We start from the raw sequence: 144179 nt of genomic DNA, 5'->3' as shown, positions 1-144179 counted from the left end.
ATGCATTAATGGATTATCATTGTGCTATACACAAACGTTCCCCATGGTGAGACAATGCGTCAACGCATGATCTATGCTTGTCGGTTAAAGGTCAATGTCACTGTTCAAGGTCAAGTAAAATTTGTTTCTGCTCCATTACTTTTAATTGCATTAAAGGAGTTTTAGTACTACACAGAAAGGTTCTCAATGATTAGACTATATGTCGCGCACATGACCCATGATTGTCGGTCAAAGGTCAGTCACTATTGAACGTCAAGTAAAGTTATTTTTCACTGGTAAGGGACTTCTGTATTGCCAGTGGCAATACTCGGTCACTTGTTTTAAACTTGGAATCATGCACCGGTTTTTCATGGCATTGCAGTTGATAGTATCGTTGAATGTTCCATGTACACCGCCTTATGAACATATCTACGGTTTTGAAATGTAGGTTTTGTTTTTGGTTTTACGCCGTTTTTCAACAGTATTTCAGTCATTTATCGGCAGGCAGTTAACCTTACCAGTCTGCCTGGATTCTGTATCAGTACAAACCTGTTCTCCGCAAGTAACTGCCAACTTCCCCACATGAATTATCAGAGGTGGAGGACGGATGATTTCAGACGCAATGTCTTTTGTCAAATCGTCACGGAGAATATAGCCCGGGGATTGAACTCGCGACTCCGTGATCCGTAGACCAACGCTCTCCCTACTGAACTAAGCGGGCGGGTTGAAATGTGGTAGGGTAACAAGTAAGTTGAGGTGTGCACTAGAAACCAATGGTGTTGTTGCCACTGCGCGTGGCAAGGCGGTGCACTACTGTATTCATTTATGTGTTCGTGTCGTGTTAAATTTTTGTATATTTTATTCACTCGACTATATTTCTGCATTTGTTCGTTTTTTCCTCATTGTCTATGTAACACTTCGTCTATGTTTTTTTCGTGTACACATCCTTCCATACATTTCTGTAGGATTGTCGTTTAAGGGGGCTGCGTCCTAGAACGCCGCTCTCACTGCTGGATAAGAATGCTTGCCTTTTGGGGGATTTCCCTGTGAGAATTTTTTGCTGTTTGTCTCGCTATATGTGTTATTTCAGTGAATCAAACACGATGTATATTTTCATCATGCATGTTCTGCAGATTTCTTAAATATAGTAGGTATAGTTAGGTAGGTAGGTGTAAACTATAGGCACAGTTTGTAAACAGCAAAACTGGTCAGTTTAAAGTATATAGAATAAGCTTGGTCGCATAAAACCGTCATACTACATTCTAAATGTAAAAATCGTTCGAGGCTGGTTCACAAGTTCACTCCTACTTAAAGTCTGGGTCAATTTTGCTAATAAACAACTTTGAAAAAAAAAACTTGTCACAAACGAATATGCCACTTTGAACTTCTAGAAAATTCTCTTTACATCTCTCTCAATATCAAAACGCCTTAGCTCGTGTTTCTGACATTTGATGTTTGTGTCAGCGATTTCCATTTCTGTAAATCAATATCATTTCCTTTCATTCATAACAGCGTTTCCTAAGATAAAATTGTAATTTATTACACTTTAAAGTGTACTCGCGAGGATATGAACATGCAAGGAAATATATGATTTAGATGTAATAGAATTTCGGGGCTGTTCTATTTGCTTCTGACTTCTTTATATTTCCTTAAAATAAAATATGCACAAGTTAAAGTTGTTTTCTAGCTTGGATATATAAATTACATAAAATAGCAATACAAGGTCAGTTTACTCAGTTCCACTCAGTTTTGTGTTATCTTGAGAAACTAATAATACATATTTAAAATACACCATGTTGACTGTCCTTTTTAAATCACAAAGCGTATGGAGTCTATATATTTCATTTATATAATTTCCCTTTGGCATCTTCGTCAGAATGGTTCGTGTACCAGTCCTTATCAAATGTTTTAGTTATGAGCCAAACAATTCAGGGATCAGAAAAATCTCAAAATGTTTTACACTAGTAGCATTCTGTTTATTATATCTGGCTAACCAACCCAAAGGGTAGAACTACTACATTTGACGTTCGTTTTGCTGGAGTTCCCCGTTGGATGGTGTCTTTGAAACAACAAGTCCTGGTGTTTGTATGTTTAGCTAGAGTTTGAACTCGGACTAAAAGGTAGCGTTTTTTGAATAACTAATTTTACTATTACCAGTTATCAGATCTTGAATTTTTAATGGTAACCGCTTGTAAATGCTCCACCCAGCGATAGACAATATCATTTGATAATACTTTGTAAAGTGTAAACAATATGTTCTGCTTGTCCTGACAGTCAGTTAAAACCCTTATACAGACGTTATTACAACGTTTTCGCTTAAGACAAAGTATATTTTGGTCTATTCCGGTAACGGGACATATTCTTATCATTTGATCTGCAGCTATGTATGCAGTAAATATACTCTGTTTCCGCCTAATTTGTAGTTTACTGATAGAATATCGCATCCGTAGGTGTAACGACACTCTTGAGTGTTATAAATCTACTGCAATTATATTTTATCTGTGACGTGCATCTATGTATTTTGAAGTAACGCTGTCTTTACGGAGATGATGCAAATAAATTTTATCAATCTGTCTGAGTACAGTTACGACTTTTCCAAGGTATTAAAATGTAATGATACTTGGAAATAAATGGAAGTCTCTTGTCATAGATCCTAAACACAAACACCCTGACCTTTACAAGTGGGAATAAAATATCAATATAAAAGTTTCCTTAGCATTTACGGAATTTGTACAAGATATAAACTGAATTTGTCTCGCGCGAATAATATCTGATACATGCCAAAATATTAAGGGAATTCGCAGGTCTTAATATTTTGTTAAAATGTCTTTTAAACACAGAAATAGGATTCAACGCAGCCTAACCTAACCCAAACAAATGCCGGTGTAAAAATAATCAGGCTATATACAATAAACAATCAATGGTTTATACTTGTATACATTTTGCATAAGTACGTGGAAACAACGCTAAATCAGCCATACGTGAGATCCGCTAGGAAAGTCACTACTGATTTGTGAGACATGAAAACAGAGATTTGAGTATATATATGCAAATGTTGAACCAGTACGAATGTGTAGTACAATTCGGGCTCGTATATAAAGCAGTATCGAAACTAATCTTATTGGGTTAGTGGACTTGCTGTGGCATGTGCGTGTTCGTTTGTACTGCTAGGCGCTTTGCCGTAATTGGTCTGGTATATTGTGGTGGTGATTTAGTTCGTATTAATTAATTCTCTCTACAATATAATAATTTATAATGCGAACTTGTATCCTAGCGGATCTCACGTATGGGAAAGTCAACTGTTCTGAATATATATATATATATATATATATATATATGCGAACTTGTATCCTCGCGGATCTCTCGTCTGGGAAAGTCAACTGTTCTGAATTTGATTATATCCTGTGATGCAAACTGGTGAGGGTGATTAGTTCGTATAAATTCTCTGATTTGAAAACTTCAACGTGATTTGTTTTGGCTTAAATCCTAATGTATTGGAATGATATGAAGAGAACAAGAACTGTATTATTCAGATGTTTTATACAAGATCAAACGTAGGATCGAATACAAAAGCCGCGAATTATAAACATAGTTGATGTACCTGCCTACCTGAGTAAGGAATAGAATCTGTAACAATAATTATTATTTTATTTATTGACCATTTAGAGGCATTTTTATCCTGTATAACGCGCCAGTGAAACGTAAATTACGATTTGCATTTGGTCCTGTTGATGACATACTTTCTAAAACCCGCCCGCTTAGCTCTACGGATCGCGGGATCATGAGTTCGATCCCCGGTCGGGGCTTTTGTTGATAAAAGACATTGTGTCTGATATCATTCGTCCTCCACCGCTGATTCATGTGGAGATGTTGGCCTTACTTGCGGAGAACAGGTTTGTACTGGTACAGAATCCAGGAACACTGGTTAGGTTAAAGACCCACCAAGACCTAGTTACCTACTTTTTCCTCCAATATGAACTTCGTGCAAATCATTCGGATAATACTGGTATAATACAGCTATTCTGCAAGATGGCAAGTGGACAATTTAAGCCCTCTCTGAATGAATGTGTTTTCAAAACTTCATCTGCAAACTTACTCTCTTTTCAATATTTATTTATTTTGTTGGGGTTAACGTCGCACCGACACAATTATAGGTCATATGGCGACTTTCCAGCTTTGATGGTGGAGGAAGACCCCAGGTGCCATTCTGTGCATTATTTCAGCACGAGTTCTTCTCAATACAGTTTTATAAACATAGAATGATAACTATCGTACGCTGCAGAAACAAAATGTGGGCCTAAACTAACCTTAATACATCAGGTACTGTACATACTATTACATTAATTTAATAATATATTTAGACATTAACACATTGTCGTAGCCTTATATATGTCACTGTCAATTTGTAACTATATAATTGTTTCTTCTCATTTTATTCATTCAAAGCATGCATAATTACCACAATTCAAAAGAAAACAGTTATTTTGTAGCGCGTCTTTAAAGCCCTGCTCCGCGGCTATTCAAATTCTATTGTGTGTATGCACCCATGATTACAATAGGTAACAGTTAACGGCCACGCACCACACTTTAGGAAGCAAAACAACAGGTATTTTATATAGAACTTTATATAAAATAGACTCAATTTTGACAAGAGTAACTGTTCATAGTCAGGATTTTCAAGCTTTTTCAGTGACAATTTAAGGTTTAAAGGCATGACTGGAGCAAGTCTTTATCTGCCCGCCATTACATAACTGAAATACTGTTGAAACACCTCCTCAAACACAAAACACACACACAAAGACATATTGTCCACCTCAATGTAATCAAGGCCGTGCAATTTGTGCCTAATCTGGAATTTATATCACAAACCTTGAAATATTGTTTACGTGTTCACAGGATGTAGTAGATCAAAAAATGAATCATGCAAAATTAATTCAAAGAATTGAAAACCATGAATGCCGAAAAAGACCAAAATTTCTTCCTTCATCCGAAGCTACAGACACACCTTATATCATAGACGATATCTAAAACTTAGAAAATCCCCAAATACTTTATACACATGGAGTATGATTAGTGTATAATTATGATACTATGTATTAAGGGATGGAGAACTACGTCGTCAAAAATTGAATGCGAGGAGACATTATTTCACATATGTTAGGCGCTGAATCTGGTTAATGCCGTCGCGTTTATGCATTAATTTATGATGTGAGGCATATAAAAGTCGAATGTGAACATCTAACTTGGAATGATGTCTTTCATATATTGAATAACAATGACAATTGCGAATAATCTGCATAACTGAAACTCATTACAAAGGAAAGTGACATCATTAAATACAAAGATTAAGTCTGAAAAAAGTGCAAAATTCTGCGATATTTGATTACGGAGCTTGGTGCATTTGCAGTTTTTGCCCATTGACCGTGTTTAAGTGCCACAGTAACATGTTGAAAAAACAAAACGAAAAATAAAGAAAAAACAACAAGAAACTTGATTCTCCCCCGATGATGATTTGCGGAGCGATCTTATGCATGTACTTTGTTTTAGAAATGTACCGGTTGGAAATTTACTTTATACAGTTCTTGTGCTCTGCAATTTACTGCGGTTTATATTGACTGGACGTTTCAGTAGTTTCTGCCCAGAACTCTTGGATATGTACCTCAGAAAATCATAAATCATACGTATTAAGAGAGAGAGCGAAAAATAAGAGAAAAGATAATTCTGTAATAACTATAGGAAGAATTGACGTACTTGTATACAATTCACTTCGCCTAAACTTTATCCATAATTATGTAAACTTTCTTTAAAGTATCTTCAATAGTTGCAACAATCTAAAACCATAAGTATTAAAGTACTCAAATCAAAACTAATTCAAGATAGGGTTTTTGATAACAAAAAATAATGCAATGATATACTGTATGCAACAAACACAATGTTCCAAAGAATCGTCGATTTCTTTTCACGTGACCCCAGTTACGTAATTATCACTTTCATTTTATTTCAGTCTGATATTACGTCAAACTCAGCCACGTCTGAAAACAGTCGCAGTCATTAGTGATTCACATCCGAACATCAATTGTACGCTCCAGAGTATAAAAAAGTTACTGTAGGTAATACATTTATCTCGTGAACAGAAACGTTCTTTAGCACGACCATCTTAAAACCTATAAAAACAGCTATCAAATGAACTAGTATGCATGAACATACGGTATTTAGCACAGTGTACAGTCGTGTTCGATTTGTCCACCACAAGTTTTCTTCGCTTTTGTTCCACTTTTCCCAACACCCCTCCCTTTTATCTATCTTATCCATTTTTTACGTTTTACTTATAATAAAAATGTACTTATTAGATTTTTGAACAACCCGTCTGCTATATTTTTCCGTAATATTTTTTGTTGTTGTGTACCTCCTTTGCGATGCATGGCTGTAGGGCTGTGATTGGCGTGCTCAATAGAATCTTCCTTTACTTTTATTTTCTATATTGTGGAAAGCAAATTTCGCTCACGAACAAAAACATGGATGGTTGAAACAATTCTAGGCAGAATCGACCCATTAATTATCCTATTTGTCTGCAGTCTTTTCTGTTATTTTACCTGCGACTGTTTGTTACGTTCCCAGACTTTTTTCCGAAAATCTGTGTAGCCGCCTATTCGCCCGTCGTCATAAAAATGCGAAACATGGTGTTCATGAATATTTCTTGGGTTACAGTTTCTATGTAGAGTTTGTGTTTGAAAATCAAAATGCCATAACACAATGAATATCATTTGATATTAAATTGTTCCCACTGTAATCGCAGCAAAACTTCAACCCTCGATCTTTCTACTTCTACTATTTGTTGTTGGCCCAATTGGCACAATGATTGGCTCTTGCTGTCTTTGCTATGTTCAATGCTTTCACAGAATCTACTCTTTACTTTTATTTTTTATATGGATCAACTTTGTGAAGTCCCATTTAAATCAGGCAGTTTCGGATAACTAGTCCGGACAATATTTTTCCGGAAAGTACCATTAAAGCGCTATTATAACAATATGTTACCCAACCGCACCGTTCCGACGATAATTAAATCTCTTCATGTTAGTAAAGATTTGCTTGAATTCAAGCCAGTGGTTCGTGAGAAGTAATCGGCATAGGTATGTCGGGACGGACGGCCGGACGAAGAGACTACTTTATGCTCCTTCGAGAATTTTCGGGAAGCATAAAAACAGACAAACAGGTTTCTTTACGGAAAATACTATGCACCAAAATGAATATCTGTTTTTCTTTCGCACTTAAAATGCACTTTAAATTATTTTCCGACAAGTTGTCTGCAGTCGCGGCGCATTTATCTGAGATGTATAATTTGCTGATTTTATCATCAACTTTAAACGAGATATGATTGAATCTCGGTGTAAGTAAAATGTATTTGCAAAAACAAACTAATAAACGAAGAACGTTTGAACTAAATTAGGTTTTTATTATATAAAAAGTATATACGCAAAACAGTTTCAAAATGAGCTGAGACATATTCAATAGGATAAGTCATTTCGATACAGGATTGTTTTTATGTCTGTGAATATAACTGACATTATATGTGTACAAGATAAGAAACAAGACAAAATAAACTAGAGGACGAAACAAACAACTATAGAAAGACGGTAGGGTACGCAATGTAAAAACGGTCAGTGAGCAAAAAACAACTAGGGACATCAATCTGAAAAGTTGCGTACAAAATCTTAGACTTAAACGCCATTATCTTCCAAAGTTACAGTACAACGTAAATAAAAAAATATTCAAGACAGTTTTATATATTTTAGTGCAAAGAATGATCATATACTTCATGAAATATGAATTTTAAACATAACGCATCAACTTGATTAAGCATGCATGGACATTCTGTTAATTCAGACATACCTAATGAACATCAGCAACTGTAATCTTTCTAAAAGAATTACATTACAAAATACAACACTAGAGATTATTTAATAACCACAGTAAAATCTTAACGGCCCAGTCGAGGTTTTGACAACTTAAATGTGGAATCATTATAAACTGTAAGTAAAAAACCCATTAATTTCACTAAAAAACAACATGAATATATTTTTTACTTGATGCCTTTTTAAAATTGTACGCCAGTCGGTCGTTCGAGTTCTAAAATGACCATTTTTAGCTCACCAGAGCACAAAGTGCTCAGGGTGAGCTATTGTGATCGCTCACCGTCCTGCGTCCGTCCGTCCGTCCGTCGTCCGTCCGTCCGTCCGTCCACACTTTCCTTTAAACAACATCTCCTCCTAAACCAACAGGCCAATTTTGATGAAACTTCACAGGAATGTTCCTTGGATGGTCTTCTCTAAAAATTGTTCAAAGAATTGAATTCCATGCAGAACTCTGGTTGCCATGGCAACCGAAAGGAAAAACTTTAAAAATCTTCTTCTCAAAAACCAGAAGCCCTAGAGCTTAGATATTTGGTGTGAAGCATTGCCTAGTGGACTTCTACCAATTTTGTTCAAATCATGACCCCGGGGTCAAAACTGACCCCGCCCCAGGGGTCACTTGATTTTACATAGAAAAATCTTAAAAAATTTTCTTCTCAAAAACCAGAAGCCCTAGACCTTAGATATTTGACATGTAGCATTGCCTAATGGACCTCTACTAAAGTTGTTCAAATCATGACCCCGGGGTCAAAATTGACCCCGCCCCAGGGGTCACTTGATTTTACATAGGAAAATCTTCAAAAAATTTCTAAAAATAAAGCAGAAGGCCTAGGTCTTAGATATTTCACGTGTAGCATTGCCTAGTGGACCTCTACAAAATGTATTCAAATCAGATCCCCGGGGTCAAAATTGACCCCGTCCCAGGGGTCACTTGATTTTACATAGGAAAACCTTAAAAAAATCTTCTTCTCAAAAAGCAGAAGCCCTAGAGCTTAGATATTTGACATGTAGCATTGCCTAGTGGACCTCTACTAAAGTTGTTCAAATCATGACCCCCGGGGTCAAAATTGACCCCGCCCTAGGGGTCGCTTGATTTTACATATGAAAATCTTCAAAAATTTTCTTAAAATAAACCAGAAGGCCTAGAGCTTAGATATTTCACATGTAGCATTGAATAGTGGACCTCTACAACATTTGTTCAAATCATGACCCCAGGGTCAAAATTGACCCCGCCCCAGGGGTCACTTGATTTTACATAGGAAAATCTTCAAAAAATTTCTAAAAATAAACCAGAAGGCCTAGGTCTTAGATATTTGACATGTAGTATTGCCTATTAGACCTCTACAAAATGTCTTCAAATCATGACCCCGGGGTCAAATTGGCCCCGCCCCATGGGGTTACTTGATTGTACATAGAAAAATCTTCAATATTTTCTAAAAATAAACCAGAAGGCCTAGAGCTTAGATATTCGACATGTAGCATTGCTTAGTAGACCTCTACAAAATTTGTTCAAATCTTGACCCCCTCAGGGTCAAATTGACCCAGCCCCAGGGGTTACTTTATTGTACATAGGGAAATCTTCATAAATTTGCTTAAAATAAACCAGAAGGCCTAGATCTTAGATATTCGATATGTAATATTGCCTAGTCGACTTCTACAAACTTTGTTCAAATCATGACCCCCGGGGTAAAATTGGCCCCGCCCCAGTGGTTACTTGATTGTACATCGGAAAATTTTCCAAAAAATTTCTAAAAATCATCAATTTGACATTTGAAACATATAACTCTGGCGAGCGATCAAGGGTCATCATGACCCTCTTGTATATGTTTGAGGGTGTCATACGTAGTCTAACATAAAAATGACGTCACAAAACAATTAGAAATCTAAGTGCAAGCACTGAGAGAAACGCCAATAGAAACTTCGGAATTATTGTAGAAAACAGTTTTAGTTCACTAATCCTGAAAGCCAGTTAGCAATAATTCTAATAGCCTGATCAAACACTGTTCATCTATAATAACTAGATTTTTTCATGCTTTAAAGAGAAACAAATGACTACATGCATCAGTTGTTAAGTATTTTCACATTATACGAGACTGATATTGTGTTGAAAATGTGCATTCGTACTCTTGAAATAAAACACTGAATTTTAATGACAAACGTTTATTACAGATAACAAAAATATCGAAAAGAAAATGATGTTAAGAAGACGTCGGTCTGGATGCGTACTGTGTCAGATATTGTACATTTGTAGCAGATACATTATATCTAAAACAGATTTCTCCTCTTTTTGAAAGGTACGGTATCTGTTGCTGCCTGCCTGCCTTAGAAGCACAGGAATGTTCTTGAGATGCATTTTACTTAATTTTCATAAGTGTTTATGTGAAGTTTGCCGCAACGTCCTTTTAATGCCTGGATCAATTGAAAGCGCTTGCAGTGAAAAATTAAAATTATTGAAAAAAACACCTCAGAAGTCTACTGCTGCTTTTTCCTGGAAATTGAACTTTAAATAATTATATTATATATAAAGCGGAACTCTATAATGCTTATACATTGAATAAACTCTATGATTTTAAGCATTTTAAAATAAAACAACACTAAACTGAGTGCCGTAAACCAAATGTATGATTCGTTTTTACAAGTCCATATCTCATTAGGATTTTTGTACTTATATAAACATCGTACAGGATGATTCATAATATCTGATACCATTTTCTTATCTTATAACACTTTCAAATTCTGGCGGATTTTTAAATTAAAATGATAATAAAATCTGTACAGATTAAAGTTTTAATTGATATCAAACAGCAGAATATTTGCATACTGAATATTCATGTATTAAAGTGATACGATCAATACCTTTTCATTCCGTTATGAAGTATTCATTCAATATGACATGTTCCTTTTAATAAGCTGCGTTTTGAAAACAGTGATTTGTGAGTCGATAATCTACAGAGTCATCTTATCTATACTTTGATGTATGTAGCATTACTAAATTATTGAACCGCCTCGGTAGCCTAGTGGTAGAGCGCCCGCTTCGAGTGCGGGAGGTCGTGGGTTCGATCACCGGCCGCATCATACCAAAGACGTAAAAATGGTACTAGTAGCTTCCTCGCTTGGCGCTCAGCATTAAGAGGGTAGTGCTAGGACTGGTCATCCCGGTGTCAATATAATGTGACTGGGTGGGGTATCATGTCACGTGTCTACGGCGTGATATTACAGTGAGGCAGCACTATAAAGTTGGGCATTGTGCTCACTGCTACAAGTAGACACCGTCGTTTATATGACTGAAAAATTGTTGAAAAAGACGTTAAACCGAAACACACACACTAAATTATTAAACCACGTATTCTTTACTAAAAACACTTTTACTCGATATCTTTAAACGTATCATTAACATTGTCGGGATCTTCAGTATCGCAATGTTCAAGCCTGAGAGTCGGCAGCAGTCAGTTTGTTAGAAAAACAATCAATACAACTTTGGACATATATTACTGCAGTCTGTCAGTAAATGTAAATATTTTCCAATTAGTTTGGTTGATTAATACACAGCGTTCAACTGTAGCTGAAAGGCCTGTCACATTTGACAGATAAATGGCGAATATGTGCGATTGTATCTAAGTCAGTCTCCGAGTATGCTAACGGAATCGTGGGGTCAAATGAAGTATGAAGAAACATTCAGCGATATTGATCATTCAAGGTTACAAACCATTTCCACATACATTTCTAGGAACCTTGTAATTTTTGATAGTAAATGATAATTTGGGCCGACGAGTAAAAGGGTCATTTCTTATAATGAAAGCCTATGGAAAAAACAATAGCAGTGCCTGAACAAAATTGTCTCACCAATGCTAGACACAAGAAGCCATTTGCATTACCTTGAATAATCAGCTTAGTTAATTTTATCTTCTGCATTCTGCAATTTGGCTTTGATGTTAACATAGCGCAATGTTTTGATGCTTTAACATATGTTTAGCGGACATGATATTAAACATTTAAGTGGATTCGCTAAACGACATTTAATTTACTAGGACTTCTCAAAGCAATATCAAACAACAGCATATTAGCAATAGAACATTTTATTTCAGGTCAACGCTTCAGCATACAAACAAGTTAGTTACACCAAAGGGTATAAAAAGTAGTATTAATAAGTGACAGATAAGGCCGCGTGGTACCAGGCCACCGATTGACGAGAAAGCATGCCCATGTTTTCATCAATGAATGACTAAAATAGCAACTGCAGACTGCTCACTTGTGAAACTAGGAATTAATATTTGCTTGATGGTGTTTTATGTTTAGCAACGAGTTTCGAACACGTTTGATGAGTCTTCGTATCAGTTGTTGTATTATGTCAAGTATGTAACACATCCCCCCATACTTGATTTAGTGTTGTCATCATTTCTAGTCATTTTGATATGTTGTATTGGAGTCATGCATGTCAGTCCGTCCGTCCGTGTTCGTGTCCGCTCCATATCTTCTTCGACGCTTGGAAGATTTTCATAAAACTTGCATCTGTTATTTACCTCAACAAGACGATATTTAGGCCGTCTTTCAAGGTCACTAGGTCCATAGTCAAAGTCGTTCTTGAAGGCCAAAAGTTAGGTAGCTTACTTTCGCTTTATATCTTTTTAAAAGCTTGGACGATTTGCAGAAAAATGGCATAACATATTTATATAATTAAGAAATTAAGACGACATGAAGAGCGTTTACCACAAGTTCAAGGTTATGGAAACACTTAAAGGTCAAATAGCTCTACAACCTGTCTGCGCCGTATCTTCTAAACTACTTTGAAGATTTTCATAATATAAATAATTGACTCATCAAGACGACAAGAGCAAAGTGCGAAATTAAAATCACAAGGTCAAATATCAAATAGCTCAGATTTGTGTCCGCTCAATACCTTAATTAACCACTAGAAAGAATTCGAAACAGTAGCATCAATTTTAACCTTCTCACGACGACTTGAAGAGCGCACAGCCCAGTTCACTACATCTCAGGTCAAGATCACACTTGAAAGTCAAAAATCGAATAGTTTAAACATGTGTCTGCCCCTTATCTCTTTAATCAGGGGATGGATTTTCCATTGGCTGTTAACCTCATCCAGCACAGCATGCAGAGTGTACAGCCCAGGCCCCGTGTTCACAAAACATTTTTCGATCTCAGCTGAGTTTGAGTTTGATATTTTAATATCAGTTTTACTAAAACTTCAAGGTTAAATTCAATCTGAGACAGACCATCAATACTGAATAGCCACTTGAAAATAATTTTGAGCATAAAATTAAGTTTTAAACATACTCTTTTGATATAAATGACGAATTAAGTTTCATTATCAAACTCAGCTGAGACTGAAAACGTTTTGTGAACACGGGGCCTGGTCATTAACTCCAATGTGAATGTCAAAGTCATGATCAGAACAGTTTACTTTCCCTGTATGAAAGCGGTGTCTGGGAGTATTAATCACTTTAGTGAAAGCTAAAGTTTTGCATTTGTATTTCTATTGACGCCGAAACTATTATAGGTAAGGATGTTTTAAAGGAAAACTTATCCAATATCTTTTTAGTCGCTTTAATCGTTATGATGCTCTAGGATTTTTATCAAAAGATGTTGGAGCTTTATCATGTGCTAAAATTGCATCACATTTTATTCTATATGACATTTGAATGAGAATTAATACTCCCGTAAATTATCATAAATATATTTTTTCTCATTTTACTATCGAAATCGTTATAGTTAAGGCAGCATCGTAATAAATCAGCTACGAATTAAAACTAAAACATCTCATTTGTATATCATTCGTATAAATCTTGCTGAGTTTACGATTATTTCTAAGCGCATTCCAGACTTTTCTGATCGTTCGAAACAGCTGTGGAATCTGACATACAGTGTTACCTTTATTTTTATTACGAAAACCAAATAAAATAAACTAAGACATTTTCTCTGTATTAGCGTATACATTGAAATATGTTGTTTTTCTGTTCTTCTGATTTTTGATCTAGGATATCGATGTATTTATTCCTGTTGGAACTTTGTAAGTTGTAATAACAAAGTTAATAAGTTGTAATAACAAAGTTAACATCATGTAGAATAATAAACTATTAAACATGCTTTAACTTTAGTGAAATTAAATATGTATTTTGTTTGCCTTATGCGCATAATAACGCTAACAATATCCTTCAAAATCATTTTGTTTTGGTTAAATGACTTCATTTCTGGCAGCCCCGATTTATGTCATCTTCGGAGACCCATGGGCACCTAATAAAGATCTAATGAAAAGATACGTAATACTGCTCTCGTGGGCATCCGGAGAAGTGAGATAAAGAACCTGAAAAAGTGTCCAAAAATAGATTTATATACTAGTAGCAGATTAACATGTATAATGGTCCTCTTCTTCAATATACCATTTCCTCATTAGATTTTGACTACAAACTCTGTTACGTTTAACCTGCGGTATGATATATATGATAACTCCACGTTTTATCACAGTACTTTAATATTCTGTATGTATTTTGATAAGTAATCTCATGGAATTATGATTCCGCGAGGTTTACAATCTTTGTTGTCTCTAACACACTAAAACCCTGTAGAAAAATAATCTTTTTAAAGTACACACATAAAAGCTACCAAAGAAAAAACATGTTTTCCCTTTGCTTTACTGCTTGATTTGTAACTAATTAGTTTTCCAGATTTCATGCAATGAACAGTTGAATTTAATAGTAGCGAACATAAACATTTGATATCGTCGTTTTTCATTTCGAAAGCTTACAAAATAGAATAGTTTCTATCGTTCAGTTACCTGTATCAGTGTTTTTTTTTTGTTTGTTTGTTTTATTTTTGTTTAAACAGACGCATTGCTTGAAAGAGAAGTCGTTTGACATTTTCAGTATTTGCACTGGTTGTGAAGTCTTATCATCAATATTATAGCTGCAAAGTTTTTTCAAAATGCGCCTAACACAAGAAAGTGGCGATGATCTAAAATACACGCATGTACATTTAAAGAAATGTCCATTACATGTTTCCCCGGTTACACAATCAGTAGTTTCTTCATTTGTTTACAAATTGAAAAAAGAAATTTGTAGGTCGTAGTTTCAATATCTGCTTAAATGATTAATTTGCAGTCAAGTTATATGCATTACCCAGAATTCGCATACAGAGTATTCCCAAAAGTTCACCCCAATATATTTTATATATTTTCCTTGTAAAAATACTGTTTTGCCTCCTTTTACTTTTATAAATAGGAATCTTGTTTTAGGATTCCATTTGAATAGCTGCATCTCAATTGCTTTCACTGGATTTGCGCAGTGTAACTACAAAGGATGTCACTGTCGTCCACAATATTATACGCATGCATGCAAAAGGTGGGTTTAGTTTGACTCCGTAATGGCTTTTACTGCCTGCGATATAATTAACATAACTGAACAAAACTATTATAAATAACTGGGCATATTTTCATTTTCATGATCCCGAAGCATTTCTGTTAAGATAACTTTACGTTTTGGGGCATTTTACTTTCATTTATCTTTATTGACTAGAAGTTAATGGTATTGAAAAGGCCGTGATTCGGAAATGAAAGCTGAATTTAATTAATTGATAGATTTAATGAATTTATAAGTAAATATAAGATATGTCAAAATAAGTTCTTTTTATCATATTTCACTTCAGTTTAGATAAATGCGAAAGAAATTAATCCTTATCCCCGCTGATTTTGGAAGCCCTAGACAGTATATTTTCACTCTGTTTTGTTTTGTAATAATATTACAGCAAACATCTGTTTTATGAGTCGTCACGGCTTCAAAAAATGTCTTATATCTTACAAAAACATTGTCTTCGAGAAATGAAACACGTTCACGGTAATCGCCTCCCTCGGCGCACTGACAATAGATAGATTCAGTAAAACTTATGTGTTCTTGACAGTTTATTATTCTTGCGAAAGCAGGTTTTTATGACATTATTGTCTGCTTATACCTAATTTCCGGTTATTGTGTCCTACTTTGTTCTGCTTCACTTATGGTATTATGTAGTAACTCAAACTGCCTGCGGTATAGACAAACGCATAGACATATGATCTTATAACAGCTCTTTCACAAATGAAGTTGAAAATACCAAGAAATGAAAATTAACAACGGATAGAAGCACGCAAGGGGAAACACGTTCTACTGAGACAAAAAGAATGTGTAAAATAGTTAAATGTTAATTATTCGCAGACGCAATTGCACTATTTAATATAATTTAATATGTGACAAAAGAGCTGATGAAGATAAGATAATTATATAGATTATTTTTTATGGTGTAACACTAATATGTATATACTCCAACAAATCATGCGGATAACATTTGGATATAGTCTGCATATAGGCTTGCCTTTTGCCGTCAAGACTGTATTTGTTTTAATAAAGCTATTAACAGCATTACATTGTGTCACCTCTAATAAACATTGTAAAAAATAGCTTCCTGGATATAACAAAGATCTTTTTCAGATACCTGTTTATTCTATTCTATTTTATTCTATTCTAACTGATGAATTACTGAAAATTATCGCCTTTTTTACTATTGCTTGGTAGATTATCCTGACGACAGCACATTAAGCTGGTTGTTGTCTATAAATTATTTCAAGACATCAACTCAACCTCACGTAATATGCCAGCATTTTCATTGAAGTAGTGTCCCAGCCTGGACCAGGTTTATTTCAGTTGTCAGTTGTGTTCTATCCCTATTTCACGACAGATTTTATTACGCCATGTAGCTCCTAGATCAATATTTCCCAGCTCTTGGATCCATCATTATATGTAATTCTGTATCTTGATTTAGCTAGGCCTTTCGGTTATTCCTCAACTGTTTACGTTTTCCGTGTTGTTTTTAATCTGACCTTCAGCATGTATTTGTGTTGTAAACAAAGCAAGCTTCCGGTCATTCAAGGAACTGTCGGATTATTTAAAATATGCATACTTGACTATTAACATTTGCCGCTATTTATAAGGCGCGGATAGTGTTTTTTAACAAAATATTTGAATACAGATTTTGGGATCATCTCTTTATTTCACGAACCTGATCACAAATAACGGATATCACTGTGCGTAAGTGTCCATTTTTATAAATCCTAATTATGTCAGGCAGTATCGGCCTTATTTGAATATGAAAGCATATAATAAAAAGAAAATTCGTTGATCTTAACATTTTAGCATAAGAACGAAGAACATTTGTTTCGTTTTAGTGTAAAAACAATAGTGTCTTTTATAAACAATAATACGTACAACAGTTAATGCGAAGACAGCGGACTTTACATTTTTCAGTTAAATAAATATTTCATGGCCTTAAGAAAAGAGCAGTACATTGTACTCAGGTTTATATCTGAACTTTATGTATCATAAAAAATTCTCAGCTAAAAATGTTATGTAATTTAAACTGAATCAAAGTTAAAGTTAAACATGTTATAATATGGCCCTGTTTTATACCTTTGGTGGTGTAATTCTTTCATCAATAAATCGATTTTGTAAATGGAAATTTTTGAAAATCCAGTCAATACCATCTATGATTGTATAATCCACTATGAATTGCTAACATCAGAATAAATGAAACATAATTTTATTTACAACTCGAGCTTAGGAAAACGATTCGTGTATGGAAACATTTAAATTCTTTCCGCATCAAGTTGAACTTTTTTTCAACTTCAGGTACCGTGAAAAATCCGCATCTTTTACCGACGAAATATAATTTACGAGGATTGTTCAAATATGAATGCATCTAAGCACATAAAAATGTATCCATGATAGATTTCAATGGAAATTTTATTTGGTCCCCTCGAAGTACTCACCTCCAACAGATATGCAAAGTTTCAGTCTTCTAATCCAATCCTTGAAGGCATTTTCATAGTCTTTTCTAGGTATACTATGAAGACACTGGAACATTGCAGAACCAAGGTGTTCGCGCTGCACAAATTTTCGACCAGAAAGGTATTTTTGTAGCCTTGGGAACAAAAAGAAGTCACACGGGGCAAGGTGAGGCGAATAAGGAGGGTGAGGGAGCACAACAACCTTTTCCTGCTTCAGACAGTCTTGTACAATAGACGCCTTGTGCGATGACACATTGTCATGTAGCAATCTGACATTGGCCAAACCTGTTGCGGGTCTTCAATTTTTGAAATATTTCTTCGAAGAACTTTAGTCTTGTAAAACTTCACATTTACGGAATTGCCTTTAGGTACAGCAACCTGAATGGCAGGACCCTGAGTTGTGAAGAATATTGCATATGTTACTTTCTTGACACTCATGGTCCGCTTTGCAATGCATGGTCTTTTGCCAGACTTTGTTGCCCATATTTTGTTCTGAATCTTTCGTTTGGGCTCAAAAAAATGAACCCATGTCTCGTCACCAGTGACGACATTTGCGAAAGACCGTGCATTGTAATTTGGAAACTGTTTAAGCAACAATTTTGCGCATTGCACGCGTGCCTTTTTCTGCTCATCTGTCAACAGATGGGGAATCCATCTAGCACAGATCTTTCTCATTTTCAAATTACGTTTCAGAATTGTATGAGTTGCTCCTAATGAGATGCCAACCATACTAGTTATTTGCCTAGCGGTGTATCTTGCATCAGTAGCAATTATTTCTTTCACTCAAGAAACCATCTTGGCAGACGTTGCTGTTTTCGGCCGACGGCCGATATGGTGCATCTTCTGTTGAAACTAACCCACATTTGAATTTCTTAAACCAACGAATGACTGTCGAAAAAGACATTTCATTATGCCCATAAACAGAACATATTTCATCAAAAATGTCTTTACACCCTATGCCAAGAATACAACGATTCTTAATATAGGACCGTATTTCAACGGCGTACGCTGACCTTTGTATTAGTATACACGGGTAGGCAATGTTTAACGAGCGTTAGACACAGCTAAAGTGAACGGATTTAAATGGATGTGGTATCAATGTAAAGCTAACATGTTTATCTACCCAATAATTTTAATTTGCTCGTGATTTTCGCATTATTGACCGAGATGCATTCATATCTGAACAATCCTCGTATTTGCCAATGAACAGTTTATTGCATTTCCGATGTCTACTTCGGTGTTATGCCCAAAAAATTTGAAAATCAGTTTAAGAGTAACAAGAAGAAAATCAGGGATGTTTCTCTCAGAATTTATTATACAATGAATTTAGACTAATATCATTTCTTCAAAACTGAGATATAGCAATAAACTGTCCTTTTAATGTCTCTAATGCATCCACCTTTATCCATCGTAATTCATTTTATTTTTTAATAAGCTATAAAATCTCAAATTAATCTTTGACACGATTTAATATTATTTAACGACTCTCATTTATTATACTACACGGTCACATTTATATTTTTTAAATTTCATTTTTACAAGCTAATAAAATTATGATATGTAACATCAAGGGAAATTTGCACTAACGTTTAATTGTAAAGCGTCAGTTGAATTCAAATAAGATATTTTTTGGCTAAGATGAATACAATTATGTTTCAGTTTAAAAAAAAAAGCATAAAAAATAATTATAATATATTAAGTCTAAGAGATAAAGTTTTTTTTCTTAACTTTCATACGCAGATAATTTACAATAAATACACTGTGTCCCGAGTTAAAAATATATCGTATAACTATCATACCTTGCCAAGTGGTTATGGTGACTTCAAATCACTTTCCCCTCACTTATATGGTTCGAGCCTCACTCGGGGCGTAGAATTCCTCGTGTGAGGAAGCCATCCAACTGGCTTACGGAAATTCGGTGGTTCTACTCAGGTGCCCACCCTTGATGAAATAATGCCCAGATGGACATATGGAGTCTTCCGCTAACATGAACATCTTGAAAGTCGCCATATGACCTATGATTGTTTCGCTGTGACTTTAATCCCAACAAAAACAATATATGAAATTATGCCAATAAAGGGAACACTCTCCACTGTATTTTATACATATACTAGTAAACATTTAAATGCATCCCTAATTAAGAATACTGTATGAGCGCCTGCTTCTTGGCGTATTTCTGTTTAGACTTCTGTCTTTGTTGTTTTCATTATATTCTTCTATAAAGATATATTGCAAATATATTACGATAAGCAAATACCACTCTCGGGATAACATGTTATTTTTATGGAATTTTTTAACACATTTAAATATAGATTGAATTAGCATCTGTTTACTTTATGGTATGTGTAACGCTTTATGATTGACTTATTTCTAGAGATACTAATTTAGATTTACAGAATGGTTGATTTTGTTTAGTGTACGCTCATTTTAAATCGTTTCATTAACAAGGACGTAGCATATGATAATATTGAAAAGTGTTCTAATTATCTGATAAGACAGAACTGACTAAAACATATATTTGTTATTGTTTATAGCTTTCTGATCTCGACAGCGTTCAGTTCATGCTGACATGATCGCTCGGGATCGATGACAACTTCGATACAATTTCCTTTACATTGACGTCATTATTGTCATAACAGCAACCAAACTGTCTTTTCTCAATATTAATGTGAATTGAAAGTTAATGTAATGGCAAATTTTATGTTTGCGTTACAAATGCTGTACATGTAACTTAGAAATGATTTTATTATAAGAGATGTCACATAAATTCTTACTTCTTGGTATATTTTAAGTAAAAAACGACACTGATTCTATTTGTACACATAACCTGCAACAGGGTGAGAACTTTTACAAACGGCAAGGTAAAAATGAATGTAAGAAGCTGAGGCTACTATGGTTTTGCATGTAAATTAAATACCAGTAAAATTTTATATTCAATTTAATAGTTGTTTAGAGAAAAAAATGCAGGAAATTCAAAAAATGAACTGGGTAATATTGCACGCTTCATGAAAGCGTTAACGCGGTTGAAGGCTACACTTCTTTTTATTGTCAGATGATTTTCAAAAGGATCAGTTTCATGATAGGCTAATCCGCCGTTTTATGGATGACTGCCGAATTTTCGAAACGGGCGCAGCTACCGGGTTGGCGACAAAATTATGTTTGACAAAATATTAGACTTTCTATCATTAAGTCGTTGCTACCATATCTAGAAAAACATGACTGTTTCATGTTAACTTCAGTTGTGTTTCCGAGCATATACCAACGTGGGTAAAACACTTCTTTATAAATAAGATACGTGAGACAGAGCCTCGGTGCATTTTAATAACTCCGTTCTTGTTTTCAAAATCATTTGTTGATATTTTTAACGTTGAACCAACGTTAAGTTTTAAATTAATTCAGTTCAGATAGTAAAAAGATTTTACCAGGAAGAAAACTCAATATGTCTAAAGCTTTTATTTTTTCGGCCCGTCATGGCCGTTTCAATTGCTATACAATTATCATGTGAAATTTCAATTAGTTAACCATTATTTTAATAATATATCGACGATATTTGGACAGAAAGGTGGTGAACTGTTAAACTTTAAGGGGCATTATTGCATTCTCAAGGCTCTAACCAGTTCCTGACCGTTATTCTACACATTATTTATTACCCAATATTAATGTTTCCATCTCATTGTGGTTTACAATACGTAGATAAAGGTTTCTTTCAGTACAACGTGAGGGAGATAATATAATATTATAATAAATAAATGATCGAGAGCGACGGTTTCACTTTGTGTGTAATATATCCTTCGATGAGTCCCCTTCTATCACTAATATAAAAGTATTTATATGCCCTCACTCCAATATGTGTTTAACTGCCGAGACAAACAGATATATAATTCGGAAATCATTGAGAGTGTCTGTTCTGTTGTCCTTTACTTCCTTTCATCTGTTATTTATAATTGTTTCTAAATAGATATAGTACATCTACAACACCTATGATAAAATCATCAGAAATAAAAATAAAAGAAAAATAAAAGAAATAATAGATGAATAGGTACAGTGAAGAGCTGAATATTTTTTTCTCAAATCTACAACCTGAGAGATATGTTGAAGGCTGTTTGTAAAATAGTTATGGTTCTCATATATTGTATTCCCTGCAGCTGATATCAATCAAGGTAATTTGTTTTATATTCCTTTTAATTGTTTCAGAGTTATCGGCCTGTCGAAGAAATAGTAACGGAAGACGAGCAGAACGGATAACAATTTATATTCCCCTTTTTCGTTTGTCTTTGGGATCTAGAGGCCATAGCGACAACAAAAATGATCCCCACGTTGTCCTCATAAAAGAGATTGTTCAATTATGTGTTTATATTTAATCGGTCGAAAAAGAGATAAAAGTCAAAATTATTGCTCAAATGGAATTGGTTACCTTTAAACAAATGCTGCTAATGCTGGTTGATATTCAGCTCAATTATTTCAATGGACAAGCACCTTGTCTTTAATAATTCATACATTTTGTGTGTGGTGTTACTAAAAATGATAGTAAAATCACCCAGTCAATTATTTGCAAGAACTAAGCATACGTAAAAAACAAACATTTGCAAGTCTATGTTAATAGCGTGAGTAGGACATGTCTCTAAATTAACACTTTACACACTAAGGTTGTAATCTTGGAAAGTTTCGTCTACATCAATGCAATGTTAGGTAAAAGATCCTTTCGTTTCAGTTGTTGCCATTTTACAGGAATGTTTTGTTCTTTCAGAAAAATAGAAGCAAATGTATGTAAAATAGAGGGAATGGTTAAACTGAAAGTTCCTTTATAACTATTTCCAAATATATGGAAAGTACCGGATAGCTAAATTATCGCGGAACATATTTTATGTATCTGGAAAGATATACAAATAATCATATTTAGACCATTCAAAAATCCAGGTTTTGTTTCCTTTCCTATCTACATATCCTCCATCAGTTTTCTTGTCAGAATAATCTGCTATGCGTGACATTAATGCATATAATGAACATGTAATATGTAAAATTATTCGTCATTCGCCATCGTTTCTTTTTAAGAACGTATTAATTGAATTTAGGTCAAATCATTTTACTTTAAAAGTTTTAGATACTCTAAATACATAACCACAGGCTGGCCCGTTGGCCCGTTTGTTTTGCTTAACATATCTGAGACGGAAAGGTCTTTGAAGTACATAATACTGGTATACCTTCAAGCAGTTTCACAAAATGGAAACAACTTTCATTTAGAAAGAGTCTCTATAGGTTTATATATTGCAATATCTGGTTTTGCAGCTTGCCAATTGTTTAATCAAGACTGTTTAGTTATCTAGAACTTTTTCTCCCTTTACAATCAAGTAAATCTCGTTTTGATTCGCCTCCTCTGATTGGCCAACAGATTTATTTAGCTTAAATCTATTGGTAGTAATGTATCAGATTTTGATAGGTTTATTTCTGTAATTCCAGTTTTAATCCAGTCGGCTTTGTTCATTCTGTATTTTTTCTTTGGTTAGATGACGTAAATAAAAGTTTTCTAACTACAGAATATTTTTCGCTCAAATTACCTTCTCTATTTTATAGTTCACTGAAATTGAAATCATGAAGAAACTGGAGAGGATTTATGAAAGCATATTGGACGGTGTCAGTTATTTTAAAATCTACTTCTTATTTCTTCATCAGACAATAAAAAAGCCAAGTCGACAGACTGTAAAATAAAAAAGTGGAAAACCACAGGTCGCCCAACACGACATAAACGAAAATGTTGCAAGCTCGGTTTGAATGAGCATGTTCGTGGACGGTAGTGGAAGCGCACGCTACCGCCCACGCCTGAGCAGAACCCAACATTTACATTTGTTATAAATACCAGAATGTAATTTAGAGACCTCCGCAGATGTATTCATTCGGCGGTGCACATGGAACCTTCAATGATGCACAGAGTGCAATTCCATGAAAAGCGGCGTATGGTCCCCAGATAAAATAATGGCTATGCCCTAAACAAGAAATCAATGGGCAGAACTAAACAACTAGAATTTAGAGAGGGGATAGTCATAATTATAAACAAGTCAACGACGAAGGATTCAAAAGTCGCAAAGATGAAATCCCTTTAGGCAGCTCAACATGACACTAGTCCTCAGCCTGCCATTGCAATTGCAATTGTTCCATACAGAAAGCCAGTTAAAATGTCTCAATGGGGTTCGACGGCTTCGGTCAAAATAATTGTATACTGTGCCATACTGACAAATAGTTGAGTTGCTTAATGTTAGAATAGTACGATGGAATCATCTTATCAACAGTTATGATTACGAAATAGATACATTTATAGTGTCAGGTAAAGAAATTTATATATATTATATTTGCCGTTGTTTTTTTTTTTTTTTTTGTTTTTTTTTGTTGTTTTTTTTTTTTTCAATTTCTTTACGATTATCGTGTATAAATGATTCACAGTGAAGCTGTGTTAAGTAATAAGTAATCTTAAGGTAAATTTTAACACATGCACAGATGCGACTGCATTGTTTTACTTCTAATAAAGTTTTATGGGGCTGACTACAAATTATTTTCTCTTCAACGACGTGTAACCTCGCTTGTGGAGTAGAATGTTTCATGCGAGGAAGCAATCCAGTTGACATACGGAAGGTCGTTGTTCTTACCGAAGTACCTGCCTATGCCTATAACAATGCCAAATGCTGCTAATGCTGGTTGATATTCAGCTCAATTATAGAAGCAAATGTATGTAAAATAGAGGGAATGGTTAAACTGAAAGTTCCTTTACAACTATTTCCAAATATATGGAAAGTACCGGATAGCTAAATTATCGCGGAACATATTTGATGTATCTGGAAAGATATACAAATAATCATATTTAGACCATTCCAAAATCCAGGTTTTGTTTCCGTTCCTATCTAGATATCTTCCATCAGTTTTCTTGTCAGAATAATCTGCTATGCGTGACATTAATGCATATAATGAACATGTAATATGTAAAAATATTCGTCATTCGACATCATTTATTTTCTAATAAAGTTTTATAGGGCTGACTACAAATTATTTTCTCTTCAACGGCGTGTAACCTCGCTTGTGAAGCAGAATGTTTCATGCGAGGAAGCAATCCAGTTGACATCCGGAAGGTCGTTGTTCTTACCGAAGAACCTGCCTATGCCTATAACAATGCCAAGAGGTACAACTGGGGTATTTCATGTCAGAAAATCAAAATATGGAAACATCGATTTATATCTAAATTTTGTGGCTGTGGCTGTAAGCCCAACAATTTTTTTTCAAAAAGAAAAATCAAAAGAAGTTCAATCATCCAACAATTCCCAAGATTTGGTCTGCGGCAACGAATGTAAAATTTAGCTATACACCATTCCGATACAAATTGCAGTTTATTGATCATGCGTCTAATCACCGGGCGAAAAGACATTCTAGTGTTTTACAAATTTTGTGCAATCAACTGTGGATGCAATACGCTGTCTTTAGGTTTCCTGATGCTTAATTCAACAAACATTTTTGACAATGTATAACGCAAATAAAAGTTCTTTTTTACGGTGCTGACACTGTCAAATAACTGTATTTTATTTCCTTAAAACGTCTATGATAAATGGTTTCATAATTGATTATACTTTTGTTTTCATTTTCTGTAAGATGATATTTATGTCCCCAATATGACCTAGTCCATTAACATGTTTATATCAGCAATACTCATTCATACCTCTCAGAAAAAATAATATCTCCCGTATCAACAGTATCAGATTCTATAGAAAATAACATAATATTTAAGAACCCGCGTAGATTCGTTGCCAGTTTGTTAGTTATTAATGTGAAAGTGACGTGAATAATTATGCCATACAATTAAACTGACAACTGGAGACGGAAATATATGTAAAACGAAGCAACCAATACCTTATCAATTGTCCATTCAGTGGCATCTTTAATAATGTATTATACGCTAGTGAAATATTATATAATTATGTAAGAATTGCACAATGGTTGCAATTATTTATTACGTTCTTGGTGATGACAAAATGTTTCATCCCCGAATGTAATTGAGGCCGCGCTATGTGTTAAACATATTGCGTTACTGCACATAACCAGCTATGTTCAGACCCTTTGGCTACATTTTATTACATAATATGAAATTCAAATGCGTTTGCGTAATTGCTATTTTATCGTTGTTGTCAAACAAGACGAAATAATTAAATACGAGTAAAAAAAAACGTCCAGTCGCATAAGAGTAAATTCTATACATATTTCTACATCATAACATTATAAGCTGTAAGAAGCGAATACACCACATATGTTACAATAATTTGCAGAGCAACTGATAGATTGTCATTCTGAGTAACTAATATAAAAGCAGTTACCTGATGATAACCTGTAATTACACGCTGTGCAGTGCTTGGTAAATTAGATAATTATGTTCGTATTTTTTGTTGCTATATTACTGTTTTGATAGTAATAACGTTTCTATATCAAAAAGGCTGCTTAGTTTGCCTCGTTTTAGCCGATTTTATGTTTGCAGTAACTATAGCAGGGAATTCTTAACCCTTACCCTGCTAATTTCTATAATGAACTTGTCCATCTTTCAATTTGGTCAGTACCATTAACTGTTGAAAGGGGTGCTTACCAAAAGTATATTGTCTGACCGGCGAACAGTGCAGATCATGATCAGACTGCACGGATGTGCAGGCTGGTGATGATCTACACTGGTCGCAAAGGCAGCCTCAATCGTGTCTAGCATGATAAGGGTTAAGAAAATATACTGAATGCGTAATGAAGTATCGTTCATCTTTTCCGTGTAAATTAGATAAATTTTAAATAACTTCCCGACATATTGTATTCATTATTAGGGCGTTCATCTAAGAAGTGAACTAGTAGCTTGCTTATTACATCATAAAATTTAAAATCATTTATGATTAAATCAATACTGAATTTAATGGTTGTTGCAAATAACTGATAAACTACAAAGGTTTTAACTAGACTAAGAGCACTTTAGTATAGAAAACAAGGACCATCAAATGGTTGTGTTGCGATACACTATTCGAAAAAAAATGTCTTGTTTATTGACGTAAGGATAATCATATTATGAATGGTACACAAATACTTTGACATTACAATCATTCGTACGTAGTTTTAACTCACAGAATACTGAGTCCTAAAGGACTGCAATTTTCTCACATTATTTGAGTGGTTCCCAAAATAAATATTGTTCAATTCAGGTCCATATTATTTCATTTACACAAGAGGCCAATTCCTCGGTTATTATGTGGCTAAATCTGTTTTGTGTGATTCTGTATCAGCATCTAGCAGTATCAGAAATGCTTTTAGATAGTAAATATTTCCCTATACGGTTACCACTAACAAAATGACATGCATAAACTTGTATAAATGACGTTTATAGACAAAATAGCATTATATTGGTCTAACCATCTTCTTGCCTATAATGGTTATAAACGCTAATATTCAGTCTTTTTTTACCCTAAATACATATAGTGAATCACGTAGATGTCTGTTTTTTTTTCTATCTTATGGTATAATTATGCGTTCCTGCTTGCCAATGACAATGAATGAATTACATGTCTTCTGTTACAGTATGAGAACTGTTTTAATTAACAGCACAAAGTAAATAGCAACATATTTACCTTTCATTTCACTCATAAAAACTGAAACAGTATATCTAAGAAAGGAAAGTTAAATTGTTAAACATGAAGACGATTTAATTCGTGTTCGTGTCATTGACTAAGTATCAAAAGAGGCAAATCATTCACATTACTGTTCTCCTCTGAAAGCATATTTCTTTATTAAAATATACTTACTTCTAAATTAAATATTTTAATGCAAACCTGAGGTTATTAGCTAGCATTCCGTCCTCAGTGGCAACACATACAATCAAGTATAATTCCTGATCAGATCAGATCGAAATAGTGGAAACTCCAAAGGTTGCCGACCACGACAAAAATGAAAATACGACAGGCTTTGTTTGAGTCTTTTTATGGACAATAGTGGAAATTCATGTTCCACTGTTCACGCTATCTAACCTCATGTTGAGCAGAACTTAACCTTTGCACATATCTAAAGTACTGAAGTACAATTTACAGAAATCCGCAGATTTGTTCAAGTTCTTTTACAAAAGCTGCGATTACCAGATTATTGCCGAGTTTACAAACGAGGATCCCCGTCGCTTGTTGTTTTTGGTCCACTTTAAGTAGCTTCTGTCGTGTAGACAAACATTGTAAACATTAGAAAATTGTGTGTTGTAGCACTCTTTAAATAACTTTGTGGAAGGGCATCCTCCGGGAGTACGGGAGGCTACGGGTTCGCTTCCTGGCCTTGTTATATAAAAGACGTGAAATATGGCACATGTAGCTTCCTCGTTTGGCGCTCAGAATTAAAAGAAAAATTCTAGGACTGGTCAGCTTGAGAATGGGTGGAGTATCATGTAACATATTACAGTGAGGTAGCACTATAAAACTGGACATTATGCTCACTGCTACAAAGGACACATTCGTTTATATGACTGAAGAATCGCTGAAAGAATTGCTCACCGAAACACACATATACTATATTTATCAGTAAGTTTGATGCGTTTTCACTATCAAATTTCACACATTCACGCATATACAACATTATCTTAAACGCGAACATATTCAAGATTCTTCAGGTCGTTCAAGGTAACTGAGGAATGGTGCAAGCTGTGTGTTATTACAACATCTTACATTAGTTAAAACGAAAGGTAGCATGGTAATTGACAAGGGGCTTCGTGGCACAGTTTTGATAGCTTCTGATATTACCTGTTCTGTGTCGTTGTCATATCAAACCTCCAAATAAATTATTATATGAAAAGCAAGGATAAATATCAAACAGAAAAAGTCACAATCCAAGAGCGCAGCCTCCCAAAACCGCTATCCACATAAATGCATTCATGAAAGTATGACCAACACACATAAATTTGACAAGTAAGAGGCAAGTGCTTGGAAGCCGGCCACCTTAAGTACTCAGCCACGAAGCACCACTTGAATAAATTGAGAAATATGTAAGATGCTGCCTAGGACACACTTGCAAATGTTGAAAAATACAAAAATTAAAATCATCTCTTTTGGTTTTTACTTTTATATGATGAGAGACGTTCGAAAATGATGAAGTGGCATCCGAACTCCTAGCTTCAGTTAACAATGTAGTACTGTGAAATGCGAATTATTTGCGTTGTTAGAATCGAAATAATACATATGTTCCAAAAATTATATCAGTAAATAAAACATGGGCAGTCGTTTGGAGGCGAATAATTAAATCACTCGTGTTACGCACTCGTGATTTAATTATTACGCATCCAAACTCCTGCCCATATTTTATTAACTGATAAAATATAGGAACAGATTTATTATTTCTTAAATATAGTCATTAAAGTGTTGAAGATATAATTAAGCGGGAATGTGCACAAAATATCAAAGGTAATAAGAGCATCATTGAATCGTCATTGTCAATGTCATTGTTAATAATATGCAAAAGTGACAATGAAAAAAGAGTAATGAATATCAGTAACAATAATCCTTATTATAAAATGATTACATATAAGATAACTATGAATCAGAGTCAAAATATAAACTCTGAATACCAACATACCTTTCCACTCCCTCCAAATGAAATTATTTAAATGCTTTATTGCAAATTGATTACAATGGGCACGTACCATTATCCAGATTGCCTAGTACTTTAATGGATTTAATGTGACAACATATATATTTATGGAAGTTACTCCTAGATCATTTTGTGTCACTTGCCAAGTGGCAGTTTAATTCCACGGGTAATGATGAAGTCGATTTCCTAACATGTACACTAAAAACATTAGCAATCAAACACGTTAAAAACGTCAGATGACCAGCTGTTCTTATACAATTAACTTGATGGAACTGACGATAAAATGATTTCCTTGTCATTGTTTTAGCCTGATTTTGACAGAACTTAACAAAGTAAGTACGTTGATGCTGACATGATGGCTCGACGCCGGTGACATCTAGGAATCTGTTTTCTCCACTTTGCGTCAATGTCGGCATAAAAAATAATACACGTTTTATCACCTTCTATACTTTTTACCCAATATGTATGTAATCCCCCCCACCATATTTACCCTATGAAACCGCTTCCCAATTAAATGTTATCTCTGAACGATCAACCATGTACATTTATATATGCCAGGTTATTCCATAATAAAATATCTATAGTTCAATTATCATGTTTTTGGCAAATTATGACTTTTAGTGGCATTATGGGAATTCAGTGAAGCTTTTAAATTCTTTATATATCTTCATTACCAGTTGTGTACGTATTTTTACCAATCGTTTATATGACTGAAAAATTGTTGAAAAAGACGTTAAACCCAAACACACACACACGTATTTTTACGTTGATGGACTTTTTATTAAGCATTTATTGCTCATTGATTGATACATTGTCTATTTGTGGTTTAAGCTTCATTTCAAGTAATGACTGAAGAAGTCAGCACAAATGCTCTCTAAACATTCTTATTTCAGAAATATTTTGAAAGTAGCTTTGATCAATATTGAACAAGAAAGCAAGTTATATTAAACAATGTACCGAATTTGTTTACTCTCTGATGTTACTTCTACTGTGTGAAATTTGACAAATAAACATAATGAGTTCGGTATCTGACTGAGATGTGAATAAAATTGATATAAGCCGTGTTTTCCAAGCTTGCAATGACAATGACACGATGTTCAAGGATGACAGATCAGTAAGAAACAGTCTTATCTTACTATGTTCCTCTAGCATTTAATTGAGTTTTGTGCGTTTACAAAATAATCCCACATTCATATCTGTCCTAAAATCGTACAACGTCAAAAGTCACATATATCAACAAAACAGAAACATTATTTTAATGTACACTGTGCTCTATGCCGTTTTAATTTCTTTTACTCTCACGATGGATTATTTAACTGTTTCAGATATGCTAGCATTACAACCGTAAAGAGAAGATTCTTTTGTTTTAGCTTCTAGCTTCAAAATGCTGAAACAACTATCAAATACTATATAATTCACAGATTTATGTCAGATTCTCGTAAACTTGCCCCCCCCCCCCCCCCCATCCTATACCCCCACCACACACTCAAATACACATACACAAAATGCATCAGAAATATTTTCAAAACTTGGCAATATGTAGGATAATCTAGTCACCTGAAAAAGTCTTAAAGGTTGCAACCATGGGAAATATAATCATTACAGTAGACTATTTGATACGCGAGTCAACTTTGACACAGTGCCGTGACGTCTTAGTTTCACCATTTATTTGATATAAATAATTATAGTTAGAACATGAAAATTATACTGATATCGTACCTAACCCGAAAGAAATTATTACGGTCGAGGTAATACGAAACAGTGATAAGAAAGTAGTATTTTTCGGCGACGCCGTCTAAATTCGTTTTCGTTACCTATGCCACGTGACTTCAGTTTGCAAATCAAACTACTTGATAACGCATTATAGATAACTTATCAAAATGGAAGATTTATGCAACACTCTGCCTGATTGGACGAGAGTGTCAATTTCTTTCACTCTGTTGATTGTGCTACGATGAGTGAAATGTAGACAAAGCGTTTATCCTAAACGACGCTGTTCACAGTTTTAAAGCTAACTTTGGCTCAGTATATTTAGCAAGAATATTGATATATCTCAAAATGATAAGTATGTTTAATAAATATGATAAAAACCTGTTCAAATACCAACATATATCAAATTAAAGAAAGAGCTGAATACGGTCTGCGTATCACATGAATTAGGGTGTGATAAGTCTTTTATGTAGAGAAGTGTTTTTTAAAAGATTTTCCTTGTTACAATTGTCGTCTGTAAATGAAAAGGTTTCTTGCTTTTGTGACTTATTCAGATTGCATATTAAAATGAGTACTTGTTTGCTTTGATATATTTGTTATAAATTATTTAACTGATTTATTATATATGAATATTTTTCTTTAGTATGGTATGCAAATATTGAACTCAGTTGAAATCTGTTTTATTATATATATGCTATATAATGACTGAATCTCATTACACTGACATGAAGGTACGCTGCATACAGTTTATCTATGTGATATGACAACGGTCAAACTTTGCTTATGAAACAGAAATATTGAAATAATTACAATTGTGTGTTTTGCTTGACCTTCACTTTTTTATTGGTGTGACGTCATTGTCCAAAGATTCATGAATAGCGAATATGCTATTTGTTAAAGCGGGATCAGTTGGCCTATTTTAGAAATAAATAAATATAATAAATGAATAAATCCTTTAATTGATTTTTTTCTCATGTATTCTAATCAAACTTGATTTATAGCATCTTTATTAGGCCCGCAGCCAAATTTGTTCAACTTGGACATTTGACCCCTTTTAGGGGCTGCTAGAGCTAAAACTAGAAATGCCTTTATACAGCGTCTCATAAACAGCTTGTTGGATCTTTGTCATACTTGGTCTGGAGCATCATTATAAGGTCCTCTTCCAAATTTATTTATATAGGAACTTGGGCCCTATTAGGGACCACTATAGCTAAAAGTAGATATGCCTTTCTTCGCATTAACCACTAAAATGTAATGGATTTTATCAAACTCGGCGTGTAACAATATCGTAAGTTCTCCTGCTATTTTGTAACAAATGGGGATAGGGACCAATTTAGCTAAAAATATAAACACGTTTAATGACCTCTTCTCATGAACCGCTTCATGAATCTTCATCAAACTACTGCTGTAATTATTCGTCTAAGGATAAACGAAACAAAATTGCAACCCTACGAAACCTTTGCGAAAAATTAAAAGAGAACCATTTAAATTGTTAAAGTGCGGTGTTTAGTTTTGCAATTTGAAAAATGTTAGATGAAAGATGAATGTTAGATGAAAAATTCATAAACTTCTTTCCTTATTACAATTCGCCGACCATCATTTTTAAAGATATTTCTTGTTTATTTATACCTTAAAGTTTGAAAAGTTAATTGTTTAGAGCCTTCGGATTTTGGCAGCGTTCGGTTCTTGCTGACATATTCGCTCGGCATCGATGACAACTTCGATACCATTTCCTTCACATTGACGTCATTGTTGTCATAACAGCAATCACACTATCTTTTATCAATATCAAACTGCATTGTTATAATGAGTTATATGAATGGAAAGCTAATGAAATGGCAAATTTAATGTTTGTGCTAAAAAATGTGATGATCTTTGACCTGACACAAATGTTAACGAACAGGCGAGCTATTGTAGTAAGTGTGAACTCTATCACAATTTACAAAAAGTAATGGGAGTGAAGTATGCGGGAATCATCAACCGATTTGATTACGTAATATAGACTTATAAACCTGAATTTTGCGGCAGTGACTGTAATCCTAGCAAAAATTACAAAAGAAAAAATACACATGATATAAGGTTCAGCTATCTGACAGTTCCCAAATTTTGGTCTGCTGCAATGAAAGTAATAAATAATACGCCATTCCGATCCAAATTGCAGTTTATTGATCATTCGTCTAACCGTAGGGCGAAACGATTTTCTAGAGTTTTAGAAAATTTGCGCAGTCAATTGTGGTCAATCAAGGATGAATTTTGCTATCTTGTTTAAGTTAACAAACATTTTTCGCAATGTATAACGCAGATAAAAGTTTCTTTTCCACAGTGCTAAAACTGTCAGCTAATTATTTATATTTCCCTAAAATATAATGCATGGCTTCTTTATTGATTACATTTGTTTCATTTTCTGTAAGATGATATTTATGTTCCTAATACTTCCGGGTCCATTAAGTTTTTATATCAGCAATACTAATTCATACGTCCCAGAAAACATCATATCAACAGTATCTGTAGGAAATAACAAATAATATATAACAACCCGCGCAGATTCGTTGCCAGTTTGTTGGTTATTAATGTGATAGCGACGTGATTTATTATCACATACAATTGAACTGACAACCTGAGAAGGAAATAAACTGTGACATGAAGCAATCAATACCTTATCAATTGTCCATTCAGAGGCATCGTTTACCATGTATTACAAGTCAGTGAAACGGAATATAATTATGTATGTCTTGTTCCATGGCTGGGGGGATTTATTTGTTAATGTGAACAGAACAGAACAGAAGTTTATTTACAGTAAGACTTGAACATTAAACGTTCATCGTCATATATATACATTACAAATATGATTATAGCGGAAGGTTAAAATATATATTTTATGGAAATAATATGAACACAAATATACACATACAATAAATCTGAATGCTGATATGTTTTATGTAATTGATTCATTTACTGATGTTTTGTTAATTAATTCTATTAATTAAGACGGTTTTTGCATAATTTCGTGTAACAGTCCATTCTTAAAAATTACTTATAATTTAAATCAACCTATAATAGGATCTGTTAAAAAAAACAAAAGAAAAAAACATGAGAGGTAAAAAATCATTCTTAAATCCTGTATGATGAGATTAGTCATACACAGTGACTTCAGTTATATTTTATCTTTGTCAAGCAATTACTGGTGTATAACACATATCAGCAACGAGATTTTCCATAATGCATTATTATAGGTCGATATCTTTCAACTTGTGCACCCCCTTGTCCCTGAATTTTCATTTGATTAGTTCAGACCTATCGATAGGTAATTTTTAACGGTAATTTTAATGCACATGCTTTTCGTGAAATTAAGTAGCATAAAATGATGAGATTTTTAGCATAATTATACTTTAATACGTTAAGTATGAAGAAATTTTGATCAACGCGTCTTTTCAAAATAAATGTAATCATAGTTTGAAAATGTTCAACATATCAAAAATTCCCTTTTATCAAATTAGGACGGTCCGTATAACACAGGTCAACGGGGTGAAGAGCACAATTTGAAAGTAACCTGCCCATACAGGACATTACTAGGTTAAACAATAAATGCATACTTAGGTGCAGAAAGGACGCAAAAATCGACAAGATGGTGCGTTGTTCTCTTTTTGATTTCATATTTGTTTTATCCGTATATATGGACAATATGTTGGTTGCTCTGATTTCATTATTCATATTCGCCTTACCAGAGTTGAAATGCAATTATAAATGACCCTTAATGCAGTTAAATAGTAACTGTAATCATAATTTCAGTAATGAGAGGCTTGAGTAATTCTTACCGAAACGAACGAAAGATGCAAGGTACGTAAAATTCCCACATACGACAAACCTTACCGAAACGAAAATCAAGGTTTGTCATAGGCTTAAGTATTAGCATATTTAGCTAGTTACGTGTCCAGATCATATTTGTATACTATCAGTCTGTAGAGAATTTGTCTCTTACTGATATTATTTAAATATTGCGATGTCAAAATGTTTTTACACCCAAGAAAAATTGAAGCCGCGCTACAAGTAACTGAAATATTGCAGATACTGCACATAACCGGCTAATTCAGACCCAGGTGATATTGTAATACATAATACGATATTCAAGAGCTCTTGCATAATTGTGTTGTTTTCATTTTTATTAGAAAAGTCAAAATAAGTGAACGAGTAAAATGAAACAAAAACGTGGAGTCGCCTAAAAGTAAATCTGTACAGGCTTCTACATCATAAGATATTAGCTGTAAGTAACGATTATATCACATATTTTAAAACAATCTGTAGAGCAGATGATAGGTTGTCCTGCTGAGGTACTAGTTAAAAAGCAGTTAAATTTGTACCTGATGATATCGTGTAATTGCCGGCTTTGCAGTACGTGGTAAATTAGATAAGAACGTTCTTAGTTTCTGTTGCTATGCTCGTATGCAAGATTATTGTTTTAATAGTAAAAATGTTTCTATTTCAGAAAGGTTAAAGCAAAAAGCTATTTCTGTAGTTTGTGTGAGCTTTATAATGTTTCTCAGTTCGGTTCTGTGATACTGTCAATGTGATTGTATAGAATATGAGACTATGATTTCTACATTTAGCTCATCCAGTTATTTTGAAAAAAAAGAAGACTGCTTGACAAAACTGATCAAGTAACGTGGCTTGACAGGGAAAATATAATAAGAGGACACCTTTTGAATTCCAGGTTTCAAAAACATTGTCCTTTTTTCACAATGAAAACATTTTAAATTCAAATGATCGATTCATTTATCGTTTGTGAAAGTTAATGTATTTTTCGCTTATTTATGTTTTCTAGAAAAAAAGAGGGAAAGCCACGTTCCAAAAAACGCAATCTCCCCAAACGCCAGTCCAGCACGCGAACGCGCACATGGCCAATACACAGAGAAGAAGTCGCCATTAAGAGACTTTTTTCTATACCAGGTGGTATGCTTGCAGTAACTGCAGCAGTGTATTCTTAAGAAATAACAATTTTACTAAATGCATAACGAGACACATCTCTCCCGTGTAAATTGTTTTTTTTTTTAAATTGCTTTCCGACATATTGTCTGCCATTATTAGGGCGTTCATCTAAGATGTTAACTAGTCACTTGATTATTACATCATAAACTTTAAATCAAATATGATTAAATCTAAATTAGATTTTAAGGTTGCTGCAAATAACTGATAAACTATAAAGGATTTAACAAAAGTAATTTAGTATAGCAAATAAGGATCATCAAAGGGTTGTGTTGCGATACTAATCGAGAAATCGCTTTTGTAATGACGTAAATGATTATTTCGTATATGATACAAGCATACTTTGAAATTACAATAATTCGTACGTACTTTCTGACTCACAGAATATTGAGTCCTAAATTTTCTTACATTATTTGAGCGATTATAAAAATAAACATTGTTCTATTCCGGTGCATATTTTTTATTTACAGAACAGACCAATGCCACAGTTATTATATGGTTAAACCTGTTTTGTGTGATTCTGCATCGGCATCAAGCAGTACCAATTTTTTATATAATAAACTTATCATCAATACAATGACATGCATAAACATGTATAAATGACGTTTATAGACAAAAAAGCATTAACTTTATCTTTCCATCTTTTTTGGTCTATAATGGTTATTAATGCTAATATTCAGTCTTCTGTTATCCGGAATACATCTAGTGAGTGACGCAAATGTCGCTTTTTATTTTAATGTATCGTATAATTGTTGCTTCTGTTTCCTAATGGCACTAAATGAGCAACATGTTTTATGTTACAGTATCAGAAATGTTTAAACTAAATTGATAGCACAATATAAGTAGAAACATATATACATTTCAACGAAGTCGCGAAAATGAAATATTCTATCTTTGAAATGAAAGCTTAATTGACGATTTAATTGGTATTCATGCCATTGTCTCTGTATCTACACAGGCAGATTATTCATACTATTCGTGCTTCCTTGAAAGCATATTTGAGCCGTGCCATGGGAAAACCAACATAGTGGGTTTGCGACCAGCATGGATTCAGACCAGCCTGCGCATCCGCGCAGTCTGGCCAGGATCCATGCTGTTCGCTAACAGTTTCTCCAATTCCAATAGGCTTTAAAAGCGAACAGCATGGATCCTGACCAGACTGCGCGGATGCGCAGGCTGGTCTGGATCCATGCTGGTCGCAAACCCACTATGTTGGTTTTCTCATGGCGCGGCTCATTTCTTTTTTTAAATGGATTTCCTTCTAAATTAACTGGTTTAATACATATTTGAGGTTTCTGTATTAGCCAGCAGTCTATTTCATTTGAAACAAAGACAATCGAGTAAAGTTCCTGTATGAAGATCAGATGAAAAAAGGGGAAACTCCAAAGGTCATCAAGGAGAATATTGCACATGTTTAAAGTACTAAAGTACAATGTACAGACATCCGAAGATTTGATGAAATTCGTTTGCAATAACCGCGATTACCTGAATATCGAGGACCCGTATCGCCTGTTGTTTTTGGTCCACTCTAATTTCTTTATTAGCTCAAAAACTGCAAACATGGGAAAATTGTGTTCATAACTTTGGATGCTCTAGGTTAGCGGAAGTGAGTCTACAGCGAGTACAGAAGGCCGCCGGTTTGCTCCCTGTCCGTTTTCTACCAAAGATGTGAAATATGGCACTTGTAGCTTACTCGTTTAAGTTAACTTAGGAATCGCGCAAGCTGTGTGTTATAACAACGTCGTACAGTAGTTTAAACGTAAGTTAACTTGGTAACTGAAAAGGGGCTTCGTGGCATTGGTGTTAAGATAACGTTTGATATTACCTTATCTGTATTGTTGTCATATCAAGTCTCCACATAAGTAATTCAGTTAAAAGCAAGGATAAAATATTCAACAGAAAAGTCACGATCTAAAAGCGCAGGCTCCCAAAACCGCTATCCATATAAGTGCATTCATTGATGTGCATATGACCAAAACACACAAATAAGACAAGTAAGAGGCCAGTGCTTTGAATCCGGTGACCTTTTAAAGTACTCGGCCACGAAGCACCACTAGAATAAATTGAAAAATATGTAAAATGCTGCCAAGCGTACATTCAAAAATATCGAGAGAAAAAAACAACACGAATTTAAAGTTATCTCCTTTATTATAAATATTTGTATTTTATTTTTATATATGGAGAGAGTTGTCCGAAAATAATGAAGTAGCATTCGAACTCTTCGTTTCATATCACTTGAGCTCCTCGGAATAACCGCTACCATCCAGATAGAGGTACAATTTTAACTTCTACCTGATGTAAATGCCGTTCGATAAAAAGGTGAGAAATTTTGATTAAAGTCCTACAACACTGCACAAAGCCGACGAAAGGACCATATAATATTTATACGTAGTTCGCAATTTTGTTAGAGCGAACTGTTTTTAACTCTTTCGATAAACTTTAAAACTCAAATTGAACTTCAAACAAAAATTATAGCTTAATATAGCGTTTTATATCTAATATTCTACACGATTCATCTCCGATTAAAGTCAAACACATCTCGAGCCCCAGCAAAACATCTTGCAAAATATCCAATCTCTCATTACCTTATCGAAAAAACGCTAGAAATTGTGTTTAATAAGATCTCTTAAGTCTACAAAAACAAGAAAAAAGAGTCAAATGTATTTCTTTACAAACAAAAGAATCATCGAAAAATTTCAAACATTAACATCAACTGTTTAATGAAGCATTCAAAAAGTATTATACAATCAAAATAAATGTTGGTTTTTTTTTGTTTTGAAAATTTTGCCCCAATCGCCATGCATAACTGAATATAGTCATTAATACGTTGAAGATTTAATTCAGCGGGAATGTTCACAAATAAAATAATTTATCACAGGCTATGCATCTCAAAGTTGAAGGCAACCGGGATAAAGCCAGCTTACTCGGCTAAAACAAAGGTTTTTGTTGTTAAATCATAACAAGAAATTTGTACAATATTGCTTCTGAAGTGGATAGATATATTTTAAGTTGAATTATTTCATCAACGCCGTAGGTCTATTTTAAATGTCTTACATAATAAATTTTATACTTCTCTGTTAACTATGCTAGGCATATAAAACAAATTCTTCATAGGTAAAAAGTTTTAACCAGTTTTATTTATCTGAGTGTTCAGGTATAGTGATATACCTGCTGTATCTTAGTTTATATGAAATTGCAAAAGCTTACATTTCATCGTATAATTGCTATCACATATTGGCTGATTTGTTATAACTATCAGCCAAAACAACATATCCAACAGTTGTTAGAATACCTAAAATTGATCTATTTTTTTTTTTTTTTTTTTTTTTTTGGAAAAGGAATATACTAATATAAAATCTTTACCGACGTGCCGTGCACCATTGATTCGCAGTTTCTCTTAAAGGTAATAAGAGATTAATTTTATTCATTGTTATTAATATGCCAAAAGTAATAATAAAAAAGAAATGATAATCAGTAACAATAATCTTTATAGTTAAATTATTAAACATAAGATAACTATGAATCCAAAGTGAAAGTATAAACTCTGAATTCCAGCATACGTTTCCATGGCCTCCAAATAAAATAATTAAAAGCTTTATTATAAATTTATTACGATAGGTACGTATCACTATCCTGATTGCCTAATACTTAAATATAAATAAGTATATATGTATCGAAGGTACTCTTATATAGTTTTGTGCACATTCCAAATGGCAATTTAATTTCAGTCGAAATCCGAACATATTCACCTAAAAGTTATGTGAAAATATAAGCAATAAAGCACGTCTGAAACGTCAGCTGTCCAGCTGTTCTACACTATTAACTAGATGGAACTGACGATAAAATATTTTCTTTGTCAGTTTTAACCTGATATTGACAGTTCTCGACAAAATAAATACGGTGCATGCTGACATTTCTCGACGACGATGACATCTAGGAATCTGTTTTTCTCCAATTTACGTCATTATCGGTATAAAAATAATACACTTTTTGTCAAATTCAATGAATTTTACCATATCATTAGGTAAAAGTTTAAAAGTCCCTATATTTACCGTATGAAACAGCTGTCCACAATGTATATTTCAATCAATAATACACTCATACATGAAGCAATTACATAAAGCAATGCAACGAAAGTACTGCCTGATGCTACTTCTGCAAAACATACACATTTGAAAAAAAAAAATAAACACAATGAATTCGGTATCTGAGAGCCGTATTGCTACTGAGGTATGAATGAATTTAAATGAGACGTATTCTCTAAACCAAAGATGAAAATCTCATAATGTTCAAGGAAGACCGACCAGTTGGAGAAAGTCATCATGCCTTACTTCGTTCTTATATAATTTAGTTGAGTTTTGTGCATTTACAAAAGGCTCCCATTGGATAATCTAATCATCTGATATGGCTTAAAGGTTGCAACTATGAGAAAATTAATCATAACAGTAGCCTATTTGATATGCAAGTCAATTTTTACACACTACTATGAGGTCTTAGTTTCACCAAGTTTTCTACCTAATTAATCGTAGTTAGAACACAAAATAATACTGATACCGAATCTCATCTGAACCAAACATTGCTTAATATATAGCCGTGATATAAAGAATATTAGGTTACTGTCTTATAAATTTATTTATTAAGTGAGTCGGAGAAAATATAAAAGTCGAGACTCTGCCGATACTTTTATTTTTTCGCAAACGAACTTAATAAATTTAAATTTATAAGACAGTAACCTAATGTTCTATTTATCCTACCTTCTGATCTAAAACCATTCTTTAATTAAAATTAAAAATGTACCACCAACTAGATCTGAGTCTGTCTTGCACAGAAATAAATACGCCCCACCATTACACAAACAGGTCTTTAAAATAAAAATATTATAAAGTAAGAGCCGAAAAACAAAGGCTAACCTTGCTTTGTGTCCGACTTCTCTGTTCTACTGAACATTAAAGAATAATTTTAATTTGCTGGCAAGTGAAGTTTTGTCCGAAGTCCAGTCGAATGCCGGATTACCCATCCTTACCAAGCAAACGATTGACGAGACTTATATACACGCCATAACGCCGCTTGACAGAACAAATAGGCAAACCGTTTCCTCGATGATTTTATTCAATAACAGTCCATTCCAGATGCAATATGTTCTTAGATTGAAGTGTAGAAAGCTAAAATTCTGAACAAACGCTATACATGAATCACTTTCCGTCTCTCCGAGCGTTTCCGTTATAAAAACTTTTTGTAGTAATTGCAAATACGGTATGCATACACTATACATTTGTGACATGGTCTCATGTACCTAATAAAAGCGCGTTTATGAAAATAATTGCATAAATATGTCTTTTAGCAGTTATTCTCAAAAACAAGATGGCGTCGTTTAAAAAAATCCAAAAAGTAGTCCGCCAAGCTTTATCTATTCACTGACCAGATAAAGCAAAATTTATCTGACCTCTTGATTTGTGCCTTTATTTTGCATGAAGGTAGGATAAAATATGTTTTTTTGAACAGTTAACTTCAACATTTCAAAGCTTTCAAGGAGTATCAGCTCAGAGTAAATACTGACTACACCTGTGTGCACGACTGAAAATAATATGATTATATTTTCTTAAAAGTAAAAACGCAGGGTTTTGGAAGCACTGAGCTCTTCAAACGCTGTCAGAGGTACCCACCGCAAATTAAATGTAACATGAATTGATAAAGAAGCGGAAAGATACAATAGCTGATGGAGGTAAATAAACTTAAAGATGGTAAATCACATTTGAGCTTCATTTTATTTTTTAGTCTTCATATATTTTAGTTAGAGATTTATTTAAGGAAAAAAAGGCCGATTACATAGAGTTAGATCCCTACTACAAATGTATATTTTGTAACTTTTCATGAAATTTTGCATTCCCACCCCCTTTAATATGAAGGGCTTTAGAAAGTCGGTAATTTCTTTAGATTTCGACAGAATTTTTAGCTTTACATTTGGATTTGATAAATATTGGGATATTTCAACTACCTGAAACCAAGTTTTAAAATAGTGTATTGCTACGAAATTCATCTATTGTCAATCTATTTTGGTTGCACAACAGAGATAGGCAAAGGGAGGTAATAATAATTTTTCACACTTGCATTTCTGATGAACTTTGGCAAAATTTATAATTGTCAATGTTTAATAAATTTAAACTTATGCTAAGATAACATTATTTTGGCTGAGCAACCGGGGCAGAAAAATATAATTCTGAAAATACTTCCATTGAAAATCTCACATGTATTAAGAGCTCCCTAAACACAAAAGTTTAAATGGTCAATTGTTAAAGTTTTGAAGAAATCCATTTGTTGACAAAAATCTGGTTAACAACTTTTAGCCAAACCGAGTCTGATATTATTTTGCTTGCTTGAGATCTGAGCTTCCAAAGAATATCCCTATAGAATATAAATTGTTTATTTTATTTAATCGATTAACAAGACATATATGTTTTACAAATAAAGTGTTATTACTGTGTATAAATGAAATCGATAGAAACTATTTTTAGAATTTGGTTAAAGCCACAAATATATATAACGACATTCATGCACGTTTAACGGTATCAGCAGACTAAATGGCATACTGTCCTTGAACATATGATGTCAAATATGTTGCAAAATGATAGTAATCACGCAATGCCAAGTAATCATCAGCCTAACCATTACAAAGTCATCCATTTCTTACCGCATATTTGGTATTTACAAAGTCATACATTTAGTATTTTATTACATCTTGTTGACTTACTATAAATATAAAAAATGCCCACGTGTTAGTGAGCAAATGTCAAATTTACTGTTCAACAGCACCATGATTATCACCGGAATTGGGAGTCAAGTGTTTAACTTGGAAGGCGATACATGGATATACGTTTTGCCTAAGCTTAGGTTGGTCCCTTTTGCAAAGTAAATCTAGCTTTTCAGAGTTTTATAATATATTTTCATTGTTGTTTTCATACTGCTAGTGTTAGTCGTCTGTATGCTTATGTAATATATACCGGCAAACTGTACTTTAAAATTTATCAAATTAAATTTCAAGCGGTCTGTCAGGAGTACACTTAGTTTCTTAAATTTAGTTTGGGGCACTGGGTACATATGCACCGTTGTAATCAAACTTCAGTTTATTGATCATGTATCTAATCATCGGGCAAACTTACACCCTAGAGTGATATAAATCAACTGCAATCAATTTTGTTTTATATATGATTGATATTGCTATCCTTTGGATTCCTGATCTTGACAATTTATGATGCTAATAAATTTTACCAATCTGTCTGAAAACATACTCGACTTTACCAAGGTTACGGTAATTGAAAACAAATGGAAATCATTGAATCAGATAGTTAATTTTAGTTTAGCTTAGTTTAGTTTAAACATATTTTATTGCTTATAGTACATGTATATACAGCAACATATATATATGAGCCGTGCCATGAGAAAACCAACATAGTGGGTTTGCGACCAGCATGGATCCAGACCAGCCTGCGCATCCGCGCAGTCTGGTCAGGATCCATGCTGTTCGCTTTCAAAGCCTATTGTAATTAGAGAAACTGTTAGCGAACAGCATGGATCCTGACCAGACTGCGCGGATGCGCAGGCTGGTCTGGATCCATGCTGGTCGCAAAGCCACTATGTTGGTTTTCTCATGGCACGGCTCATATTAACAATCAATTAAATTATAGCAATAGGGTCGAGCCACAAGTTCTGCAAACATTAGTAAACGGCCCTTCCCTTGAAAATTTACTATTACCTAAAATTTATTACTTTTACGAAATATGTATTACAAAAAGATTGAAGAAAAGACCAAAGTATGACTGAAACTGAAGAAAAAAGACTGATAAATATAGCTAGTTTAATATTAGATATGATGTTGATATTGCTATTTTTCTAAAAATTTTGCTAAAAATTTAATCAGATACAATTTCAACAGCACAAAACTAACAGCAAATGTTTCATTAAATCTAATAAAAAAGAAGCTATGTCGCATTCATAAAAATCTTTTTTTAACGAAAACGACGAAAAAATGTCCGCATGGCCAACATTCCAATACACTGACCAGTAGTTTCGGCAAAAGTAGTCTCCCTTGAATATACACGGATCGCGGACCCGATAACGTTTATCGATAAGCAGTTTTACTATAGATTTGTAGAGGAAAATATATTTCAAACATTTAAAACGTATTTTTATCGTTAATTAACAAAATTTTATAACCTCGTGAAGTAATCTTCATTTTTTGCTCTTTATTTCAATATATTTTTTATCAATGTGATACAAAAACTTATTGCTTCCATTTTTGTTTGAAGTTAATGACTATGGTTTCTATGTATTTCTATATAGAAATTTTGAAAAGACCGGTTATGTCAGGTTTTAAAAGGCTATAAAATCATTTTCTATCAAAATGACATTATTTTATAACCTCGTGAAGTATTCTCCATTGTCTGAACATTGTCTGGGTATTTTTTATTTTAAAATTGAATTATGACAAATTGCTTCCATTTTAATTTGAAAATGAAGTAATCGCAATCTTGAGCACGCTTTTCGCAAATATTTACTTGACGGTACGACGGCACAAGGCAATGCTTATCAATGTGTTGCATATCTGTTCGAGCATTTTATTTATTTATTTATTTATTTATTTATTATGATTAAAAGTAAAACTTTTTTGAATTGGCAAACTTTAAGTCACATCTTTAATTGGAAATAAATTGGTCTTAAAAAGTCCGCATTAAATTAAAAAGGCAATTAGAATTAATTCTATGTAATTGCTTTACAATCTGTGTGCCGGTATAATTTTTGACGATATTACAATAAACTGTTCAATAATTGAAACATTTCGCGAAAATTTTGTTATGTATGGGCCTAAAATATTACATACAACCATGGCTTCTAAAGTTACGTTCACTGATCACTGCGTGAACGTAAAAGTATAAATTACAAATTAATGAATGATGGTCATATTAACTGTGGTGATAATTTGATTTATTTACCCGTGCGTACATTTCAGTAGAAGATGAAAAAAGGTACACTTTACGAAACTTATTATTAAAATTGAAAAAAAAAAAAAAAAAAAAAAAAAAAAGTATATATTTATCAAATACAATAAGCACTTCCGCCGGTATATGACCTTTTTCATTATCATAATACTGGCAGAAATCTTTTATGAAAACAGACATTTTTATAACTATATTATTATTCTATATTCCATAAAGGAAAATAAATTCCTACACCACAAATCTTCATGGTCCACGGGGACCCCTGTTGTGCAAAATTGCCCATCAGTTAGCGACTATTACATAATCGCTGATAAGCAGCAGATAAGACGGTGGTTTTAGATTGGTTTATCGTGTAGGACACCTCTTCACAAATGTTTTATGGTCTTACTGCGAATATTGTGAAACAATGAAGTTTTATTGTAATACAATAATTTTAATAGCAAATAGATACTTTAGGTTAATTGTAAAATGTAAGATAGTATGTGTTTTAGACAATTATAAAATGTGTTTGTTTTTTTTTTAACAAATGTATGTATAATACAAATGTGCACAAAGAATACTCAAATGAAATGTTGAACTTATATAGTAGTGGATCTAGGCATTTAAAAACACACATGACACTAGATATTGCCAAAATTTATATATGTGTTTAATTCAGTTTAGGTTGTATTGTCCAGCTGTTCGAAACTATTCTGAAACAAACTGCTTAACCGTCACCTAAATTTCTTTTATAATTTTCTACACCCATCTAAAATTTTATGCAGAAAAGTATAATAAGTAAAAAAAAAAGTACATTTATGATCAGTTTTCCGATAGATAATTTAATAAATAAATATCTGTTTTATCGTTTAAGCTATAAGAAGATATATATGGCAGAACATCTCTACTTTATGTCTCAGTTGATAATTTTTATTACAGATGTATTTTGGGGGTAATTAGCATAGCCTGGGGTGTTTAACTTGTCTCTATCCGGTGTATAAAGGTCCATAAAACATCACGCGTAAAACACTTACAGTCAATATGCAGTAATTGTCAAAATCGAAATTTTCAGGGCGATAAATTAAAAAAAAACAAAAAAACTCGAGAACATAATTTTACAACATTACGTTTCACAGCAAAAATGGGAAGGGCTTTCACAAGGGATTTGAAAGAAAAGGAATCGTTTTGTGTGATGTTTTATGTATATCCTTTACCACTGAAAAGTGGCATTTTTTATTTTTATATTTTCGGTCCATGCATTCAACGAAACTTATAACGTCACTCAGCATATACAGGACAGAAAATCAACATTACATACGCATGATAAACAAGTATTTTTATTGTAAAATCGTACATTTTACTTATTGTTTAATATAATATAATTATTTATAACTCGTGGAACAATGTCGGTATCTAGCAAAGTCCATAAAATACAATTAATTACAGTAGCTTAAAGATGTGTTATATTCTGCTTTAATTTGCATACTTCAATAATTCTGTCTAACCAAGATGCGTTGCTCGAAAATGTAGAGCCGAATTTACCTATAAATGCCAAACAGCAGGTTTATCGATATTTTAGTGTAAAGGGAAACAACTACAACGGCACACAAGGCAAAAAATCAATACCGACAAGAGTTGCGGTTCTCGTATATTTCACGCTCAAAGTTGGGGATGCAATGATATTTCATAGAAGATGTCGCAATATATCATATTTTAGTCTGACGTTTGTAGTAAGTATATTAATATAAAGAATAATATATCCATTTTATAAACAAATATCGTCCAAAACATGAAAAAGTGTTAAATTTAAAGAAATTTACACCATTCTAATGCCTTGGCAAAGTGTCTACTCATATCGGCACGTTTTACACATATTCGGAGAATGTATCAGTCGTCAACATATTTTTGTGCTTGTAAATATTTCACATAAACACTATGAGCTCGAAGAAATGCACAACTTTAGCTGCATAGAACGCATTGACATTGTTACGTCTTCTGTTTATTTCTCTACCATTCGTAACAGTTTGGAACTCTCTTTCGAAGCGATAATCATTTTGTAATAATCGTGTATTTCTTGGTGTAAAATCGTGTATGAAACCAAAAATATTTATTCAGTAACTCCTACAGAAAAAAAAAATTGTTACTAAAACCTCAGATAAACAGCAATATTCGTCTTTCTGTTCTGGAGGAGTATATCTGGTCGGTACATTGTAATAAACGACTGACCTATTTATCAATCGGATTAATTTGTTTCCCCACATAACTGTTAATCATGTATAAAGGAATTGTCCACGCGCTGAAGAAACAGCATAACCCAGAAAGATTTAAGCTAACGTATTAATACATTAAAACCATTAAATGCAATTCGACTTTATATTTACAGGCAGTGTCGTTGGATGGCGCGAAGGAGGCCACCAACAATAAAGACGACCGATGACGACGAAAAATTTCGACGAGAAATACCTTACGAAGACGAATGCCGCCGAAAGAGAATTAACGTAACATTGCGACTAACTTTAAGATTAACAGCAATATATATATTATCTTATATAAATGGATGCTGAGGTATGTCGTCAGCATAAGTATTAAAATGCTCAATATTCTCACTTTTTGGTACTCATTTCCTTTAAAAACCTATATCAAAATAAGTTGGCTTCTAAATCTTATATTTAGTCATAAATGTTACGTTATAAGCTACAAATAAATTAGAATAAATCATTAGTTGTGGCCTATTTCCAAAAGCTGATCAATATGGACGCATAAAGGTTATTAAAAACCTGAACTGCAGATATTACTACGTACCAAGTTTATACAAGTACAGTATATATACAACGGAAAGCGAATGTTATTTGCAATGGCACAACAGTTGACTTTAATGACACACTTTTGCGTAGTGTATGTCTATTGAAATAACTGTACGGAAAGTCATAACGGGTGTTCAACCACAATTTGTTATTTCTCAATGCAAAGCGTATTTGTAACAAGACATTTTCAAGATCTTATCTAATATTCAGTTCGTAAGAAAATATAACCAATACAACTTCGGACTCATAGCAGCAGTCTGTCAGTAAATTTATGCATGTTTCACAACCTTTATGTGTACATGTAAACGCGATCAGTTTCAATTAAATTGTGTAACATAAGTTTTAATTGAGAAAAATCTATGATATTATATTATTCATGAAAAATGTAAATCACATGGTTGTAAAACCCCCACTCGTTCTTATTTCCATTGCGTTGTAGCGCATTTCGTTTTGTTACGTTACTTAAGATATTTCATGCTAATTGATAAAAGTATCTAACAATTTAATTTGGGAATTTTAGACTTCTACATTTTCATATGTAGGCGCATTCTAAATACAATGTAGCTTGGTAACATAATGGAATGTTGAAACGGGGATGACGTTTACCTGTGAAAAAAGTAAACCACTGTTAAACTGTACTCTTAGACAAATAGGGTCGACAAAACAGGCAAAACTGTTTCAAGTTGTTTCTTTTAATATGCAAATGCTTTGACCTACAAAACAAAACATTATAAAATTTTGTACGTTGATTCGTTCGTGGTATATGGTGCCGATATAGTGTACAGTCGGCTGAACCTAGAAGGCATGAGTTACTGTCCATATATCTCATTAATACTAAGTATATTTTCGGAAATCTAAACGAATGTTATGCATCCACAAAAACATATTAAAATTTTGTAGATAGCTAAAAGGTTTTTTGAATCTGATAACGTAGTTTTCGTCTTAGTAAATAAATCAGATGTCATAGGGAGGGAGTAAAGCTCGGCGATGTAGACTTTAACACAAAATTTACGATACATTTACTAAAAGGGACATATGAAATTCTATTTTTGTTCTCGGAAATTGAAGAAGTGCATTCGTTAGTAAGTAAATGTGAATACAGCTAATTTTAGCCTTAAAATCGTTGCTTATGTAAGAAACAAAACACTCCTGTATTTTGTAAAGTATGTATAAAGGCTCTGTAGGACATTATTTGCGCAAGATCAATTTTTCAAATACTCGTAAAGAAAAAGATCATATTCTTTGACACAGTATTACGTGTTTGTCCATTAGAAGGCGTAGTACCTTATTCTACCCAGATCACATACTTCACTCGTGTGATGTTGTAACAGTTGCGAAAAATAAGATCTCATTTCTTGCACAACATGATTTCCTGTTTTACTTTTTCTGTGAAATTTGTGACAGATGCAGGATTTTGGAATGACCTGAAATAATATTCATACATTAAGAAAACCTTTTTGCGAGTTGCTACGGTTTTGAGTTAGTAGCGTGTACAATACGTTAACCCTCTTTTAAATAATGGATCTGTTTCCTTTTAAACGAGCATAATAACATACGACCTACGATAAAAATATCTCAAAGTTCATAAACCAGCAATATGTGAAAATGCGATTAAGATGAAAAAGTGCATATTTGATAAAATTGTACATTAATGTTGAATTGTGAAGAAACGTCAAAACCCTGTATCGATGAGCACAAATTTCACAGGAAATGCTAAATATGTGACCATGTTGTAAGACATATGAGATCTTATGCTTTACAGCTGTGACAAATACTTTCTATTATTCACGCACTGTAGGAATCAGACGGTAATATCTGCCAACATATATTGAAATGGATAATTACAAATCTGCAATTCTAACGGTATAGGCGTCTATTTATATCTCCCACTGGATCACTTTGCAACAAGTAAGTGTCGTAGTCGCAAAGGGACGATATAAATTGTCTAAGTATTCTGTCTTTATTTGACTGACCCCACAAGATACATGTAAATGTAAAAACACAACTGTATACCCAACCAATGACTTATTTTAGGATCTAATTACAGATTGCTGTTTCCTGGCTTCGTTTTATTTTACTTGCAATATTATATAAAAAGCACATACTGTTATCCATCAAGTGAAAGTGACAATAAACGTTTATACTTAAATAATTATCATTGTCTTATATAAATTATTATCCCTACACTCAAGCCTCTTAGTTCAATGTTTTTTTCCAGCATTTATGTACGCATAATGGCAGTTTTGTCATTATTAGTAGACACATAGTTTACAAATTTATAATTGCAAGCACAACGAGTTCTGTAAACAAGGCGTTACAATCAAATTACTGCCCATGCTTTAATAAATCACTTTGTTAATGATTCTCGAGCTTCATTAATCAAGCTAGATAAACTTATCTTGATTGTTGGGAAGTACTTTATGCCATATTTTATAGGTTTTGCAGAACAAAGAGTCATTTTTGACAGCTGGTGATTATACGTATATGCTTTGCAGCACACATTTTACATTTAGATAGCGGATAATTGATTTTGATCAGTATGATAAATTAGTTCAATGAACTCACATTTTGTAATGTACGAGGGTTGATGCAGAAGTTATATCGTTGGGTCCATTGCGCATTTTGTCATAGAAAGTATATAAAGATGTTCGCTCATTCAGTTATGATTACACGAGAAAATATCATTTGATGTCAGTAGCCAATGTAGCTTCCTTCAAACATCTTCTTCAAAGTTCACTATATCATACCAAGGCTTGCTATTGCTTAGTAACAAAAATACAATGTGTTTTTTTTAAGAAAACATAACATTAGCGACATGCAATCACCACCATCATGTTTTCTGTACATGTCGCTATCTTGAGTAAGTTGAAATATTTTAAGATATTGTCAGAAAATATTGCAAAAAGATCAAGATACTTGGGAAAGAATTTTTGTTCTTTTCTTTTCATAATACACGTTTACAGGGCTCGTATGTGATTTGAATTTCACATTGAGGTCAATAAGGCAACTCAACCTGTAGTGTGGGTTGTGACTGACTGAATAATATAAATTCAGCTACTATAGATAATCTTTTGGACGGAGTCGTTTTGTCTGACTGATCAGGAAGATTAGAAAAAAAGTGTCAAAAGAGTTTTCAAGGGTATCATTTATTCAATACTTCTAAATAAACACGGACATATTCTTCATTCAAAGATGCAGACCACTTAAAAACAAAAAACTTAAAGAGTTCTTTTATGTTAAGTTTAGTCGTCTTAATACACCTTTAGTCTGGATATGTGAAATATATTTATTAAACGCTATAATGAATTATTCTGTACATTTGCCGAATTTGAAACAGTTTCAACACTGTTGCCATTTCTTGGGCTATAACGTACGAATTTCTATGAATAATTTGAAAATACCAATATAACTTTGATGAAAACAAATCTAAAGTATGAATTCAAAACAGGACCTACTTGTAAATATGAATATCATGCGAAAAAATTATACATGTTCCTCTGGGATTTTAAAATGCATTTTTTTATGTCATAAACCGATACGTACTCTGATACGTAAAGCAATGTCAATGTGGACGGTTAACTTTGTTGGAAACGAACAGTTCAGCTTGTGATGCAACCGATGTATTGAAAAACTGCTAAGTTGTATCTGTCGTTTTATTCTTTTATTTACATCGTTTTTTACTATAGCGATGTCTGACGACTTTACGAATTCACCTTCAGATCAAATTGAATAAATAACAGGAAACGTGGAAACTCCACCAAAACCAGGTTTTCAAACTTTGCATTACACCAACAGGTTCTGTTTAAAAAAGGGTCATGTTCTATTAAACATTTCTGACTGCATCCAAGCATGTCATTCAGAAGTACGGATATTAGAAATCTAGATGTGTCATTGACATTTGTAATTTATGATTCTCTGATAAAAGCTACCTTATAAACACAAAGTTTGCTTACAATGGGTGTACCAAAACTAAGGATATTAAGCATAAACCATTTTTCTATTTTAGTAATGGTGACTACAAAATACAATTCAAAGCCAGTTCTTAACACAATCTTGTTAAACACCATGTTTTGCAACAGTCATTCAATCGTAACTAAAGTAATAAACTAGAAACAAACTGCTTTTTGATTATCAAAGTCAAAATAGAAATTTATGTTTTATTTTAACCCTGACCTTGCCATTTACCCAATGACGTTATAATGACTTCATTATGATTTTCTTTTAAAATAATGGCGCTCAGAGGGATTTGAAACGCGACCCATCTGTTCCACAGAACAAAAGATCTCTTCAGCCCAACGCTCTAGACCACTGTGCCCCAGAGGAGCTTTCAAACTCAACAGACTAATAAAGTTATCTCATTCCAAACAAGAGGTATTGAGCGGAAACCATATTTCTATTTGAGTTACAGTGACCTTCACCCTGCCCCATGTGGCTCCCAAATATATTCGCAACCATTGTGTTTGATAAACGCAATATACAAACCAAGTTTTCTGAAAATAAGTGTACTTAAACTATACCTATTGAGTGGAAGTAATTTTTCCACTTTTGGTAACGTAACCCCAAATATCATCTAAAGCTAGGTCTTTAGATAAGCTTGCTGTGCACCAAGTTTGGTGACAGTAAGTAAGTGATGATCAAATGGAGAAACAAATTTATGTTTAGTAACTGTGACTTTGGTCTTGTCCTACTGGTATTAAAATAACCTTTTTATCACAAATAAAATTTGAATCTCAGTGGGAATTAAACCGCTACCTTTCCGTCCCACAGCATAAAAAGTAGCCCTGGCCCAACGCTCTAGACCACAGCAAAATGCAACACTGCAAAGACCACTGTAGAAATTTGTAAATATGAAAATTAATTAGAGTATGCTTGATCCCATTGACTTCATTTTCAATTCCTACCTTGGTTTTTCTATAAGCTACCTATAAGCAATTTTTTATTTCAATACATCAGTGCAAACTGAAGTTACTGAGCGGGAACAGTTTTTTTTTTGTTTTTTTAGCAACAGTAACCTTGACCTTGTCCTTGACCCTAGTGACCTCATATGCAATCCCAAACTCCAAACTCCATCGCTATTGAAGCTATCTATATACAGATTTTCATTTGAATCGGCCACTCTTAACTCAAGTTATTGAGCGGAAACTAAAAGTTCCTGTTATTGGAACGTAACTATTTGCTTCTGTAATAGTATTGTGAAGCGAACTTCGTGCAAAATATGTATTCAATACGGTAAACTTACAACCAAAACTGTTAAGGCTTATAGAAAATAACACGTACGAACAACCAGAAGGAACTCCTGCTACTCATTTTTCGATTCGATTCCTATTTGATTCGATGTTCCTAACCTGAAACTTTTATTATTATTATTATTATATACCACATTTATATAGCACTCTTTTCATATAAAAATACGTTCAAAAGTGCTTTACATAAAAACATTTATATAATGTTCAATAAAAAATGGGAATTGAACTATTATAGAAGAAATTAAAATTACATTACGGTAATAAGATACCAAGCATTTTAAATTGGAAGGTAGGCAGATCAAAACATGAAACAAAATACAATATCATAAAACATTAACTGACCTATTAAAGACACAGGTCAGAGCAAAATAGAACAGAAGATATCTTACATTTTGAACAGACAGAATTAAACGGTATGATGTCTGCGACATGCATCACAGCATGCAAACCGTCCCGGATGATTGGGCCAATCCCTACCTAAACGGTCCGGAGAACATCCGCGATACATCCCACAGAAAAAAACACCGCCAATATTATTCAGTCACACTGGAGTTCTTAATTAAAGTAATTAATTGGCCGGCAAAGTACCTACATTATAAATCAGGTAATCAGTGAGATGTTAGTTGCCAAAGAATTGTATGAAATAATGCGTCTTTAGCGCTTTTTTGAAACTTTGCACGGTCTTGCACTCTCTTATGCCAGATGGGAGGGCATTCCATAACCTCGCAGCAGCTGTCTGAAAGCTCCTGTCACCAAATCGTATTGTTCGACATTTGGGCACCACTAGTTTTAATGCATTATTCTGCGATCTCAGATTTCTGGATGGTGTATATATTTCTAGCATGTTCGCTACATAAGCTGGTGATTGATCTTTGAGTGCCTTATATGTATGTGTTATAATTTTGTATTCTACCCTACATTGCACAGGAAGCCAATGGAGTTCACGCAGAACAGGCGTTATATGGTCGTATCTGGATGTTCTGGTTACGATTCTAGCTGCCGTGTTTTGGACATATTGCAGTTTGTTCATTGACCGTTTTGGAATTCCATATAGAAGAGAGTTGCAATAATCCAAACGTGATGTAACAAGAGAGTTGATTAGAGATTTGGTTGCGTTTGTCGTTATATATTGTCTGATGTGACTAATTTGCCGCAACTGTGCATAGGAATTCCTACACACACTATTCACATGTTGCTCCATCCTCATGTTCGAATCCAGGAAAGCACCGAGGTTCCTGACACTGCCTGATTGTTTGATTTCAGAGCCGTCCACTTTCACAGATATGTTTGAAACAGAAACCTACTCGAAGTGCAAACCTTAAGTGTATTTCAGTAGAGCAAACATTGCCATGGAACTGATCTCTTTTGCCAATACTAACTGAGGATGAAGAAGCAAATGATATCATATTAAAGATTATCTGAAACATCTGAAATTTCGTTTTCCATACCTCATGTGCATTGAAGAAATTTGAAAAAAATGAGTCATAAATAAAAATGATAGGATAATATGAATTGGTACTAACACATTAAAATAGTGATATAAAAAATTAAATAAACTTTGACTACAACTAGTCCTACAGCAATATTTTTGTTTGTGTTTTGGGTGATACGGCGCACAAACATAACACATGAATTATGGCGCGAACTGTTTGGTACATCAAAATGAAAAACTGAGGTATGAATTCCACTGGAATCACTGATATAGCGAAACCTATTGTTAAGACCCTATTAGTAGGCTCTTACAATCAGCATGGGTAAGACAACCAGTGTCTCAGAACCACACGGGACCCTAGAATGCGAAACATACTTCTTATAGTATGTACATAGAATGCAATTGTTTTACAATAAATTGTCAGCATGAAAACCACGAATTGATCCTTAAGAATAACATATTCGTAAGAGATATCTTTATTCAGCCTTTAAAAATAATAAAAATAATGTATACTCAATTTTGCAAATACAAAATTTAATTTCAGTTAAGCGCCCGCTTCGAGTGCGGGAGGTCGTGGGTTCGATCCCTGGCCGCGTCATACCAAAGACGTAAAATTAGTACTAGTAACTTCCTTTCTTGGCGCACAGCATTAAGAGGATAGCGCTAGGACTGGTCAGCCCGATGTCAGTATAATGTGACCGTGTGGGGTCATGAAACGTGTCTACGGCGTGAGGCAACACTATACAGTCGGGCATTGTGCTCACTGCTACAAATAGACACCGTCGTTTATATGACTGAAAAATTGTTGAAAAAGACACTAACACACACATTGATATTGTATATTAAATCTAAATGTCACTTGATAAGTCTAAACATAAAATCTGAACGTACCTTATCGGAAATTATCGGTTACACATTGTATCTTAAGTCTCTAAAACCAACTAAGGCTACTTCTTAGCTCTAAGATACAAACATTCTTTAAAATGTCTTAACTAATTTACAAATGGAACACAAACATAAAATGAGACATTTAAGTCATGTGGTATTGAAAGATAACAATTTCTGTGTAAAATCACTCTTGGAACTGAATTAAGAGCGATCTACAAACTGTTCGTCTGGAATTGGATTGCCATATGTCAGCATAAGCGTAGGTATTGAATCCAGCTGATTCGGAAGTGGTACAACTGAGCATTTAGCTAAAAACAAGATGGCGGCCACCATAGTGACCAAAAGAATAAACAAGAGGATTATGATGACCCTATATCGCTCATCTGTTAAACTTGGCTTGAAATCATGAAGATAAACATTCTGACCATGTTTCATGAAGATAGGATCATAAATGTGGCCTCTACAGTATTAACAAGCTTTTCCTTTGATTTGTGAGGTGACCTAGTTCTTGACCCATCATTACCCAGTTTTAAACTTGGCATGGGAATCATCAAGAGAAACATTCTGACCAAGTTTCATAAAGGTAGTGTCATAAATGAGGCTTCGGGGTGTTAACAAGCTTTTCCTTTGATTCGGCCTGGTGACCTAGTTTTTGACTCCACATGACCCAGTTTCTAACTTGTCCTAGTGATCATGAAGATAAACCTTGTATGCAAGTTTATATCAAATCAAAGCATAAATGAAACCTCTTTATGGCTGAAAGGGCCAAAATAGAAAATTTTGCCGCTTTCAGTGGCAGTTACTCTAAAATGATGGAATCTAGTCGGCTTTTGAAAAGAACTGAGATCTTATTGTTACTTAAGGTGTGTATAATTGTGGTTAAAATCGAATGTAAAATGTCACTTCTATCGTGTTTACAAGGTAAAAATTAACAAATTTGGGCTCTTTCAGAGGTCAATCAGGGGCCGTAACTCTGGAACCTGTACTTGGTTCTGACCGATTCATTATGTAATCCAAGATCATTTGTTGTTAAAAACAACTTTAAAAGTCTATATCAAATCAAACAATAAATGAAGTCTCTATTTGGCTGCAAAAGTAAAAATAGCAAATTTTAGCCCTTTAAGGGGCCTTAACTCCGGAACCCATTATGGGATCTGACCAGTTTTCGAACCGAGATATTATGCCAAGTTGTGTGCAAGTATGATAAAACTTTATTGCAAAATCTGGTCTCAAACGTGTTCACAAACCAAAAGAGCAAATTCTGTCCTTTAGGGGCCATACCTCTTGAATACATGATGGGAACTGGCAAGTTTTCGAAAAGAATCGAAATATTATGCCAATACATGTAGTGTGCAACTTTGATTAAAATTGTTTGCAGAATGTGGTCTCTATCGTGTTCACAAGAAATTGTGAACAGACGACGGACGGACGAAGGTCGATCACAAAAGCTGACCTTGTCACTACGTGACAGGTGAGCTAAAAACACATAAACACTTATTGTGAAAGTTTTTTAATTACAGCACCTTTCTTTTACGTATGACTTGAACACATTTAAATCAATACGATACGTACGAGTATTGATATATTGTGGTTTTTTGGAAGGTGATTTTGATGGAATCACCTTTTCTATGTAACCGCGCAGAATTTAATCATGACTGTCTCACAACTATTTCGTATCTATCCGTTGTACAATATACTTCACATCTTTTTACTTTACAGGGGGGTTGAATGCATAACTGTACATATCACCAAAGCACAGTATCATATTGATGATATGGTTAGCCGAATCAAATGTATTGGGTTTCTAACTATCAAAGCGCTGTTAGCGCTTGTGCCTTTTTTTCGAATGGATTCTTTTCATACATGCGGATCCATAGCGCGTTTACACACATACGCAGACTTGGAACTGCGCTTGTATACGATTCTGTCATTGGTAGGAGTGAGTGTACCTTTAAGGTAAGTACGGGCGACCTAGGACCTTTTTGGCCCAGGCTGCAACACTAGCTTCAGACATTGTGTTCTGTCCACTGATTCCATAACAACATGTAACAAATGCCGTCGATTCTCTAGGAACACCTACCTGATATTTTTTTGTGAATCATGTCCGACCACTTTAACAGGACAATTACCATACCTAAGATCTTTGATGGCTGCGTCCTTTCCTATAAAATGGCAGCATGTCAAATTTCACATTTAAATAACGCTCGGGCTGCTGGTAGATCGTGCATCATGCCCTAACTGGCATGAACCGTCTCATCATGTCAGTTACGGCTCAGACTTACGTTGGCAAATTTACTATGATCTAAACAGGTACCTTGTGGCAGATGCTTCTGTCGGTAAGATTTATTTCATTGTGAATTACACTTTTATCCACCAATTCTATAAACATAGACGTGGAAACGGGTGACAATTCATATGCAAAACATCAACTTCTCTTACAAAGCAAACTGTTTCAAAGAAGTCTTTGAAGATTGATAAGTGTTGTAAGGTCATTTGACACAATTAGTTTACACCAGGGTAATTGGTTTGCAAGCTAGTTTCAGGGACGTTGACTTAAAAGAGATTTTTTTCAAATTTGTCATTTGTTCCCACGCCTATTTTCTAAATCGGGAAAACAGAGAGCCATTAAAATAGATAAAGAATGTTGTTATTGATGATTCGGCGAACTTTTACATTATTCATTGGGCAACGAATGGAAAATTATAGGTTATTCAACGCAGTTCAGAAGCGATTCCTCGAATTAAAATGTTAAATTGTATTCGGCAGGTATCGGCCTTTCAGCACAAAAGAGGATAGTAGAGTAGTATAGAACGTAGAACAAACACTTTTAGAAGATCCTTCGAAAGCATATAATGCAACTAAACAGAATAACAGCAAACTCGGTTAAATTGCTTATGTTCATCAGAGGTAATGCAACATCCTGCACGTCCCTAGCGCTGGTTTAAAGGAGAAGGGAAATATAACAACACTGAATCAGAGTACGTCGCAACTTTGTACGACCACCAAATTGCTGTTGTAATACTTAATAAACTCTTTAAATAGATCATTTTGGAAACACAGAATGTAACAAAATAAAATAATAGCAGACTTGATTGAGTCTGCTTATGAGTGGTAATGAAAGTGCAACTTCTGCACGCCCCTAGCACCAGTCTAAGCGGATTTCTGTTACACAGATATTGAAGGACACCATGATTCCAAAGGAGCAAAGATATGACTACACTGAATACAAGTACGGGGCCGCCAAAAATCAACATCCTTTCGAATACTGTAACACCAGTTGGCAACAGTGATGTAACTGCCACAACAGAAAGCTATCCTCACAGTACCAGAAAGTATGGAGCAGCCGATTGCTGTCATACGTGATGGTATGTTAATGAACACATCACACAGGTATACAACAAAAGCTTACGGAAGGTGTTAGAATTAGACGTGGAGACATGAGGATAACACACAAAGAGGCTGACGACATCCTGGCTTCACAAGTGGTTCTTGTTGCAAATTACACTGATCGGGCCGGATCCATCATACCCGACGATATGGATATATTTTCCTTCACTGTACCATTCCGTGACACATATTGTGTCTGTTCAGGTTATAATGGAACGCCCATTCTAGTATGAGCCGTTATTAACATAAATCCGACTGTTGATAGCAGTAAGGACATAATACACAATCTGCCAGCAGCTCATGTGTTAACTGGATGTGACACTGTGACATGTTGCTGTTTGATAGGAAAGGGTACAGCAATTCAAGTTCTTAAATCTGATAAATGTTCCCTCAAAGTGGCCGGTGTAATATTGCTCGATTGTTGTGCTGTATGTTTTGTGCTTGCTGAATCGAATATATCTGTTGTAACGAACAAAACAAGTCTTCAAGCAAGTGGTTGACTAATTAAAATGAAGTTGAACATTTCAATACAAATACGAAGTATATCCAGTCAGCGTTATTTTCATGTACAGTTATACTTGAGACATCTTATGTTATATACGTTCTAGTCTCAGATATCAACTTGTATCGAGCCACTCTACTATGTTTTATACATATTTAAATTCAGAACAATGAGTGACAAACTTATTCTAGCCAGTGTATATTTTATTTATTTCTGCATTGCATAAGAAATGTATATATGTGTTATGTTTCAAAATTAAGTACATCATCATTACAAAACGATTTTCCAAATAAAATATGAAAATATATCATTTTGTTACGTACGATGTAGGTAGTGTATTAATCCCTTAAGAACGTTAACAATAGTTTCTGTACTGATTAAAAGAACTTGACTGCTGTTAATAAATATTTAAAATGCAATCTAAATTTAGATTTATAATATTATTTATAAAATAGTATGTTAGACATTTACAATGCTAATTTTCGTTATTTTTGGTAACACCAACTTCACAAACTGCATGTACAGAAGCAACAATAAACCAGTACTTATACATTTCATCTTCTCATCATAGGAACAAAATATTAGGTTGCTATAAGTAGAAATTGTATATGTATGTATTTTCGGCCGCCATATTGGCCGAAATCTAGCTTGTTTCTCTTCCACATCAACCGGATTCATGAGCTACCACGCTGTACCTGTACATGTATGAAACTGTAATTATATTTTGTATAGTAACTAAGGCAAGGTCCAACTTGGATTCTACCAGACTATACCGTTTTATGAAGTAAATGTCGAATTAAACAGCGCATGAATTATTAAAAACAAAAAGTATCTAAGGCGCCGAAACTATCATCTCAAATGTAATTATGGAAACGTGGAACTTGAAGTTTTGCGATTATGACTCTACAAAACAAAAACAAAGTAAGCATAGCCGTCTTATGAAAACTTTATACGACCAGGATCAATAATTTTAAATATTCTATCCTAGGATCAATAATTTTAAATATTCTATCCTATCTATACATCATTTGCCAATTCATTGTACAAGAAAATAAGACAACGTAAGAGTGACTTCGTGTAACTGCGATTACTTCCCGTGGAACTTAAAATTACCACCTATCATTATGATACATTTTTGTAAATTAAACCCAGTAGTTGCAAAGTTATTGTCAGAAAGAGTGGTAATTATCTAAACGAGCAAGCGCTGTCACTTATATAATATTTGTATGTTGGCATTATTTGTATCGTTTGAAAATATTTGACGAGCAGACGGACGGATGAATATTTTTTTCTACCCCATCCCACATTCATGATTGGGGATCATGCTACCGATTTTAGAAGACAGTTACATGTTACATGTTCGAGTTTTTGCTGTGGTGCTATCCGCATCGACTGACATACAGTTTCGTGTCATTTAGAGTTCGGTACTGAAACCGCAATTAACTTACTGGCGAATGGTACTTAACATATTGTACACGGAAAACTCACCACTCAATTGTCAGGTGTGCAATTGATCTACTTAGGCAACCTTTAACGCAAGTCTGTTTGGATAAGAAATGCCCGAAAGATGATATATAAAAGTGACAGGACAGATTGTGCATATACTTGTTTACATAGAGTAGTCCAGTAGATATATACTTTCATACAGCATTCTTTTCGCAACATTCGAAACATAACAAGTCGAAAGAATTCCAGCGGCAAGAAGTTATACAGACCAGAAATTGTTGACAGTAACTTATGGGTGAATAACGTACTTGTTTTTTTTATTATTATACCATTTCGCTTTCTTGTAGGAAATATTACTCCATTCAAAATGATTTCTAAGTAGATCTACGAACTATGTATTTCTTAATTCTGAAAGTTATTGTTTTGAGCAAAAATAACTATATTTCCCTTTCATGTATATCAACTTTTAGCTTAACTGGTCACATTCCTTGACTATTGATTCAGAAATACTTTACTAGAGCTTTCTCAAATGTGATTCGTGCCTTCACTTGGACTTATTTGACAACACAGGACCATAATCCAGGAAACGAAGAGCAATTAACACAAAAAACCCTATTCAAAACAAGGTATCAATATTGATCATTGCTGAAAGTTTGAATAAATTATATGAAATAATGAATGAGGAATTCATGTCAAAAACATTTCTCTATATATCATATAGAGTGCCAACTATATTGCAAAAACGGCGTTCCATAAATGCGATAAACCAATTGCATATCGGTAAAAAGTCACGTGAAATCACCCAGTTCCCATGTGCTACACTACTTGGTGCATTCCAATATACCTGCAGTCTTCAGGCCGCAGGTAATAAATGCTACTATTTCAAATGTGATATGTGTAGTTCTACTTCAAAATGTATAGCTTTTTTACTGAATTGTTTTGCTCATTGAGTTATAAGTCGCCTAAATGAGAATATTCTGAAACAATCGTCGGTTCAGTTAACGCTTTGATGCAGTGTCTATAAAATGCCTAGCACTGTGGCGTGTATATATACACTATCGTTTTGTAAGCAAGAAAGCACGTTTTCGAAATGAATGCAAAACAATGTGTTGACTACATATTTATCATGCCGAGGAAACATGGAAAAAAACGTGCCATAATAATAATGTTGTTATCAGTAAGACATGTTTGTGAACAGATATATAACGAAATCGATTTGTGCAGTAATGTTAATATGTTAGGGGACTTTTCTCTACGTTTAAAATAACAATCGCACGATCTTCAATGGAAGACCTACTTAATGCCAGTGGCCATATTTATTTTGCGCTTTTTATACGATTAACTTGAATTTTATTCAGTAGAAATGTGTGTCATTTTTTGTCGATCTAAAACATAAAACATCGAAAGACATACATAGAAGCAAACCAGCAATATAAAATCTGTTGTATTCGACTGTGCCTGTGATGTAGATACCTTTGTAAAGACATGAAATTAAAGTGTCTCGAGATATTCTCTCAATTCTACAGGCGGAAAGTGAAGGTTCTCTCTGCTGACATTCAAAATTGAGTTACTTCAGCTGAAACTGATACAACCAAATTTCCTTTGATTTCAACATTATTTCAGTTGGTTATATTGGGAGTCCCGCACACCTCCCCACAGAAAACGTAGCTGTGGCAATACTTAACGTTATGATCAAGTCACTATTGGATCAGACACATGCTGTCTGTATCGACCAATCTGAAAAGGAAAAAAAAAACTTATTTAATATTCAAATCGCGTTTGACATAACCTCGGCTCAGTATGACAAATTATTCGATACAACTGCGCATAAGATATAAATCATAATAAGTTATGGTTAAGAAGTAGGCCTTGAGAAACAAAAATCAAACAACACCGAATTATAGAAAGAAAGAGTTGTTTGACATGAAAATTGAACAGCATGTAAAACATGTATATTACTTTACGAAACAAGTGTCAGTATACTGATATAAACATTGAATTCCGGAAAAGGACTGCCTAAAGGGGCTCCACTTCCGGACAGTTAAACGCCTTTAAAAACTCACCATTTTCAAAGAACAGTTACACATGTTCGTTTTGATGCACTTGTAATAGCGTGCGAGTGGTGAATTTTCGCATAACAAGGTAGAACACATTTTTTAGCAATTGTTTATCTTTATTTCTTTACAAATGGTATTCATTTTCAAAGGGAGACAACTTTTCCCGAATATTTTAAGTACAAATGACATTCATTTTCAAAGGGAGACAACTTTTTCCGATTATTTTAAGTAATCGTCGAGAAAAAGTTGTCTCCCTTTGAAAATGAATGCCATTTGTAAAGAAATAAAGATAAACAATTGCTGAAAACTGTGTTCCACCTTGTTATGTGAAATTTCACCACACGCACGCTATTGCAAATGCATCAAAACGAACATGTGTAACAGTATGAATGTAAAAAGATGTCATTTTAAAGACTGAAATTTAAATATAACCAAATCGTACCTCTACCTTTTCTTTATAAGAGACAATACTTCAATGTAGGACTTTCCAGAATTTTCTTTACATTACAACATAGTTAAACTAATAGCATGATACAAAAATAGCATTTAATAGAAACTGATGCATACGCAAATACAATACAACATACAACTAAACACATGGTCTATTAAGGGCCGAAGGCATGTTGCAGTCTATTCATTGGTATATTTTAAATGGAGACAAATGCTTAAGGTATAGGTCCATGTTTCAGAGAAAAAAGTTCGAACGTCATCAAATCATAGAAAGAAAGCATTGTTTTACTTGAAAATTTAACAGCGTATAAAACATTTATATTATTCTACAAAACCATTGTCAATTTACTGATATATGTATTGAATTCCGGAAAGGGACTGCATGAAGGGGACACACTTCTGGAAAGTTCAGCGCCTTTAAAAACTCACCATTTTTTAAAAGCTGTTTCACGTCTTCGTTTTGATGCATTTGCAACATCGTGCGAGTGTTTAAACTTTACATAACTAGGTAAAACATCGTTTTTGACAAATGTTTACACTTTTTCTTTACAAATGGCATTCTAATTTAAAGGGGGACAACTCATTAAGAATATTTTAAGTATCCAACTCCGTGGGACAGAACAGTAAAACATGTATTGGACAGATAAGTTGTGCATCAAGATGCTGTTCATTCGTTAAAAAATCTGTTGTTTTGTGATATACTGTTAAACCTTAAAAGCCGCATGTTGTACATCTTAAACATTCAGTTAAATTATATTACAATAGGATTTAAATAGAGGCATGTCTTCTGCGAAGAAACAGCCTGAACATAAGTGTTTTGAAACACATTCTTCTCTCTGATGTGTTATTTCACAACAAACAACGAAACCAATGTAAAACCTACTGTACGCTATGCAAGAGAGTAAATACACCCATGGCTGAAGCAGTTTGGTAAGAAACAAATATTCTCGGTTTTGTAAAAACATTTGATTGATAAAATGACGACAATAAGGACCAAAAAATCTATTATCCTGAGGACAAAGGGTAGATTTTTATGCACCCTTACAATGCATAGGTATCTTTCTGACAACAAAGAAAATGACGTCTGACGAATTTCAGCTTTTCCCCGAAAGTAATGAAAATGAAATACTCCGGCTACACTTGAAAACGAAATTCGCATTTTGTATTTGTCTACACACAGGGTTCCATCATGCACAGATGTCTTCTGTTTTTTTTTCTTATTTTATTTCATAGTAGGTTATCTTTTTTCTGCTATCTGGGAAAGAATTAATAGCTTTTACTTACGTTTAAAATATCTGGGACTCAGAACGATATGTCAGCTTTTTTATCAATGATGTGGGAAAAGCATAAATCCCACAGGGGTTCATGACGGAACAAGTTAATATGGAGAACCTCGTACAATTGTCCTTCAGACCCATTTCGATGTTGTCTAAAAGTGCCAGTATATGCCTCAATTCTCAGATATTTTAGGTTTTTGAGAGCGGCTGACCTAGAAATTCCTGTTGACTCCTGTAATAAATGTTGATTCTACGTTAGCGTGAAAGAGCCATATCAGTCGCTGAAACGTTTTTATGACCCCGAAGGGGGGCATATTAGTTTTCAACTGTCCGTCCGTTAGTTCGTTCGTCACAACGTTAACTTTTTGCATGAAGGCACTTTACTCACGAACCACTGCACCCAGGACCTTCCATTCAAACTTCACATGCTGATAGTAGTTATTGAGTACACGACTCCTACTGACTTTTGGGTCATCAGGTCAAAGGTCAAGGTCACAGGGGCCAATGTTAACTTTTTGCATGAAGGCACAATACTCGCGAACCGCTGCACCCAAGACCTTCAAGCTTCACATGCTGATAGTACTTATTGAGTACATGACCTCTACTCACCTTGGGATCACCAGATCAAAGGTCAAGGTCACAGGGGCCAATGTTAACTTTTTGCATGAAGGCACTTTACTCGCGAACCACTGCACCCAGGACCTTCAAACTTCACATTCTGATAGTACTTAATGAGTACACGACCCTTACTGACTTGGGATCACCATGCCATGTCAAAGGTCAAGGTCACCAGGCCAAAGGTCATGGCGCTGCGGGGGCATTTGTCACCATTAGTGACAGCTCTTGTTTTACGTTCATTCAACGATTGTTACGGGAATGATGTTTTACTTCAGATTCGATTCAACAAACAGTTAAAAATATTTCAACTGTGTTTTTGGATATTACTCTGAAGCGTTTTCTATGGATTCAATGTGAGAGAACTTTATCAAAGCTACAAAGTCATCATCAGTGAAGATTGGACTTCATATGAGCCGTGCCATGAGATAACCAACATAGTGGGTTTGCGACCAGCATGGATCCAGACCAGCCTGCTCATCCGCGCAGTCTGGTCAGGATCCATGCTGCTCGCTAATGGTTTCTCTAATAATAATAGTCTTTGAAAGCGAACAGCATGGATCCTGACCAGACTGCGCGGATGCGCAGGCTGGTCTGGATTCATGCTGGTCACAAAGCCACTATGTTGGTTTTCCCATGGCACGGCTCATATATTTTACGACTTTGTCTTAGGTATTCATAATAGTTAAATACTGCATCAAGTTAATTTCTTTGAAAAACCGTTTATTATTGTTTAAAGTTTATTGCTGTTTCTGTTTCTGGGTACGCCTCATGTGAAGCATGAGGCTATTTGCTAGCCCACTAAAATTACCTCAAATACTTAGTAAATGCAATATAACGGTGGTAAGAAAGTGTTATCTACATCACATTGGAAATGTCTGTTAGAAACGATATTATCTCGTGTGTTATGATCATTTGCGGAACCGATGATAGATTGTCATGCTGAGTTACCGATAAAAAAGCAATTATCTGATGATAGCCTGTAATTACTCGCTGTGCAGTTCTTGGTACAATTAGATAATGACGTTCTCAGTTTCTGTTGCTATGTTATATAGAAAGATTATCGTTTTATTGCCAATAATGCTCCTATATCAAAGAGGGTAACGGCGAATGCATATATTTGTTTTATATTGGCGTAATGGGGAACATTATTCAGTTACTTCCCCTGATTATGTCCAAGATGTAGATTGGTCCTTCCTTGGTTTTTATCGTTGACTTCTTTGTAATTTTCAAAAGCAATATCTGTACTCAGTTTCACTGGATTGGAAAATGATAAAGGACAGGTTTTCTTTTAGTGGCCCTCTGTTAAATTTAGGTTGGATTAATCATTTTATTTAGAAACCTACTCATAAAAAGCATATTAATTTTGACCAACCGCAACATCTTGGATAAAGATTATAACGAAAAAGTCAGAGGAATCCAACTGAAAGGGACCAATATAATATTTTGTTATCCTTGCGCTTTATCATACAACAATTCAAGGGAAGTAACAAGCTAATGTTCCTCATTATGCTGTTCATTGTACTTAAGTTCAGTCCCTGTTCCACTACATTTCAAAACATGTTCTTGCATTTTGAAAAACTAGAGTGTTAGTAAATATAAGCTGTCACACCTAGAATTTATCCGCACGGAACACGAGATGAGACAATGACAAGAGGTACACAGTTACAGGAGGTTACCTGAATTGAACTAAAATTCATTACATTGAAATATTTTCTACTACGTCGTTTATATTTTCTATAACTTGCGGTAAAGTCCTTTTTTGCTTTTTGCTACAAACATATATAACTGAAAATGATTTACCAGATGTACACAAATATATCTTCTTCGTGGTCATGAAATAAATTTTTGATTACTTTCAGACATATTGTCTGCCATTGTTAGATATCTGAAATGTTTACAAATAATTTACTGATTTTATCCTAAAACTTAAAACGAGTTATAATAATTAAATCTAAATTTAATTTTATGGTAGCGGAAAAGTACAGATAAACGATAAGGCTTTAGTAATACATAAAACACCTGTTACTTACATGAAACACAGCATCAACAGGACCTGCTGTACCATCGTTCAAGACAGTTTAATAAAGAAAATCATTGCAGTCTTATATATATAATGGCATTTAATGTTTTATATATCCAAGACATTTAGTCTTTATTGTCACTTTTAGCAACAGTAAAAGAACTCCATGTAGCTGAGTCTGATTTTATATTGATGCACTACCCAAAGGATGTTCTTAGATAGTACTAGACCATGAGCTCCTCTTCGGCCAGTGCTATGGGGCGTTTTGATTTTTGCGTACTTCACAATCTCTCATGAACATACTGGTTCGAACCAAATTCGCCGTTACTTTTCTTCTATAGAGAAACCTCGTTAACACCCTAAAGACCCTTCCTTCTTTTGTGTTTTTTACACTCGGAGACCGCGAACTGTATGGGCGAGTATATACTATGGAAGAAGTATCGATTATGGTTGAGTTGTAGTGAGTTTTTTTTGCGTCGATGTTGTTCTTCGTCGATTTGTTCTGCTGCAGCAGTATTCCATGCGCTGTCTTCTGGTTTTTTAATTGTTAGTCTGCATTTAAGAAATAGTTTATTGCAAACAAATATGTTAACACTTTTTACACACGATGCGCGGTTATACGTCGGGCGTAATAAGTTATTTATTGCGAGGTATAACCGCCGTAGTATATAAACACTGTTCAAATATATATATATATATATTAAATAATTTCTTTTATTGTAAAATTTAGATAAAATATGATAGAACTGTTTCTTCGCGCATGTGTGGCGCTAAATAATAGGTCGCTGGCTCCTTTGTTTATACACACCAGTCCGGGAGTAAGCCGGCCCTCTTAGCTCAATAGGGAGAGCACAGATCTACGGAGTCGTGAGTTCGATCCCCTGGCGGGGCGTATGTTCTCCGTGATGATTTGATGAAATACGTTGTGTCGAATATCATTCGTGCTCTACCTCTGCTTCAAGCGGGGAAGTTGGCAGTTACTTGCGGAGAACATGTTTTTACTGGTACAGAGCCCAGGAACACTGGTTAGGTTAACTGCCCGCCGGTACATAACTAAAATACTGTTGAAAAACGGCGTTAAACCCAAAACAACCAAAGGACCGGAAATGGTAATGCGTCTTGGGGAAGAGTTCCATTAGGATCAAATGATGGCGAATTATTCTGCAAAGCGAATGACAAACTCAGTGTGTGAGTGTGTGAATTATTCAAGACAGTTGTGCTATGTGACATTCCGTTTTAAACTTGTTGTTTTAAGCATTGGTAGCCATATTAGAATATTATATAAACGGTGTGGTCGATTGATCTACATTCTCTGTCTGCTCCTCTCCCTGTCCCATAAAGCATGCCTTCTCGTCGTCTGTGTTGGGTATTGGTATTATATATGAAATTGAAAGCAGAAATAAATAATGAAACGACCGCGGTCAAGTCGAAGAGGTTGGTGCCAGTATTGTCACCAAGTTAGTGCCTTTGAAGCAACATGCGCGCTGTTGTGACCTCGTTAGAGCTACGACCATACTTTCAAGTTCTAGCTTGAATGTTTGTCTTTTATGAAATACATTTCAATCTTTAAACTATGTTCAAAAACTATATCATAAGGATAAATCATGGAAAAAACTTGTAATCGCTGATTTGAAATAGTATTGTACTCCGGATAAGTAAGTTTTAAATTTGGTCTAGAATTTATAAAGAAAAATATTTTGACAATATTTAACAAAGACCAGGTAAGACAAAAATGGCCTATACGGTGTTCACAATGTTTTCATATGACTGACTCAGTTTTCTGAGCCAAGATTACCAAGTATCATTCTCTTTCAAGACCAGCATTTTGATTTAGTTTTATTACAATTCGTGCGTAGTTGGTACCCATAGTGTGCACACAGTATAATTGCTAACAGTTTAGAAAAACTCTCATTAAGCTTCCTGTTTTCGGATGAGCTACAGACAAAACATCAGCTACTCAACTTCGATGTTGAGTAATATTCCTGTAGAGTTTCATGACGATAGGTAAAGTACTTCTGGAAATATTGTAACACAAATTGTCTGTGATGGACAGAGGAATGGACAAATACAAATGTTTATCCCTAAACCGCTAAATGGAGAAATAATAAACATGGCTTTATTACTGCTATGCGTTATTCCTACCGCACAGAATGTAGTTCAGGTACGTTGAGACCAAGTTTTTGAACTATCTATCTTTCGTCCTAACACTTCACAAAAATGCCTAACTGACAAGTGATGTATGTTACACATTACAATAAAATATTAAAATATTAGTTCTGAGACACCTTAAGAAAATTATTCAACGTTCGATTACCATTTATTATTTACTATATATGTATCAAATCTATGTATTTAGAACATTTTCTAGACTCATTTTCTAATCAAAGTTAAAACGCTTTTAAGTGACATAATGATCTTTTAAAAATATAACTAAGCTAAACATTCCTAGGCTAATAGGCTTTTAACTGTTTTAACTGAGGAATTCTCATGGAATATTTTATAAAATAGATCCATGTTTTATACTATTTTACTAGCAGAACGAGGTCAATACATATAATTAAGGACATTTCCGGGAGTTGTTACTGCGCAACCAATATTTACGGGTATTCCTTTAGGGTAACTATATGAAGTTAAGTATCGGACTATCCGATTAAATCGAATGAAATATAGTTAGAAATCGAACAATCAAGAATCTTAGCGACAAACTTTATTTGTCTGACTTTGCCCGTAGTGAATACCACAAGTACAAGTTTAACAGAAGGCTTTCAAAATACTAAAACGAAACTACATTTAATTACAATGGAAACATGCAATCATATTTTTCTGTGATCTTACCTAGCATTGTGGTCGTTACTCGTTGAATAAGGACAGGTTTTGTATGAGAAGATAAAACAAACTAAAATATATTAATATATAATTGCTCTGGTACTGAGTATATCAGACATTCAGTTCACATGCCCTCTAAACAATGACATTAAGATGGACATGTACTCAGTTTCTTCATTACTGACTCCAAATTTATTATGTTACTTGTACATCAAGGTGTTATCGAAAATCAAAACGTACATAGCATGGTGCTATGTTCTAAAATGTAAAACATAATGTTTTGAAATGAGATCACTACAATTTGATTTATGCATGTGTCTTTATAAATCGTTTTGTTAACTAGTCTCAAGCTCCATCAATAATGTAAGATAATGTTATCATTATTGTTGAACACATTTGTATGCCATAATTCATACGTTTTGCAGGACAAATTGTTATTTATGGTATCTAGGATTTATACCATCCACGATGAGCAGCATACATTTTCCTTTTAGATAACTGGTAATTGTTGTACTCGGTATGACTCACCGTATATAATAAATATGCAATTAACTTCACTTTCACTGTTTAATCCATCAAATGTGGATAATATTTCAAGGCCCAGATACACAAGATACAATGTACAATATTCCAAAAGTCTGAATGTGGTAGGAGGATCTTTTTGAAATTTCAAAATTTCTTAATTTATGTTGATATAATGGCAAAAATGTATACATCCCATAGTATGAATTAAGCAAAATAAAAGTTCGAAAAGAAAAATGTAGTGTTACAAATATTGTGCATGGAAATATTTGTTTTATGCAAACTTTCATGTCCTGTTTTATGGTATTTATTTTATGCAAACTTTCGTATCCTGTTTCATAGTAATACATTTACAAATAAAGTCAAAAATTAATTGTAACAAAATGGTTAACAACAATACAAACAATAAATACAAACCTAATCAAGATGTTCTGAATTTAAAAAGTTCACATTACCAATCTCTGAGATTTGAGAATGAGTATAATATCATTAGTATTGCATTATATTTAACAATTATTCAAGGAAACTGATACTGTGCAAGCCTGCACGAAGAGGTACGATTGCCTAGATAGTGTATCCAAGATGTTGAGTAATGTCCTGTCAACTTACGATTTATCTTACCCATGTTAAATTGTTGTCAATGTTCTTTATGATATAAAACATTTATTATAGAAAGTGTAATATATATTATTAAATTAGAATTCACTGAACAAATTTTTTATCACGGTAAAACGTAGACAACTTTGACAGAACCGAACGAATAACGAACGCACCTATCATATGGTTTGAACAGACAGTGATATTACACAAAGTGTGAATCTTATGCTTAAAATCAAATATGCAAACTATTCTAGTTCTAGTTCTCATATTTAAAGGCACTGACCTCAAAATTGTACGATAACAAAAAAAAGGGAAATATCTAGGTATCAGGAAATTAATGCTATATTTCTTAAGAAATCTTTGAAACTTAATTACTGACTATATGTTGTGGAAGCATGTGAGAATTAGTTGTTTTCAGTAATTTTTAAACTGAAAATTGAAAAGCGTTTGTAACGCTTTATTGGAGGTAAACTGTTTTTATTATAAATATATATATTTAACAATCGTTAAATACATATTCCTCCGCGGTGTATTGGTAAACACAGCGGGAAAGTTTTTTATTGCCCCAGCGGTTCCGGTTCGATTCCCGACTCAGGCATCTTTATTTTCTTGATTTGGCATTTTCAAGATGATTTAGAAACAAAACCTTATATTCTAATGTTCATAATATGACCAAACTTCAACGTTAAAGAAATACCATTTTTAGCAAAAATCTGGAGGTCAGTGCCTTTAATAAGAATTTCAACTGCTAAAACGTTGGCATTTTCGAAGTCACGTTATTGTGAAGTACCTTTATAATCGGTACTTATTTGATAATAATGATGCCAAAAAGAAAATTAAATATTTTAAAATCCGAGTCTACGCTGTAGCATTAAAATGTTTACAACACGGGCAAAGGTTTCCACGGCTCATTGGTGTTTTTTTTACCTAGACTCATATATTACTGTACACCTCATTCAGTTACATATCTTCAACACATGATGAGGAACATTGGCTTGTTACTTCCCTTGAAAAGTTTTATGATAAAGTGCAAGGATAACCAAATATTACATTGGTCCCTGTCAGTTGGATTCCTCTGACTTTTTCGTTATAACCTTTATCCAAGATGTTGCGGTTGGTCAAAATAAATATGCTTTTTATGTGTAAGTTTCTGAATAAAAATGATTATTCAAACCTAAATTTAGCAGAGGACCACTAAAAGATAACCTGTCCTTGATCATTTTTCAATCCAATGAAATTTAGTATAGATATTGCTTTTGAAAATTACAAAGCAGTCCACGATAAAAACAGAGGAAGGACCAACCTACTTCTTGGACATTATCAGGGGAAGTAACTGACTAATGTTCCCCATTGTTAACCTAATTCTCCTGGAATCATAATGTGTTACCCGATCGTCTTATGTTATATAAATTTATTTCCTGCTGATATTTTATGTAGGGGCTAACAATCATATGCCGGTTAATTTGATATATAACCGTTAGTATTTGTTAATTCATACCTGTTATTTTGTATTAGATAGAGATGGAAAAGCATTTGCGCCTAGTTATTTTGTTTATTAGTATAATCTGCATGACGCACTAATGAGAACTAAGTGTTTAACATATGCATCCCTCCAAATTTCAATACTGTTTATACGAATATGCTGAAAAAGAAATTCTTCTTGTCGAAAAGATCATGTTAAAACAGTGGCGAATTTATTATAATATGTTAAATATGTACTTTTAAAACACTACAGTAGAGCAGAACCGATAAAACTTGATGTCGTCACATTACTGTGTCTATATGTCTTTTGCCGTCTTCTTGTCTGGTAAAATCTGTACTTTGGACAACAACAAAAAATGATTCTCCCAAACGCCCTACGAAAATCTCTCATTGATAATGCATAAATGATTGGATTTACACCTGAATTAATATATCCAAACCAAGTAAATATAGGCATAATAATTTCTGGTTTGCGCACACATTCACCACATATTCCAAGCAACACATTTGTCACAAAAAACGGAAGCCAACAAATGATAAAAACACCAACAACTATACCGAGTGTTTTCGCCGCTTTTTGCTCCTTGGCAAGTTTCGATAATTTTTTGCTTAATGCTAAATGTCTAAGCCTCTTCGTTATGAATTTCATTGGTCTTTGATTGTGGTGCTGATTTGAGTGATCATGTTCATTGTTTTCATGCGAATGTATTTCATGATTACCACTATGTATAGGTGTTTGATGGTTTGACGTCATACCTGACGTTATTTCCGTATCTTCCTCGTCACTATCACTTTGTTTCTTAAATGGAGACAATTCAGGCGTAGTACTTGGAGAACGTAGTTTAGCCATACCACCCCTGTGGATACGTAACGTCATTACACCACTTGGGCCAAACAGCCGATTTGATGTTAAAACTTTGGTACCTGTTTCTATACTTTTGCGTTGGTTTCGAGCTGCTCGGTAAATCTGTATGTACACAAATATCATGACAACTGTTGGAAAATAAAATGAAACCATCGAGGAAAATATCAAATATGCACTATCTTCAGTGAAAACACATGAAGTGCTTGGCAGGCCCGGCGGAGTGACCGCCTTCCACCATGCGATAGCTGGAAAAGATATCCCTGCAGAGCATAGCCACACAAAAGTGATTAAAATTGATACTCTGCAAGGCGACATTCGAGTCGGATATGCAATAGGGTCAGTAATTGCCCAGTACCTATCAAGGGAAATAATGCATAGGTTTAAAATAGAGGCCGTGCTACCGAGAACGTCAAAGGAATGCCACAGATCACACCATTCTGTCCCGTAATGCCAAACTTGATTATTTAATTCAAAGCTAATACTGAACGGCATAACAATCCCTCCAACCATCACGTCAGCGATGGCTAGCGAGACAATCATGTAGTTAGTTACTGTACGTAGATAAAGTTCTTTTATAACAGCCGTGATGACGAGCATGTTACCTAGGACAGTTATAAAGGAGAACATGGCCAGCACGACTCCTATCACTGGATGTTTTTGGTCCGCTACAATTTCATCAGTCGCTTCTGTCGTGTTGGCAAACATTGGTAAAATGTGTTCATAACTTTCGATGCTGTAGCTATTTGACAAAAATATTGTTGGAGTTGTAAAGTTGCTTAACAATGCAGTGCTTTGTTCTCGCAATATGAAAACTAAATGAGATTTATTACTTCCAAGGGTTTTCATGAATATCTTGTCTCCTGTTATTATTTCTGTTTCTGTCGAAGTTTCACAAGGTCAGAATGTTACATTCAATATATATACTGGATATAAATCCTGCCAAATGTACAGTTATTCACAATGCATTTAAGGTTATTCATAGCGCTCTAAACAGCTGCCTAATCTCTGAAACGGTTTTATCGTTATTTTTCTAATAAAAGCCAAATAACATTACGTTTTATTGGTTGCAAAGAATAAATAAACGCGTTCCTATTCTGATATTTTTGATTTAGATCTAGGAAATCATGTTATTATTCGAAATTTGAGCAATTGCTTTGATAGCTTAACAACATAAATAATATCGTGTGGAATAATTTACCCACTGCATCTATTGTGAAATTATGACACTTCCGTTGGCACAATATATCACTGGATTATTTAGATTTCATTAAATGACATCATTTCTGCTGTCGAAGATCGAAGTATTCTGTTTCATATAGATAATTACCAAGTTTGATAATCTGCCTTTCTTATTTCCATATCCTGGGTGTATCTGAGTTACACTTTCCGTGTTGTTTTACGCGTTTAATTGTTATGTTTCTTTTCTATCGGAATAATTGCCTTTCAGTTTTAATGTACTCTTATATTCCAAAGATCTCCTGGAATGACAGTTCCGAGAGACATACCATTTTTACTTTTCTGCACTGTCAGTAAGTACCAAAATGTTAAGTTGGTCGACCAAATTGTGCAAAAGCAGTGATTTTATTTCCTTTTTTAAAAACTTTTTATATTTCTAGAACTATATTTGACATATCATAAAGTGAAGCACACAGTCTTAAGTGTGGGGGATCTTTAATCTCAATTAATTGACCTTTAACTTTGCCAGAAACGAGTATAACGACATATGATGTGTTATGATTGTTAAACTGTTTTTGTCGTTGTATTCCTCTATTTTCTTTTGAAAATAACTGTCTTTTTAAAAGTCCTTCAAGGGTTCACATTCATATCCATTCAAATACTTCGGCTTAATGAATTAAAACACGAAAATGACAATCAAATCCCTCCATGCGCTGGCAATCAGTTGTATTCAGTCCAAGTTGACTAATATGTCAATGACAGGGATCCCTGACATTAAGTATGTTGAAATCAAATTTCCGATTAATATAACTGTAGCGTCTGTAATGATATTCTGGAATGGTGCCGCCTCTGTTCTAAGAAATATCTGTAATATAGAAATGAATATGTATTACCTAATATTCTTTCAACCCTTTTACAGTCATAACTGTCAATTATGAGAAAAGACAAGAACAACGATTGGAAAAATACATCAAGTGCGAGCAACCCGATGGAGCTGCCGCTAATGTAGTTGAAATTGTATACTGACATCATTACACTCCTAAAAATGACAGTAAACGGCTTGATCAAGCTGTGATTACATGCGCTGATTGTGATATACATGTCTATTGCATTTATAGCCGAGTTATAACAAAAAAACGTTACAAAATATAGAAGCAGCTTCCTCACTTGGTAATTAGCATTTAGACGATAGTTCTAGGACTGGTAAGCCCATATGTCAGTATAATGTGCGTGAGGGGTGGGTTGCGGTCATGTCACGTGTCTTTGGCGTTATATTTTAGTGAGACAGCCCTACAAATTTGGGCATCGTGCTCACTGCTATATTTGACTGAAACAATCTTAAAAAGACGCTTAACCGGAATATACATACTCTGGTGCATTTATTCTTTCATATAACAAAATATATCTTTGAATTTCGCAGCGACACATACAACATATACTGACTTCTATATATTTTAACTGTAATTTACTACAACAGTTGGTTGAGGCTGTTGCACTGATATGAGATACGCTGTAAATGTTTTACATCGAAACATCAAAGTATATTTTCCCTTGAATACTGTAACATGCGCATCTGGTGTCCATAATGAAGCAAATGAATATCTTCTATATCCTAGAAGGAATGATGCTGTTTATAGAATAAGGATGGAATTTAATAAATGTCTTCAAAGAAAATTAAATGACATTTGAACAATTAGATCTAATCTAATTTATCTAATGTCCATCCGTTAAGAGAAGTATCTGAGTTGATAATGTCTTTCATCACTGAAACCAATTACCTATCAAATACAAAAGATATACATATTCATTACATCTCGCGAGCATATTCAAGCAAACCGAAGATATTTATTTCATTTTTGCGTTGTTGCACCTATTGCTTCTAATAAGTCTTGTTACAGATGTATTTGGTGTATTAAACCTGAAGTTCTATTAAAAGTAATGGCGACATATTCTAGAGTGAACAAAATGGGTTATTTTATAGATCTCCAAAAAACAAAGTTATTGTGGACAAGGGAAACATTGCCTTGCAAACTGTTTTCGTTATCTTGGATGAAGAAGCTCGCGATTCAATGTTACAATTTATCTGCAATATTTATTACAAATCCGTTTTCTATAATTCTATAAAAGTAAAAGATAAATAAATATGACATGACGGTGTAAAATGATACAAACAAATTAAAATAATTTGTTGGAACATAAATAATTAAATAAAGTTGAACTAATCTTTGTCCTGATCAAAGAAATGTCACAATATCTAAATAGTAAAGAAATATATTCAAATTGAAAGCTTTTTAATAAAAATCTACCGAAAGCTTTTAAAAAACGCTCCAGTAAGTGCAAAGTTATCCTCCGGACATATCTTTCGAAAAAAGGAAATTAAGTAACTATACGCGATCTTTTCATTGCCGTAAAAGTCTTTTCCAGCTGATGAGTTGGACGGGTAATACTTCTATATTCTCTCCCCAATATGTTATTTGGGATACCAAAATAAGTACTGAAACTGCAAAACAAAGACGACAACCATATTAGACCTAAACGTGCTAGCAAACGACTTGAAACATATAGTTCTCTGTGAAATCTGCGGAGGAAAAACTCACCACGCAATCGTGACGTGCGTGGTCACCGCTATTCTGATCTATGAAATAAATTCAGCCCTATACTGACCATACAGAATATATTGCAAGAAAGGTTTACCAATTACTTGTTTGTCCGTAGACAAATAATTATAAATCAAACCTACTGTTAGATAATAGCAAATTATGACGTTTCCTGGAACTATGGAAATATAGGGCAATAAACTTAATGATAGTCTTGAAATATGCTACAAAGTTTAGAAGTAGTAAGCAAAATCTTCCGTGCTGGACTTCTTCTTTACATTATTTGCTCACTGATTAAACGGTCGTCTATTTAACAATTTTAATATTTTTGATGTTTCAATGTAGTGGACAAAATTAATTCCTATTAAGTCTGTAAGATTATACTAAAGTGTGAACTATTATTTGATTCAAAATTAAGCAACACAGCAGATTTTCTGTCAAGATAACATACACTCTGTTGGAATGGAATGAAAACAAAAGTGCTTTCGTAAAATGTTCCTCTTTATACGATTAACTAAGAGTTCATTCAAAATTGCTCCCCACTATCTTAAATGTTAAAACATGCATATAACAAAAGACAATAAACAAAGATTGATTGTTGTATTTTTGTAGACTGTGCTTGAGGTAACTTTTATTACTCTTACTGTCAAGACGGGAAATTAAAATGTTTTAAAATATGCTATAAATTTTACAACCACAGGGTGAAGGTTTTCTTAATTGATTTTCGAAGAGCTGTCTTATGAAACTGATGTAATAAATTCTCGTTTCAATTAATTTAGTCCTGCGCACTTTGCTCCAAGAAGGCATTTCTAGTATATACTCAAGTTAAAAGTATCGAACATATACGTATTAACATACAGACGTTAAACGTTTCAAACATATACTGAAGGTAAGAATATCTTAAATTATACTGAAGTTAAACGTATCAAACATATACTATATTTAAAGATATCTAACATAATCATACTGAAGTTAAAACGTAGCAAGCGTATACTGAAGTTTAACATCAAACATACACTGAATCTAACATACACTGAAGTTAAACTTATCTAACATATACTGAAGTTAAACATATCTAGCATACACTGAAGTTTAACGTATCAAGCGTATACGGAGGAGAAAGGTATCAAACATATTACTGTGGCAATATGTAAAGCAATAATTAAGTCAGTACTGGACAAGAAACATGCTATCTGGAAGTCCGAAAGTTGCTGCAGCTGCTCGTAAGATGAAAATCTTTTTTGGTAACTATGCATCGGCTAAGTATAAACAATTAATCTAACTAACTTATACTAAACTAATTTAACTACGTAAAATATATGAGCTGCAGCTGTTATTTTTCGCCTGTACGCCAAATGCTAACGGTCTTCTGACAGTAACACAGGAATTTGACTGAGAATGTACACAAAAATAAATTGAAAAATACGCTTTTCAATTTTAGGTCCAAGTTTCAGACAACTTTCAAATTAGATTGTTGACGTGACAGAATACAATGCCTAAACTTATGTGAACTCGATATGTTATTAACAGGTTAAATCACATCCGTACTATTTACTATTTGTAAGGAATGTAAAACAGTAAATATGTGAATTCAAGTAAACATTGTTATGAATCTGTAAATATGTATTTTATGTTTCTTTACGACATACGACCAAATCATGGAGATACTCGATTAATACATTATGTACGTTGGAAACCGTTAAAAAAGAAAAAGTAACATACTGAAAGTAAGAAAACTAATTCAAATTATAAACTGCATTCCCTATCTGGGCAAAATGTTTTGATGTCTATATACTTACACTTGTGACAAAAACATGATTAGAACGTGTTTGGTATAAAATAAGTAATTGTGACCACTGAAAAATATCAAATAACGTGAAAATTACTGTGGACTCTTTCTGTTGTTTTCGTCACTTCTAAAGAATGTATTTTGAAAAACTACGCTTTGCATACTATCAGTTTATTTTTTACAGGAGGTCATTTTTCATAATATTTATCTTCATTTGCAATACAGGTTAATAAAGACAACCCAATCAAACTTGATCACGCTGATCAAAGCATTGAGCTTTTAAAGTACGATATTGGTCACTACTTGCCGAGTTGACAGAAAAATAAATAAAAAGAGTTTTGTTTTCATGTTACAGATGTCTACTTACACACTTCACTATGCACAGTGTCACTAAACATCTTCAAACATCAGAGAAACCAAACGGTCATTGATATAACAAAGCCAATATTTGCGCCATTACTGTTGCCATCTGAGAAATGTTACTTGTACATATTGTCGAATATTTAATAAGCTGGTCAAAGTTGCGAAAATGACTTTAAGGCCCTAAAAAAATCTATTCTCACATTTTACCTAACAAACGTCGGGAATCCTATCAATGCATAGACTAATATGAAGGTAAGAAATAATCAACTAGAGCTGCTTTTGAGAAAAGCGCACGTCTCCCACAACTGCCTAATCATCTTAATAGTAAGTCAGTCTTTATATACTGTTTACTCACTACAAATATACCAAGGCTGAATTTGGATAATTTAAGGACCATAATTCTGAAGTGTCGCGGGCAATTTGGCTAGTTATCGAACTTGGCTGAGGACTTATGCAACACTTTGTTCAAGTTTGGTGAAGATCGGATGAGAAATGTTCGACTTAGAGTTCGGACATGATTTGTGACACACACACACACACACACACAGGAGGAGTAAATCAATTTGTCTCCCAAACCACTGTGTGGTGGCAGACAATTATAATTATATGAATTATCTCTATTCATCATACATAACCCAGTCAAATGGAATAAACTGACGTATTTTTGTAGGCATAGGTAATAGAGATCAACTTTTTATTCCTATCTATTAGGTATTACAACACCTATTCATAAATGCTACATATATGTAGCATCTTCGCTATAACTTCAAGTTATTATTGGATTGTTGTTGTTGTTGTTTGGTGGTTTTTTTTTCAATAATAAAGCTGGCAAAACATCTGTAGCAATGCAGTAAAGGTATATCCTATGCATGTAAATAAATCGTAATTGTCTATATTGTGAAAAAAAATCGTTGTGTCTAAAATCGTTTTCATTTCCCGCTATACTTATAAGTACTTGGCTGTTCTTAACAAACACATGTGTAAAATAAATACTAGAACTTAAGTTACTGATGTAAACAAAACTTTCACATGCACATGTGTAAAATAACTTCTGATTATTTAAAGGACTTATAAATCAATATCTAGACTTTATCTAAAGTGTTTCTTTCTGATAAAAAATAGGTTCTGTCTCTCTATAATATCGAGTTTATGGTTGCATGGCAATTCCACGTTACTCTTATATCGCTACTAATAAAAACATAAAACTTACTGAGGTCTAAAGTGTCTGGAACACCTGATCAAGATAATAAATTTTAGATACATTTGCTTATCTCCGCAAGTATGCTTAAGGCACGGTAATAAACTGCAATTTGAAGACATTGGCAACGCTCATGTGGGTGGAATGACATTATAATGACTAACAGAAAAGAAAATCGATGTCATAATCTAATCTAAAAAGTCAGAAAAATGATCTGAGGTGTTTTATTAGTGAAAGAGAAGTAACAAAATTTTTGAGAAGGTGGAAAAGACTGACATATTAATTTGGAAAAGTTTATTTTGCAAATTGTCACGAAATCTCAAAATGCGTATGTCTAAATGATACATTTAAGTTACAAGAAGTTCAGATTTAAGGGACTTGTTATCTTAACTTGCATGATCGCAGAGGTCCAATGCAATTCCTTTATTAGTTTCAGAAATACTGATGCCTATTTGCTGCATGATCAGAGATTTAAATGAAATTCCAATGCAATTCCTTCAACGAATTATGGAAATTGAAGAAAAAAAGCAATTAGCATTTTCATAGACTAAATGGTGAATAATATTGTCAAAATAAAAGGTAAATTTATGACTCTACGTGTAAACGTGCCTTATGAAATACATTTGTGAAATTCCAAGCCAATGCATGATCAGTTTGCAGACGTAATAAAGAACACGCAAATTTTCGGACATTTTCCATATGGGAAATTATTCTGTCAATGAGAATTCAGTGCTCAAGATACTGGTGTATATAAATTTATCCAATGGTCATAAATTTTCTAAAAAGTATTCCTATACGTTCCACCGATACCGGTGGGAAACCGACGAGCCAAAGTGATTCCTAAACAGCTTCTAATTAGGTACTTTGCAAGGATTAACGACTTTTAATTAATTAGTAGCGAGATTTATCTCTCGTGCAAAAGATCCCACTTGAGAGCGGATAAAACTATTAATGAAACAGTTTCTAATTAGGTACTTTGCAAGGATTAACGACTTTTAATTAATTAGTAGCGAGATTTATCTCTCGTGCAAAAGATCCCACTTGAGAGCGGATAAAACTATTAATGAAACAGGAAGGTAACAATAAATCTAGGAAACATGCTAATTAAGTGCTTATTTATTTTCAGCATGCTGTTTTCTGGGATACATCTTAATATTGTAAACTATTTTCATGTTAAGATAAATAGGTATGATACCAATGCCTCAACGAGATTCAAGGATAGTTTATTACTTGCAATATATCACTGGCTTCACTGAATAAAAACGTTCATTTATAGCTTTTGTTTATTCAAATGTACCTGAAATATTGTAACTGTTTTCATAATAGGATACCCTTAACTCGGAGCAATAGCCTATCCCCTTATAACGCAGCCGGTTTGTACACCCAATATTCTCACTAAGTAAAACAAAACAAGGACAAAAGGAACGATTAATAAAGGCACGCATTTCCGCAACCTTGACCCTTGCAAAACCATCATAGGTCCACTGATATTTTAATTACAAAATTATTTTTGTACCGTTTATTGAATTTTATTAAATATAACGTAGCAAAAGAAAGATCTAAAAAACATTTTAAGTTGTCCTGTTTTTATATTTCTGACATTGCCAATAATACAGACGGTATCGTTGCAAAGCCGATGATAGATTCACCATTGACTGTATTTATGATTACCTGTAATTACTCACCTATAGTTTAAGGAATTAATGTGCATTCCGCATGCCATACTCACGACTCTTACTACAATAAGATTATTGCAGTGTCAAAATTATTGCTTAGTTATGTGATATTTGAATGTGAGAAATGTTAATAAACCCTGAGTGTTTTATCAAGGACGGAATGCGTATTTAGCATGTTCACTACTATACAACATTAACAGAATCTTCTGTTGTTTCATATGGGTGTACCATGTAGCACACGTGTAATTTATTGCATTCGACTGTTCATATCGTGTAGGACATTTTTGTGCACTTGTGCCAGTATAAGTTATACATAGCGTTGATTTAAGAAATAACTTATAGCCAAACTGAGTTTTAACACTATTTATGCACGATGGGCGGTTATACGGCGCGCGTAATAATTATTTCGAACGACGTATGACCACCCGATCTGCTATAAGTTATTTCGATTCTAATATATCTTTAATTGTAAAATTAAATTTCGATAAAATATGATAGAACTGTTTATTTGCGCATGTATGGCGCCAAGTGGTAGGTCATCGCGCTTCTTTGTTTATACACGCCAGGACCGGAAATGGTAATACGTCTTGCGGAACAGTTTCATTTGATAGGGCACAAATGATGGCGAACTGTTGTGCACAGTTAATAAACAACTCTGTGGCTGTGTAAATTAATTAATACAGTTATGATATGTGACATTTCGTTTTAAACATGTTTTAAGTAAAATATTGAAATATTGAAAGCGCTATTTCTCGATGCTTACATGGCGCTAAATATCACGTCGACGTGACATCAACATAATATCGTTGCGATGATTGAAGCATTATTATTCATATTAGAATTATAAATTATGCATACTTGTACTTCTGCATTTGAGCCCTTAAGCATAACTTAACGAATCTATTCTGATAAAAACTAAACGATCCTGAGTGAGAAAAAAAAATATCAAAATTTACTCATTAATTACTCTGCCTGTGTTTACCAAAGAAGATTGGTGTAAAACGCAGAGCTGCATGGTGTATCATTTTGGTCAAAATTCTGCTTTGCGTGCGCACATATTTCAAAATATACGTGCACGTATCAAATGTGCGCGCACGTGTTAAATACATACATCCAGGTGTACTAGTATATTTTTATACGTGAAACCGTAAATATGCATTGCACGCTTATATACATGTGTGCGTAAATGTACGTGAACTTGATTTTACGCGTGCATGTCCATATATGTGTACGTATAAGTGAATCTACAGTTAAAAGTGCACGTACAAATTTACGCGTGCGTGCATAATTGTTCGAACACGTGTGCATATATGAGCACAAAGTTTTTACGCGTGGACGCGTAAAATTATACGTCCACGTAAATACTTTTATGTACGCTGAACCACATAGGTGCACGCGTATTATACGCGCAACCAGAATTACACGTGCACGAATAGATTATAAATCCACGTGTATATTTACGCGTGCACTTGTAAATATACAGGTGCACGCTTGCTAAATATAACATCCTTACGTCTTCCAGTAATTTCTTAACCATACATAGACATTTCTGTCACTTTTTGTCATATATAAAATTTAAAGATGGGTTATTTCTTAACCAGACACTGATATATACTGTAGCAAATGCTTATATATTTCAATAACGATGCTTTCGTCCTTGAATATCATATCATATTATATTTTAATACAGTATTGCGTATTATACCGATTTAATATTTTTAGGGTACGGCTCACGTTAAAATACAAGTAGTGAGATTTAGTTTACCTACACGTATGAAATAGTCACACACCCGGATAGGTGGATGAAGCAATTAACGAATGAGGAAGTTTTTAAGTGAAACCTTATTTCCAACATCCTGTTGTTGAGCACCTTGCCTCAACTATTTTCTTTTGATGTAAAAACATAGAGGTAAAGAACCTGAAAAATATTTTTGTTTCATTAAAATTTATTACGCGTTTATTGTATCCATTGGCTAATTATCTGAATACCATATGTTTAATAAGCCTCCATGTTTAGTGCAGAGTTCGTGAATCTTTTAGGCCAAAAATATGTGTGGTTCAGGGAACATTGCCTCAAAAAGTTAGGAGGGTATGTAGGTTTTTTTTCTTTCTAAATCTCATTTTCATATGTGCTGCTAAAAGATTGTACTCTGAAAATGTGAGAACACAATTACTGATTTTTATGTTTAATTAACTGTAACTGAGTGTGATAAGACTCTTGGCTAAGTCAACTTCGTGAAGCCGCGCAAGGTTATTCACCAAACTTACATTCACACAAATCGTGTTATAGTTTTTGATAATGAAATTAAAGCTTTTAGAATAACATAATAAATAAATGATGAAACAGATTTTTCTAAAGCAGTTTCTAAAAACAATCAGAGAATTAAGCAAAAATATAATATTTGGAAGAGTAAGTCATCTCACACAAATAAAATATATAAGAGTTCAACAACACCACCTTTGACGAGGAGAGTTCATAGTTCATAAATGCTTCCAGAATCAATACATTTATTTTTATAGATTTATCTGCTGACAGAAGTCACCAGGATAAGAAGGCGATAATTGCATAACATTTCACCATTAAACTCCATAATAAAAATTAACCGCTAGAAAAAACTCATATATATCAGGAGAAAGTATGCTTGAACGTTCGTATCCAAAAAAATGTTATCCAATTTCCAAAAGGTGCCCGCAAGCGTCGCTCTCCGTTGTCTTTCCAATATAACTCGGTATTTTTGTAATTTAAACTTTAATCTCTTCCTTTTTATTATCTCAATTCAATGTTAGACAAATATAACCCCAAAATGCAAAATAAATAAAATCATATGCAAGTTGAACGAACGTATTTTATGTAAATTTCAACTCGAAATTTCGGCGTATTGATCAGGTCGGATATCCGTGCACTTCAGCGTATCGCGTTGCGTAGCAACAAGCGGAGGTGAAAGTAAACGCCAATTTGTAATTGGAAAGCGTTGCTTGTTTCACTAGAGTCCGTCGTTTTTCTTTGCTTAAAGTTACAATTTGGGCAATATTAATATGTCAATAATTTGTAATGTTGCTGGATCTTCCAGTAATCACTTCCGAGAAAGAAACCTTTTGTTTTATGAGTTTCAGACGTGATATTCAACAATGACCGTCGGTATAAGTAGATCTTTGTATGAGGCACGGTCACTGCAAAGTATATTCACATTTGCGACGGACTCGAAGAAAATTATCATTCGATAAAACGGAGCTCTTTTAAATTTAAATAAAAAAATTTGGGTTTCTACATTCACACGTATATTCACTTTCCTCGTTCTATTAAATCTATGTAGCCTGACATTATAACTAGTTCTAAATGCCCGGTTAGTTTATGTTGTGGTGTCAAAGTTGATTCAATCACACCAAATTTAATCAAGTTACCACCTTTAATCTAAATAATCAAAAACCTTAAAAAATTAATGAGTCAGTACATTTTGTGCGAAAATTAATATTGGAGAAGGGATTTTTTTTCTCCCTCGGAGCGTATCAGGAAATTGTTATATCTGAACTAAGATCACAATAGTATAACTGTATTAATAATATCTAGTTATTTTTTTCCTATGTAAGAATTGTTTAAAATATAATATGACATCCATCGTGTTACACGTGGAGATATATCGTAACTGTATGCTTGCCACATTTCACGAAGGACCGGGGCCGGATCAGATAATGGTTTAAACTATCTAACGAAAATACCGCTGTTTTGTGATTTATCAAATATTCTAAGCAGTGAACGATAATTTGCATGCAATGTTTTGGTTCCTGATCTATGATCATTAAAGTCATTTTCATAATATTTCTCAATATTTCTGCTTTTTGTAAAGAGTTAGGCTGTCACAATAGACTGCTTTCGCAAAGGTAAAGTAAAGGTAAAGGTAAGTTTTATTTACCGTCGCTTGGTGAAACAATTAACATAAGCTCTATAGAGCTTTTCTGCGACCCTATATTAAGAACAGTTAAAACCAATTATACCTCACCCCCAGCAATTTGCTGGTACCCGTTTACAGCTGGTCGACTGAGGCAATGATGTATATCACATATGCACGCATATCACATTCATTCCAGTTGCCTAAATCATAAGTCACTTGAATCACTATGGAAACGGCAGTTAGTAGGTGGTTTATTAATAAAAGTTCCTAATGACCATCACTAATTAAGAGATTAATGTCTTGACTACGAGTCGCTAGATTCTGCTTTCATCTCCCCGATATTACAACTGAAGTGACGTCATGCCGACCTGACCAATAGTGACGCTTGCGGCCATGCATTTTCAACTTAAATTTATAGATTTATTTAGCAAACAATCCATCATACACTTTACAGATACAGATAAAAACAAACATACATAGTACATATCCAAAGAACCCCTAGTCTAAAGTAAATAAATATCACCAAAAGTTAAGACTATAACAGTAGTTCATACCATACCAGTCTAATTTTAATTTATTTTCTATATTTTATATTGAAACTAATTCTGTAGACTGTAAGTAGTGACTAGACATTTTGCTTGGAAAGCCCATGAAAGTCAAAAATGACTTATTTCCAATGGGGTCCATGACTGGATCTAACTAAACATTTACATTTACACAGACATACAGAGAACAAATAGGTGAAGGGCAAGGTCAAGACGGCAGCATAATTTGAATTCAAGGCTAATAAACTAAACAGGAAACTGTACCATACTTTCGGTAGAAAATCCTGTTAAAAATATTTGACTCAAATGGTTAAAGAACCAACTTAAAACACAAGTATTACTTAAAACTATGAAATTTCATACTGTTTCAACGATGTTTAAATCAGTATTTACTAAGCAAGTATCTTTTCACTTCCCTTTAAACCTGTGCTGTCCTCAAATAGATTGTACACTCTCATGAAGTGAATTCAATATTAAAATTTCGGCCTTATAAATCACGTTGACAAATTATTTATGAAAACATAACTAGGGCCTTGCATTTATAACTGATTCATTGAAAACTCGATAAGTTTTTATAACTTTATCGCTAAATTATTGGTTATTTTCATACCGTTTTCAAGAAGGCGGCGACTTTTCATCGAGAAAAGTAGTTCGGATCAAGATACGGGACATTCTCATCCATCAGAGGTTCGTCAAAATCCTGAGTTCATCCGGGAAACCATGGTAGACCTCTGGCATGCGAGAATGAATGCGGGAGTGAAGACATAGATTGATTCTTATGACTTTGGTATCATAAATATTTCGTACTAAAACGATTCGTACCCAAAACAATTCGTACCGAATGAAATCGGAAAAAAATGTTAAGGTCGGCGGGTAAAATTAGGGTCGGTCGGGTTCCCTGAACCATACATATTTTTTTATTTTGGCGTAATAATAGTTGTAGTATGAAAACACGTCATTAAATTTACAAATAGGTTATTAGATATTCATACTTATTAATTCAGATGTTCCTGAACAGAACTAGGTAACGATAAAGGTATAAATCAAAATAATATTTAAAAGGATATGCATTGACCGAATGCTCATAGCATCAAAAGGACATGCAAGTCTTATTTAATGCATGATATATTAAACAAAATCGTTTAAAGTAAACATCCTTAAAAATTGATATTTCGAACGTATGTGTACATTTGAAGATTGTTCAATGTTCAAGCATTACAATGTTAACATATTACTTAAGCTGTTCCCCAAAAAACAGTGTTTCTGTCAGTTTTACAAGAGAGCTCAGTATCTCACTCATCTCTTGGTTAAATCCATACAATTAACTTAACCCTGTGGCAAACAGATCTTTAGTAAATAAAGATTTTACTTTTTATCTGCCAATATAAATCAAGGTTTCAAAAGACAATGACAGAGATGAGGGGCAATTGACCTTAACATGCAGACCAAGAAGGCCCCTCGTCGCAAGTGAAAACCTATCTATCCGTCAATTAATTATGCAAAGATTAACTGTCTAGACACCTATAAATACCCTATTCACACTTTACAATTAATGATACGCTTTATTTAGGAGTAAACTGGTTAATAAACACTACATTCGGACACTTAAATGATACTGCTAATTCCTCTCTCACAATGTAATAAGTGAGCCGCGCCATGACAAAACCAATATAGTGGCTTTGCGACCAGCATGGATCCAGACCGGTCAGGATCCATGCTGTTCACTTTCAAAGCCTATTGGAATTAGAGAAACTGTTAGCGAACAGCAGGCTGGTCTGGATCCATGCTGGTCGCAAAGCCACTATGCTGGTTTTCCCATGGCGCGGCTCAAGTCTCGTTTTTCAAGTATATGGAAAGAAACACATACTATCTGAAAAGTTCTTAGGGTGAAAACACGTTCGACTTTAATGGTTAATTTTGATGAAAAAAATGTTTTGTGGCAACACTTACGAGTCATCAGTTTCAGGTATAATAGTATCTTATCAAGGATTTATCACCGGAACAGACCAGTTTGCTAGTTTTTTGTTCAGTCTGCGTTTATATATTGAGAACAACATTCTTTATTTGGTCATGTGTCAGCACTGATATAAAAATAAGTAGTTTGAAAATTTAGAATAGCAAGCACAAAATGTAATTACAGCATTTTAACTAAATTACCTGCCATGCTTTATAAATCATTTAGTTTATGATTTCCATGCATCATAAATCATACTAGATAAAGTTATCGTGTTTGTTGAACACGATTGCATGTCATACTTCCGATGTTCTACAGACTAATCTGCCATTTTTGATATCTAGTAATTATACTGTATACCTTGGAAACAAAATTTCCCCATTGTAAAATGTATCCCCGGGTATTGTTTTTTAAAAAAAAATAAAGTTTTTTGATTTTTAAACTGATTCATGAACTAACATTATGAAATGCTCAACCGGTACCTTAATTTAAAATATATATGCCGTCGGATTTATAAAGGGCTAGATGCAAAAAAAAACCAAAGGTTTTGGGGCGGTTTTAAAAAAAAATAAAAGAATTTCATTTAAATAAACTACTCTTCTTGGGCCTGTTTCCAACATTTCTTAACTTTAAACCTACATTCTGTCCTAAAACACCTTTATTTAAAAGAGTATACATTGTCTCTTGCAAAAAGTCATTCAAGTTTGTGACAGATCTACCTTTTCTTTCTTTGGCTTGGATTCTAAGAATAACTAAATAGTTACAATAAATCTACCGTCAAAGAACTTACTCCTAAGTTCTAACTTTGTCCTCAGTATGCCTCGTGAAACGGGCCCCAGGAGAATGGTGACGACATAAGAAAAATCCATGTTTTAACGCTGGGCCAGTGATCCAACAGCAATAACCACATTCCAACAAAATACTGCCTCAATTAAGAGCATGTATGGTTAGAACCACTATTGAGGCGAGTCAGATTTCTGACTGAGAGTAGATGTTTTGTAACCTGAACACACTGTTGACAATAAATATATTCACGAGACATTTTAGAAAGAATATGATTGTCAGTTCCATATTTTACACTATAAAGTTAAGTATATAATAAATATCAAGCGAGTAATGGAAACGTTAAACTGGAGACGGGCTTTACGAAGCACATTGCTTTCGCTGTTTATGCTTAAAAACCTTGCGATATGTTAGGAACGTTAAACTTGAGACGGACTTTACGAAGCACATTGCTTTCGCTGTTTATGCTTAACCTTGCGATATGTTAGGAACGTTAAACTTGAGACGGACTTTACGAAGCACATTGCTTTCGCTGTTTATGCTTAACCTTGCGATATGTTAGGATAATATGGTAAGTCCATCAATCATTTGTAACGATCAGTCAGATCCATTTTGTTTTCTAGCGCTTACACTATCTCTTCTCCACCTACCGCCCCCACACAATGATTGATAAATACGTTTGAACCTTTTAAAAACGACATTTGTATGATTATTCTGAATCTCCACACATCATAATTATATTCTTTGTAAGTTCTGCAACAATAAAGGGCGGCAAGTCGCTTTCACAAATACGAAATTGAACGTAAACTTTAAATATTTTATAAAGGAAAACGAACATTTAGTTAATTGACACTGAATGATATCAAATTTGCAAATATCTGATTGTTCTTGCTGGTTGCTATTTTCTAACTGTTTTGTAAACAAGTTGATTCCTGCATTCATTCAACCACATGATGGCGCTTTATTTTGTTATGCGGCGTAGGGAGGCGTTGTTTTAAGTACTTTGACAGCCTTCCATGCTTGATATAGCAGATTTGTTAGGTTATGAGCTTACGACTTTCCCTTTAATTTGCAAGATGAGGTCAATGCCTTATAGTACCAGTAATAATTTCATAGAAACAACGGACTCAAGAGTTCCTAAATTAAATTCAGCCTTTCTAGAGTGAACTAGAATGAATTACAAGGCAATGAAGTATTTAATAACATACAAGCTGCATCTCCTGGTCTGTTTGTCTTTATTCTGCAATTTCAATCATTACAAAAATCATGATATACTAACTGAATACTGTGTTAACCGTACATGAGCTTGAACATTGTAGAAAGATGTTAGCTCTTTTACAATGTCATTAGTGACCTAAGAGCGTTTTCTTTTTACCAGGCTCGAACCCATGCTATGGACTTTGTCTCACAGGTCGTTATTCGGGTTGACTCAACAGGTATGAAAAATTAGTGCTTTCATGAAGGCATTACAAGCACGTTTAAACCCCCAGTTACCTTTCCGAAGCAAAACCCCGTTTGTAATGTTTTTTTCTGTTCCATCTAATGTAGTATTATCCGGTCCTATAGTTTTAAGCTAAAGAGGAAAGATGTTTGTTCCTAGATGAGATCACACAGTGAACGTTATAATTATGCAATATTTTCACAATCAGTGTAGACGAAAGTGTGGATGAAAACAGATTATAATTACGCCATTAAACTGGCATTTAATGAGGTAATGCCTGCTGACGGGCCATAAAGGTGGTCAATCAAATTTAGCAACATTTTATGACATTTTTCAATTTTTCTTTTATATTCTGTAAGAGATTTATTTAAGGAATAAAAAGACTTATGGCATAGAGTGAGATTCCTATTGGAAATGTATATTTTATTACTTTTTATGAAAGTTTGTAATTACCTCCCTTTGAAATAAAAGTATGTAAAAAGTGGTCTATTCCTTTTGATTTCAATATAATTTCTAATTTTACATTTTCATTTGATAAATATTGGGATATTTCAACTACATGAAACAAAAGACCAGTTTTTTTAATCTATCTTGGTTGCACGACCGAGATAGAAAAAGGGAGTTAATAATACTTTTATAAACTTGCATTTCAAACTAGTTGTGGCAAAATAATTATATACTTGTCAATGCAAATCTTTTACAACTTTAATACAACAGTGCTTTTATTCATATTATTCCCTAAGCAACATGTGTTTTTTTTAATTTATACTTATGCTAAAATAGTGCTATCTTGATTGGGCAACCAGGATAGGAAAATCAAATTTTAAAATATCTCCATGTTTAAAGAATTCGGTAAACACAGCAGCCAGGATAGGAAAATCAAATTTTAAAATATCTCCATGTTTAAAGAACTCGGTAAACAAAAAAAAGTGTAAATGAACAGATGGTTTTGAACAAAGCCATTAGATGACCAAAATCTGATTAACCACCCGTGACAGCTAAAAGGAATCACATTTTACGACTGAACATAAGAATTTCATTTACCTCCTTTTCAGCAAGAGCCCAGTTTATAAAGTGAAATGAATAATTATTGTAAAAATACTAGTTTATTGTTTATTTCGGTCTCATCCATTCACATGTTTACAGTATAAAAACATGACATATACATAATAAAACACAAGTAAATGGCCACTCAAATTTGAATTACAAGAGACTATATATATAAAATTTCTACATATCACATATTTCACATAAATCAATTCTCATATATTACAGTAAAAAGCAAGACATGTCTGCTAATCATAACACAAAGATGTGTCCTAAAATTTAATTAAAAAAAAGGGTTATAAGACACTGAACCAGATTAGACAGGTGCACTAAATGTGCGCTAGTAAAAAATGGCTTAAAGAATCAAGTATCCCCACCAATCAGATTGGTAGAGAACAGATTAGCAGATATCTCTTACTTAACACTAAAATACTGTAATTATTTAAAAGAATCTACATACAATTTAGTAAAAAAAAAATTATAACTAAATAAAAGCCTATCTATACAGGTACATTAAACTGTGTTACTATGAACAGATGTCTGGCATGACGAGTTTATCTCTTATTGTAAACTATGTAATATGAACTGTAAAAAATCAAAACACAACTCAAATATGATTAAAGAATGCATTACAATTTAAATTACTCTATGGCTTGGTTTGTTGAAGATTTGTGTAAACAAAGATATCTGGTTTTATCCCAAATAGCCAAGTATGTCTGAAGGGACTTTATACAATTACATAAAAGTGGTATGTCTCTCACTACTTTTTTTTTCTTTTTTCTTTAATCTGCGCTAGTAAACTTTCGAATAGTATTATATCACATGTTTTAATAAGCGTGACAATGTTGACTTTCGCAACAACTGAATATATTGTTAGAGATTTTCTATTCAAAATTAGATTAAACAACCTATACCCAAAATTAGGCTAGCGGCAGTATAAATGATGATTCAATGATGATTTTGTATGACATTTATGTCTGTGTCAAAAAGTGTCTTTAAAAGCCCCAATCTTTCGACAATACAGTTTGAAAGCCTCGCTGCGTTTAGTGTCCAACTTGAGGACAACTTGAGCTACTGAAAAATGTTTAAATATTTGAAGCATTTAGTAATCAAGAAATACCAGCATCATACGTGTGTGGCATTTTTGTACAGTTTTCGAGTTGTATTTAATCTAGATTATTTCACTGTACATTTCGTTCTAAATGACCTTTTGTTTTGGTAGTCATGAATGCACCCTGGCTCTACAACCAGAAAGAGAATTTCAGTTACTTACGTAGTCCATTATTTACTAAGTATGTACAAAGTCGACCGATGATAAATATTTATTCTTGCATAAAACCTTTGTTTTTTGCCGATTTTGGGCATGCACAAACAAGGAAAAAACGTGTACAAACAAGGAGATTCTCGTGAGCACGCGCTGTTGGTGAACGTTTTGAATATGCTGTTGTGGGTCCAACGTAAGCAAATTATGGATCCCGAATCAATTTTGGCCGAAGTCGAAAGGTTCGAGATTTATGAAATCTTTCCATCTGCATATTTATTAAAAATATCATTTTTCAACCTAACTTTACTTTAACTTGTAATAAGCGCTACCTCTCTTGATACGCGACTGAATTGGCGTTCCTTATTATTGTATTATTACGCGTATTAGACTCAAAGTAAGTTTACACGCCGCGATTTAATCCCTGAAAATAATAGGCAAACAACAATTTACAAAAATACAATTTCGTTTTCCAAATTAATTTGAGTCGAGAAAGTTGACATGCTAACTTTAAATCTTACACTAAAACTTTTAAAAAATGTTTGTGTCTACTTTACACATCTATGCAGTCTACTGATACAGTGATGGTGTGTAATGTAAAGCATAAACATGACGAAGCGTAAAGTTTGAAGGATTTTTCCACAGTTAATGAATAATTTGATGAACAGAAGGTATTTATTATATATTTTTCAATTTATTTGTAGATCTCAACAACCATGTTTGAGTTTATAAATCCAATCTAAGTTGATTATATCGATGTTGGAAAAATTTAAATTTTTGTGTTTATCAAACTTTGATCGCGATGGGGTGGGGTGCAAAGCAAAATTTTCTAGTTATAGGCCTAGAGATTTCATTCTTAACGACATGAAGAATATAGGTATTAATACCAGTTTCTATTAAACGATAATATTTACATTTAAAAAGCGTAAGGGGCAGACTTATTTTACATATATTTAATATTAAAGAAATTACCACAACAAGAATGTCCGTTCGACATGTATAAAATACGCACTGTTTCTGTATGCCCTGGAAATGCATAAATAAAACATGTGTCCATAACAACCTGAAACGGCCGACTTCGATCGGCTAATGTCAGCTGGATAGGCTTGTTTTTTCGATATTTCCAGCACTTAAGTTGTGTTTTATGCAAGAATAGCGATAACGCACGTTTGTTTCGTGAAACAACATCTGCAGAATCCCTCGGGCTATGTTGGTGCACTCGCCCTACTGGCTCGTGCACCAACCAATCCCTTGGGATTCTGCAGATGTTGTTACACAAAAAAACGTGCGTTAACCCTACAATCTTATTTTTCTTATACATTGTTTCAAACAGCTTGAAATTGATTTTAAAAAAAATGATTGTTTTAAAACAATTATATATATATATATATATATATATATATATATATATATATATATATATATATATATATATATAAACCGGAAGAACTTTGTCATTCCGAGGAAACTAACGCCAAGTATTAATGCCTCGTGTTAATGCAACTTTGAACAGCTTCACTGTCTTATGACAGAAATGGATAGCGTTGAAATAAGAAACAGCTTATTTGTAGTAGTCATCAGATCGCTGTGTGCATTAATATTGATTCTGTGTTATTAGAAATTATTTTGTTTACTCAAGATATTTGGATGTTTTTTGCTACGCAGATGTCACCAACTTACGACTTGATAAATTGCTTGTAGATACTGGTCAAACTAATACTAAGAACGTGTCCAGTGAGACGTTGGTTGGTATCAATATGTAATAACAAAAATATTTCCCTCTCACAGAAGCGAATGCGTATTTTACCGTCGCTTCTCGCAACATTCTCTCATACAGCAATTATTTTATTTTTTTTTTAGTTTCATCTAATGCGTATTTCTCGCAATATTGATTATCTGTTCGTCAATATAATCTGCTCCCAACTGAGGTGTTAAAACGTTCCGCATCCTCTTTATTTCAGCTATAATTAACATTTCATTTAATCAAAAAGATAATTAGTTAATAAAATAACATTGTGCCAATCAAACTTTGCTGACATGTTTGTTGCTTCAACTAAAAGGACTTCAGTTTTTCTCATAATGCACCAGTTTTACTTTTTTTGCTATTTCCTTCCAATCATGTAGGCGGCTGATCAGTCGTCTACATGATCGTGAACGGAATGGCTTTTATATCTCACAGCCGTTTCTGTACAGAAAAAAGAACTATGGAGAAAGTCGGACATTCTACAAAGAATGGAGTAGTGTGCTGAAGTAGAGTGCTGGGGTGAGATTTTGAAGTGAAATATTGGAGCAAGATTTTGTAGTCAAAATCAATGTTTTGCATTTATCATATCAAAAAAGATTACGCGATAAAGGTCATACAGAAGACAAGAAGCGATTACTGGCATTTTGCCGGAGCTGCTACTGCAAGATATGACACTGATGACGTTGATAGGAAGCTATTGCTGTAGTACTTGGTGAAAATGTGTTTAAGTTTGCTATTCACATAGGATGCTGATATTGTCAAATGTGTTTTTTAATGATGAGGATGATAGCACTAATGTTCGCTATGATGGATTATTAAATTGTCGAGGGAAAAAATGACGATAATAATGATAATAATGAAGTCAGTTGTGTACGTTTTCATTACCTTAAGGGACACTAACATCATTTTACTGTCGTAACTTAAACATAAAAAACTAGTCATAATTATCATTCCATTGTCAGTATTATAAGTACCAGTCTCTTTTCGCGGTTTCTTCGTTGTTGTAACATAATTAAACAAAAATATTCGTCTTTATTCAATAATCAGATTTACGACTGCCGCTCTCTTTTCGCACCAACAATCACCATTCTCATTCGTCACAAAAACACAGCAAAAGTTACAATTTTATATCTACGTCTATATGTAACAACATTGCGCTTTATCTTATTAGTTTTCTCTTAATCTGTTTGGATGTAAACAATATATTTAATTTGAAACCAAAGTCTCACTCAAATATTACACTCTAATGTCCCTACGAAATATTCTACCAGTACGCTCCACAATTCCACTCAAAAACTTCACTCCAACACTCCATTCCATTTTTGTGAGATGACACGACCAAATCTCATTTAAAGTGAATACCTAAAAATCCGTCATTGAAAGTGCTAATATTAACTGTCTAGACCGAAAAGATATAAATTAATCACACTTTCCAATGCATTAAGCTATATCTCTTGAAGTAAATTAAGATTAATAAACGATTCAGTCAGACACCCAAGTGCTGTGGCCAATCCCTCGGTGGTGTCTAAATATATCTATCCACAACTATTTCCATGCAATAGTAATGACAATATAGTAAAAGTAAATAGGTTTGCATTTAGGTAGTCAAGAAAATATTTCTTCACGATTGGTATCTTTTCTATGCAAGCATCTGCGCCTGGACTGAGATGTAAAGGTTTTACTTTTCACCAGTTATATAATAGCTTCAGAGTAATCTTTCAAACCGGTTTGGTCTGACAGCTCAAAAATATGAAGTTTTATATGTCCAAGGTCTCTGATCTTCTGAAAACCTGATTGCACCAAGAAAATTCTATCGATATTTGACTCAAGGGTCAACTTCAACTGCACATGTACACAATGTGTTATGTAAAACTTACAACTCCAAAATTGCAAAGATTCTTGAAATGTTTTGCACAGCACACGTTTTATTAATCCTTAACTTTTAGCGGACACATTCTATGCATGCTTTTGATATAATAATGTTCGTCATTCGTTTACGTTCAACTGTATTAGTATATTTATAGACTTTCCCCAATGAGTATGGCATTTGGCATTTGGCTTTTCAATCAAAGCTACTTCAACCTGTCATTAGTATAGCAATATTTGTGTGAGGAATGCTTTCTAGCATGTGGAAAGGTTAAATATTTATCATTAATGTTTCTCGTAATTGAGAGCAACAACGTTCTGTATAGCAAAACAAAAATGGAAAATGAATTTATCAAACTCGTATATACTAATTTGTCTTTTATACATTTATAGCATGTTATTAGAAGAAAAACGTTTCCCTCACAAGCATTCACTTCTGTCAATGCCTAACCCTGGTGTTGTTCAAGACATTGCTTGATTATAAATGATCATCTCAAATTCATATTAATTTTAAATATATTTTCTGAACATTTTGTGGTACCGTTGTGCAGCCTAACTTCGGTTACATTAGTGTGTGTATTGTTTAAATGCTCTAATTTTTAACTTTTCTGCACTTCACCTAAATTTTGAAAACAGTTTTTTTTTTTCCGAAGTTGCTTACATTGAATTAACATGTTATCATTTATTCTGAAATGTTCTGACTAGAAAAAATTGGTAAAATCAATTCTTCTATCAGAACAAAACGTTATTGACTCTTATCACATATGACTTATCGCAGCGCTAACGACTTTCTGAAGAGACAATCAAAAGCTAACTACTATGCCATATTACTTTCATAGACTTGTTTGTATCCATCAAGCATAATTGTATCCCTTGGAAATCTTTTCAAAACCAACTTTTAGTAACATCGATCTATCTGAAAATCGATAACACATTTCAAATTGAAAAAAAGCTCGCACCTCTTTTAGGAAATCATTTTGAATAAACGCGAAGTATCGCAAAACAGTGGATAAGGACTTTTTTGAAATTCTGCTATAAAGCAAAACAGAAAGGAGGAAGTAACATTCTAAAATATACCGTCAATTTTCGTAGAAGTTAAAAAGTACTTACTTCATTTTCATCCAGAAAAGAAACCGGCGTCAGTGTTGTCGGTTTACATTCTGATTTACATTTGAGAAAGACAGATGTTTTACGATTGTAAAAATGTAGTAAATATTTCATTTAACACACTTAAGTATAAAAGGAGCGACAACAGTTCTCCTAAGATATTGCCTTTTTATGCAAAAGCTTTCAGGGCTAATTCAATTAATGAGTGTCCTGTCTGTTTAAGCGGAAACTACATTTACGTAACCATATGTTTATTCTAGCGACTTAGAAATGTTGTTTACATTAAAGTATATAACTGTGATGGGTTTACTTTTAACGTATGTGCCGAATAGTTGAAACCAAACATAAACCCAATCTTGACTAACGAAAAAAATTGTAAAAAATGCATATTGAAAACATGTTTATACATGTTTCTCACATGGGTTAATGAAAATGCACCATAGAATGGTTTCTGTACATAACATTTTCAGATTTTAAATTAGATAAAGTTTTTTCAAATTTTCATATGCTTCAAATGTTTGACTATTTATCAAACTTCATCTTTTCGGCTTAGGACAACGCCTGCGAAAATGAAGAACGCAAAACGAAGAACGCAAATTAGCGTTCTTTCGCTCAATGACTTCGATGACCCGCTGTCAGGTGAGTTTTCACCACTTTTATTTGTCACGTTTCGCTTTAAATCTCGACTTTCGGCGTCCACTGTTTTTTTAATGTTATTCCAAGAAAAATCAAAGGCCTGAAGGACCTGAGTCGGCTAATGATTGATTTACTGACAGTATAGTCTACCAGTTTCAGTTTGTTTTAAGTTTTTTTTCTTAAAATTTCATAACACAGCTCGATATTTACCCAAAATATTATATCCGGATACGATTACACTTTTCTCCAGTTTCAACAATATATTTTACAAATTGTGATGAGACGAAGGCATTTAGCAGCAATTGGCAGTATCTGACATTGAAGTTTACGGTTAAATTACCTCTTATTTAAATCTTTTCATAAAAAAGTTGTTTCGTTTCGTGAAAGCAACCAAACATAGACGATCTACTTTCGATTTCAAAAACTACAAGAAAATACAATTTAATGTTTCGCCGATTTGTTTATTTCTCGAAAAATAAGAATTAAAATCATTTTTAATATCAGTAGTAACTAAACAAACCAGTAAGAGCTTCTTCTTCCGATAATTTATCCGTTTACTGACTGCAAAATTCAACCCACGCAAAGTTTATAGAAATCATACGATGCGTGTTTACGTTCAATGTGGGAGAATTAAGGCTGATCGGCTATGTTACCCAACGCATCCGGACGATTCAGATTTTGTTTTTAAAAAAGCATTGTGTGCGTTTCTGTAATTTTATATACGTTTTGATACGCTTAGAAATTATTAGACATGCGTATTTGCATTATTTCTATACGTAATTTACGCTAATACGCATCTTATCTGGAGCCCTGGAACTATTTCCAGGAACTATTTTTTGTCTTTCGCTGGATGTTACCCAAGCTTTGTAAACCTGCGCAATTCTTAAAATGCACATGCTTAATGAGTTACATCGAGTATTGCACAATTACAAGTCAGAAATATGACAGATTACATCGTATATTGGTCATAGCAAAGGGAATTGACACAACTTAACTTCATTCATGCAGTGAACTGTTTGAAGTTTGAGAAATCTAATGGAACTACATCCCTTCACGTGTTATTCGGTCCATTTAGAGAATCGCTGAACAGCAAGGACTCGTCAAAAGGCTTTGAGCCTTTAGCCGACTCAAAAACTGCAAAGATGATGCAAATAGTTTCAGTCGAAAATGGATAGTTAACGTACTGGTTGTAGGTTCAGATTGGAATATCTGGCTCAAGTACAACTCTTAACAAGTTAACAAGTGCTAACGTGCACCGAAAACATTTACACGAGAGCTGCATCTACTTCCAGTGCTAGGTTCCTTTCCTGTCATACTGTATTCTACAAATTGTAGAGGGAATAAAAAATAACAAATGATTTTCCTCATTTACTCATAGCCGCGCCTGGAAATGTTCGCCGATAAGCAGAACGATGTTGTGACATTTCAACGTAAGCAACAACATGAGGGTTCCGGTTTCGCTTTGTTACTGTAGTGTTTCGTTCGTTACCTTATCATGTATCATGCTTTTTCTCAGAGTTATCTTTCAGATATGATCCATATCGGTCACACTTCAACTGATACAGCCTTGGTGGTATATTTGTACATTGTACATTCATTTCCGATTGTTCATGTAAATCGGAATGAAACCTTTATTGCTCTTTGTTTTTTATAACATATTTCTCGATAATGTTATTTAACGAAATTTAAGATGAAATAAAAATTGCGTTGTGTGCGTCTTTCTTACGTCAAAAGATGTCTGATTTCATTTTCGTTTCCCGCGCTGATATTAGAACTTGTTGCAAAATGCATACTTCAACGTTCTGCACAAAAACGACAAAAGAAACACGCTTGCGAAATATAAATATTCTCAGTGACATTATATTTGATATCCACTCAAAACAAACACACATCCTGCGTGCATTCAACATGTGATAACTTAGTTAGCCGGGCAGGCCTGTATCTACAAGGCTTTCACTCTCTCTATTCTGGGGGCTTTGTCTCACACTGTCCCTCTGGTCAGATCACTCTGTATCTGTACTAGTAGAGCAGTATTTTGGCGCCCTAAGTGGCCGCCTTTGCGCTTTGTAAAGCGCCTTTGAACGTGTTTATCATGATAGAGTGCTATATATATCCGGTATAATATATATAACTTTCTGTTCAAATCAAGAGCATTGCTATAAGGAACAAAGTGCAAATTTCGAAGTAATTTATTTCAACATGTGTACACAGAAAAGGAAAAAAACATTCGTAAATATAGTTTTTTGATGATGTCATTTGCAGCATGAGGGTCATTTTTCACTTGTGGTGGATATTTCCAGCACTGGTGGGGCCACCGGAAACTCTAGGCTGACATGCAAGAATTATAGTTCTCTTATCTGGTACACGAAAATCAGTTAAATTTTGACATCAAACAGACGTAGATTATTAAATGGAATATCATGAATTTAGGAAAACAGAACAGAACAAATAATCTAATGATAATGATGCTTGAATGCCAAAGTGATATATCAAAATTAAATGCATCTCACGTTAATGCATTTCACGAGTATAGGGTAATGGACGATGCGTGGCGATGCTATTTATTTGGTGTCTGCTGATTACATTTGCCAACAGGTCTTGATATAACAGAATCAAATATGTTTTCACCTTTTATGCACTCTCTTAGACGGTTTGAAATCTGAAATTCAATCTGTTTTTCTTTTAGGTATTTTCTAGTTCTGGTTTCTGTCAATGCTAAAGCATGTACCAGTACTGAATTCCTTTTATTTGCAAAACGAAAGAAAACAAGAAAAAGATATGTTAATTAATTCCAAATTTATAATAACAATACTTTTATCCATTGTACGAAGCGGTTTTTCACACTTGTACAGTATTTTTTGTACCAGAAACAGAACTCTTTTTGATATGTCCAATCAATGCACGGCTTTAAAAGTACAGTTTTTCACCCGTTTGTAATGGGGATGTATTGTGTCGGAATAAACTAAGCAACATAGCTACGTCCACGAAATAATTTGCATCTGATAGAACGCCTACGACAAATACACACATCCATTCTTACATTCAGTCAATTTTGGCAATTACATTGAATACGTTACTGGTTAAGGGAACTGCCGACATACTCATTTATTTGTACAGCAATCATCAACATTACCATATTTGTTACGTAATATATGCTTATTGATTTTTTCCCCGTGTTGACATAAAAATTTCAGCAATACTTTCCTCCATTGATATATTACCCGTGCTTATAAGTCTTCAGTTCATTCTGTTATACATATTGATGATATTCAACATTTCCTTGGAAGTGAGGGAGTGAAAAGTAATTAATTGATTCTCTTGTTAAACGTGTTATTTATCGGTATTCACTTTTTGTTAGTAAGGGAACCAATAAGCAGGGAATTTATATTATAACCAGTTTAATTTAGGATTGTTCTTCATGTCACTGACACATGCTTGTTGATAAGTGCAGTATTACTGTCTTTTTGTAGCCTATAAATTGTTTGATTTTGTGATACACGCATTTTGTTTGTCTGTTGATTTTTTTTAAAAACTTTTTTACTTTATTAGACCGTTATGTTATATAGCTCTATACGTGTAAGTTTAAATATACTTTTAGCAGTTATTGTTTACTAATTTGTATATAATTTGCAATAAGATAAAAGTGGATAATATTCCTAGGAAGCAGGAGCAGATTATGAGAAAAAAGTTTTACATAGAAATAATTTCATCGGCTCTTAATATGTTCTGTCAATATCAGGCATTCCCATAACACGAAATACAGGGTTCAAAAGAAATGTGGGTGTGACTGTTACAGCATACCGATAATTGATGCTTTTATAATATGAGCCGCGCCATGAGAAAACCAACATAGTGGGTTTGCGACCAGCATGGATCCAGACCAGCCTGTGCATCCGCGCAGTCTGGTCAGGATCCATGCTGTTCGCTTTCAAAGCCTATAGCAATTTGAGAAACCGTTAGCGAACAGCACGGATCCTGACCAGACTGCGCGGACGCGCAGGCTGGTCTGGATCCATGCTGGTCGCAAACCAACTATGTTGGTTTTCTCATGGCGCGGCTCATATATAAAAGATAATGCCTAATTTGATTTATATCACAAAGCTTGCTTAACAATATTTATAATTAGGATACCAACCAATTTCCTGTTAATGAGTTAAACTTATATGCGCTTGAAGTAATGAAAACGTCTTGTGAATTTATTCTTTGACTTTGTCCCTATAGAATAGAAGTATATCTGAAACACATAAAATATATAATGTACTTTTTCACAAAAGCTTATAGTATTAATATTCTTGTAATTCAGTGAACGGCCCACATATGACACACGTTAGATGGATTACGTAAACCAATTAAACAGTTGTTTCATAACAAGAGGGTCATGATGACCCTGGATCGCTCACCAGAGTAATATGTTTCAAATGTCAAACTGATGATTTTCAGAAATTTTTTGGAAAATTTTCCAATGTACAATCAAGTAACCCCTGGGGCGGGGCCAATTTTACCCCGGGGGTCATGATTTGAATAAAGTTTGTAGAAGTCGACTAGGCAATATTACACATCGAATATCTAAGATCTAGGCCTTCTGGTTTATTTTAAGCAAATTTATGAAGATTTCCCAATGTACAATAAAGTAAACCCTGGGGCTGGGTCAATTTGACCCTGGGGGGTCAAGATTTGAACAAATTTTGTAGAGGTCCACTAGGCAATGCTACATGTCGAATATCTAAGCTCTAGGCCTTCTGGTTTATTTTTAGAAAATATTGAAGATTTTGTTATGTACAATCAAGTAACCCCATGGGGCGGGGCCAATTTGACCCTGGGGGTCATGATTTGAAGAAATTTTGTAGAGGTCCACTAGGCAATGCTACATGTCAAATATCTAAGACCTAGGCCTTTTGGTTTATTTTTAGAAATTTTTTGAAGATTTTCCTATGTAAAATCAAGTGACCCCTGGGGCGGGGTCAATTTTGACCCTGGGGTCATGATTTGAATAAATGTTGTAGAGGTCCACTAGGCAATGCTACATGTGAAATATCTAAGCTCTAGGCCTTCTGGTTTATTTTAAGAAAATTTTTGAAGATTTTCATATGTAAAATCAAGCGACCCCTAGGGCGGGGTCAATTTTGACCCCGGGGGTCATGATTTGAACAACTTTAGTAGAGGTCCACTAGGCAATGCTACATGTCAAATATCTAAGCTCTTGGGCTTCTGCTTTTTGAGAAGAAGATTTTTTAAGGTTTTCCTATGTAAAATCAAGTGACGCCTGGGGCGGGGTCAATTTTGACCCCGGGGGTCTGATCTGAACAAATTTTGTAGAGGTCCACTAGGCAATGCTACATGTGAAATATCTAAGACCTAGGCCTTCTGCTTTATTTTTAGAAATTTTTTGAAGATTTTCCTATGTAAAATCAAGTGACCCCTGGGGCGGGGTCAATTTTGACCCCGGGGTCATGATTTGAACAACTTTAGTAGAGGTCCATTAGGCAATGCTACATGTCAAATATCTAAGGTCTAGGGCTTCTGGTTTTCGAGAAGAAGATTTTTTAAGATTTTTCTATGTAAAATCAAGTGACCCCTGGGGCGGGGTCAATTTTGACCCCGGGGTCATGATTTGAACAAACTTGGTAGAGGTCCACTAGGCAATGCTTCACACCAAATATCTAAGCTCTAGGGCTTCTGGTTTTTGAGAAGAAGATTTTTAAAGTTTTTCCTTTCGGTTGCCATGGCAACCAGAGTTCTGCATGGAATTCAATTCTTTGAACAATTTTTAGAGAAGACCATCCAAGGAACATCCCTGTGAAGTTTCATCAAAATTGGCCTGTTGGTTTAGGAGGAGATGTTGTTTAAAGGAAAGTGTGGACGGACGGACGGACGACGGACGACGGACGGACGGACGGACGGACGGACGGACGCCGGACGGTGAGCGATCACAATAGCTCACCCTGAGCACTTTGTGCTCTGGTGAGCTAAAAATATATTAACATGTGTGATAAACTCTGAAGAGAAATAAGTTTCGGCATTTCAATTTACTTACATACGTAGCTCAAAGGAGTATATACGCTTTTGACCCGAAACAGCATTCTGGCTCTAACACACGCTATAAAAACCACTTCTCCGTTTTATTACTATCTTCCTAATTCATTAATACTTCTAATGGTTTAGCTCTTTCGTACGTGAAAGTAATTGGAAATCTGATGAATTAAGGAACTTCCAACTCCAGATTTATTGTTGCTGTACTCAATGACCTAAACTGAGAACGTGTAAACAATGTACTCTAAAAGTTATAGTAGAATCCACTCGGGTGTTCTGAATCGGTCTAAAATTTGGGTCACTCTGAACGTTTTCAAGCTATCTACATCAAATATGACATAAAACAGTGCATATTAAAATATTTAATTTTTTAAAGCGATAAACACAATATAAGGGTGTCGTACATTGACTTGAGTGATAATCTGTACCGAGAAACTACAGAGCTGCTCTCTTCAAGGGACGTTTCTTTATTGTCCGGTGATGTACGCAGATAAGTAATACATGAATACATCCGTTATGTACATGAAATGGCAATCACACTATAAATTTATCAAGTTTTAAGTATAAAAGATGTTTCTATTTCAAACAATCATTAAATATTGGGTATTCCAAGTCACCACATCTTTTTCTGTTTTATTCGTTGATTATTTCAATTGTCTTTCATCAGCCTCGAGTATTCACTAATGTTACCCGCTTCATTGGAAAGTCCTTAGACTTAATCATATTACACGCTGCTATATATTACTTTAATTAATGGTTAACTTTGATTTCTTGTTTTATTTTTGAACAATAAAAGGTTAAGCGTAGTTTATGATCTTAGTTTTCAATCTAAACTACTTTTTTTTTACCTAAATCGTTCATAAAGAGCATGGCATTCAGAAATCCATTGTACTAAACCAGTGTTCGTAGGTGGACATTAACAGGTACAAAATGAAGATAGGTCTCATATACATGACAGTATATACTGCTATTTTAGTCGGACCAGGTCTCGCGTACGCTACGGTATTTATAAAGCATGAAATCGTAAAACTGACTCTTACAGCCGAGTTCGTGAAGGGCGGTAAAATTTAAACTTAAACGTAAGTGATATTTCAAAAGTCAGATGTCATTTTATCGACATTCCTGATATATAGAAATGAAATTGTTCATGTTGAAATATTAGTCCGATTTTGACTTTCCGAAAACATTTTACACTGTATTTATATCAAAAATAAGACTTCAAATGACTTCGAAGATTTGCTGTATTACTCTAAGTTAATAAGCAATTTTAGTGCTTTCTCTATGTTTAATAACATATTCATCAAAACCTGTGGTTACAACAGTTCACTGCATAGTTCAGCGATATCAGGTTAATATATTATATAATTCAAATCAAGATTCCACCTCAACGCTTTATCCGCCCGTACACCAACTGTTCTCTAAATTAACTAGCACACATACTTAGAACTCAAGAAACTAGTACGCCATATTAAAAAGAACATAGTTTATGGTTTATTCACATAAAATTCTTAGTTTTAATTTATCAAATATATTGTATAAAATATACATGTTTTTTTTATAAATATTCTAAAATTACACAAAACAGATTCCAGTTTCATCTTCTATTTGGGCAAGTGCTTTACTGGCTTTGTTCATAGTATCAATTACAATTCAACGCACCCAAGCACACAATCATGATATAAAAAAACGAAACCTTATGACATGTGTTTCTTAAAGCACACAGCTGAGAATAGGTTTCAACAAATACACATATCTATGACGCCTTATGATACGCTTGATGTCAATATAAAGCAAATTTTGACAAGTGGAAAGTAAGCGGACACTTCCAGAAATACAATTGTCGATGGCATCTGTATGAATATTTTATGACAGCAAAAAATATTTACGTCACATGTGCGTCATCAAACTGACTAATATTATTTGTACATATAAACCCACACTTTCTAAATCAGCCATTTTCAACTTTATTTTACACATTTAATGTTCTAACATAATGTAATGTATGCCAGACCCGGCCAGAGATAAATGTACCTTTACTTTATGTGAGACATGCCCTTACATACCGTGCTGTATGCGAGACAAAACAATACTAAAATGCTCTTACTTACAGAACAAGATAGACATAAATGTCCCCACAGGTTGCTCTATATGCGACACCTAGTCAGAAGAAACTGTCCCTGTATGCCGTGAGATATGCGACCTAGCCAGACTAAAATGTCCCATTATAAAATACTGTATGCGCTTCTTACCCAAACCATACAGTTCGCGAGACCTAGCCAGACTTAATGTCCAGATTTATCTGTAAAGAAAAGTTCCCGTTGAGGACGCCAACTACCGTTTTCTTCTCCTATTTCCCCAACAGGAAATCTGATATCAAATATAGTAAACTGATTCGGGAAGAAAAAATCATATCATTTGTTTACTTGTTTCATTCAAAACGGTCCGATGCAAATGAATATACGTTTTATCATTAAATAAAATACACCATTGTAAACCTAAGTCTGAATTTCTACTGTTCCTTTTAAAGATCCTAATAAGAGTGACATAAAATTACTTAATTTCAAAACATTTAGAATACATAGATATATGTATAATGGCATTTCTTTCGCACAGAACTTAAGGTACACACAGAAGAAAAAAGCTCTAAAATTGTCATTAACCCTTAGCATGCTGGCGGCAAGTGATTTTGCCTTTGCGACCAGTACAGACCAAAATCATCCTGCACTTCCGTGCAGTCTGATCATGGTTTGCACTGTTCGCTATTCAGTCAGTAATTATTCAGTGAACACCCCTTCAAATAATAAATGGTACTGCCCAAATTGAATGATGGACCAGTTCCATTATAGAAATTTAGCTGGGTAAGGTTTATGCGTACAAAAACAAAACAATGAATACAAACAGATGCTTCGATAATAACTTCTGGCTGACAAAATACTACATAACTTTCAGTTATGTTTATACTCATACACATGCAGTTAGTTTAAATGTTGTGTTGCTTAAACTTATACTTGCCCAAAATCATTTTCAGCAACACTGCATATTTTCAAAGCTGTTATTTGTACCTGAACAAAGCCTTATAACACAAAAAAAGGAATTTCTGCGTGGAAAAGGTGACATAATTATGTCTGAATACATTACAGGAGCATGCTTGGCTTACGAATTCATGCTATAATCATAAGCATGATATCATTAAGGTTCAAGGCATCAATTGTATCACTATATCAGATTTGATTCATTTGGTAGGAATTACCAATATAAGGCCAACTATCTGTATTGTATGTACGCTCCTATCAAACTTATTTTGAACTGATTAGAATGTACAATTCTTCCGCCTTCAGATAGCTCTTCTTCTTTTATGATTTATTTTTACCTTCTCATTATGAATTTTTTGGGAAAAAAAAAACGAGATGATTTTATGTTTAGTTTCATTTAAGATATGTAAAAACTTGCATATATAGAAAAAGTTTAATGAATTGTAATATTATGATGATTTCCTCAACTCCGAAGACATCTAACTAAAAAAGTTTTTGTTCGTGAAGAGGTAAAACAAATGATTTTCGTAATGGAAATTTCCCTCCAAGACTAGCTGACAGGCTGTCCATACATATCTGTATAAAGTGATTCTTTTCATAATGACACTAACGGTTTAAGATCAACTTTTTATTTTTTATATGTCAATGTTTTCAAAAGTGCTCTTTGAGATTTTTGGCAGAGGACTAATGACTGATGCAGTCATCAAATTATGCTTTTACTAAATATCAGTGTTGCTGCTTGGTGGATCTGCTTTGACAACCAGTGTTACTGCAAAGTCTGATCAGATCTGCACTGTTCGCCATTCAGTCAGTATCTGTTTGGTAAGCACCTCTTTTAACAGTTAATTGTACTCCAAGTTCATTATAGAAGTTTAGCAGGGTAAGGGTTTAAGTCTATCATGTTACCTGATATGTCATGTTTCGATTCATCATCCTACCCCTTCCGTTCTTTAGCCAGTGTAATAAGGATATGAGAGAAAACACATTACTTGCTTGGACTCAATTTTTAGACTTATTCTGAAAAGGTCGAAATCATTTTACAACAGAGAAATATATCACATATGCTTCAGATTAGTTTATTTAAATGATTCTGATAAGAGAGTTGTTTATAAACATCTTTAATGATGTAAGCTTTTGTAAATTTGTATCTTCAGTATTTCAGATTATTTGATTGTGTTATAAAAACTGATAACTCTTAGACAAATGTAGTAGGTAGGTATTCTGAACTCAGTTCGGTCAACATGAAATTTTATGTTCAAGAAACCAATGCAATCAATTCGAAAAATTTGCATTTATTGAGAATTGTTAAGTAACAGGAGAAATATATCCGCAAACGTTTCCAGATTAATGGTTGGTCTGTATATTGATATTTGAAATAATAGCTAGTTTTCAACAGATAAATATATTGAATTCTCTATATCAGATTAATATATACAATAATTTGCAATATATTTTTTTATATTGATCTATATTATGTATCAATGCAGTTATCTGTTGAGGGCATTACTAACTGACAAAATATCATTTGAAAGTAAAATAAGTAGTTAGAAACAGCTATTAGTTTTCATATATTCTCAAGTGCCTGACAGGAGCTAGTCGTAAACTAGTCGATAAAACGTTTGTAATATATCAAATTCTGCGAAGCTGTTAAGATATGTATTCGTAAAATGTTAACTTAATACAACAATTTTTGTTAAATCGGCATGTAATGGATATAATAAAGTTAGAAATGATTTCAGATTATTAGCGCGCCATAGAAATCAACTAGTGGCTTTGCGACAAGCATGGCATTCAGACAGCCTGGCATCGCGCTCTGGCAGATCCATGTTTCGTTAATGGCTGCTCTAATTAATAATCTTTGAAGCGAACATGATGATATATGTAAAATAATTAAAATCAAATGCATTTTCGTACGCGTCCTTGCTATATTTAGTGCGTTTGAAAAATTAATAAAACTACAATAATAGTGAATGTATTGTTAAACGGCGCTCACTAACATCTAATAGAAACATCGAAGAGCAACGACCGCTACCTCTCGAAAACGAATCTCAACAAATTCAGTGTATGCAGGGTTGTGTAAATTATTAACGTTTAGACAAAGTAAAACAGATATTCAACGAAGACCGAACAAACACATTTAATGAACACAGTGGGGCAAAAATACCACAGGAAATTTATACCGGCTAGTAGTCGGCTCTACATATCCTAGTTTGTCTACTGTCCCAACAATTTCAACATTATTTGCTGCTTATCTGCGATTATGTGACAGTAATTAATTGGATGGCATTTAGCAAAGCAGGGGACCCAACTAGGCCAAAATGTGTGAAATGAAGTTAAAAGGAGTCAATTTTCCTTTAGAATAATTATGATAGTAATATGTTAAGAAGAACAAAAACAAAAAATAACAATAACAATAATAATAAAATGAATTTTGTATGGAAGGAAAAAAAGCATATTTTTCGTATAAACAAATATTGGTGTAATATCAATGGTCTCCTTTTAAGCGAGATTGCATGGCGCAGTCTGACGTCTTTCACAATAATCATTAACAAAATAGCATCGTTCGAAAAAATTCTTTTAAAATTAACAGAACTAAATTATTGCTGGATGGTAAAGGTCAAAATTGAATCAACACAATTGTATGATTTTCACTGGATTTAACGATATTTTAAATAAAAACCAATAACTGTATTTTCCTCGAACGGTAAATTACAACTGAACATTGGCAGGTCTTTTTTGCTGTTTTTTTTCTAGATGTTGAAAAGATCGATATCCTAACATTTATTTTGATTTTCTGATACTCATGGAAAGCAAACAATTAATTTTTGTAGCAAGCTACCGTACAAATCCAAGTTATTAACATAAACCAGATAGATCTAGAAGAAATAAAAATAGGTTTCTGTTTTATTATTGTGTTTAAACAATAAACATTTTTCTTTTAATGGACGGGCAAACATATTTCATGTTCAACCATGCAAATATGTTTAGTTTAAGTCAACAGAACAGCCAAAAAATACATTTTTAAAGTAACTGAATATTCATTCAAGCAAAATGTCTGATTCCTGTTCCAACTTTTTGATACAGTTATACGGTAGTCTGACTTTCTCTCCTTAGGTCAATAATACTAGCTCAAAAAAATGAAATCACTCGGACCAACGCCAAAATTTAGGCCATTAGATAATGTGATGATAACACAATGCACGAATTGGAGACCATACAAAGTGCTCATGTCCAAATGTGTAAAAAGCAAACCTATAGTAGTATATGTACATGTACTTAATTGCTTATGTATGGTATTTGCAGTAATTATGTCTATTGGTCGAATGAAAAGTAAGACTTTTATTTGAGAAACTAATCTTTTATCAACAATTCATCCTGACAATTTACAAATCTGTACTGAAAGTGTTTCGTAATTGTAATATTTTGTGCGTATCTACAGTATAAAATGGACCGGCCAAATGATGTATCTCCGCATTGCAAACTAACAACAAATAAAACGTTAGTTCATAATAGAATCTAATTTTAGAAACATTGCAACTGTATTTTTAAACGTTTCTATATAACTTTGGAAAAGAATCAATAACGTTATACGTGTTGCATCTTAAAGGGAAATGCAACGTTGTTCTTATGTTAATTTTGTCAGCTGGGATATCTTAAATCATTTCAGGAAGTGAAAAAACTTTCAAAATCATAGTAAAAATAAGAAAGTTATGAGCATTCAAATATTTGGTAAAATTGGCGGCCATTTAGTTTCCATGACAACATTAAACAAAAAGGCGGATTTATTAAATTTTTAGATACACTTCTAAACTGTATTTACTTATTTCTGTAAAATAATGTCTCTTCTTTTTCCAGCTATAATGAAAGAAATTATCATCTTTTACACCTTACACTCAAAAAACATATGAAAAATAATCGATTAAAAGGTTATTTGCTAAATAATGAATTCATCAGTGTGTAAATGACATCATAAACGCACTAAAATGGCTGCCGCCATAAACAGCCATTTTCATAAATTTCTAACTGCAATATCTTTTTCAATAGAAGTCCGATTTTTAAAATTCTTTCAGCGTTATGAAAGGCTTGAGTATGGCTTTCATATTAAATTAACTTATTGTCAGGCTTTCCTTACCCTTTTAAGTCCGTAATATTTTACAAAACGCTGGACTCGACGATGTCTGATTATTTCCAGAGCCTGCGAATGCAAAAACGTTTATCCAGTTTAAAGAAATTGTGTTTTAGATGTATTTGAGTATGTATGGAGACATCTTCACTATATCTGTACAAAGAAATCAAAATTGTTTTTCCATTTTCTCCTTATTTAGAAATATTGAAATGTTTACAATATGGAAATACTATTGCAAAAGTACTTTTATCATCACATTAGGGGACGACACAGAAATATAGCTGGAAACGAAAAGAAATGTGAATTATGTGAAACAAATGACATACCATTCTGTCATGATTTATCCAGTATATATACTATGAAGAGTTCAGTATATTCCTCAATTGTATCATACACACCCACGTATCGAAAATTCATAGATCTTTCAAAATGTCGCAATACTAAAATGTTAAACAGACATACAGTTTTCTGTATCAAAGCGATTAAGCAAAGACAGGACGAACTTAACTACCTGTGTTAAACATAGTTTTAAGGCGTATTAAATGTAGATTTCTTTAAATCTGTTAACACATAATTATATACATCCGTATATGTTAACATATATATACATCCGTATATGTTAACACATATATACATCCGTATATGTTAACATATACATGTATATACATCCGTATATGTTAACATATATATATACATCCGTATAGATATATGCATATTTATGTGTTCGCAAATACTCCTTTTGTATATATATATATATATATATATATATATATATATATATATATATATATATATATATATATATATATATATATATATATATATACACAGTAATAAATTGATAACTAAAATTTCTTCAATTATTGTAATCAATCTCGTTGTTTTGTATTTATGTAATGCTATGACGAAGAACCACTGTGTTAAAAAACAATTTAATTGAATAAATTTCCGTTTTCTTCATAATTCGGCCAGATATTTTCAAACTGAATAAACAAACCTGATCTATCTACCCATCTTAACAATTTATAGAGTGTCTTCTTGATAGGTCGAACAAATTCTGGATGCCAAAGTATTTTGCTTTTGAGAAACAGACCTAAATACACGGAACGCTGTTTATTATGCTTAAAACGTAATCAAAGGCAGAATTTCCCGGCAATCAATGGTCTACGTCAGTAGATTTAAAAAGTAATACAGATGTTAAGCGCAACAGTAAAATAACACCTCCAATATACCCGTTGATGACGTTACCTTTGTGATTTGACTGCATCAAGCTGTTTGTGAATTCGGGTGCAATATTTTTTTTAGATATACTGACTAAAAACAACTTTTCATATCTAAAAGTAAAAGGAGAATTTCACTCTCCGTTGAAGATTCGATTACAAACTGTAAGTTTGATTTCAAGTTCTTATTTTTTGTCTCGCTAATAACAGTTCTTGAGTATGTGGAATTTTTTCAAGATAACCAAAAAACCCTATAACCTGTATGTTGACGCATTAACTGCTACATGTTTGATACGCTACCATCAAACTTTCCCTAAAAATTCTGAAATAATAACAGCATCTACAAAAATTTCTTTCTGTCGCAGGCCATGTTTTATACGTTTTCTTGATAAACGTGCGAATGATATTATCTCAGCTATATCCAGTATCTTAGTATTCTGTCGTCTCGAAGTACTGTTTTGCTAACCTAGTTTTAGTGTTTGTAATATTTTAAGCGGTCTCAGGAAAACATATATCTAAAAGCAAGTTGACGTTTGTGATAAGAGACTGTATCACAGCTTTTATATTTTATTGACAAGGTTAACGACAGGAAACGGCGAATTTGAACAAAACAAAGTACAATGTTGTTTTTTTGTACAACTAATCTGACATATCGTCCTGTTCAACTTTTCTGTAGTTATATGCTATATAACTGTCTTTGAGAATAATATCCCTAAACTCTGCCATATTGCCTACCAATTACCAAGCATGTTAGATTCTTAGATTGCTGATCACAGCTCCAGCAGAGAAAGTATGAATAAATAACTTATAGAGAGTGATAATTCTGTTCTGACTATTGGGCGGATGAAATACCCTCTCCAGAAATCCTCCTCCCTGTGAACCCATCCACTATATTTTTTAAAACATATCCTATTTTTTTTATTCTCATCTTCACACTATTTTGCAATTCATGTAAAGCTTTTGTTACTTGGGGGGGGGGGGGGGGGTAATGTATCCACCCTTGACAAATTGACCAGGTAATAGTATTGTCAAACATTCATATTACACAGGCAAAGCAATCTGCACCGTTAGCAAACGAAAAATATGATCCAGAACTTACGCTGGTGCTACTTTTACATGTGTACTTCAAGTACAAATAAGTGAACCTCACATTTGTCAAGCGAGGCCGCATCGCAGACAACGATTGTGATTACACTTTCCACTTGATTAAATGTTAAAGGCTTACTGGACAAAAGACAATATAATCCTGATATAGTCTGCCCACTCCCTTCAGACATTCTGACATACATTAACAGATTTAAAACTAATGTTTTCTTCCTATGGTCAACTGTGTAACAGTCCAGTGCAAATGATGCAAAAGGTCTTGAAGCTTCAACCAGAGAGGCCATAGAAGTATGATTTATTATATTATAACAGATATATATATATATATAGCGCCCTTTTCATGATAAACACGTTCAAGGCGCTTTACATATATATTACGACATTATTATCACTGAAAGACATACAACAGGAAACAGTAGGAAATGCTGAAAAGAAAAGATTAGTCAATAAAACCTTCATATATGACCATTTGTTACCCATTAACGTCATGTTTATCAAAGAAAGACTACAATAACACTGGGTAATTGTGTAACACATTTCAATGTCGGGTTTATGCTATACATTGTTTAAGTGTCTGCTAGCCTCCTTTTTATTGTTTTCATTATCTTAAAGCTTGTTTTTGTTACGAGCACAGCCAAATGGATTCCAACAAATCTCGGATTTTTATGAGGTGCCGAAGATCAGATTTATCTCTTAGTTGATTTTTTTTCTGTAAAATGTTCGAACGAATATTCTTATCAGTATTACAAATTAACAAAAAAAAAAAAGTCATGAAAATAGTAGTAACGAAGTCCTGAACTGAACAAAAATATGTCTGTAACATCAAAGTGTTCGTTATTAATCCTTACCCTGCTAAATTTCTATAATGAACGTGTCCATCTTTCCATTGGACAGTACCATTAACTGTTAAAAGGGGTGCTTACCAAAAAGAGATATTGACTGACTGGCGAACAGTGCAGATCATGATCAGACTGCACGAATGTGCAGGCTGATCATGATCTACACTGGTCGCAAAGGCAGAACCAATCGTGTCCAGCATGGTAAGGGTTAAAAATAATAAAACGCCTTTTTGAGTAACTTCAAGTAAGAAAATTGTGTTTTATAATATATAATCATTCTTTCTTTCCACGCAGAGAGTACCATAAATCTAGTAAGGCAAAACGATAGAACGGACACTTCGCACACACACTGACCTGCTAGAATGTTGGAGAGAGAAGGTGGTTTGTTTTCATTTCCTAATCACAATTACTACTCCCCAATCACAGCGTTATTTAATTCATATGATTACATAGCCGACCTTAATTTACTAACGTTTTCTCGCAGAAAGACAAACAAGCGTAAAATTCCGGGTAATAGTATTTCACAGTGTGCGTTCAGCCGTCTGACTGATAAATCTCAATACTTCCTAATTGCGCTATTACCATAATGGACAGATTAGTCTGCACAACTTGTCATGTAGGACACAAAACCCATATAATGCGTTTATAATAACTGCATAATATTGTATAATATACAGCACAAGTAACTTTATCTGAATTGACTGATATTGCATTGTTATTCTCCAATTATTGAATACATTAATAAGATATTGCAAATCTGTGTTTCATATTCTAAAATTATAAAGGATTCATCTGCAAAGTCTGAAATCCCAGAATAAAATGCACATGGAAGCATCATTGATATTACTTGCACAAACCATTGTATTAACTTTGTAGTGAAGTGTTTTATGAAGTTCTGTTATTTTTCACATGTTTGACATCGTGGTAGTGAAATAAAGCTTATTTTAAATGTATAGTGGGAATTAATATCAAATTCTAATATGGCTAACAATGCTTCGATGAACCCAACGTTATCATGTTGGCATCACGTCGGCGTGAGTTTAGCGCCATGTATGCATCTAGAAATAGCGCTTTCTTTGATCAAATATTTTACTTAATTGCACGTTTAAAACGAAATGTCACATTGCATAACTTGATTAATTTACACATATACTGAGTTGGTTATTTGCTTTGTAGAATAATTCGCCATGATTTTCGCCCACATTTAACTCTTCCGCAAGACGTATTACCATTTTCTGTCCTAGTGTGTATAAACAAAGGAGCGTGGCGACCTACCATTTGGCGCCATGCATGCGCTAAGAAACAGATCTATCATATTTGATCTAATTTAACAATAAAAGACATATCATAATATTTATACACTCGATCATTCAGACGTCGTTCGAACGACGTATAACCTCTAACGTGTATAAATAGTGCTAAAACACGGTTTTGCTATAAAGTATGTCTTAAATATTCAAAGAAAACTAAGGAAGCTTTATACACAAAACTCGTATCTGTTATAATGGCCAAAATCATCTTTGTTTTTGATTTGCTGCACAAAACAATACACTTAAGCATATCAACAATATTCCTATCAATTCGTCATTCCTTTGCAATAATATTTACTAAAACTCGGGTAATCTAAAATGCACCTTTACTGAAATTAACCTAACACGAAAACAGATTTAAACAGCAGGCGGCTCTAAAGCAGAAAGTATATACAGTATAGTGCAAACTAGATGATAAAATATTTAATATAATACGTGCAATTTTGAATACTCCAGTATCACCCATAAAAGACGCTATTCTGTCATTACTCTATAGGCAAGATCACATGGTTTTGTTTGATTGATGAAACGTCATCGAGTTGTTTTTCCCAGACAAATGACTATCAAAACCTTGTGATACGATGTTTCCATGTTCTGGACACTCAGACATATATTTATGTACTAACGTTTAAAGATACGGATAACAGAATGTATACGATTCAGTCGTTAAATACTTGATCGAAATTCACGTTCTCAATTCTTGCTTTCAATAGAACTAGAGAAACTTGTTGCGACCACTCTTGGGTTCACGCATGTGTCCTTTTATGTGAACATCTTATATATGTTCATTACATAGCCTGAATACTTCCTGAAGGTTTTGTAAACAGGGGATTGGGTGGGGTTGGGGGAGGGTGGATGGCTTCGTCTTGGAAAATATACAAGTCTTATCAAATTCTAACGTATTGTCTCAATATCATGACAGTAAAAGTTTCAACAAGCGTAAACCGAAAGTTGGGATTCACAATTGCAACGCTACAATCATAATAAAATCAAGAAATCAATCAACTTCAGAAAGCATTTCCTGCTGAATGTTTTTCTTCTTTTTATCAGAAATTAAACACGATGAGAGAATTTTTTTCTCTGTGATATCTTTGAGATGCTAATTTACGTCACAAATACAATACTCCAACATTTGCTGCAAAACCTAAATGTTTGATAAGAAAATAAGTCTGGAATAAATGCAGTTTTCTGGAAAACATATGAACAGTCGGAAACTTCACAGAGAAAAAAAGAGCAGCCGGTATCCTATCAGCATCAAAGTGATGGATTGACGGCTGATGTTTTACACAATTAGTTTTCTAATTTGAGAGACTTGGTCTTTGAATCTTGTTATAAATTTTCTCTATGCGGTTTTAGCTTCTATTGTGGCATTATTTATGGTGTTCGTGCGGTGGCTAGTTTGTCATTTGCTGGGTGTGGTATTTTAATACATTAAACGATCGGCTTTGTTATTGAAAAGTGGTAAACTGCTTAATTGCATTTCTTCTTGTTTCTATTAAAACTAAAATGACAAAAAATGACACCGAATGTACTTAAACAAAGAATGTATGAAAAATTTCGTGACGCCCGTGATCTCGGACAAAAAAACAAAAAACGACTGATTGGACCCCAAAGGCACAACAAATCATATAACTTTATCAATAAATCAAATAAACAACTTTAAAATTGACATTCGTCTACGATTTACAGCTTTCTGAAAACAGAACAAAAAAATACAAGACGGTGTAGAAAAAATAACTTTTGTATAAAATACAAACTATTCAAGAAGGCTTGTACATTAAGTTAAGAGCTTATTGTAATTTCTGAAGTAAGATAAGATAAGATAAGATAATCTTTTATTATAGTGACTTGTGTTTACGTACATAATGATGAACAGACATATATACAATAATAGAGAACACCCGGCCACACGGGCCTATAAGTCACCTTATATAACAATATGACAGTTAAAGTATATTGTACAATTAAACTGCATTTATGTTTTGTGTTTAAAGTGGGTTTATTAATTAAATAAAATGAATTGAGATAAACCGCCATATTAAATGTATGTTTTTGATGTGTTAACTTTATGACTTTTTTTCTTCTCACTTATAGCTAAAATGGTCATATTCAAAATATGCAAAAATAATAAACACAATGATAGGTAACATGGACAGTTCATTCTTGTCATTTTATTTTATGATTTGTCTAATTGAAAACGTTTTATTTACCTTTAAATAAATATGCTATCTATTCAAGCATGGGTTTCAAAGTGTATATCGGTATTAGCTAGGCTTTTACACCCGTTAACGTGCCCCTAACGTACCACTCCGGTTTTAGCGTTTTTATTTTAGATTTAGTACGAAAATTGGTCAGTCTAAAGTGACAGAAATATACATTCGATTGAACACCTGATCTATCGCAACTAGGGGAACAAATAAAAAAATGAAAAGTTACATAGTAACAGTTTAAAGACGCACTTTAATGCTGCTATATCAAAATACCTCCAACATTGTCCATGAGTATTATGTTTTCACAATTCGAAAATAATGTAGTCATAAATTAAACTTTTCATGTTTCTGTAGCTTAATTAAATTTTATTATTTAGTGTTTGTGCGTTTCGCGCGTTTGCGAAGAAAGTGTTTTAGTCACATTATTTGTTCTAGGGATAATACATTTTAATAACGTTAGAGGAGTGTAACAAGAGTATAGCTTTACAAAATATGTGTACGTTATCCAGTTATTTTTCTCATCAACATTGTTCTACGACTGAGCATTTAAATTTTGGACCAAGGTATTATTTTTTTATTATTCAATGGATAATATTTTCCCCAGATCCAGACCTGAAAGGATATGAATTTACTCCCTGAGCATGGAAAACTGAAGTACTGATTAAAATATACTACTATTCTGTACACTAGCTTCTATTTTATTCTTAACTTGATCGAAATTGAAACGTTACGTACTCTTGTTAATATATAGGGGCTTACGGTTTAATATGATATTAATTTGAATCCAGAAAATCCCTATCAAATGATTTAAGCAAATTGAAATATACACCAGCTGCGATCAAAATTAAATCATACTTAGTAACAGCTTTTTGAAAAATCAAATTCCAGTGTTAAGTAGCATTACATTTTCACATTGAGATTTTTTTTTTAATATTTATAGTATTTTAAACCAAACACAAAGTACTTTTATACATATTTATATAGATATTCCTCAGTTTTTAAAATATGAAATTTTGGTAAAAATATCTTTTAAATTTCAATAAAAACCATGCGATCTATGTTGCATATTTTCTTTGACCAGTGAAATAATTATCACCTGATTTCCTTTAACTTTAGCATGCTTGCTTTAAGTTTTTCAGTTTGTTTAGTGTAGATATATAAAGAAGCATATTCTGCGTGGGAGAACTTAGTAAAAGGTTTATAAAATTGATAATCAGTTTTGAAATATAAATTACGTCTGAATGCCTTCGAGTAGCGCTGCATTTCCTCATTTTTTTATTTTACGGAACATTTCTCGCATTAAATGATGAAAAGCAGCAAAGAAACAAAGTAGAAAACATACATTCCATCTCTTTTTATGAATTCAAATCATATCAAACCTGTATCAACATTCCAAATTTATATAAATGGTAAAGGCAAATATTAAAATGTTTTCTCCATACTTATTACTATCTAAAATATTTATCTATTCCTGTTACTTTCAGGTCACAGTTTGAAGAAAATACAAATAATTTATGATACATTCAACTCTGAAAAACAAAACTTGCCTAACTGGGATATTTCCTTCCTAACCATCCGCACGAATGTATAAATTCCAGAGATAAAATGAAATTTCCAACTAAGTCCTTGATTTCAAGCTCAATAGTCATTACTAGTAATACAGTAATAGTTAATAGGTAATCTCTCTCGTTATCTCAGAAACCCTTGCATGTGTTTTATTTGCTTCTCTGCTAATATAAAACAGTCCCTCATCTGCGGAACTCTCGCTTATTCAATAACGGAAACAACGTTCGCCTCTACTCCATAACTACGGCGAACCGCTGAAATACTTCATCTCTTTCTCTATGAATCTCTCATCAAAGGCCAGAAACAGTTGTTCTCTATACACAGATACTAAATTTTATACAAGCAAAATGTACAGAATGGTGCATCTTATTTATCGATAATGTATCCTTCTTTTCGGGAGTGACTTTAAATGGGTTCGCACGCTGTACCGACAAATGGTTCAAAGTTTACAATAAATACAGCTAAGCAATTATGTTTTATTCATCTTCTGCTGTTGAAAAGGGATGGAAAACACCAAAATTAATTTTACACTCGGCTGACTCCGTTAGATGTTATGATTTAAAACAAACATGATTTATGTCTGTCAAGAACGTTTCACGCAAGGATGTACTCCTTAAGCCGTATTTTTTCTAGATGTAATTCAGTTCCCATATTACTGTGAATACTTTTTTATATAATACTTATTAAGGATATTAATGTTACATTCTGACGTCGCAAAATATATTGTCTTGATGGCCAGTTCGATGCTCCTACGTGTGAGCGCAGTTGCTATAATGTTCTTTCCATTGTACAAAATATTAAGTTACAATAATTTGATTTCGATCAGAGCATCAAAGAGCCCATAAACCAGTATTTCCCCATGTGGCTCGTCAGAGTTTTGAAACTGTGTTAAACAGAAGTTATGCCTGACAGTTGATTAGCCACTTGACTGATAATAAAGATATTTCTACATTTTCCCTTTTTTGTCTTATTCCATTTCGTAGAGACAGCAGCCAGTCTAATTTAGAGATTTTCACAGAGGAATGATGTATTGGACATAGGATATAGACTGGCTCAGTTCACTACATTAAATCATAAAAATGTAAAAAGAGGTATAATAGTCTAGGAACTAGTCTAGTCGTTACGAATGAAAACAGGTTTTAGACTGAAATACTTTTAAAACAGTTCATGAAAATAGCGGGTCAATATAGGCATCCGGAGTTTGCACAAATATGATTGTATTTCTTACAGAAACTCACAGAAGCACTACAGGTCACTTGTTTACAACAATCAATTAAGGTTAATTAGGTGCTGCTGAGATAATATGTTAATAAACAACATCTGCTATATTTATCGGTTCATTAATAGGAAAAAAGTAGCACCGTGCACGTTTTCTAAACAATGATCTATTCTATTAATGTTATTAATGCTGTTATGTGTATTTCTAGTTTTTTCCATAAAGATTTACGGCGTTATATCAATATGCTACCTTTCTGCTGGGACCGTCTGCAGAACTACAAGTTAAACATTATCATATTTATATTTGACACGTTCTCTTACATTTTCGTACCAAAAACCTACATTACTCTGGAAGTAAATACAATATTCTAAAACGTATATGTAGATCGACGTCGAAAGCATATGCAAATATTTTTATGTCAAATTTTGAAATATTAATATCAGCAAAGAGAACATCACTTAAAAGTAAATATATATATATATATATATATATATCTCTCTCTCTCTCTCTCTCTCTCTCTCTCTCTCTCTCTCTCTCAAATATGTTCCTACCTTAATCAGTTATAAGATGAAAAAAGTCAGTCAGATGTCCCACCGATTAACCTGCTATGATATTTAAAAATAAATGGCCGATTTTCTAGACTTATTTTGTTCATTTTTGTGTGGGAAAACAATTGTCAAAATATTACATAGTAACACTTAGGAGTAATTCTATCTGTTAACAATATATTCTAATGGATAATGTCTTTCATACCAATGGAACATTTTTCTTCTTCCTATAATGGATCAATTTAGCTCTTTCTCGTATTACACGATACATTGTCTAATTTTGAGGTTTGGGTATTCTTAATGCATTCCAATTTACAGACATAAACCGGATAATTTTCAGATAGAGAGATGCTCTGTTAAGAAACAATTATTGTAGAGCTGTCAGATATCAATTAAAACGAAACATAAAAAGCTTCGGAAGCCCGCAAACTTAATAGCAGAAGAACAAATAATATAATATTCCAGCACAGAATTCAGATTGTTAGAACGTACAATGAATGAGACACATTATATCCACGGGCGTATAAGCGCGGTCAGTCGGTTTCTACGTCGAAACAGAGCAGACCTAAGTTAAATTGACTGTTTTATAACTAAATATTAAAGTATCTCTTGCAGTGTTCTGTGATAATACCAGTCCATTAATACGTCCATGTTACTTCAGTGAATTTGAGAGTAATATTGACACATTAATTTACCTGACAAGGAAATTACTCAGAGGATTCGCTAATGTGTCTGCATCGCGTATCGCTAACACCTAATTCTTGCAACAATAATTTTAACTCTGATATCAGTTTTCAGTTTTTACACATTTTTTTCTATTTCATGACGTCTTTATTACACGTCTGACAATCCTTATTTAAGACGGTATAAGCGGCTGTCTGCAATGTGCATTATCGTACTGTATCGCTGCTCTGGCAAAATAATTAATACATAGAAAGTAAATAAATTTAATGTTCCACTTTTTTTATTTGTATTGATGTACTGCGAATGTGAAATCTATATAGAAACCATGTTTCGTGGAAAAGGGAAGAGGTTTAATAAGAAAGGTTTTCAGTCGAGATGCTTACGGTTTCTTTTTTTTTTTAAATGCAAAAGTATTTAATATTCCGTGATAGAAACCTATATGAGCCGCGCCATGAGAAAGCCAACATAGTGGGTCTGCGACCAGCATAGATCCAGACCAGCCTGAGCATCCGCACAGTCTGGTCAGGATCCATGCTGTTTGCTAACAGTTTCTCTAATTGCAATAGGCTTTGAAAGTGAACAGCATGGATCCTGACCTGACTGCGCGGATGCACATGCTGGTCTGGATCTATGCTGGTCGCAAAGCCACTATGTTAGTTTTCTCATGGCGCGGCTCTTATATCGAGCAACTATACCATTTACAAATGGCCAATGCCGTTCTCTTACCCAATGATCAATGTCGAATGTCGAACTTCTCGCCAACTTCACACACTTTTACAAAACATAATTGTAATACTGATTGCATCATTTTACGTATGTTTCAAACAATTATCATTATCATCGCTATCACTACAATCATCATAATCAGGTACTTTCTTTAATATCACAATTTTGTATTGTAATCATTGGCGCCTATCTGTGAAATTAGTTTTGGGTTTAACTCCATTTTTCAACAGTACTTCAGTAATGTGACGGCGGTTAATTCCTTAATTACTAGTGTTAAAAGTTGACCTTTTACCCACACGAATCAGTATATTCTGCCTAGTGTTCGCACAGACCGTTAAATAACCTGCATTCGAGTACCGTATATTAATGTTAATTTATTGGTTGTTCAATTGCGTTTTTAAACAAGGTATCAGTATATATATGACGTAATATGCTACCTTATAAAAGAAGTCCTGATTTTTTCCAGTATCGACTGGATCTCTGCAAGTAAAGGATGACTTCGCATCAGGAACTATTGGTTTGAATCCATTTTTGACTCGTGTACTGCTTGAAATTATCGAGCGTTACAACGTTGTAATTTGTGAAAACTGTCTAAATCAGATACGGAAAAAAATGCTGGAGGCATGAACTAGGTCGAACATTTTCACCTCGTCTGAAGGTCGTGGTTCCATTGTGATCATTCAGTAATATAATCCGCAACGAAAATAAATGACAGTAATAAAAATATTCAATAGAAAAGCTACCAGCATATAAATTCTTTAAACAAAGTAATTATTCGTTATCCGTTTGAAAGTGAAATAAAAGTAAGGAAATTTTTTCTTAAGCCTTATTCATTTTGATCCGCAAATATTTAAGTTAATTGTCCAGATTTTGGGGTAACATACACATAATTTTCAACAGGATCAAGTTAAGAAAAACACTCCGTCTTTGTATTTATTTCAGCCTAAGAATAGATTATAAACCGTTGTTTTAAATTCGCATTGAGGTCAAATATAAATGATTCGTGTAAAAGCAGACCGAAAAATAAATAAAAAAATTATTTTATTTTGTCTGCACATTTCAATTTTAATTCTTTGTTTTAAATGTACTAATGAAATATTGTTGTATGATTATTACATATATGTTTTTATACATTGAAGTTATTAAATCCGTTGAATAAAAATGATAAAATGCTGGGCCAAACCTCGCATTTTATTACTCATCAACTCTTTTATCAAAGGCGTAACATTCTGTATTCAATAAATGAATAACACTTACATTTATTTTACATAACAGATAATTATATTGTTAATCTTGTATCATGTGAAGAATATAATGTATAACTGGAAGCATCAACACAGAAAATGACCATGTTACAAAGTGACTGCGCTAATTAAAAGTAAAACAATTCTTTTTTTTAAATTACTAAAACTATAATAGAAACATTTTATGCTTGATCGTTTTCACGAGTTAAAAGAATGCACTTCTATAAGAAATGTCTCTACAGAACAAGTGATAGAAATATGCATTTCCGAGGTTTCAATGTCAAATGAAAGGTCGCATCATAACAGTAAAAAGGAACTTACCAAATATCGCAAAAATCCTCTGTCTAATTAACCTATTCCATCAATTTAAATGCTATTGTATATTGTTGTGTTTACGCGCACAGATCTGTTAATCCATTGATTGTTCGTTTAGTAGTCTGAAGACATTTTGCAATACATGTAACTTATTTCCAGTATTTCAATTGAATTAAACATTTGTATACATTTTAATCAAACAGGTGCAATCCAATTTAACTATATCGTGGATGAAATATCTATATTAGATGGGATAGCTTACAGTCGTATTGTACAAAAGGTCAAACGTACACTTGGGTAGATAATACACTTTATTTTATTGAATGTTTTTGTATAATCCTTGCTGTCGAACAAATCGATTTCAGAATTAGCTCTATATCAAAATACTAAATTACAGGTAGATATAGTATTGTGATGCATTATCAAGTACAATAGAAGGAAAAAAGAATGAATTATGCATGAATACTATGATATTTGATATTACTTAAAAGAATATAATGTTTCGTTCAAAAGGCACATTTTAGAAAATTATATAACTTTACAAATCACATTTCGACTGTTATTTTCATCATTCGTCACAAGCTTGAAGGTCATAGTCAACAAGGCCAAAGTATAACAATATTAGATTCTGTATGGCAAACATTTAGGGAGTCCTAATTTATTTCATACAGGACTGATGGTAAAAATAATGCGTGTGTTTCCAATAACCTGGTTATTTTATCAAAAATCGCGTATCGAAACTAAAGGTAGAAAGCTGTTCCTCAATTACGATGCCGTGCGCAAACTGAAATAAAAAGAAAATGATAATCTTGATATTACGTCAGTTCCTTTACAACAGTGTGAAGTGAGTTTGTTATAAAGACCGTAACACCGTGCGTAATGTCTGGACTATAATTTACCATCCCCGATGAGAACTAGAGCGCTATACCTAGATTCTCTACTGCCTTAAAGAAATAGTCACGTAAAATGTAAGATCTTTCATGTAAAAAAAAAAGAAATTTTTTTTTTATTTCATATTTTGACTAAATTTACCTATTTTATAATTTTAGTAAAAATTGATATTTTTCATTGTGAAAATACCAGATATATTTCTCTCTAATATTTCGATAAACAGAGAATCATACTCGCTCTGGTACGCAAACGAGCATGAATTAAAGTTTTGATCCAAAAATTATCGTCTGCCGCTTTCTACATGCGCGTGTTGAACTTTCTAACTCTCTGTGGCATCGCTTTGAACTTGTATCTTGTCAGAACACCACGCACATCTCTTACAGTACGTATTTATCACGATGAAAAGTCGAAAATTATTTCTAAGTCGATTATTTTTGGGAGAACATTCAGAATAAATATCAAAATTACATCGAGCGCTTGACTTATCAGAGAGTTTGCGATTTCATCCTTACACAGTGATCTCTTGAAATGTCATAACCGTATCGACAAGTTTGATATGATTTATCGCAAACAAATGAGCATACTATTAATACAACCCCGTACATATTCAATAGTATCTGCGCTCGAAATTCTATGCCTGATTTTCATCGTTTGTATTGCGTTTCGTGATCTTTTTTTACAGGAGAACGCTCGAGATAATAAGTAAGACCCTCTGTATATATTAATCGTAAAGATGTTTAGCGCAGGAAAATATTCTCAGATAAACAAAGTTAAATGCACTAACTGGAAATTGCAGGATAATTGTACCAACGAAAAGGGTCATAAATCATAGAACTGTAAAATAGCATGAGATGGAATTGTGACCATATGCAATAATGATATTTTTTCATAGCTCTCTTCAAATGTATTTTAACATACTAAACTTATCAATATATAAAAACAAACCTTACATCTCAGTTCTACATGAACTGATTGCGAATGATTCAAAATGATTTTCTATATTACAAATCAAGAAAACCATATTTCTCTTAGCCTGCACTATTCCCGTCATTAAATTACGTCTTTTGTCGAATTATTCGTGTATAAGCGGACTATTAAGTTTACGTTTAACAATGATATGAACTGAAGGGAGTTTACGAGGATCGTCAAAACATATTACATTACACTCGCGTACATATCTGACATTGGTTGTTTTTATTTTCTTTACAATATTTGTAAATTATACATTAAACATTGCGATATTTGCGTGATAATAGTCTCAATACAACGAGATGATATATACCTTTAACCTCTCTATGGGAATACACCTGTAAATTAAGTAGAAAATATAAAAACTGATCGATTAACTAGAGAAAATATATCATCACGACTATGGATTGTCCAATAACGGGACACCATACCTGTCCTCCATCTTAATAGTTGTTACTTATACGCGGTTAACGTTCAACAGTTCAAATTCTTCTTTGTTTCATATAAAAAACGATCTTTTTAGATTTTATTTACGTATCTTTATAGAATACTACATTTTCCAATATCTATTTTTTCATAAAAGTTCGACGATCATTAATGTACCACAAAATGGAGAGAAACTAGTTTGTTGAATAATAGCAGTTTCTTGTCCGTACAACATGCAATAAGCCAAACAATTGAGACGTCTTTCGGGCCTAATTGTTGACACAATACGTGCAAGTGATAAGGATGGAAAAAGTTAACTACCTATGGTGTACCATTTGGATCGAAAGACAACTTTGCGCGTGTGCACATTTCAAAATATACATGCACGTACAAAAGTATGCGAGCACGTACCAATAACAAAAATAGATGTACTTAACATTTTACAATTTCTAGCTAATGAAATAGTATACAGCATTAAGAAAATATGGTTTACTGAATATCATGTGATACATACTAGACTATATAATGAACCGTTTAAACATAAGTAGATACCTGAAAATACAAAGTTTAAACAAGCTTATATATTCTGTACGTACATGCATAAATGTGTACCGGTAGGTGCAAGCTTATATGGATCACGTGTCTTTACGCGTCAATATATAAATAAACGTATATATATGTGTGTGTGCGTGTGTGTGTGCGCGCGTGTGTGTGTGTGTGTTCTTGTAATTACAAGTGCATGTATAAATTTGACCCTAACCCTTATTTCCCGCCTTTTAACAAAATTTCGATTGTCTTTAAATTTCGCATGTCCAATGCGATAATTATCGCTAGTACTTAAATTTAACTAGTACCTTTTCTGTTCATTAAACAATACTAGATGCGAAATTTAACAATCTTTGCGAGGTTTGTAGCATGACAATTATCGCGTTATAAACCTCGCGAGGATTGTAAAGTTTCGCAACTGTATGTGTTGTTTTACTAGCGAAATTTAAGGTGGCCCGAAAAGGAAACCGTATGCTAAGGACATTTGTTGGTACAGTGGCTGATTTATGCCATTTCTTTCTAGCATGTTGGCGTGCACGCGTAATATTATACATGTATGTGCACTTGTAATTACAGGGATATTTCATGCACGCGTACAATTATAAATCCATACGTGCACGCGTAAATGTTGGTGCACGAACACGACAAAAATGTTACTTGTCTTTTTATTTATTTATTTTGTTGGGTTAAACGTCGCACCGACACAATTATAGGTCATATGGCGTCTTTCCAGTTTTGATCTGTCCTGTATCTACGGCTGCTTATAGTATAGACTTGACAATGGAATCTTGCAATCATAAAGAGTTTGGCTGATGAGACAATGTAAAATTTCTAGGTGAGCCAATCACAAAATGCTAAATGAATTGTATTTAAATCTTTTACGTAACATGTAAATTAATTGGTCCGGGTGATGATTTAGCTTCTAAAAATTACTCTTCAAATCAATCTTCAATTCAGAGTTATCGTACTTATACTTCCGCTTCATTACCCAGCTTTACTCACTTTTACTCGTGAGTAAATCAATTATTCACTTATCCCTTGTTACTATAACTACAAATACAACAAAAAACAGAATATGATACAGGCAATTGTATTTGACACCATTTCGCTTTAAAAAACAATTGAATAGTTTAATTCAATGTATACTGCATTTTTTCCGGGAGCCAGGGCATCTTTGATTTACCTGCAAAATACTAAAATACTGTAAAGCAGCAGCAAGAAAAAGACACCAAAAGGTGCCTATGTTAACAGAGAAGGGAATAAATGTTGTATTTATAATTTTAACATGTCCGAAGAATTGCGGAATGATACTTATATCACTAGGGTAAAGATTACATTTTACTTGGATTTTATCATATACTCCCTGTGTAAACTCTCAAACTTTAAAACTAAAATCAAAATATTAAATCCATAAAATATTTCAATAAAACTTCAAAAAGTTGTAGTTTGTTGCATCGTCTGTGGAATGTCCATCCAAAAATCTAATTTGATTTTTGAAATAAGTGATATTTATTTCTAAAGTCACTATATGTTCATCGACAAAATGCTTCGTTTTACCCAAGTGGAAACTGGCAGGTAATTGAAAATGCAGCTCTCTGATTGGTCAGTTAGAACTCCTGATGTCATGATAAAATTGTGAATACCATTGTACAATAAATTATTGTAAGAAATAACATCTTGCCTCGAGTAACTAGAACACTTTTAATGCAAGTTTTAAATACTATACACTGACGCTTAATCACGAAAAAATCGTGCAAAGCAAGATTAAAAATGCATAAACAAAATTATGGTAAAGACTTTGAGGCATGAAAGAAAGCATGAACTGGAATATAGTAACGATGGGAATCGTGAATAATTTTATGTATTATAAGCAGCCATGATGTTTACAAATGCCTTCAAAATATCATAAAGCCACCGCCAGTTGACTGGTATATTATCATGTGTATATCATTTCATGATCAGTTACTGATCGGTTGACGCCTAATTATCTTTTTTCAGCGAATACAAAAGTACGGGACAGTCGAGAAGATGTTTTTAGCTCACCTGTCACGAAGTGACAAGGTGAGCTATTGTGACCGCTTGATGTCCGTCGTGCGTCGTGCGTCAACAATTTCTAAAAAAATCTTCTTCTTGAAAACCACTGGGCAGAATCACACCAAACACATGAATGATCCTTGGGTGGCCCCCTTTCAAAATTGTTCAAAGAATTGAATTCCATGCAGAACTCTGGTTGCCATGGCAACCAAAAGGAAAAACTTTAAAAATCTTCTTGTCCACAACCACAGGGCCTAGGGCTTTGGTATCTGATGTGTAGCATCATCTAGTGGTCCTCTACCAAAATTGTTCAAATTATCCCCCTAGGGTCAAATATGGCCCCGCCCCGGGGGTCACATGGTTTATATAGACTTATATTGGGAAAACTTTGAAATTCTTCTTGTACAAAACCACATGGCCTAAGGCTTTGATATTTTGTATGTAGCATCATCTAGAAGTCCTCCACCAAGATTGTTCAAATTATCCCCCTAGAGTCAGAAACCACAACATTTAGACCTTTGATATTTGGTTTGTAGCTTTGTGTTATGATCCTCAAACAAAACTGTTCAAATTGTTCCCCTTGGGTGAAAAAAGGCCCTGCCCTGGGGGTCCCAAGTTTTATATAGCCTTATATAGGAAAAAGCTTTAAAAATCTTCTTGTCTGAAACCATACGACCTAGGCTTTTGATATTTGGTATGATGCATTGTCTAGTAGTCCTCTACCAAAATTGTTCAAATTATGCCCCTGGGGTTAAAAGAGGCCCCGCCCTGGGGTAACTTAATTATTATGTGAGTTATATAGGTTAAAGGTCAGTAATTCCAATCCTTCTTTGTTTCATATAAAAAACGACAACTTCATGTCGTCTTTACGTATCTTTAGAGAACATCACTTTTTCCTACACCAATTTTCCATGAAAGTTCTATCACAAATTAACGCAAAAATGAAAAGAAAATAGGGGGTTGAATAGTTCCTAGTGAAATGCCAGTCAATTGTGGTCTGCTACCCTAAAAATGGCGCATATTTGCTCTCCTCCGCGCAATAAACACCTACTTCCGGTTTCGATCTGCAAAACTTGCCATGTGGGTTGTATGAACATGAAAACCATCTCATTTCATGAAGAATGTATTCTAGCAGCGAAAAAGTGTGATTAAAGCACTCGTTCTACACGAATTTGCGCAGAAAATTGGAAAATTAGGATCTATTTATTATGGACTTCTTTCGACTACACCACGGAAGCACATTTTTTGACCGAATTACTGACCTTATTCCTATAAGAAATGTTTCTTATCAAATTTCACACCATTTTCATATCTATTTCCAAGAAAGATGTAATACCAAACATATTGCCAAGTTTCATTGTGAAATTCGAGATTTTAGAGAAATATAGACATTTAATAGAAGCCACCCCCTACCCATTTACAGGGCTAAATTTTGGCCCTATGGTCCTTTTATTGCATATTTTGGTAAAAGTTTCACTTTTTTGCATCATTTTTCACTGGGATTCTGAAATATCATTCATTCCGTCATGAATAAGACCCAGAAGGATGCATTTTGTGCTTTTTCAGACATTCTGGAGACAAAGTATTGGCTTTTTAATCCCAGAAATCGCTGCTGAAATAGGCGCATCTACATAAAATAAGGTCAAAATTCAAAATTTTTCAAATTTCATTATTATTGTGCATTGGAAACACTCTTTTATATCATATACAACCGATTTATGGCTATAAAGACTAATTGTGATGTGTTTCGAGAATAGTCTTATTTCAGCTCTTATAGGTTAAAGGTCAGTAATTCAAATCCTTCTTTGTTTCATATAAAAAACGACAACTTCATGTCGTCTTTACGTATCTTTAGAGAACATCACTTTTTCCTACACCAATTTTTCATGAAAGTTCTATCACAAATTAACGCAAAAATGAAAAGAAAATAGGGGGTTGAATAGTTCCTAGTGAAATGCCAGTCAATTGTGGTCTGCTACCCTAAAAATGGCGCATATTTGCTCTCCTCCGCGCAATAAACACCTACTTCCGGTTTCGATCTGCAAAACTTGCCATGTGGGTTGTATGAACATGAAAACCGTCTCATTTCATGCAAAATGTATTCTAGCAGCGAAAAAGTGTGATTAAAGCACTCGTTCTACACGAATTTGCGCAGAAAATTGGAAAATTAGGATCTATTTATTATGGACTTCTTTCGACTACACCACGGAAGCACATTTTTCGACCGAATTACTGACCTTATTCCTATAGGAAAAATACTTAAAAAATAATCTGATCCTATTTCCAAGACTGTTTAACATAATTACCTGATGACCCTAAGGAATATGATGTCACTTGACTGTGACATTGACCTACTGACCTTTTTTAAGATACAGCCTTGAATTTTTGATGACATACACAGTTTTGCAAATCGTAAAACTGAATTTGTGACCAACTGACTTTCTTGATATTTTATCATCAGTTTGACATTTGAAACATGTAGCTCATATTACTCAGGTGTGCGATCCAGGGTCATCATGACCCTCTTGTTTTCAAAACTGCATTTAATTTTGCAATTTCCAAATTCAGAAAACTAGAGGTAAAGGCTAGTTGGCAAGATAAAATCGTAAAATGGACCGGAAGGTCGAGCGTGATTAGAAGTTTCGAGACAGTGTACGTTTACATGTTTTGTTCTAAAAATTGCAATTATAAAAGTTATGAAACGATATTTCTGAATGTTCCTTATTCACATTTCAACAATGATTGAAAAACGTCGGCTGAAACTAAAGCAACAACTACGCGTTGCGTGTTAGTTGAAATAAAATCGAGTCATTTTTCATTGTTGTCAATTTCTATTCTTAATGTAATATATTTTAAATGAGATGAGCACGGACAACGATTCAACGTCTTGAAATCTTATAATGTCCTGGCAGAAATAATTGCAAAGCATGTTTTCGTTAACCCATGTACAGTCGTATAGCCCGAGTACACAGAACATGAAGCTAGTTATTAAAGGGATAATACACGTGTGTGTGTGTGTGTGTGTGTGTTAACGTCTGCAGAAGCCCGCGGGAAAGTTATTTAATCAAGACCGAAGGGTCGAGGTCATCAATTTATCCCATGGGCTATTGACCGTGGGAATGTTTGTGGTCGAGACCGAAGGGTCGAGGTCACAAATATATCCCATGGGTTTCTGCAGACGTTAATACACAAAACAAACGTGTATACTCGATATTAGTGCATAACAATCTGACTAAAGTACATATCCTATTACGCTACGCATAGGATCTGAGAACGACCTATTCATTGCCTCGTTCTGACGACCCTTTCGCTAGCCAATCAGAGCCTAACTTACAACATCCTGCAAATCTACCTGTAGCCTTGACTTTTGATATTTACAATTTTTATGTCATATTGTATCAGATAGCCGGTTAGCTCAGTCGGTAGGCCACTTGCTTTGTAAGCGAGGGGTCCCGGGTTCGAGCCCTGGAATGACTGCACATTTTTCTTACTCTTTGACATTCGAACAAGTCGTCTGATTGGATAAAATAAAAATAGCAATACTGGAAATCCAAAATATACAGAAGACGAATGTGAATGGGTCGTTCTCAGATCTTCGTTTAGAAGATCAAGTACTTTAGTCAGATTGTAGTGCATAAAAAACATGACAAGAAGACGAAATGGCTTGTTTTCAGATGTGATGACTTTACGATTTAATTCGCGTTCTGTTGTTCTTGTAAACGATAGCTAGTAAATGTTTTAGACATCCACAACAGAGGCCCACAAATAAACAACACTACCAAAAGTTTTAAACGATTTTGTTTTTCATTTCTCGTTATTACAAACATGACGTTATCCATAATTTTGCAAATTACTTAAAACTTCGGTTAATAGCAGCACAAATGCAAGAATAATAGTTTCACATTTGAGGTTTTTTGAGTACTAACACTTATTTAGATTAGTACGACAAGTTTTCATTTGTGCGAAATTTGATAAAAACATACCAACTGATACCTGCCAAAATCATTGCTATGTTACATGTGATTCACGGTTATCGACAAAAAATGAAACGACGATTAGTTCATAAGGGAGAAGCTAGTTAGCACATTGTTGACTCTTTAAGGGAGAGGGCCGTTGGTAACTAAGCAAAACATATCATGAATTAGATTGCATCTTTTATGCTGCTAAAAGAGGTTATTATGGAAGAAAGAAGACGCACGTCTGTCATGATCTGAGCAGTAATACATAATTATTCGTTCCTGGCAAAGCATTTAAAAAATAAAAATCATGTTTTAACAGCACGTGAATTGTCTTGTTTGTACACGATTTTCCTTCCGTTAATACATGGGGGATCCAGTATTTTTATGCAAGAATATAATTTATTATAAAAGCCGAGCTGTCTCTATTACACGAAACTTAAAAAGGCTCAAACATGAATTATATACGCAGTCTACGTCCTGTTTTCTTTTATTTCTTAAGAACATAAACAATGATTAATTAGATTTTGATTAAACTAATTTCGTTTCAGCAATAAATCCCCGACATTAAATTCTCATTAGTTGTATCTGTTAATACCGAAGTTTCAATTCATCAAATTAAACAGGCCGAGATATAAACTAAAAGCAATTCAAATTTAGTGTATCCGATACGCTAAACAACGCCACAGATTGGTAAAGTACAGTAGAATTTATAATTCAATATTTTAGACGTTTAAGGTTTTGAACTGTATATCCGTTTTTAGCTCACCTGAGCACGAAGTGCTCAAAGGTGAGCTTTAGTGATCAAACGGTGTCCGTCGTCCGTCGTCGTCCGTCCGTCCATCGTCGTCAACAATTTGACTGTTAACACTCTAGAGGTCACAATTTTGGTCCAATCTTAATGAAACTTGGTCAGAGTGTTACTCTCACTAAAATCTTGGATGAGTTCGGTATTGATTTATCTGGGGTCAAAAACTAGGTCACCAGGTCAAATCAAAGGAAAAGCTTGTTAACATTCTAGAGGTCAAAATTTTGGCCCAGTCTTAATAAAACTTGGTCAAAATGTTACCCTCAATACAATCTTGGACGAGTTCGATACTGGGTCATCTGGGATCAAAAATTAGGTCACCAGGTCAAATCAAAGGAAAAGCTTGTTAACATTCTAGAGGTCACATTTTTTACCCAATCTTTATGAAACTTAGTCAGAATGTTACCCTTAATGAAATCTTGGATGAGTTTGATATTGAGTCAACTGGGGTCAAAAGCTAGGTCACCAGGTCAAATCAAAGGAAAAGCTTTTTAACACTCTAGAGGTCACAATTTTGACCCAATCTTAATGAAACTTGGTCAGAGTGTTACCCTTAATAAAATCTTGGATGAGTTTGATATTGAGTCAACTGGAGTCTTGGATGAATTCAATTTTGGGTCATCTGGAGTCAAAAACGAGGTCACCAGGTCAAATCAAAGGAAAAGCTTGTTAACACTGTAGAGGCCGCATTTATGACTGTATCTTCATGAAACTTTGTCATAATGTTAATATTGAAAATTTTAAGGTCCAGGTTGAATCTGATTCATGTCAGGTCAAAAACTAGGTCACCAGGTCAAATCAAAGGAAAAGCTAGTTTACACTGTAGAGGCCACATTAATGACCATATCTTAATGAAACTTGGTCAGAATTTCAATCTTGATGATCTATAGATCAATTCGAATCTCGGTCAGGTTGGGTCAAAAACTAGGTTACTAGGTCAAATCAAAGGAAAAGCTTGCTAACACTCTAGAGGCCACATTTATGACTGTATCTTCATTAAACTTTGTCAGAATGTTTAACTTGATGATCTTTAGGTCAAGTTCAAACCTGGGTCATGTCGAGTCAAAAACAAGGTCACTGGGTCAGATCAAAGGGAAAGCTAGTTAACACTTTAGAGGCCACATTTATGACCATAACTTAATGAAACTTGGTCCAAATGTTAATCTTGATTGATTTTAGGTCAAGTTTAAATCTGGGTCAGGTGGGGTCAAAAACCAGGTCACTAGGTCAAATCAAAGGAAAAGCTTGTTAACATTTTAGGGGCCACATTTAAGACTGTATCTTCTTGAAACTTAGTCAGAATGTTAAACTTGATAATCTTTAGGTCAATTTCGAATGTGGGTCATGTGGGGTCAAAAAGTAGGTCACCAGGTCAAATCAAAGGAAAAGGTAGTTAACACTCTTGAGGCCACATTTATGACCATATCTTTATGAAACTTGGTCAGAATGATAATTTTGATGATCTTTAGGTCAATAGGTCAGGTGAGCGATACAGGGTCTTCATGGCCCTCTTGTTTAACAAGTGACTGAAAAGGAAATGAACGACGTTAATTCTGTGTCCAAGGATGACGTGATAGTTTACAGGGCTTTTATCATATCATTTTACACAGGACTTCTCTCATTCAACGCCTTGGAGTGACAAACAGTAAACTTTAATCAGATTTTGTTTTATTAGTAGGAACTGAATATAAGAAGCAACGGACGTACACTTACCAGAGACGGGAGCCAGATTTAACCAAAGAAATTTGACAACTTAACAAGTTTGAAATTAATGGAACAAGTAAGAGATGCCCGTCGCTTCTGGCTGTTATACATAAATAAAAAAAATCCAATTCAGTGGAATAAGGCCGTGACTTTATTTTTCACCTTTGTATAAAATAGCAAATTCTAATTGAAATATCATGACACATGTAAGATTTATAATAATCATGATGAAATGGAATATGAAAGTAAAAAAACTCCAGCTAAGATGCATAGAGACCGAATAGGCAACGCCAAGGTGCTGAAGAATTATTCTAATAAGCTAGACCTAAGGAGAATACATGTACATAGTGTTAGGTAAGAACAGTTTCTAAGAAATCGAGGCAAAAATGCTCAACAACTCTTGAATAATGATGATGACGTTCTTTTTTGGCAAAATATAATTATGTCTTAAAAGTGAACGAGGCTTACATTCGTCTTGGGGAGGCTGCGGTTTTGGTACGTGGCATTCCCTGTTTGATATTTGTCTTTGTTTTTTTTTACAATTTGCTGTACCCAAATGCACGAAGTGTGTTGAGGGCCACTTAATATTTACTTTTAGTAAAATTTGCCTAAAGTATAGTTATGAAAAGAAAAAACCCAAAGTGTTTAGACCTAGTTGCAAATCTAGTCAAAGATTCCCTTATTCTTCCCAGATATTACAGTTTAAAAGATTATAACAGAATATCGGATCCGATATCGGACAAATGCACCCCGTCCCATCTAAACAAAATAGAAAATGTGGAAACTCCACAGGTCGCTCAACACGACAAAAACGAAAATGTTGCAGGCTCGGTTTGATTGAGCCTGTTCATGGACGGTAGTGGAAATGCATGCTACCGTCCACGCCCTCTAGCCCCGGGTTGAACAGAACTCAACATTTACACATGCTACAAGTACAAAAATTAATTTAGAAACATCCGCAGATGTGTTCATACGGCGGTGCACATGGAACCTTCAATGCTACACTAGTGTGTAAATACGGCGGTGCACATGGAACCTTCAATGCTACACTAGTGTGTAATTCCATGAAAAGCGGCGTATGATCCCCAGTTAAAATAACGGGTTTGCCCTAAACGAGAAAACAATGGGCAGAACTAAACAAACTAGAATTTAGAAAGGGGATCTGAGGTTATGGAGCCTGCATATCACAGGAACTGCCAAAAGACAAAATTAAAAAGCAGGCACCATATCCAAGAGGTGATTATACAATACCCAAAGCTATGAAAGCGGGAGTATTGGAACCTCCAAGGCTGAAATGTTCAAACTGATAAACTAAAGAGTACCAATAACACGACATGAAAGTCGTGCTGAACGATCTGAGAAGATCGAAATATAACAGCCCTGACTGAATGTACGGGGAGACATTTTACGGCCGCCACACGGCACAAACAACGCTGCTGTGATAAAAATTAGAAAAAGTGTAAACTCCACAGGTCGCTCAACACGACAAAAACGAAAATGTTGCAGGCTCGGTTTGATTGAACCTGTTCATGGACGGAAGTGTAAATGCATGCTACCGTCCACGCCTTCTAGCCCCGGGTTGATAAGAACTCAACATTTACACATGCTAAAAGTACAAAAATTAATTTAGAAACATCCGCAGATGTATTCATACGGCGGTGCACATGGAACCTTCAATGATACACCAGCGTGTAATTCCATGAAAAGCGGCGTATGATCCCCAGTTAAAATAATGGGTTTGCCCTAAACGAGAAAAACCTGCATATTGGGTATCAGAAGTGATTTCAGCATTTTCTACCAACCGACCACCTAAAGATAATGTTTGGCGAGCTACTGCGCGGTTAATGTCCTTAATGTCATTATTGATTAGGCTGCTAGGACGATCAGAGAACCAGTTAAGTCTTGGTAAAATGCTCGACCAAACAATTGATGTTGAAGGTCCAACCAGATAATGAATTTTTGAAATATTTTCCTTGATAGCGCTAACTAATAAACATTTTCTTACCCCTTTAATCGAATTCCCGCCACAATGGATAATGATGATGTCTAAAGGGTAACACTTTACTCTGTGTCGCCGATCCTCTAAACCAATATTAATAGATGATCTTCTATGTGCCCTTCTTTTAGCCCAGAACGGGATTGAAGAACCCACGAACTGAAAGCATATATCAGAGAGCAGAAAGAAAAACTGTATAATTTACATACGAATGTAATTTGAGTAAGCATTTGATGCCCATCTTCCTTTTTTCATAATATCATGGGGTATTCCTTTTGAATCAAGGTATGTCGCAGATGTGTGACAACAACCTGCTAGAAGGAATACCTAAATAAAGTGTACACTTTTTTAAAACGGACACAAATTAATATTTTGTAACCGGAATTCCATTTGCGTGACAAAACAAATAATTGCATGTAGGCTTTATTGACAAGTATCTAGTAATCACCGAAACTGGACACAACTTGCTGTTATCGATTGATGATAACGTAACTGTTTCTGGAGGTCCGTTTATGGTGTTTTTCGAATTCCTTAGCTGTATGTGAACAAATGTTTTACCACCAAATTTGCCCAAATACATATCGGACGTTTTTATCGGGCGAATGCATTGCGTTTGTGTTGTAAACACAATCTCACTTATGCGAAATAAACCGAAAAAACGCAACAAGAAACATAGCTTGAAAAAGTAATTCGTCATACCATAAATGGCATATAAATGGAAGAGACTGGCAAATGCAATCAAGAGTTTCTATAGTTATAGGTAAATGAGAATCGGAAAAAGACTTTAAAATGAAACTAGTTAGTCATACATTTTATGAATATAGGTTAGTCCGGACAAGTAAGTGCACGCTGTTTTAAAGGATAAGCCTTTCTTCTATAATCACGCGACATACAAATGTATAACGGGATAACCCACCTGGGCACTGGCCATAACTGAGATATACTGTATGTAGTTCTAAACTCCGAAAAGGAACGTAAAGCTGTATCAGTGGCTAATTTTGTATTACTGGAGATGTCTTCTGATGCCAACGGCCTAGCTAACTTACATAAATTTCCAGTAGATGTCGTGGTACCTGATCCGGAGTGCTGACCGCGTCTGGGGCCAGTTGGCTGAAGCGCTGAAGTTCAAACTTTGAAAGGGCATCAGCAATGCCGTTATGAACAACTGGGATAGGTTTACAATTGAACATATTATACTTTAGACACTGTAAAATGAACGTCCTTACTAATGTCAATACAGGTTTCAAGATTTACTGGTCATTTTGTTTATGATGTGACATGCAGACATATTATCGCATCTGAATAGATTTGTTTTATTAGCTAGTTCAGCAGGCCATAAAAATACAGAAGCTAGAATTGGAAATAGTTCCATTACTGTTATATCTTTAGTTATACCATTAACAGCCCAACTATCTGGCCATACACCGTTTGCCCAATTGTCATTAAAGAAAATGTCATATAGCCTTGGCCTGTACTGCCGGTGTTCTTGCCAAAGTTTGTCGCGAATGATTGATACTCCATTATGCTGTGACAAGAAGGACTGCCAATGAGTAAATCGGCCTTTATGTCACGTGATATCCTTAAGTGGTGGTGTTTTTCGGGTACAACTCCAGCGGTCAAGTCAATAAGCCTTCGTAAAAACGGTATTCCCACAGGAATTGCTTTACACGCGAATAAAAGGCTGCCTATTAATGACTGAAGATGCCATAAAGTCGTTTTTAATTTTTCTTTTAACTCTTTTAGATTTTCTTGGGGGATGCGAATCGCCATTTCGTCAGAATCTAGGACAAGCCCAAGAAATATGAGAACTGTCGTATGGTAGACCTTTTTCTTATCGGCAAGACAAGAGGCACATTTAAGTCTTTACAAAACGTGAAGAATTGTTCTAGTAGCCAGTGACATTCTGAGGACTTCGGTTTCCCTCCGAACAAAAGATCATTAAGATAATGTTTTCCCTTTATTGAACCGGAGCGTTTTGAAAATGACCACTCCAAAAATGAAGAAAACTTTTCAAATGTTGCACAAGATCTCGATGCCCCGAATGGTAAACATTTGTCAAAGAAATACTGGCCTCTGAATTTAATACCCAGAAGCTCGAAATCTTCTGGGCTTATCGGTAATAAGCGGAAAGCTGACTGCATATCGGTTTTTGTTAACAGAACGCGTTAACTTTCTGGCTGAAAACGAAATTATTGGGTCATAATAATGGAGTGGGAACCCGTTCGTAAAACTATCAAAAAGTTCGTCTTCCATGTCCTTACTTGGATAATCTGAGAGTTCATTTTGCAGGGACAACGTTTAGGAGATTTACCCAGTGAATAATTATCGTTTTGAAGGCTTGCTTGGGAAAATGGAGTTGGGCACTTGTTTCTTATGAACGCAGAACAAATATGCCGGTATCTACAGCGTTGGGCAAACGGGCACTGAACTGTGGCCTGTGGAGTTTCCACTTTTTCTAATTTTTATCACAGCAACGTTGTTTGTGCCGTGTGGCGGCCGTAAAATGTCTCCCCGTACATTCAATCAGGGCTGTTATATTTCGATCAGATCGTTCAGCACGACTTTTATGTCGTGTTATTAGTACTCTTTAGTTTATCAGCTTGAACATTTCGGCCTTGGAGGTTCCAATACTCCCGCTTTCATATCTTTGGGTATTGTATAATCACCTCTTGGATATGGTACCTACTTTTTAATTTTGTCATTTGGCAGTTCCTGTGATATGCAGGCTCCATAACCTCAGATCCCCTTTCCTTTCTAAATTCCAGTTTGTTTAGTTCTGCCCATTGTTTTCTCGTTTAGGGCAAACACATTATTTTAACTGGGGACCATACGCCGCTTTTCATGGAATTACACACTAGTGTAGCATTGAAGGTTCCATGTGCACCGCCGTATGAACACATCTGCGGATGTCTCTAAATTATTTTTGTACTTTTAGCATGTGTAAATGTTGAGTTCTGCTCAATCCAGGCCTAGAGGGCGTGGACGGTAGCATGCATTTCCACTACCGTCCATGAACAGGCTCAATCAAACCGAGCCTGCAATATTTTCTTTTTTGTTGTGTTGAGCGACCTGTGGAGTTTCCACTTTTTCTATTTCACTAAACTTGGTACACATTGGTAGCTGAGAGGGCTGTCGCCAATGGAGCTTGAATAACTGCTATTTGACTGACTTATTGGCATCGTCATCACTTTTAACCAAAGATCAGTATTTAACATAGACCAGGATTGTAAAAATTTCTCTTGACGCATACGAAACTGTTCCGGTCGTATATAATTATGCCTGGCGATAGTCAGCAGCTCGGAGCACGCCTGTTGGTTCTGCACCAAGTAAATATCCATGAAAATAACAAATGCATCCGTCCATAGTTCTATGGTTTTTACTTTTTCTGATAAGCTTTTAGGACGAATTTCAATGAAACCATCTTCGGACAAAATGAGTTGTGCCTCCTGACTAGCAAGTATTTCGGGTGCGGAATTTTGTAACAATGCGAGATTAATTTATTTATTGCCCAATTTTTTTCCTTTATATTCAGTGGAATCTTAGCGCTGACACAACAGTTAATAGTGCTCAACAATTTTGACTGCAGCGGATATAAAATTAATGCCTCGCGGCTAGGATTTTGACCCGAAGGCATGCTCCGTTTGAGTCTGTACCTCCGTAGACATCATAATTGGTGCGTCACGTGGCGGGAAAAGCGCACCAGCGTCTCCATTCTGTTGGGGCTGGTCAACGTTCTGAACCTGGAAGTTCCCGTTTTCCTGACCGTCATGGCGATTTCTATTTCCGTGACACTCTTCTCTGTTTACTGGTCGCCCGTTTCTGTTTTGGCGCTCGTCTCTAGCCAGAGCCTGTTGCATCTCAATTCTCTTGGCCAGTCCCGTCCATTGATTCGTTCAACATGGTCCACCCTCTCAATACGTCTCCTGGCAACTCTTGGCATGTCAATATTTCCTCTAAAAATCTATTAAATCTGAAACGAGAAACAAATATAAAACAAATATAAAAACTGCGCTAACAATTCTTGAATCACCTTTACAACAATTCATAACAAATATCACGTGTTCTTCAAAAATAAAAATTCGCCGAGATTTTATCCTCAGTGTGTATCAGGGCTGATAATCTTAACATAAACAGCCTTTTTGATCATTTTAAATCGATGTTTGGTAATGAGCACTCAGACACTGAAAATGCAGGCCCGGAATTAAGCAATGACCAAATTGACCAAGATTTAGATTGCGCATTTACAGATGCGGAAGTACGGACAGCGGTTTTTTCACAAAATAATAATAAAATGCCCGGCTTAGACAACTTAACAAGCGAAATATTTAAGGCAAGTTACGATTTAATCTCACCTTTCTTGATTACACTTTACAATAGGTTGTTGAGTAGTGGCGAATACCCTACTTCCTGGGGAAACGGTATCATCACACCGATCTTCAAAAAAGGAGATATAAACGACGCAAAAAATTATCGCGGTATCACCTTAATTAACGTTCTTGCCAAAATATACTCTCAGTTACTTTTAAATAGGTTAACAAAATGGTCCAATAAGTATGAAAAACTTGATAAAAGGCAATTTGGTTTTCAAAAAGGTAAATCAATAATAGACTGTATTTTTATTCTGCATTCAGTGATAAGCAAGGTTCTGGCTTCGGGACAAAAACTATACTGTATCTTTATCGATTACATGCAGTGCTTTGATAAAATAGATAGATCATTCCTTTTTCAAAAACTGTTGAAAGAAAACGTCAGCGGAAAGTTAGTACAAGCCTTGAAATCAATGTACACGGTTGTTAGGTCCTGTGTACGGTTCAATTCCCAGACGTCCGACTTTTTCGCCTCAAATATCGGGTTAAAACAAGGGGACCCGAGTTCCCCTCTCCTCTTTATGTTTTTCGTAAACGACATTTCTCAGCATATTAACTCAAATATGGCAGATATTTTTACTGTAAATGAACTTCAATATTTCTTGTTACTTTATGCTGACGATCAAGTGCTTTTCGCAAAATCACCAGAGACCCTCCAATCGATGCTTGACGATCTTGTAAACTATTGTCAGAGATGGGGATTAAAAATAAATGTATCAAAAACTCAGGCAATGATATTCGAGAAAGGACGACACACCTATCATAACTTTTATATTTATAACACCCCAGTGGAAACCGTAACATCCTTTAAATACCTTGGTATCACATTATTTAAAAATGGTAATTGGTACCGCAGTCAAAAATGTATTGCACAACATGCGTCGCGGGCTTTATATAGCCTGTTCTCAATTCTAAATAACATCGAATTACCAGTTTAACAGATACTTTATTTGTTTGACAGTCTTGTAGGTTCAATCCTCCACTTCGGCTCTGAAATATGGGGAATGCACGAAGCAACAGATATTGAATTAGTTCATACTAAATTTTTGCGTCGAGTATTATGCGTAAAACGCTCTACAAATCTATCCGCTCTATATGGTGAGCTTGGACGTATGCCACTATCTGTTATTAGAAAAATCAACATTATAAAATATTGGATTAAAATCCTAAAGCATCCCGATAATTCAATAGTTAAACAAACATATATGTTCCTTAAGTCAGACGTTGACAACGGTATAGACTATAGAGGTAAAAACTGGGCTAGTCAGGTAAAAACAATACTAGATACACATGGATTAAATTACATTTGGAATCATCAATATATTATAGATATTCCATTTCAAGTTATTAAACAGCGTATTTTTGATGTATACTTACAACGTTGGTACACTGATATTAATAACTCGGCCCGCCTGCAATCATACTGTATCTTTAAACACAACTTTGAAACTGAACAGTATTTAAATTGTATATCGGAAAATAAATACAAAATTGCACTGTCGAAATTTAGAACATCCTCGCACAACTTAATTATTGAAACAGGTCGCTATGATAACACTGAACGCAATCAACGTATTTGTAAATCTTGTAGTATGAATACATTAGAAAATGAATATCATTTCTTGCTAGTGTGTCCCAACTACCGCGAACTTAGAAAAAAATACCTTAAACCCTATTACTGCCGATGGCCAACTTTGAATAAGTTCGATTCGATTATGAATTGTAAATCTAAAAAGTCAATAAATCAATTAGCTAAATTCATCTTCTTTGCAAATAAAATCCGAATTGCATAATTATAATTATTTTTTGTTGTTTTAAAAA

At 34.0% G+C, this 144179-nt stretch overlaps 1 protein-coding gene across 1 annotated transcript; it reads right to left on the bottom strand.

The window, feature by feature from the left end:
* Positions 1–70020: 70020 nt before the first annotated feature.
* Positions 70021–125052, bottom strand: LOC123546445 (dopamine receptor 2-like). Its single transcript, XM_045332712.2, has 2 exons — positions 124668–125052; positions 70021–75456 (listed from the first exon to the last, which is right to left on the bottom strand). Exon 2 carries the CDS (start codon positions 74259–74261, stop codon positions 72798–72800), a length of 1464 nt encoding a protein of 487 aa, XP_045188647.2. The 5' UTR covers positions 74262–75456; positions 124668–125052; the 3' UTR covers positions 70021–72797.
* Between the last annotated feature and the right edge of the window lie 19127 nt (positions 125053–144179).

This window comes from Mercenaria mercenaria, chromosome 9, assembly GCF_021730395.1.
Source record: "Mercenaria mercenaria strain notata chromosome 9, MADL_Memer_1, whole genome shotgun sequence".
NCBI classification, from domain to species: Eukaryota; Metazoa; Mollusca; class Bivalvia; order Venerida; family Veneridae; genus Mercenaria; species Mercenaria mercenaria.
The sequence above is the reverse complement of the archived record's forward strand: the minus strand, read 5'-3'. Positions and strand labels throughout refer to the sequence as shown.

Bases quoted from the DNA above. Each gene is read 5' to 3' on its own strand.
- LOC123546445 (XM_045332712.2), bottom strand. From the start codon at position 74,261: ATGAAAACCCTTGGAAGTAATAAATCTCATTTAGTTTTCATATTGCGA.